The 131,642-nt window shown below is 57.0% G+C and overlaps 31 protein-coding genes across 31 annotated transcripts; all 31 read left to right on the top strand.

The window, feature by feature from the left end:
* The first annotated feature begins 27,031 nt into the window (after positions 1 to 27,031).
* On the top strand, positions 27,032 to 27,601 carry LOC139440736 (annexin-2 receptor-like). The gene has a single exon (XM_071220739.1). The coding sequence runs from the start codon at positions 27,032 to 27,034 to the stop codon at positions 27,599 to 27,601; it is 570 nt and encodes a 189-aa protein (XP_071076840.1).
* A 2,601-nt stretch (positions 27,602 to 30,202) lies between these two features.
* LOC139440735 (annexin-2 receptor-like) lies at positions 30,203 to 30,772 on the top strand. The gene has a single exon (XM_071220737.1). It carries the CDS (start codon positions 30,203 to 30,205, stop codon positions 30,770 to 30,772), a length of 570 nt encoding a protein of 189 aa, XP_071076838.1.
* A 10,675-nt stretch (positions 30,773 to 41,447) lies between these two features.
* Positions 41,448 to 42,017, top strand: LOC139440734 (annexin-2 receptor-like). The gene has a single exon (XM_071220736.1). It carries the CDS (start codon positions 41,448 to 41,450, stop codon positions 42,015 to 42,017), a length of 570 nt encoding a protein of 189 aa, XP_071076837.1.
* Positions 42,018 to 44,611: 2,594 nt separating this feature from the next.
* LOC128780227 (annexin-2 receptor-like) lies at positions 44,612 to 45,199 on the top strand. Its single transcript, XM_071220735.1, has one exon. It carries the CDS (start codon positions 44,612 to 44,614, stop codon positions 45,197 to 45,199), a length of 588 nt encoding a protein of 195 aa, XP_071076836.1.
* A 2,594-nt stretch (positions 45,200 to 47,793) lies between these two features.
* LOC139440733 (annexin-2 receptor-like) lies at positions 47,794 to 48,363 on the top strand. Its single transcript, XM_071220734.1, has one exon. It carries the CDS (start codon positions 47,794 to 47,796, stop codon positions 48,361 to 48,363), a length of 570 nt encoding a protein of 189 aa, XP_071076835.1.
* Positions 48,364 to 50,960: 2,597 nt separating this feature from the next.
* LOC139440732 (annexin-2 receptor-like) lies at positions 50,961 to 51,530 on the top strand. Its single transcript, XM_071220732.1, has one exon. The coding sequence runs from the start codon at positions 50,961 to 50,963 to the stop codon at positions 51,528 to 51,530; it is 570 nt and encodes a 189-aa protein (XP_071076833.1).
* A 2,596-nt stretch (positions 51,531 to 54,126) lies between these two features.
* Positions 54,127 to 54,696, top strand: LOC139440731 (annexin-2 receptor-like). Its single transcript, XM_071220731.1, has one exon. The coding sequence runs from the start codon at positions 54,127 to 54,129 to the stop codon at positions 54,694 to 54,696; it is 570 nt and encodes a 189-aa protein (XP_071076832.1).
* Positions 54,697 to 57,291: 2,595 nt separating this feature from the next.
* LOC139440730 (annexin-2 receptor-like) lies at positions 57,292 to 57,861 on the top strand. Its single transcript, XM_071220729.1, has one exon. It carries the CDS (start codon positions 57,292 to 57,294, stop codon positions 57,859 to 57,861), a length of 570 nt encoding a protein of 189 aa, XP_071076830.1.
* A 2,594-nt stretch (positions 57,862 to 60,455) lies between these two features.
* LOC139440729 (annexin-2 receptor-like) lies at positions 60,456 to 61,025 on the top strand. Its single transcript, XM_071220727.1, has one exon. The coding sequence runs from the start codon at positions 60,456 to 60,458 to the stop codon at positions 61,023 to 61,025; it is 570 nt and encodes a 189-aa protein (XP_071076828.1).
* A 2,594-nt stretch (positions 61,026 to 63,619) lies between these two features.
* On the top strand, positions 63,620 to 64,189 carry LOC139440727 (annexin-2 receptor-like). The gene has a single exon (XM_071220726.1). The coding sequence runs from the start codon at positions 63,620 to 63,622 to the stop codon at positions 64,187 to 64,189; it is 570 nt and encodes a 189-aa protein (XP_071076827.1).
* Positions 64,190 to 66,783: 2,594 nt separating this feature from the next.
* LOC139440726 (annexin-2 receptor-like) lies at positions 66,784 to 67,353 on the top strand. Its single transcript, XM_071220725.1, has one exon. It carries the CDS (start codon positions 66,784 to 66,786, stop codon positions 67,351 to 67,353), a length of 570 nt encoding a protein of 189 aa, XP_071076826.1.
* Positions 67,354 to 69,947: 2,594 nt separating this feature from the next.
* LOC139440725 (annexin-2 receptor-like) lies at positions 69,948 to 70,535 on the top strand. Its single transcript, XM_071220723.1, has one exon. It carries the CDS (start codon positions 69,948 to 69,950, stop codon positions 70,533 to 70,535), a length of 588 nt encoding a protein of 195 aa, XP_071076824.1.
* Positions 70,536 to 73,146: 2,611 nt separating this feature from the next.
* Positions 73,147 to 73,716, top strand: LOC139440724 (annexin-2 receptor-like). The gene has a single exon (XM_071220721.1). The coding sequence runs from the start codon at positions 73,147 to 73,149 to the stop codon at positions 73,714 to 73,716; it is 570 nt and encodes a 189-aa protein (XP_071076822.1).
* A 2,595-nt stretch (positions 73,717 to 76,311) lies between these two features.
* On the top strand, positions 76,312 to 76,899 carry LOC139440723 (annexin-2 receptor-like). The gene has a single exon (XM_071220720.1). It carries the CDS (start codon positions 76,312 to 76,314, stop codon positions 76,897 to 76,899), a length of 588 nt encoding a protein of 195 aa, XP_071076821.1.
* Positions 76,900 to 79,510: 2,611 nt separating this feature from the next.
* On the top strand, positions 79,511 to 80,098 carry LOC128780226 (annexin-2 receptor-like). The gene has a single exon (XM_071220718.1). The coding sequence runs from the start codon at positions 79,511 to 79,513 to the stop codon at positions 80,096 to 80,098; it is 588 nt and encodes a 195-aa protein (XP_071076819.1).
* A 2,597-nt stretch (positions 80,099 to 82,695) lies between these two features.
* LOC128780225 (annexin-2 receptor-like) lies at positions 82,696 to 83,283 on the top strand. The gene has a single exon (XM_071220717.1). The coding sequence runs from the start codon at positions 82,696 to 82,698 to the stop codon at positions 83,281 to 83,283; it is 588 nt and encodes a 195-aa protein (XP_071076818.1).
* A 2,597-nt stretch (positions 83,284 to 85,880) lies between these two features.
* Positions 85,881 to 86,468, top strand: LOC139440722 (annexin-2 receptor-like). The gene has a single exon (XM_071220716.1). The coding sequence runs from the start codon at positions 85,881 to 85,883 to the stop codon at positions 86,466 to 86,468; it is 588 nt and encodes a 195-aa protein (XP_071076817.1).
* Positions 86,469 to 89,079: 2,611 nt separating this feature from the next.
* LOC139440721 (annexin-2 receptor-like) lies at positions 89,080 to 89,667 on the top strand. Its single transcript, XM_071220714.1, has one exon. It carries the CDS (start codon positions 89,080 to 89,082, stop codon positions 89,665 to 89,667), a length of 588 nt encoding a protein of 195 aa, XP_071076815.1.
* Positions 89,668 to 92,262: 2,595 nt separating this feature from the next.
* On the top strand, positions 92,263 to 92,832 carry LOC139440720 (annexin-2 receptor-like). The gene has a single exon (XM_071220713.1). It carries the CDS (start codon positions 92,263 to 92,265, stop codon positions 92,830 to 92,832), a length of 570 nt encoding a protein of 189 aa, XP_071076814.1.
* Positions 92,833 to 95,427: 2,595 nt separating this feature from the next.
* LOC139440719 (annexin-2 receptor-like) lies at positions 95,428 to 96,015 on the top strand. The gene has a single exon (XM_071220712.1). It carries the CDS (start codon positions 95,428 to 95,430, stop codon positions 96,013 to 96,015), a length of 588 nt encoding a protein of 195 aa, XP_071076813.1.
* A 2,611-nt stretch (positions 96,016 to 98,626) lies between these two features.
* Positions 98,627 to 99,214, top strand: LOC128780224 (annexin-2 receptor-like). The gene has a single exon (XM_071220711.1). It carries the CDS (start codon positions 98,627 to 98,629, stop codon positions 99,212 to 99,214), a length of 588 nt encoding a protein of 195 aa, XP_071076812.1.
* A 2,596-nt stretch (positions 99,215 to 101,810) lies between these two features.
* Positions 101,811 to 102,398, top strand: LOC128780222 (annexin-2 receptor-like). The gene has a single exon (XM_071220710.1). It carries the CDS (start codon positions 101,811 to 101,813, stop codon positions 102,396 to 102,398), a length of 588 nt encoding a protein of 195 aa, XP_071076811.1.
* A 2,595-nt stretch (positions 102,399 to 104,993) lies between these two features.
* LOC128780221 (annexin-2 receptor-like) lies at positions 104,994 to 105,581 on the top strand. The gene has a single exon (XM_071220709.1). The coding sequence runs from the start codon at positions 104,994 to 104,996 to the stop codon at positions 105,579 to 105,581; it is 588 nt and encodes a 195-aa protein (XP_071076810.1).
* A 2,596-nt stretch (positions 105,582 to 108,177) lies between these two features.
* On the top strand, positions 108,178 to 108,765 carry LOC139440718 (annexin-2 receptor-like). Its single transcript, XM_071220707.1, has one exon. It carries the CDS (start codon positions 108,178 to 108,180, stop codon positions 108,763 to 108,765), a length of 588 nt encoding a protein of 195 aa, XP_071076808.1.
* Positions 108,766 to 111,379: 2,614 nt separating this feature from the next.
* Positions 111,380 to 111,967, top strand: LOC128780220 (annexin-2 receptor-like). The gene has a single exon (XM_071220706.1). It carries the CDS (start codon positions 111,380 to 111,382, stop codon positions 111,965 to 111,967), a length of 588 nt encoding a protein of 195 aa, XP_071076807.1.
* Positions 111,968 to 114,563: 2,596 nt separating this feature from the next.
* Positions 114,564 to 115,151, top strand: LOC128780219 (annexin-2 receptor-like). Its single transcript, XM_071220703.1, has one exon. The coding sequence runs from the start codon at positions 114,564 to 114,566 to the stop codon at positions 115,149 to 115,151; it is 588 nt and encodes a 195-aa protein (XP_071076804.1).
* A 2,597-nt stretch (positions 115,152 to 117,748) lies between these two features.
* On the top strand, positions 117,749 to 118,336 carry LOC139440717 (annexin-2 receptor-like). Its single transcript, XM_071220702.1, has one exon. The coding sequence runs from the start codon at positions 117,749 to 117,751 to the stop codon at positions 118,334 to 118,336; it is 588 nt and encodes a 195-aa protein (XP_071076803.1).
* Positions 118,337 to 120,946: 2,610 nt separating this feature from the next.
* Positions 120,947 to 121,534, top strand: LOC139440716 (annexin-2 receptor-like). Its single transcript, XM_071220701.1, has one exon. The coding sequence runs from the start codon at positions 120,947 to 120,949 to the stop codon at positions 121,532 to 121,534; it is 588 nt and encodes a 195-aa protein (XP_071076802.1).
* A 2,595-nt stretch (positions 121,535 to 124,129) lies between these two features.
* LOC139440715 (annexin-2 receptor-like) lies at positions 124,130 to 124,699 on the top strand. The gene has a single exon (XM_071220700.1). The coding sequence runs from the start codon at positions 124,130 to 124,132 to the stop codon at positions 124,697 to 124,699; it is 570 nt and encodes a 189-aa protein (XP_071076801.1).
* A 2,595-nt stretch (positions 124,700 to 127,294) lies between these two features.
* On the top strand, positions 127,295 to 127,882 carry LOC139440714 (annexin-2 receptor-like). The gene has a single exon (XM_071220699.1). It carries the CDS (start codon positions 127,295 to 127,297, stop codon positions 127,880 to 127,882), a length of 588 nt encoding a protein of 195 aa, XP_071076800.1.
* Positions 127,883 to 130,492: 2,610 nt separating this feature from the next.
* LOC139440713 (annexin-2 receptor-like) lies at positions 130,493 to 131,080 on the top strand. The gene has a single exon (XM_071220698.1). The coding sequence runs from the start codon at positions 130,493 to 130,495 to the stop codon at positions 131,078 to 131,080; it is 588 nt and encodes a 195-aa protein (XP_071076799.1).
* Positions 131,081 to 131,642: the final 562 nt, after the last annotated feature.

Here is a 131,642-nt window from a genome sequence, read left to right as displayed (position 1 = left end):
CAAGGAAATAAAAAATAAACATTCATCCAGACTGGTGGGAAGGGCGGAGACGGGCACCGGGGTGGAGAGGACTCTCGTGGATGTGGCAGGACTGAGACTGGTGGAGTGTGGGACGAACGGCGCAGGCAGTCTGAGCACTGGCGGCCCCTGTGGCCCCACATTGGCGCACAGATAAACCCAGAGGGCCCGACTCAGAATGGCGGAGAGTGGGGCAAGCTTAGCAGTGGGTAGCACCCTGCGGCCCCACATTCGTGCACAGATAAACCGGAAAAACGGCGGGGAGCAAAGCAGACCGCACAACCCAGGGCTCCAGCTCGGGGAAATAAAGCCTCAAACCTCTGATTGAAAACGCCCGTGGGGGTGGGGGTGGCATTAGGAGAGACGCCCAGCCTCACAGGAGAGGTGGTTGGAGAGACCCACAGGGGCCTAGAGTGTGCACAGGCCCACCCACTGGGGAACCAGCATCAGAGGAGCCCAGCTTGATTGTGGGTATTGCAGTGAAAGATTGAAATCTGGAGGAGAGTGAGGCGGGCGCCATTGCTCCCACTCGGCCCCTCCCCCACATACAGCGTCATAGGGCAGCGACCAGCGTTACCCCACCCCAGTGAACACCTAAGGCTCCGCCCCTTAAAGTAACACACGCCAAGACAAAAAAAAAAAAAAGGCTCAAATGACAGAAGACTTCAAAGCTCCAGAAAAAATAAATACAACTAAGTGAGGAAGAGATAGACAACCTATTGGATGCACAGTTCAAAACACTGGTTATTAAGACGCTCACAGAATTGGTTGAATTTGTTCGAAAACTAGATGAAAAAAAGAAGGCTATGCCAAGAGAAACAAAGGAAAATGTACAGGGAACCAATAGTGATGGGAAGGAAACTGGGACTCAAATCAACAGTGTGGACCAGAAGGAAGAAATAAACATCCAACCAGAAAAGACTGAAGAAACAAGAACTGGGAAGGAACCTCCAGGACATCTTGAAACATTCCAACATCCGAATTATAGGGGTGCCAGAAGGAGAAGAGGAAGAACAAAAAATTGAAAACTTATTTGAACAAATAATGAAGGAGAACTTCCCTAATATGGCAAAGGAAATAAACTTCCAGGAAGTCCAGGAAGCTCAGAGAGCCCCAAAGAAGCTGGACCCAAGGAGGAACACACCAAGGCACATCATAATTACATTACCCAAGATTAAACGCAAGGACCTACATCCAAGATTACTGTATCCAGCAAAGCTATCATTTAGAATGGAAGGGAAGATAAAGTGCTTCTCAGATAAGGTCAAGTTAAAGAAGTTCATCATCACCAAGCCCTTATTATATGAAATGTTAAAGGGAGTTACCTAAGAAAAAGAAGATCAAAAATAGGAACAGTAAAAATGACAGCAAACTCACAGTTATTAACAACCACACCTAAAACAAAAACAAGAGCAAACTAGGCAAACAACTAGAACAGGAACAGAACCATAGAGATGGAGCTCACATGGAGGGTTGTCAATAGGGGAGTGGGAGGGGGAGAGGGGGGGAAAGGTACAGAGAAGAAGTAGCATAGATGATAGGTGGAAAATAGACAGGGGGAGGGTAAAAATAGTGTAGGAAATGTAGAAGCCAAAGAACTTATAAGCATGACCCATGGACATGAACTATAGGGGGGAATGTGGGAGGGAGGGGGTGGGCAGGATGGAGTGGAGTGGGGGGGGAATGGGACAACTGTAATAGCATAATCAATAAATATATTAAAAAATAAAAAATAATAAAAAAATAAAAAAAGAGAATGCACATAACGACATAAAACAGCATAGGGGTTTTGAGAAAACACTGGAGAATGTGGCGTGAACGCGATGTATTTGCGCACTAGGTATGAAAACAGTAGCACATTTGAAGTCTTTCCTCATTGACACATTCCAGCGTGGACGCATAGAGAAATTACAATTTTAAGTAAGGTAGGGGACCCTATTTATCCACACCCACTGAATCTTCCCGGTACCCCTTTCCTTACGTGACCCGCCTACGTGAGGGCCTGGAATCACCGTCCAGACCCAGAGGTCAGCAGAAACTGTGATCGCGCAAGGATCGCGGCTCTGAAACTCTCCGCTCCCAAAGGACACAGTCCACGCGGGACGGACAGGATGCCATACACGTGGAGTCTGCCTCTAAGTGTGCCTGACTCGCAGAGAGTCTTTGTACAGAGAGGACCAACTATGGCCACGGAACTTTCGCCCCAGGGACCTACGTCCTCTACTCGAACCCATTCTCGCTCCAATCAATCAAGGAACCAGCCCCTCCCACTTTCCAAGGTCCTTCCCAAAGGCTGAGACACTCCCCTTTTTCGCCCCAGGCTCTTAACCGATTTGCAATGCAAATGAGGGTCAGTCAATACGAAAATCGGATTTCCCGAGGCCTTGGAGACCCAAGCAGTATAAAAGGCGCTGTGTGTACCTGCCGGAATCATTCGCCTCTGGTCCTGGGCCCGCTGCGCATCTCCTCTCGCCCAGGTGGCTGAAGCCATAGAAGCGCATCCTCCCGCTCAGGTGGCTGAAGCCATGGAAGCTCATCCGCCTGCCTGGGGCGACCTGCCGTGGCTGTGGGGGTGTCTGGAGCCCAGCACGCCTCCGGGCCTGAACCGAGAGCAGGCCTGGGCCTGGGCCATGGACAACTTCCCCGCGCTGTGCCGCCCCTCCCGCGAATCCAGCCCCGAGAGCGTGGAACGCAGCCGAGGTGCCCACGGGCAACCGCGCCGCGTGCGCACCTCGCACGTGGATGTTCCCGGAGCCGGGAGGGGCCAGAAACGCTGTCGAGACCCGCGCGCCCACGATCCCAAAGCTGAATCCGCCCAGGACCCGCAGGTACCTCGGGGAGATACCAGCGCCGCAAGCACAGAAGCTCCCGGCGCCACGCTGAGCCCAAGTCGCCCCCACAAGCGACCGAAAAACCACGCTTGATTTCGGAGGAACCTCGGCAGAAGGCCATCCACCCTGCTTCACGCCCTGCAAGGAGCCCACCCAGCCCGGGAGGGGCCCGGAGAACGCCCTGCGGAGCAGCCCTGCTCGCTTCTTCCTCTCCCGAGGGACTCCCGGATTGCTCCCCGACAGCTTCCCTGTGTGAACGCAATCAATAAAAGGCTAAGGCCCTGGGCTTTGGCATCTACTTCTCACTGTCTGTGTTCCCTTCTGGAATAGGTGTGCTGTGTCGAACCCATGGAACCCCTTTCCTGTCCTCCCGCGCGGGCAAGCGATGCTCACCAGGGGCATGGGGATTGCAGAAGGCGGCGGCGGCGGCCCCGGGGCGGGAAGGGGCCAGGGCTGAGGGTGGACCGGAGGACTCTCAGAGAAGTCCTGGGTGTTTTCAGGGCCGGGGTCCGGGCGGCGGGGAGCGCGGTGAGGGTGGTGGGGCGGTGGGACTGAGGAGGGCAGGACCGCAACGAAGGGAGGTGGGGGTTCTCTGAGTGCGCCCCCCCTGGAGCTTAGCACTGAGAGCAGGCGTCAATAAATGTTCCTTGAATGTTTGAAGGGTCCATGAGGGGGATGGGGGAGGGGCGCCGGCGAGAGTTAAGGGGGCCCGAGGGGAAGACCTTACCCCTGGGCCATCTCCAAAGGACAGCGATGGGGTTCGGGGCACCGGCCCCAGATCACACTGTTCCTGGCAGCGACAGAAGGCTCCCCTTTGGGGGCCGCTTGGTGGCAGGATCCACGGGGTGCGGTGCAAGGGGGCGGGGCCTGGATGGGAGAACACCAGCCTGTGAGCCTGGAACACGCGCCCTGTGGGCTCGCATTCATTCCGCACCTGGCATCCTAACCGACAATCCCTGTTCCAACCTGCTGCCTGATCCAAGATGCCCCCTCTCCAGAGCGCACTGAGGGAATTATAGTCATCCTGGATGGGCCACGGGGAGGGGACGCTAGGTCACCAATATCCCCAAGTTACCACCTGGTGGACTATCAAAACAGAGCAATCACACAGACTCCTTCCAGGGCACCCTCTGTGCACCTGGGCCACAGCCAGCCTGACACGGGGTCCTCAGGGCAGGGGCACTCTTTGGGGCACCTCCTTCCTCCGGTCCCAGCTACAAGGGGACATGGCTGAGATTTCTCCATCTAGATGGAGTGGACAGGCTCTCCCTTGACCTCCATGCTGTGGGGCCTAAGAGCCCACCTGCCATGTGACACTCAGAAACTGAGTTCAGCTTGGGAATCTCTGTTGCATCTGCTTTACAAAAGTCCTCCGGGAGAACCTCTCCCATCCCTCTTACTGTGTCTTCCTCTGAACAGACAATGTGGTTCAGGAAAGCCTCCGTATTGGCTCCTAATGATGGAAGAAGTTGTATTTCTGTTGTGTCCTCTGTCAAGATTTTGTTGTCTTCTCGATAAAACTGTGCATAAATGCCAATGCGTTTTTGCAGGCAGTGTGAGTGTGTGAGGTGGGGAGGGGAGGGGATGGGACGTCCCTCGGGAAGGGGTGCGAGTTCCAGCTGCTGTGTAGCTGGATGTGGGTCTCGGCAGGAGAAAGCAGAGATCCCCCTCGGTCAGAGGCAGTGAGTGATGGAACCGAGTCCCTGAGCAAACGACTGCCCCGCCTGCCTGCGGGCCTGCCAGTCAGCCCTTAGAGCTGGCCCATGGGATAACGGGAGCGGGGGGGGGGGGGGGGGGGGACGAGGGTACATTGGAAAAACACAGTTGAGAGAGGACATCTCCTGGCACGCCTATGACATTTGTTTTCTCCAGCGCCACGCCTGGGGCCCTGCAAGCATCTTCAGGATGCTCTGCCATCTCCACCAGCACTTGAGGGACACGCCTTTCCGCCATGGCGTACAAATTGAAGCTCCTCTGTTGGTATGACCTGACCTAAGGGAAAGGCCAAGGAAGAGCCTCCTATGGTGCAAGGCGATCCGCTTTGGGAAGCGGTGAGTCCGGGGACATTGGTGGCCCACACGCGCTCCCGCCTGCCACCTGGCCTGGGAGGCCTGGCATTGAAGCCCCGGGATCTGGCATGGAGTCCTGGTTGGAATGTTCGGAGGCTCAGTCTTTCAGAAGGCACTTGATCACGGCAGCCTCATTGTCCTCGAGAGGAAAACACAGTTTAATGATCCTACGGAGCATGTGGATCTCTTTCCCGGAAGCACCCTCCTATCCTACGCTCCCCGCTGGCTCAGTGGGAACTCAGAAACGTTCACCGGGGCTTTCCTCTAGAGAGTTTGGGGGACAAGGTTTTCTGCACAGCTACCTTTGAGGTCCTTGAAAGCCTCTGCCGTTCTCCCCAAAACATGCTCCCTAAACCCTTCCACCTACCTCTTTATTTCCTAAGAGACCCCTCCAGCCCTGGGTCCTTCCCTGAGGCAGGTTCCTCCGTGCCACCTGCAGTGAGCCGACGCTGCAGCAGATCAGCGCTGGCCTTTCCACAGCAAACTGCAATGGCATCGCTCGTGCCCACCTGCTGGACCCCAAGGATGACTGTCTTGGGATTCCAGTGAACTCCATGTCATGCAGCTGAGGCTTGCAGGCGGGATCCCCTGTCAGGGCACACACCTAGGCTGCAGGTTCCGCCCCCAGTCCGGCAGCACACGGGAGGCCACGGATCCGGGCTTCTCTGTGCCATCAGTGCTTCTCTCTCTCTGCCCCTGACCTTCTCACCAGGGAAAGTCCATCCCTGCCCACACACGTTCCTGTGCCTTCTTCCCACAAATCTACATCCTGTCTTGTGACCCCTTCCCTTACCAGTAGAACAATACCCATTTTGGGTCCAGGCAGGTAAAGAGATGGAGGAAGGCTATTTGACTCCAAAATCCAACTACATTGACTTCACCTGAATTGTAGCGGTCATTTGTGCAATCTGGAAAACATTCTCACTGTCTTCCCTTCCCGAAATTCACCCCATTTGTAGTGTTGAGAACACCGCCCCCTGAAGATCCTGTCTGGGCTCATGCCCAACGCCAAAGGGTGAGCTTGCCCCACACTGCCACTCGAGGTCAGTGGAACTTCCTTCTTCTTGATGCTCTGAGTAGTTTTTTGTCCATGAAAGTTTCAAATACAGGTGGGACATTGTCAGGGACATACACTTTTCTTTAAAAAATAACAGGGAACACTGTGAGAGGTGTGGAAGGCTTACAGGTTAAAACAGGCTTTAGGTCCTCCAGCCCCGCGGAGGACTTGTCTGAGTCCAGGTGATCCCCATCGTGTGGGTGATTGGTACTGATCCCCTGTGGCCTGACTAGCCGGCCTGTTCTCACCCCAGGGACATCTCTCCCACTGCATCCACAGCAGCGGCCGGCTACCTGGCCCTAACTTCCCTGGTGGAAATGACTGTCCCTGGGGTTCCAACGTTCCCTGGGAAGGTCCCCCACCACAATGCTGGGCCCCCAAGGGGAGCGCAGTTGTTGAAGCCATGTCCGGCCCACACTCAAACCTAGCCCAGCACAGCCTTCTGGCTTGAATATCCTCATCCCTCGCCCCGAGTCAGCAGCAAAGGTGGCGTGTTGCCTCAGTGAACACCTTGGACTCGCCATCGCTGGCTTCCTTGCTCAGAGCTTCCAGCCCTCTGCCTCTCGTGTCATCCAATACTTTCGTCCTCTTTTATTATTATCATCATTTTTGTGTAGCTTTTGTTTGGATTGTGGTTCCTTTATGGAATTTCTTTCCCATCTTTGCCCCTGCCGTTATCTTTCCGCTCGCCCCGTGGGAAAACACCGGCTTGGATGCCAGACACCACAAACATTGGAAGTGTTCTTTCCAGGTACTCAACCAGCCATCGTAGGGAAGGAGAGCTGGCTGTGTCCTCGTGCGGCCTTAACTGTGATCTTGCTCTCTCCCCAGAGAGCGGGAGCTCTGCCAGAGCAGGCACCAGTGTTCCTCTGTACGGGGAGCGGCCGGCACGGCACCTCCATCATGGCAGGTGACCCAAACATGCTTGCTGCCCTGAGCAGTGTGGCTCAGTTGGTTGGACTCGGTCCCGCAGAGTGAAAGGTGGCCGGTTCGATTCTGCTCAGGGCATATGTCCACGTTGTCGTTCCATGGAGTGTAGGAGAGGCAACGGATCTGTGTTTCTCTCTCATGTCTACGTTTCTCTCCTTCTCCCTCTCTTCCCCTCTCACCCTCAGGCCCTCCAAAAAAACCACAGAAACCCCTACCATCCCCACAAACACAGAAAAAACACGCTTGCACATGCTTGGAATTACGTTGTTATTACTTTGTTACGTTGAAGAGAACTTTTTGATCATGGAAACTTTTAGATGGGATGGCTCTGGCACGTCTGCCCACAGAATGTCTGGATGTGTGAAGAAGCAGGTCAGAAAGCACCATTTCACTATGGATTGGACACAAGAAGGGAATCGATCCATGAAGAGTAAACACACACAGAAGAAAATTCTACCTTTGTTACTTATTGATGTTCCCTTTGTATCCTGGATCACATCCCTACCATTGCAATGAAGATAATAATAACTGTAATTATTTCTATAATTGCAACTTCCATTCTGTATCTAAATCCTTAGCCTTTGTTATCCAATATAATCCTCAAAGCTACCTTCTAAAATGTTACGTTTCAGCTGTAACCCTCAGGTAAAAATAGGAGGACAGCAGAGGTGAGGTGACTTAGCTGAGTGTCCCTGTGTGGAAATGATGGAGCAGACTTGTGCCTGAAGAGTTTGCATCTGGATCCCTAGACCTGGAATCCGTCCCCAGCGTACGTGCTGCCTGAAATGCGGGAGATACCAGAACTTCGAAACTGACCAGCAGAAACCCAGGGCGTGAGCCTGTCTTCTGTCACTGACCAGCAGTGTGGCTTTCTGCAAAGATCCCCTCTCCTCCCTCTGGCCATCTGGCTAAAATCCGCTGGTATGTTCCAAGCAGAAGGACTCTGAGAGTCCATGACCATAAAGCTGCCTGAAAGTGCCAGGCACAAAGGTGTTTTTTTTAAACAGAAGATAACCTTCCCAATAGCAGGTCTGGACTCATCCCTTCAGACTGTGTTTTTTTTTTTAAAACATAGAATCTAACTTTTATCCTATTAACCAACAAAAGCAATTCCACCTCGGAAAACTCCCCCCAAGATGATTGGATTTCCCTTAATCTCCTTAGGTCCTGCCTAGTGAAGCAATTTACACCCAAAAAAGCCATCTCCACCCAGCCTTAATACAGGCTGGCTGGACGCCTAAGAACCCAGGACGGTAAATGCACAGCCAAAGGGCCGCTGGAAACCTTCCTGCTCTCAGCCGCCCAATCCATGGGGCAGAACCTTCCCCTTGTGTGCGCCAGGCCTGGGATTCCCTAGGCGAGTCTGTGTCTCCAATCATGCTTCCACCCTTGTGCCTGGAGGAGGAAGGCAGGCCCTGGTCACTCCCGCTCTATCCTAAACTGGGCCACCTCCTTTGGGACGACCAGGACATTGACCGGGAACTATATTCTGGTCCCTGCAGGTTTCTGCAGGGGCTCTGCCAGCAACAGTGACCCAAGGCACAGAGCACCTCCAGGCAAATCGGAGAGCTGCCAGGTCCAGAGGGACAGCTCAGACAGAGGAGCCAGAGACACCTCCAGGAGTGGAGGCTGCCACCCAGACCTCGGCTGACGACCACCTGAAGACTCTCTTCTCCTATCACCTGGCAGTTGGGACAGACAACTGCCACCAGGCTTCTTTGGAACCAGCCCTGCCACCTGACATCCTGGAGCTGCTGGCTGCGGACCTGCCCAATTTGGCCACAAAGACTGTGGGCTGCCCCCCACTGCCTTTGGTCCTCACAGGTCCTTAGACTTCCTCTGAGACCCCCCCTCCCCCGGACGATCCCTTGTGACAGATGTCCTTCTAATAACACTTCTCAGCACTTTTCTCACTGTGTCCCTTCTTCCTGTAGCTTTTCATAAATCTGATTTCCATCACACACAACCAGGCAACCGGGTGCAAGCCAGCTGGGTGCAATGGGAAGGCCTTGGTGCCAAGGACACTGGGAAATCAGCCACTAGTCCTTTGTAGTGTGGGCTTTCTGCATCCAGCTTCTGGAGCGGGCATGTTACTTTCCCATCCCAACTCCAAACTGGTGACTTTTCAAGGCTCATACTTATTGCTGACAAAGAACAAAAAGTCAACTAGTGAATTGAAAGATTTCATTGGCTTTGTTAAAAGATTCGTGAATCAGGTACCATCCCGTCTAGCAAGTAGAAGGGTGCTTGCTCCCAGGGTTTATCCAAAATGAAAGGTTTTTCTGGGCAGAGGGTGTGGCAGAGGAGTTATTAGCCTAAGGAAAGAAAGGATCATTTTGAGACCAGGACGTCCTCTTTGGAGGGGAGGAGGGAGAACAGAAGTATTTCTTCCATGCAGATTGCATCTTTGGGGAGAGGGGGCAGATATGAAGAGGCTCCATGTGACGGGTTACCTACCTGGTGCTTGCCCGGGAAATTCCAAACTGGCGATTGACATTGCATTTCTCAGAGAGGTTGAAATTGCAGTTAAATCAGGCTCCGTATCATGAGCTTTCAGCATAGGTGACACCACTTGGGGCCTGTGGTGTATCTGTAATGTTACCAAATACAGCTGAACTAGAGTAGCCAACATATCCGGGTTAGAAACTGGGCCCTGACGTCAACAGTGTCCAGCAAAGAGCAAATGCTCAATAAATGTCCCTGCAATTATCCTAATAATCACCCAACTGCCATGATTCCTCTGGGTCAAAGCAATTCACTGAGACTGAACTCCCAGGGGTCTCAAAGTTTCGCCTTTCTCCCTCAGGGCCTCTTCCTATAATCCCTTCACATAGTTTCTGGCATCCCAGGCAACCCAGCCTCTCCCTGCTTCCTGTTAGGATTCCATGTGACACCTCTCTGTAGACCTGAATGCTGAGGCTCAACCACTGTAAAAAGTCTGTCCTGTCGGGGAATGCAAATTGTTGCGGAATGTGGACACTATCTCCTTGACCGCGTGGTTGTTTGCACCAACAGGGATACTTGTGGTTGGCAACACCTTTTGCAGCCACCGCTGGGAGGATGCACATGCCTCTCACTCCTTTGCACCAAGAGGGAATATTCCTGGTCTCTGCATGGCCAGAGACCGTGTTCCGTGTGCACATTTTCTCAGTGGTGACACCACTGCTTTCACGCAGTGGCTCATTTCTCGGTAACAACCCACCTAATTGCACCTATGGGACAGTTTCTAAGTTGCAGGTTCCCCAGTTGGGGAACTTCAATGTGAGGTCTCAGCCACAGCAGGTCCTGTACATAGCAGGTTCGGGTGTAGGCCCGACTGCGATTTCTTAGTGCAGAAGTCAGGGTTTAATTCTGCCTTGGAGATTTCTGAGTGGGAGCAAATCCGGCTTAGCCATTTCTTAATTGTAGTGAAAACCGGTTTTGCAGTAGCAAATCCGGTGGCTCCAGGAAGCACCCTCTTTGCAGCACCCTGCCCCACCCCGTGAGGTCCTCCGTGGCATCTGTCTGTCCTGGCACAGTCCTTGTCGGTACTGTCGTTGGCGGCTATCTGCTCCTTATACCCACTTGCAATTCCCTTAGTGGTGCTATCAGTCCAGGCTTAATAACAGATTTCAAATAACTTCACTAGATTTCATTACAAATAGCATAACAAAATAGAATTCAAACATTAAATAAAAATTGTAACAATAACATTGTTAAAAATAAAAATAAATGTTTTATTAAGATATTTTAAAAATTAAAAATTATGGAAATATGATAAAATATTTTAATTTACTTTCTTCTTATTTAAAATAATAATTAAATGAATACAAAGAATATATATTATGACAAAATAAAATTTTAAAGTAGAAAATGATGAAAATAAAATACTTAAATTTTAATGTTTAAAATTAATGTAAAACCCACAAAGTTCTAAGGTAACCCATATTATAATTAGAAATTTTGTAAGTAAAAACATTTTAAATAGAAAATTGATAAGAAATATTTAATACTTAGAAGTACATATTATTATAATTCTTTAAAACATTGTATAAATTATTAAACTTACCATATAATTATGTTATTATAAAGGTATGAATCATAGTATGATTTACAGTATAAATCATCCTAGAGATAAAAAGGTTTGATTAATAAAAAATAAACATCTGCACCTAAGAAAACAAATAGTAAATAAAATTAGTTAGTATTTAAAGATTTTTAAGGTGGAAATATTTTAACCTTGTCATTAACATTATTAATAACCAATTAAAAAATTGAAAACAGTAAAAAAATGAATACAATAATAATATAAAATTTTAAAACATCATAAAATAGAAAACAAATAAATACAATTAATAGAATTCATAAATATGGTTACCTTTGTTTAATTAAAATAAAAATACATTAAACTATGTAAGTTAAAATTTCATATTAAATAATTATATGTTATAAAATAATATAAAGGTAAAAAAGAAAATTTTAAAGAATCTAAAAAATATAAAATAATTATGCTGCAAAACTATCAAACAATATGTTAACTTCTGTATGCACTAAACAAAAGTACATCTTCAAAAGTTAAATACCCAGCCATGCTTGTGTAGCTCAATGGATTGAGCATGGGCTGTGAACCAAAGTGTTGCTGGTTCGATTCCCAGTCAGGGCACATGCCTGGGTTGGGGGCCAGATCCCCAGAGGGGGCGTGAGGGGCAACCACACATTGATGTTTCTCTCCCTCTCTTTCTCCTTCTCTTCCCCTCTCTCTAAAAATAAATAAATAAAGTCTTTACATGTTTTTTAAAGTTAGATATTTTAGAATGAAATTTAAAGTTGTTTCTCTAATAAAATATAAATTACTTAAACATTATCTTTCTATAATTAAATAATGAATCATCTATGTAACATTCATCTTGAAATAATGAAAAAATTCATAGAGCAGAAATAATAAAAATAACTGTATGATCAAACAGTATTGGTACAAAAGATTAAATTAAAAGTAAATAAATAAGTAAAATGGAAATAAAATATGGACAATAAATAAGAAAATACATTTATAAAATATATAATAAACAAACTAAATAAGGATGGAAAGAAAGGAAGAAACATTCAACAAAAAATATAAATTAAAATATGATTAGTCAAAATAAAATATCTTAGGTTAGCCTGATATGTTACATTACATGGTAGTTTAATTATATATTACTATAGCATTAAATAACTCATGGTACGTTTCATGTGTAAAGTATAAAGTTTCAGGCACGGAACACCGGTCCTTCCACTCACGCAGATGTTTGACAAGGCAGCTCACTGTGCTCGTCTTTGGAAGTGCACTTGTTTGTCCCTGCAGGGATGCTGGTCTTTGGCGACTGCACATCCCTTTGGCTGTCTGCCACGGCTCTCCAGTGCCAGCGCGGCTGATTTCCCCGGTTTCTCTCCAGCACTGTGGCCATGGGCGCAGACCCCTAGGGGGCAGTGGCTGCGCGCTGACTTCACGGAGACCTGTGGTTCCCTCGCAGTGCCTGCACCGCAGGCTGTTCTCTGTGCTCAGCAGGGTCAGTTTGCTCAAAGGTCTCACTATATCATTCTGTCTGTTCTGTGTATCGTTCTCACAGAATGATTGTTCCCTGCTCTGTGCTCATTTCTTCGTATTTCATTTGTGTATGCCGATTTTCTTGACTTTGTTAGTGGTGGGTAACATTGTTTTGAATTAGTCATTTTTTCCATATCTGTCCTGCATCAACCTCAACTTACATTCAGCAGTAATTTTGCAGTGTAACAGCTTGTTTGAAAGTGACCTGTATATTCGAGGAATATGCATCATTTAATTTAACACCGTCAACTTTTGTCTTACTTGTATCTATTTTAGTTACAAGTAATTTAATGGGTAGCAGTGGATTAGACATGAAACAGCTAGCTATCATCTCAATTATTTTTTTCTTTTGGCTGACAAATTCTGCAAGATGGAGAATGCAGAAGCTTACTGAACGAGCAATCCCAACGAGGAAAAACTGGGCTGGGTTACATTTAACATTGACAACTGTGAAAACAAGCCTGTTTTGATTAAACCAAGAAACTTAAACTCATTTTTATTTATCAAACATCATTCCAGATCATGTGAACTTGAAACTATTTGAATTAGTGTCCATATTTCTGAGGTTTAGCCCATACTTGTTATATAAGGGCTTCTTTTTCTTTAAGCCAACATATAGAGCTCTTTTAAAATATCATATACATAATATACATACACACATATACATAAACTTACAGACAGACACAGAGATACTGTAGCTTTCATTGAAAGACTTTAGTCAGTGTCAGTTACAGTGTTACAAAACTCAGAAGAATAGCTGAAGCCTAAGTGGGTTTCTGGGAGGTGGAATAACTAACGTTCCCTGCTCGGATGGCTAAAGCTTTGCGCTAAAGATATTTAAAATTCTACACCACAAGGATTCCTTTACAGGAGCCATTTTTGGAGTTGTCTTTTTGAAGTCTCATATCCATCAAATAATGCGTTCTGTTTTCTCCCAAAGCTTCTGGGATCCTCTGTTTTTACCGACAACCCTAGGCAGACTGTATCATGTAAGTGAACATTTCCCCAGAGTGGCCGCTAGGAGTCCAAACTACCCAAAACTTCACCCAGGACCCCAAAACACATGAGACCCTGGTCCAAGTTTTGGCCCAGGTGGAAACCGCCCCCCTCCCCTTCACCTTTGGATTTCTTAAGGCATCGAAACTCAGACAGACCCTGTTTTTCAAAGGATCCTAGGGTGTTCACACAAAAGATTGATTTACCATGAAACTTCAACAAAAATGCCTCAATAAATTAGAGCACTCAACGCAAACAGAGTGGAGCTCCCAGGTGAGCTTCACCCTCCAACGCGAAGGCCCGGGAGGGGAGGCGCAGCTGGGACAGCAGTGGGCTCGGGGGCACCACCACGGCCACTCACCAGCCTCCCGGGCAGCAGGACTCCTCTCCGCACGGCCCTGGGAGAATACAGAGAGCTCCTCCGTGACCCAAGGACGACGGGAAAACCAGCAGGAAGCACAGACGAGGGAAAAAAGGAAGCGCCTTGCCCTTTACAATGATAGGTGATCACAACTGGGGTCCAGAAGTCAGAGAACTGGTTAAAAGTGACGGCCTCAGACCACATCGGGAAGATGCCTGAACTTCCTTCCCGATATTCCAAATCATTTACACGAAATAAGTGTGGGTGGTGGTGTGAATATCCGCTAGGGACATTTCCAACCCTGGGCTACATTTTATTTTCGTTTAACTCCTGAGACCCCGATCTTTCGGCATTAGCGCCCGTCAAGTCCCAGGTCGGCTGTTTCTGGGTGGCTGCACCCCCGAACGCGCCAAGACAGGTTTAGCTTGGGCCACCACACCGCTGTTTGCACCCCGCTGGGCCCTGGTTGCGTTAGATGCGCCGCGTGTTCCGCCTTTTCTCGGTCCCCGTGGCGCGGCTGCTTTGTCACTCGCGGTTTGGAGCACTGCCCGCCTCGCTCGTCGTTTCTCTGCTAGTTTCTCGTTGTAGCCGCGGGGGTGGCGGCCAGCCAGGTGCTCTCCGTGGCCCTGCCGGCTCCCCAGCCCAGCAGGCTGGGGTAAGCTGGGGTTGGCGGGGGAGCCCCAGGCAGGAGCCGGACCCAGTGAGCAGGCTGCGCTCTAGCATTGCCTCTCATTTCACTCTCCGGGCGCCCGGGCTCGCGGGGAGCGAGGCGAGCACAGCACCCACCTGCTGAGCAGTGAGAGTGATTTCTCGGTGCTGGGGTCCCGGGTTAGGCAGCAACAGGCGCTGGTTTCCGCCTGACAGCGAGACCATAGGAGAGCACCCTTCCAAGGCGTTGGCTCTTGCTTCTCCTACACGTAGTTTCTCTCCAATGGTTTGCTCTGCAGGGGCCTACTCAGGCCCTTGAGGCTCAGGTGCTTTCCTGAGCGCAGGAATGGGTGAGGGTCCTGGGGTTTCTGAGGGGAGGGGAGGAGTTCACAGGGCAGTGAGAGGATCGCCCTGCCATAGAGACAGGCCGTTCACAGAGAAAGGTGGCCCCGCAACTATCCCCACCCAGGCCCTTTCATGCTCCAGGTAGCTGAGGGAGAGGTCAAAGTTTTTCTTGAATCTGCGGGGCCTTGATTGCCTTCAGCTCAACACAGTCCAAGGAGGCACGTTTGGGAGAGGCTACTTCTGACCTCCTTCACCTCCAGGAGAGAAGACAAGTGTGATCCAATCCAATCATTAACAGAATCACAGCCTCAACCTCTGTGCTGCTTTCAGGAGGTAAAGAAAATTGAAAAGCCATTAAGGGTTCAAAAGAAAGGAGGCCACAAAGACATACTCACATCTAATTAATTCTAAGAGGAATCTCGTTCCCTCAGTTTCACAGCTTTGAAGTAGGTCTGTATCTCACCATTACCGTTGCTGCATGATTCCAACACCAGCCTTCTCCTCCTGGCGGTATGGGAAATCCTGACGCAACTTAACACGGGCTGGCTTCCTGGATCCAAGGAATTATGGTTCCAAACGACTGTTGAGCAAAGCTGGGCAGCATAGCTGTAGTTGTACTTTGGGCTTAACTTCTCTCCATACTATGCAGAGTAACTGTAGAGGGAGCAAGTCAGTTAGGTGACAGGGTAGAAGATGCGTCTGAGCATCCTGACCATGATCAAATGAATTCAAACAAAAATGTTGAAATTAGTAAAATGAATATAAAGGGTTCCAAAATAAAGATCCGGCAAACGTGAGTTTCATACCTACTCTGTAAATGTCAGGTTCTGAGCCGATTTGTTGTTAGAGATACAAATGTCTCGCCTTCCCAGCCAGCCTGAACACAGCCTCTGGGGGTGGGGTGCTGAATCTGCCCTGGAGTCACCTGCAAGTGCTTCCTTAGGCAAGGGAAGGGAAGGGAAGCTCAGGGCTCCACCCTCTTTCCCTAACACCAGACAGGGAAATACTGCAGAGATGATGAAAGATCTGGAATTACCAGTACCTTTATGATAAAGTTGAATTACAGTCCAGACAAAATGGAGTGAATGTCTTTCTCTGAAAATACACATACTGACTTTACTACGTAGTCAGCAGCATACACGTGGGCCGGCTGCCCCAGCAAGCCAGGATGCAGGGAGGCTCATTTCTCAGGTTTCTCTCCAGCAAAGTCTCTCCTGACACACAGCCCTGGAGGCGATGGCTGTGTGCTGCTTTCACAGGACCTGAGTGTAGTTTCTTTGCCTCCCTGCTTGCCTAGCTGCTTTCTGCCATGTGCACAGTTACTTCCCTCTACTGTTTGCTGATGGGTCTTGCTACATTGTTCTGACCCACTGACAGCTCTGCCCTCTGTGCCCCTTTATTCCTGTTTCGTGGGATATGTGGATTTTCTCCATGTTGACACTGAAGCACTTAGTGCAGATTAACAGCGTTTTCCATCACGACTCTTTGGACCACTGCGCCTCTAACTGCTGTGCCCCAGTTGCAGGGATGTATCTCGCAGCCTTTTGCTAGTAGTTGCAGATATGTAGATCCGACTTAATGGATTGTCCCTACTCTATGCTCCAATGTTCCTATTTCACAGGGTGTAAGGGTTTCGGGCTCTGAGGAGGTTAGTGTGGATGAGCTCCATTTCGGGTTGGGCGTCTTTGGGCCACTGCACCACTGTTGGCTTTGCCGGCCTTCGCCCTGCTGCAGCGTGTATGATTTCCCCAGCTTTCCTCCAGCAAGGTCCCTGATGGCACAGAGCCCTAGGGGAGCGCGCCAGCCAGCCGGTTAACACAGGGACAGTAATGATTCCATGTCCTCCCCCCACAGCTAGCTGCTCGCCCCTGGCTGCAGGGTTTGTGGTCTGTGCGTTTTGCCCACAGTTCCTCCTAGGGAGTTCTGACCTACAGATAGTTCTCGCTCTATGCTCCTTTCGTCGTCTTTTTGGGGCTATGAAATCCTTTAGTTGACATTGTTAAGTTAAGTCCTTTCTCAGATATGCTTTTCTTTTGGTCCCAGTTGGTGTGGCTCAGTGAGTTGAGCGCCAGCCTGTGAACCAAAGAGTCACGGGTTGGATTCCCAGTCAGGGCACAGGCCTGCTTTCAGGGCCAGAATTCCCAGTTGGGAGCACAGAAGCAGCAACAGCACACTGATGTTCCTCTCCCTCTCTTTTCCCGCCCTCCCCCCTCTAAAAACAACGCCCCCCAAAACTAAAACTAAAACAAACCCAAATGCGGTTTTTTGGAGCACAGCAAAGCTGTGGGCAGTGTCCTCAACAGCCCCATTACAGCCTGTAAGACTTCTGCGAGTTCTCTCCAGCAATGTCGCTAGGGGCTGGGAACCGTAGAGGGGTGCAGGTGGGTGCTTATCACAGCTCTTCCCTGCCTGCAGGGATACTGCTCTGTACGATTTGCAAAGATCCTCCTAGGTAGTCCTGAACTACACCTTGTGCCCTGCTCTAAGCTACGTTCTTGGCCTCTTTGGGTCTACAGAATCCTTGAAGATGACGTTGGTAGTGCGGGTTAAGTCCGTTTTCTAATACGATTTTCTGGACCACAGCAACGCTGTTGGTTGGCTGGCCCAGCAGGCCCTCTTCCAGAGCTGCTGATTTCTCAGGTTTCTCTCCAGCCAAGTCTCTACTGACACACAGCCCTAGAGGGCCCCAGCTGGGTGCCGTTTTCAGGGACCCAGTGGTTTCCTTTCCACCCTGGATGGGTTCTTTCTCTCCCTGCCTGCCTGGCTGCTCTCTGCCATCTGCAGAGTTCATTCCCTGTGGTGTTCGTTAGAGATTGCTGCTACGTTCCCACCCACTGATTGTACCGTGCACGGTGCCCCCTTTCCCGTATTTCATTTGGTGCACGACGACGGTATTTTTGAGTGTGACGTTGCTAACGCAGATTAAGTCCCTCTTCAGTTTGGGCTTGTTGGAGCCCAGCCACGCTGGGGACTGTGCCTTCCCTAGACCGGTTGCAGCCTGTCGGATATCTCCGATTTCCCTCCGGGAGTGTGTCTGTGCGCACAGAGACCCAGTGGTGTTTGTGGGGGATCATTTCAGGGACCACTTGGTTTCCTCCCCACTGAAGCCCTAAATGATGTGCCCCTGCTGCAAGGAGAGTTCTCCCTACGTATTGCCAATAGTTCCTGCCACAGACTTCTCACCAGTAGGTTGTGTCTTGCACTGAGCTCCTTTCTGTGAATTTGTTCTGTGGATGGATTTTTGGACAGTGCTGTCAGTGCAGATGCATCTGCGTGCCTAACGGTGTTTGGAGCCCTGCACCCTCGTTGGCCCAGCTGTAGTTTGCCCTGTGTGAGCGAGTGTGCTTTCTCCGGTTTCTTCTCCAGCAGTGTTCCTTGCGTAGAGCCCCTGTGGAGTTGGTTGTGCGGTGATTTTCGGCACAACTTGATATCCAGAGCCCCCCCCGCCACGCCCCCGCACCGCTACTTGCTGGCCCCCTGCTGCAGGGAGAGTTCTCTGTAGGATTTGCTAATAGTGGCTGTCACATACTTCTGAGCAGTGGGTTGTTCCGTGTACTTTGCCCCTTTTTTCGTATTTCATTCGGGTTACGGATTTTTTGACGGTGGCGTTGTTGGTGTGGTAGAACTCCGGCTTCAAATTCGCGTTTTCGCACCCCTGCAACGCTGTTTTCTCTGCGGGGGCTCGCCCTGTGGCGGTGGGTGTGATTTCTCCGGGTTGCTCTCTAGCAACGTCTCTCTGGGAGCAGAAGGCTAGAGGGGGTGCCTGGGCGCTGATTTCAGGGAGACCCGTGGGGTCGTCTCCTCCCTGCGGGGTTCACTGGTCGGCCCCACACCCCCACCCCGCCACAGGGTGGCTTCTCTCTTTGTTTTGCTCCTGGTTCTCCCTACCTTGTCCTGTGGTGGTGATTGCTCGTTGCTCCGTGCCCGTTGATTCGTATTTCTTTCGCGTCTACCTTTTCACTTGAGTTTGTGCATTGCGGGTAATTCCGTTTTCAACTACTCGGGGTTTTTTGTTGTTTTTGACGTCTGGCTTGCATCCACCCACCAGCGAAGAGAGCATAATCACCCAGGCTGCTGGTACGGCTGAAGGATTTGGTTCCTGCATGAGCTTGGACACTTGTGGCCTCCTGGGCTGAGGTCTCTGCGATGGAGCAGCACTTTCTTGACATTGTGAAGCCAACGTGGGATGCCTGTGACTGGGCGCCACAGCTCCAGCCTCTGTGGTTGCTTATGTCTGAAAACTCTGAGCTGTGACTCCTGTCCCTCCACCAGTTACTGGGAGAGTCCCCAGGCTGCTATAGTACAGACCGCGTGGTGGGGGTTTGCTGGATGGTATATTGTTACTGAATGGACCCCCCTTTTGCTCTAGGCGTTGCCCCCCCCGCCCCCACTCCTTACTTGTTCTACTTGCCAGGTGTCAGGGGAAAGACATCTTTCAATGCCAGACATTGGTGAAAATGAAAGGAATTATTTATTTAGCACTCATACAGACTGAGAGTATGACTCCGTGTGTGCATGGAAACGAGTAAAGTTCTGTACAATACGCACAGACACAACAGTCCTTCATTCTCCCCTCCTGGAGGTCCAGGATACTGTTTCTCAGGAAAAGAAGTAGAAGTCCCTGGCTTGTGTTCCTGGCACCATCAGCTGTGTGTCGTGTGGAGATCTCCAATTAATGCCAAACCCTGTGGCACCTTCTCATGTCTCACCAGCAAGAGTCCTCTCACCCCCTTTCTTCCAGGCAAAGTGTCTCCTGCTTCCTAAGCCACATGACAAAAGGGAGCACCCCAAATCCGTGTGCTTCTGACTCTCGCCAAAGCCGAGTGGTCCTAACCCAGCAAGGCTGCTGCCCCTGGGTTTCAATCCCAGCACCAATAGGGCTGCTTCCTCTGCAGCCCTATTTCCAACTCCTCCCATAACTGACTTCACCTGGCAAGGAGCCAATGCTCTGCAAGCTCTCCAGCAGGTGCTGTAACCAGGGGGAGCTGCCTCATTACATCTTGGGTGGAAGTCACTCCTGTGCCCCTGGCCCTAAGGGTCGCCACAGCTATTTAACATATCCATGGAAACAGTTAAAGGTGACAGATACGTTAAATGACCATGCGGGAGGTTAGCTGCGAAGCTGTTGCTATTCAAATCAACTCCCAATGGCCCTGCTCCAGGCGTCCCAACCCTCAGCTCAGACTTGTGGGGGTGAGGACATCCTTCATATATTTTTTCTATTTCCTGAATACCCTGAGTTCTCCACCCCACTACAAATCCTTCTTTGCGCGCCCCCCCCCTCCCTTTGGCTGCACCCTGCTACCAGGCTACGGTGGCGCTTACAACGGGGAAGTGCTTTGCAGTCCTGTTGGTGGCTGCGCTCGGTCCACCAGCGGTACAGACTCTTCACCGGAGCCCAGAGCCCCCGGAAGGCAAGCCCAGCGCAGCGCATTCCGAGCCTCTCGCTAAAGGCACTAAAGACCCCAGCAGCAGCCGCCAGCGAGCCTGAGCCCGCGAAGGAATCCCGGTCCCAGCGGCTTTCGCTGGCCCTATCGCCCTACGCGGGAGACGGACTGCAGATCGCCAGGACCTTTGAAGGCGCGCGCCCAGCGAGGCCCCGAGCTGTGCCGCACTCTGAAGGTGGCGCGCGGTCACAACCTGAGTGGGCTCCAGTCCGTCTGTGGCATCGGCGGCAGGCCCACGGAACGCTGCTGCCACGCGCTTTCCTTTGCCGGCTCAGGAGCTCCGGCAGGTGCTGGGGGCGTCCTCTGTGTCTCTCTGCCGTGGCCAGGACTGGGCTGCGCTGCGCTTGGCTCGCAGGGGCACTGGGCTCCGTTTAGGAGTGAGCACCGCTCGGTGACCGACGTCAGCCGCCAAGAAGGTGTGGAAAATTCGTCCTAAGTGCCGAGGTGGCTTGCCGACTCTCCCAGTACCGGGTAGGGGGGCAGAGGCCACGGCCCGAGTCTTCGGAGGCCAGTAACCACGGAGGCCGGGGCTGTGGCGCCTCGCCTGCGGACTCCCAAGCCGGCTTCACAGCGTCGAAAAAGTGCTGCTCCATGGCCCAGACCTCGGACCAGGAGGTCACAAGCGTCCCAGCTGATGCACGAGGCCAAGCCTGCCCAGGTGCCAGCGGCCTGGGTATTTACACTCCCCTGGCTGGTGGGTGCATGCAAGCCAGATATCGAAAAAACCCAGGAATTTGTAACGGACCCAGCCGCCTTGAACCATGCAAGAAAATAAATAGACTCAAAACAATACGAAAAAAGATGTACTGGAGAGCCCAGAGCAGACTGCAAGCACACCTACAAAACAGCACGGCCAGACCCAAGAAAGAAACCTGGACAACACAGCCTCCAGAACGTGGACAGCAGGCAACTGCCCGCAAAGTCTGGGAAACAGCAGGTGCCTGGACCAACCTGCACTCACTGCCCTCTAGGCTTCTGAGCCCAAAGCAGAATTGCTGATGAGAAATGGAGAACCCGCAGAGCTGATCCGGGCCTACGGTGCCCGAGAAAATAGATACGCTCTAGCTCCAAAGGTCCGAGAACATCATACAAGCATTCTGGCGAGACAGCGTAGCAGCACCACCGACACAAATCAGAGAACCATGCAGTGCCTGGAGAGCAGGCACTGGTGCTGGCAGGTGAAGACACAAGGGGTCCCTGAAGTCATCCTGCAGTCACCGCCCTCGGGGAGTCTGGAGCCCTGTGGGCTCGGGGCGCCAGAACCGCCACCCACAGGCAGGGACTGGGGTGGGGGCTTCAACAGGACTCTCGTGCGCACCCCACAGCCTTGGAAGAATATTTAGAGCTCCTGCTTGATAGGAGACTATCTGAAAAGCAGCAGGAAGCACAGCTTATGAAGAGGAGAAAAAGGAAGCGCGTTGCCCTTTACAATGATTGGTTATCACAGTCGGGGGTTTCCAGAAGCCACAGGGTTGGTTAGAAGCCACGGCCACATACCATATTAGGAAGAAAACTGAAGTTCCTTTCCCATATTCGAAGTTATTTACACGAAATAAATTTGGGTGGTGGTGTGTAATATCCGCTATCGGAATTTCCAAGCCAGGAAATCCCGCTGTCGGAATTTCCAAGCCAGGAAATCCCACTGTCGGAATTTCCAAGCCTGGAAATCCCACTACTGTGATTTTTATCATTTTATTTTATTTTATTTTAATTACATTTTATTTTACTTTATTTTATTTTGTGTTGTTTTGTTTTATTTTATTTTAATTATTTTATTTTATTTACATTTTATTTTGTTTTGTTGTTTTGATTTGTTTTATTTTATTTTATTTATTTTATTTTATTTTATTTTATATTTTATATTTTATTTTATTTTATTTTATTTTATTTTATTTTATTTTATTTTATTTTATTTTATTTTATTTTATTTTACTACATTTTCTTTTCTTTTCACCTCTAGGACCCGGATCTTCCGGTATTAGCGCCCCTTAAGTCCCAGGTCGGCAGTTTCTGGGTGGCTGCACCCCCGAATGCGTCAAGACAGTTTTCGCGTCGGCCACCACACCGCTGTTTGCACCCCTCTGGGCCCTGGCAGCGTGAGATGCGCCGCGTGCTCCGCCTTTTCTCGATCCCCGCGGCACAGCTGCTTTGTCACACGCGGTTTGGAGCACTGCCCGCCTGGCTCGCGGCTTCTCCGATGGTTTCTCCTTGTAGCCGCGGGGGTGGTGGCCAGCCAGGTGCTCTCAGTGGCCCTGCGGTCTTCCCCAGCCCCGCATCTGGGGCAGGCTGGGGCTGGCTGGGGCGCCCCAGGCAGGAACCGGACCCAGTGAGCAGGTTGTGCTCTAGCCCTGCCTCTCATCTCACTCTCGGGCCGCCCAGGCTCGCAGGGAGCGATGCCAGCGCAGCACACACCTGCTCGGTGATGAGCGTGATTTCTCCGTGCTGGGATCCCGAGTTAGGCAACAACAGGCGCTGGTTTCCGCCTGACAGCGAGACCCTAGGAGAGCACCCTTCCAAGGCGTTGGCTCTTGCTTCTCCTACACGTAGTTTCTCTCCAATGGTTTGCTCTGCAGGGGCCTAGTCAGGCCCTTGAGGCTCAGGTGCTTTCCTGAGCGCAGGAATGGGTGAGGGTCCTGGGGTTTCTGAGGGGAGGGGAGGAGTTCACAGGGCAGGGAGAGGATCGCCCTGCCATAGAGACAGGCCGTTCAGAGAGAAAGGTGGCCCCGCAACTATCCCCACCCAGGCCCTTTCATGCTCCAGGTAGCTGAGGGAGAGGTCAAAGTTTTTCTTGAATCTGCGGGGCCTTGATTGCCTTCAGCTCAACACAGTCCAAGGAGGCACGTTTGGGAGAGGCTACTTCTGACCTCCTTCACCTCCAGGAGAGAAGACAAGTGTGATCCAATCCAATCGTTAACAGAATCACAGCCTCAACCTCTGTGCTGCTTTCAGGAGGTAAAAAAAATTGAAAAGCCATTAAGGGTTCAAAAGAAAGGAGGCCACAAAGACATACTCACATCTAATTAATTCTAAGAGGAATCTCGTTCCCTCAGGTTCACAGCTTTGAAGTAGGTCTGTATCTCACCATTACCGTTGCTGCATGATTCCAACACCAGCCTTCTTCTCCTGGCGGTATGGGAAATCCTGACGCAACTTAACACGGGCTGGCTTCCTGGATCCAAGGAATTATGGGTCCAAACGACTGTTGAGCAAAGCTGGGCAGCATAGCTGTAGTTGTACTTTGGGCTTAACTTCTCTCCATACTATGCAGAGTAACTGTAGAGGGAGCAAGTCAGTTAAGTGACAGGGTAGAAGATGCGTCTGAGCATCCTGACCGTGATCAAATGAATTCAAACAAAAATGTTGAAAGTAGTAAAATGAATATAAAGGGTTCCAAAATAAAGATCCGGCAAACGTGGGTTTCATACCTACTCTGTAAATGTCAGGTTCTGAGCCGATTTGTCGTTAGAGATACAAATGTCTCGCCTTCCCAGCCAGCCTGAACACAGCCTCTGGGGGTGGGGTGCTGAATCTGCCCTGGAGTCACCTGCAAGTGCTTCCTTAGGCCAGGGAAGGGAAGGGAAGCTCAGGGCTCCACCCTCTTTCCCTAACACCAGACAGGGAAATACTGCAGAGATGATGAAAGATCTGGAATTACCAGTACTCTTTATGATAAAGTTGAATTACAGTCCAGACAAAATGGAGTGAATGTCTTTCTCTGAAAATACACATACTGACTTTACGTAGTCAGCAGCATACACGTGGGCCGGCTGCCCCAGCAAGCCAGGGTGCAGGGAGGCTCATTTCTCAGGTCCTCTCCAGCAAAGCCTCTCCTGACACACAGCCCTGGAGGCGATGGCTGTGTGCTGCTTTCACAGCACCTGAGTGTAGTTTCTTTGCCTCCCTGCTTGCCTCGCTGCTTTCTGCCATCTGCACAGTTACTTCCCTCTACTGTTTGCTGATGGGTCTTGCTACATTGTTCTGACCCACTGACAGCTCTGCCCTCTGTGCCCCTTTATTCCTGTTTCGTGGGATATGTGGATTTTCTCCATGTTGACACTGAAGCACTTAGTGCAGATTAACAGCGTTTTCCATCACGACTCTTTGGACCACTGCGCCTCTAACTGCTGTGCCCCAGTTGCAGGGATGTATCTCGCAGCCATTTGGTAATAGTTGCAGATATATAGATCCGACTTAATGGATTGTCCCTACTCTACGCTCCAATGTTTGTATTTCACAGGGTGTAAGGGTTTCGGGCTCTGACGAGGTTAGTGTGGATGAGCTCCATTTCGGGTTGGGCGTCTTTGGGCCACTGCACCACTGTTGGCTGTGGCGGCCTTCGCCCTGCTGCAGCGTGTATGATGTCCCCGGCTTTCCTCCAGCAAGGTCCCTGATGGCACAGAGCCCTAGGGGAGCGCGCCAGCCAGCCGGTTACAGGGACAATAATGATTCTATGTCCTCCCTCCACAGCTAGCTGCTCTCCCCTGGCTGCAGGGTTTGTGGTCTGTGCGTTTTGCCCACAGTTCCTCCTAGGGAGTTCTGACCTACAGATAGTTCTCGCTCTATGCTCCTTTCGTCGTCTTTTTGGGGCTATGAAATCCTTTAGTTGACATTGTTAAGTTAAGTCCTTTCTCAGATATGCTTTTCTTTTGGTCCCAGTTGGTGTGGCTCAGTGAGTTGAGCGCCAGCCTGTGAACCAAAGAGTCACGGGTTCGATTCCCAGTCAGGGCACAGGCCTGCTTTCAGGGCCAGGTTTCCCAGTTGGGAGCACAGAAGCAGCAACAGCACACTGATGTTCCTCTCCCTCTCTTTTCCCTCCCTCCCCCCTCTAAAAATAACGCCCCCCAAAACTAAAACTAAAACAAACCCAAATACGGTGTTTTGGAGCACAGCAAAGCTGTGGGCAGTGTCCTCAACAGCCCCATTACAGCCTGTAAGATCTCTGCGAGTTCTCTCCAGCAATGTCGCTAGGGGCTGGGAACCCTAGAGGGGTGTAGGTGGGTGCTTATCACAGCTCTTCCCTGCCGGCAGGGATACTGCTCTGTATGATTTGCAAAGATCCTCCTAGGTAGTCCTGAACTATACCTTGTGCCCTGCTCTAAGCTACGTTCTTGGCCTCTTTGGGTCTACAGAATCCTTGAAGATGACATTGGTAGTGCGGTTAAGTCCGTTCTCTAATAAGATTTTTTGGACAACGGCAACGCTGTGGGTTGACTGGCCCAGGAAGCCCTCTTCCAGAGCTGCTGATTTCTCAGGTTTCTCTCCAGCAAAGTCTCTACTGACACACAGCCCTAGAGGGCCCCAGCTGGGTGCCGTTTTCAGGGACCCAGGGGTTTCCATTCCACCCTGGATGGGTTCTTTCTCTCCCTGCCTGCCTGGCTGCTCTCTGCCACCTGCACAGTTGGTTCCCTGTGGTTTCGCTATGGGATCTGCTACGACGTTCCCACCCACTGATTGTACCCTGCACGGTGCCCCCTTTCCCGTATTTCATTTGGTGCACGACGACGGTATTTTTGAGTGTGACGTTGCTAACGCAGGTTAAGTCCCTCTTCAGTTTGGGCTTTTGGGGCCCAGCCTCGCTGGGGCTTTGCCTTCCCTAGACCGGTTGCACCCTGTCGGATTTCTCCGATTTCCCTCCGGGAGTGTGTATGTGCGCATAGAGACCCAGTGGTGTTTGTGTGGGATTATTTCAGGGACCACTTGGTTTCCTCACCCCTGAACCCTTAAATGATGTACCCCTGCTGCAAGGAGAGTTCTCCCTACGTATTGCCAATAGTTCCTGCCACAGACTTCTCACCGGTAGGCTGTGTCTGGCACTGAGCTCCTTTCTGTGAATTTGTTCCGTGGACGGATTTTTGGACAGTGCCGTCAGCGCAGATGCACTCTGTGTGCCTAACGGTGTTTGGAGCCCTGCACCCTCGTTGGCCCAGCTGTAGTTTGCCCTGTGTGAGCGAGTATGCTCTCTCCGGTTTTTTCTCCAGCAGTGTTCCTTGCGTAGAGCCCCTGTGGAGTTGGTTGTGGGGTGATTTTCGGCACAACTTGATATCCAGAGCCCCCCCCCCCCACGCCCCCGCACCGCTACTTGCTGGCCCCCTGCTGCAGGGAGAGTTCTCTGTAGGATTTGCTAATAGTGGCTGTCACATACTTCTGAGCAGTGGGTTGTTCCGTGTACTTTGCCCCTTTTTTCGTATTTCATTCGGGTTACGGATTTTTTGACGGTGGCGTTGTTGGTGTGCTAGAACTCCGGCTTCAAATTCGCGTTTTCGCACCCCTGCAACGCTGTTTTCTCTGCGGGGGCTGGCCCTGTGGCGGTGGGTGTGATTTCTCCGGGTTGCTCTCTAGCAACGTCTCTCTGGGAGCAGAAGGCTAGAGGGGGTGCCTGGGCGCTGATTTCAGGGAGACCCGTGGGGTCGTCTCCTCCCTGCGGGGTTCACTGGTCGGCCCCGCACCCCCACCCCGCCACAGGGTGTCTTCTGTCTTTGCTTTGCTCCTGGTTCTCCCTACCTTGTCCTGTGGTGGTGATTGCTCGTTGCTCCGTGCCCGTTGTTTCGTATTTCTTTCGCGTTTACCGTTTCACTGGAGTTTGTGGGTTGCGGGTAATTCCGTTTTCAAGTACACGGACTTTTTTTTTTTTTGTTTTTGACGTCCGGTTTGCATCCGCGCAGCAGGGAGAAGAGCATAAATACCGAGGCTGCTGGTACGGCTGAAGGCTTTGGCTCGTGCATCAGCTCAGACGCGTGTGTCCTCCTGGTCCGAGGTCTCTGCGATGGAGCAGCACTTTTTCGAGGTCGTGAATCCGGCCTGGGATGCCGCTGACTGGGCGCCACATTCCAGGCGTCCGTGGTGGCCGATCTCCGAAGATTCCGCGCCGCGGCCGCTGCCTCTCTACCCGGTACTGGGAGAGGGGGCAGGCCCCGGTGGCGCTTACGACGGGCAACTGCTTTGCAGTCCTTGTTGGCGGCTGCCCTCGGTCTACGAGCGGTACAGACGCTCTACGGGTGACCAGAGCCCCTGGGAGGCAAGCCCCGCGCAGCCCAGGCCCAGCGTCTCGCTGGAGACCCCAGCAGAAGCCGCCAGAGAGCCTGAGCCCGCAGAGGAAAGCGCGTCCCAGCCGATTGCACCGGCCCTGTGGCCCAACGCCGGAGACGGACTGCAGATCGCCGAGAACGTAGAAGGCGCGCGCCCTGCAGAGCGCCGTCCCTCTCGGCGTCCCGCCGGATGGTGCCCGCACCCGGATTTCTCAGGCTGCCTGCGCTGGATCCGTCGCGCTGTCTGCACCCTGAGCCGCGCGGCTGCTGGCTGCTGCGCGGCCTTCTTGGACGTGAAAGAGCCCTGAGATCGCAGCGGGCAGGGAGCCTTTGGGGGCCGTCCGCGGCACAATAAAATGGCGTGGTGTTCCTTCAGTGTCCCCTGGCAATTATCGTCTCTTTGTCCCGGCAGCCCTGGTCTTGCCGTGTCCTCGCTCGCTGCGTCCTCTACACTTCTTGCTTTTATTTTCTGGCTTTTACTGTCGCTGCTCCATACTGGCTCTAATGACTGACAGTCACTGGTACTAACCGGCTGCGTTCATTACAGACCTTTACTTTTGGACGCGTTTACTTACACAGAGGACGTTAGAGCGGGTCAGCTCCGTTGTCAACTACGAGCGTTTGGTTGATGGACAAGGCTCAGTGCCCTCGGCTCTCTGGCACCTCTCGGCCGACGCAAGGCAGCCGATTTCTCCGGTTTCTCTCCAGCAACGTCTCTGGCGGCAGAGCTCTGGACTGCGGGCTGTGTGCCTACTTCAAGGAGACCCTTGCTGGCCTCGCCTCTCTACCCCGCTCCTTGCTTTCTGGGCTCTGCGGGGCTGGTTCTCTGTGCCGTGTGCCGAAGGATCGGGCCGCCTTGTGGGCCCCTGATGGTTGATCCCTGCTCTGTGCTCCTTTACGCCTATGAAATCGTGTCTACCGTTTTCTCGACGTTGACGTCGTGAGTGCCGGTGCACTCCGTTATCAACGGCGGATCCCGGACCACGGCACCGCTGTTGGCTCTGCTCACGTTCGCCCTGTTGCGGAGTGCAGGATTTTTCCGGTTTCCTTACCGGAACGTCCCTGTCGGCGCAGAGCACTAGAGGGGCGCGTCAGCGCGCGGAGTCCTGGGAGGATGGTGATTGTGTCGCCTCTCTCCACGGCTAACTCCTCTCCCCCGGCTGCGGGGTTTGGGGTCTGTGCGTTTTGTCAACAGTTCTTCCTAGCTGTCCTGACCTACCGATTGTGCCCTGCACTATGCCCCTTTCTTTGCCTGTTTGGGACTACGGAATCCTTGACGTTGACGTCGTTAGCGCCGTCAAGTGGGTTAAGTCCACTTACGGATACGCTTTTCTGGACCACAGCAACGCTGTGGGTTGGCTGGCCCAGCAGGCCCTCTTGCAGAGCTGCTGATTTCTCAGGTTTCGCTCCAGCAAAGTCTCTACTGACACACAGCCCTAGAGGAACACAGCTGGGTGTCGTTTTCAGGGACCCAGTGGTTTCCTTTCCACCCTGGATGGGTTCTTTCTCTCCCTGCCTGCCTGGCTGCTCTCTGCCACCTGCAGAGTTGGTTCCCTGTGGTTTCACTATGAGATGTGCTACGACGGTCCCACCCACTGATTGTACCGTGCACGGTGCCCCCTTTCCCGTATTTCATTTGGTGTACGACGACGGTATTTTTGAGTGTGACGTTGCTAACGCAGATTAAGTCCCTCTTCAGTTTGGGCTTGTTGGGGCCCAGCCAGGCTCGGGGCTTTGCCTTCCCTAGACCGGTTGCACCCTGTCGGATTTCTCCGATTTCCCTCCGGGAGTGTGTCTGTGAGCATAGAGACCCAGTGGTGTTTGTGGGGGATTATTTCAGGGACCACTTGGTTTCCTCCCCCCTGAAGCCCTAAATGATGTGCCCCTGCTGCAAGGAGAGTTCTCCCTACGTATTGCCAATAGTTCCTGCCACAGACTTCTCTCCGGTAGGCTGTGTCTTGCACTGAGCTCCTTTCTGTGAATTTGTTCCGTGGACGGATTTTTGGACAGTGCCGTCAGTGCAGATGCATCTGCGTGCCTAACGGTGTTTGGAGCCCTGCACCGTCGTTGGCCCAGCTGTAGTTTGCCCTGTGTGAGCGAGTGTGCTTTCTCCGGTTTCTTCTCCAGCAGTGTTCCTTGCGTAGAGCCCCTGTGGAGTTGGTTGTGCGGTGATTTTCGGCACAAGTTGATTTCCAGCGCCCCCCCCCCACGCCCACGCACCGCTACTTGCTGGCCCCCTGCTGCAGGGAGAGTTCTCTGTAGGATTTGCTAATAGTTGCTGCCACATACTTCTGAGCAGTGGGTTGTTCCGTGTACTTTGCCCCTTTTTTCGTATTTCATTCGGGTTACGGATTTTTTGACGGTGGCGTTGTTGGTGTGCTAGAACTCCGGCTTCAAATTCGCGTTTTCACACCCCTGCAACGCCGTTTTCTCTGCGGGGGCTGGCCCTGTGGCGGTGGGTGTGATTTCTCCGGGTTGCTCTCTAGCAACGTCTCTCTGGGATCAGAAGGCTAGAGGGGGTGCCTGGGCGCTGATTTCAGGGAGACCCGTGGGGTCGTCTCCTCCCTGCGGGGTTCACTGGTCGGCCCCGCACCCCCACCCCGCCACAGGGTGGCTTCTCTCTTTGCTTTGCTCCTGGTTCTCCCTACCTTGTCCTGTGGTGGTGATTGCTGGTTGCTCCGTGCCCGTTGTTTCGTATTTCTTTCGCGTTTACCGTTTCACTGGAGTTTGTGGGTTGCGGGTAATTCCGTTTTCAAGTACACCGACTTTTTTTTTTTTGTTTTTTACGTCCCGTTTGCATCCGCCCAGCAGGGAGAAGAGCATAAATACCGAGGCTGCTGGTACGGCTGAAGGCTTTGGCTCGTGCATCAGCTCAGACGCTTGTGTCCTGCTGGTCCGAGGTCTCTGCGATGGAGCAGCACTTTCTCGATGTCGTGAATCCGGCCTGGGATGCCGCTGACTGCGCGCCACATTCCAGGCGTCCGTGGTGGCCGATCTCCGAAGATTCCGCGCCGCGGCCGCTGCCTCTCTACCCGGTACTGGGAGAGGGGGCAGGCCCCGGTGGCGCTTACGACGGGCAACTGCTTTGCAGTCCTTGTTGGCGGCTGCCCTCGGTCTACGAGCGGTACAGACGCTCTACGGGTGACCAGAGCCCCTGGGAGGCAAGCCCCGCGCAGCCCAGGCCCAGCGTCTCGCTGGAGACCCCAGCAGCAGCCGCCAGAGAGCCTGAGCCCGCAGAGGAAAGCGCGTCCCAGCCGATTGCACCGGCCCTGTGGCCCAACGCCGGAGACGGACTGCAGATCGCCGAGAACGTAGAAGGCGCGCGCCCTGCAGAGCGCCGTCCCTCTCGGCGTCCCGCCGGATGGTGCCCGCACCCGGATTTCTCAGGCTGCCTGCGCTGGATCCGTCGCGCTGTCTGCACCCTGAGCCGCGCGGCTGCTGGCTGCTGCGCGGCCTTCTTGGACGTGAAAGAGCCCTGAGATCGCAGCGGGCAGGGAGCCTTTGGGGGCCGTCCGCGGCACAATAAAATGGCGTGGTGTTCCTTCAGTGTCCCCTGGCAATTATCGTCTCTTTGTCCCGGCAGCCCTGGTCTTGCCGTGTCCTCGCTCGCTGCGTCCTCTACACTTCTTGCTTTTATTTTCTGGCTTTTACTGTCGCTGCTCCATACTGGCTCTAATGACTGACAGTCACTGGTACTAACCGGCTGCGTTCATTACAGACTTTTACTTTTGGACGCGTTTACTTACACAGAGGACGTTAGAGCGGGTCAGCTCCGTTGTCAACTACGAGCGTTTGGTTGATGGACAAGGCTCAGTGCCCTCGGCTCTCTGGCACCTCTCGGCCGACGCAAGGCAGCCGATTTCTCCGGTTTCTCTCCAGCAACGTGTCTGGCGGCAGAGCTCTGGACTGCGGGCTGTGTGCCTACTTCAAGGAGACCGTTGCTTGCCTCGCCTCTCTACCCCGCTCCTTGCTTTCTGGGCTCTGCGGGGCTGGTTCTCTGTGCCGTGTGCCGAAGGATCGGGCCGCCTTGTGGGCCCCTGATGGTTGATCCCTGCTCTGTGCTCCTTTACGCCTATGAAATCGTGTCTACCGTTTTCTCGACGTTGACGTCGTGAGTGCCGATTCACTCCGTTGTCAACGGCGGATCCCGGACCACGGCACCGCTGTTGGCTCTGCTCACGTTCGCCCTGTTGCGGAGTGCAGGATTTTTCCGGTTTCCTTACCGGAACGTCCCTGTCGGCGCAGAGCACTAGAGGGGCGCGACAGCGCGCGGAGCCCTGGGAGGATGGTGATTGTGTGTCGCCTCTCTCCACGGCTAACTCCTCTCCCCCGGCTGCGGGGTTTGGGGTCTGTGCGTTTTGTCAGCAGTTCTTCCTAGCTGTCCTGACCTACCGATTGTGCCCTGCACTATGCCCCTTTCTTTGCCTGTTTGGGACTACGGAATCCTTGACGTTGACGTCGTTAGCGCCGTCAAGTGGGTTAAGTCCACTTACGGATACGCTTTTCTGGACCACAGCAACGCTGTGGGTTGGCTGGCCCAGCAGGCCCTCTTGCAGAGCTGCTGATTTCTCAGGTTTCGCTCCAGCAAAGTCTCTACTGACACACAGCCCTAGAGGGCCCCAGCTGGGTGCCGTTTTCAGGGACCCAGGGGTTTCCATTCCACACTGGATGGGTTCTTTCTCTCCCTGCCTGCCTGGCTGCTCTCTGCCACCTGCACAGTTGGTTCCCTGTGGTTTCGCTATGGGATCTGCTACCACGTTCCCACCCACTGATTGTACCCTGCACGGTGCCCCCTTTCCCGTATTTCATTTCGTGCACGACGACGGTATTTTTGAGTGTGACGTTGCTAACGCAGATTAAGTCCCTCTTCAGTTTGGGCTTTTGGGGCCCAGCCTCGCTGGGGCTTTGCCTTCCCTAGACCGGTTGCACCCTGTCGGATTTCTCCGATTTCCCTCCGGGAGTGTGTCTGTGCGCATAGAGACCCAGTGGTGTTTGTGGGGGATTATTTCAGGGACCACTTGGTTTCCTCCCCCCTGAAGCCCTAAATGATGTGCCCCTGCTGCAAGGAGAGTTCTCCCTACGTATTGCCAATAGTTCCTGCCACAGACTTCTCACCGGTAGGTGGTGTCTTGCACTGAGCTCCTTTCTGTGAATTTGTTCCGTGGACGGATTTTTGGACAGTGCCGTCAGTGCAGATGCATCTGCGTGCCTAACGGTGTTTGGAGCCCTGCACCGTCGTTGGCCCAGCTGTAGTTTGCCCTGTGTGAGCGAGTGTGCTTTCTCCGGTTTCTTCTCCAGCAGTGTTCCTTGCGTAGAGCCCCTGTGGAGTTGGTTGTGCGGTGATTTTCGGCACAAGTTGATTTCCAGCGCCCCCCCCCCCCACGCCCCCGCACCGCTACTTGCTGGCCCCCTGCTGCAGGGAGAGTTCTCTGTATGCTTTGCAAATAGTTGCTGCCACATACTTCTGAGCAGTGGGTTGTTCCGTGTACTTTGCCCCTTTTTTCGTATTTCATTCGGGTTACGGATTTTTTGACGGTGGAGTTGTTGGTGTGCTAGAACTCCGGCTTCAAATTCGCGTTTTCACACCCCTGCAACGCTGTTTTCTCTGCGGGGGCTGGCCCTGTGGCGGTGGGTGTGATTTCTCCGGGTTGCTCTCTAGCAACGTCTCTCTGGGCGCAGAAGCCTAGAGGGGGTGCCTGGGCGCTGATTTCAGGGAGACCCGTGGGGTCGTCTCCTCCCTGCGGGGTTCACTGGTCGGCCCCGCACCCCCACCCCGCCACAGGGTGTCTTCTGTCTTTGCTTTGCTCCTGGTTCTCCCTACCTTGTCCTGTGGTGGTGATTGTTCGTTGCCCCGTGCCCGTTGATTCGTATTTCTTTCACGTCTACCTTTTCACTTGAGTTTGTGCATTGCGGGTAATTCCGTTTTCAACTACTCGGGGTTTTTTTGTTGTTTTTGACGTCTGACTTATATCCACCCACCAGCGAAGAGAGCATAATCACCCATGCTGCTGGTACCGCTGAAGGCTTTGGTTCCTGCATGAGCTTGGCCACTTGTGGCCTCCTGGGCTGAGGTCTCTGCGATGGAGCAGCACTTTCTTGAGATTGTGAAGCCAATGTGGTACGCCTGTACTGGGCTCCACAGCTCCAGCCTCTGTGGTTGCTTATGTCTGAAAACTCTGAGCTGTGACTCCTGTCCCTCCACCAGTTACTGGGAGAGTCCCCAGGCTGCTATAGTACAGACCACGTGGTGGGTTTGGTGGATGGTATATTGTTACTGAATGGACCCCCCTTTTGCTCTAGGCATTGCCCCCCCCGCCCCCACTCCTTACTTGTTCTACTTGCCAGGTGTCAGGGGAAAGACATCTTTCAATGCCAGACATTGGTGAAAATGAAAGGAATTATTTATTTAGCACTCATACAGACTGAGAGTATGACTCCGTGTGTGCATGGAAACGAGTAAAGTTCTGTACAATACGCACAGACACAACAGTCCTTCATTCTCCCCTCCTGGAGGTCCAGGATACTGTTTCTCAGGAAAAGAAGTAGAAGTCCCTGGCTTGGGTTCCCGGCACCATCAGCTGTGTGTCGTGTGGAGATCTCCAGTTAATGCCAAACCCTGTGGCACCTTCTCATGTCTCACCAGCAAGAGTCCTCTCACCCCCTTTCTTCCAGGCAAAGTGTCTCCTGCTTCCTAAGCCACATGAGAAAAGGGAGCACCCCAAATCCATGTGGTTCTGACTCTCGCCAAAGCCAAGTGGTGCTCTCCCAGCAAGGCTGCTGCCCCTGGGTTTCAATCCCAGCACCAATAGGGCTGCTTCCTCTGCAGCCCTATTTCCAACTCCTCCCATAACTGACTTCACCTGGCAAGGAACCAATGCTCTGCAAGCTCTCCAGCAGGTGCTGTAACCAGGGGGAGCTGCCTCATTACATCTTGGGTGGAAGTCACTCCTGTGCCCCGGGCCCTAAGGGTCGCCACAGCTATTTAACATATCCATGGAAACAGTTAAAGGTGACAGATACGTTAAATGACCATGCGGGAGGTTAGCTGCGAAGCTGTTGCTATTCAAATCAACTCCCAATGGCCCTGCTCCAGGCGTCCCAACCCTCAGCTCAGACTTGTGGGGGTGAGGACATCCTTCATATATTTTTTCTATTTCCTGAATACCCTGAGTTCTCCACCCCACTACAAATCCTTCTTTGCGCGCCCCCCCCTCCCTTTGGCAGCACCCTGCTACCAGGCTACGGTGGCGCTTACAACGGGGAAGTGCTTTGCAGTCCTGTTGGTGGCTGCGCTCGGTCCACCAGCGGTACAGACTCTTCACCGGAGCCCAGAGCCCCTGTGAGGCAAGCCCAGCGCAGCGCATTCCGAGCCTCTCGCTAGAGGCACTAAAGACCCCAGCAGCAGCCGCCAGCGAGCCTGAGCCCGCGAAGGAATCCGGGTCCCAGCGGCTTTCGCTGGCCCTGTCGCCCTACGCGGGAGACGGACTGCAGATCGCCAGGACCTTTGAAGGTGCGCGCCCAGCGAGGCCCCGAGCTGTGCGGCACTCTGAAGGTGGCGCGCGGTCACAATCTGAGTGGGCTCCAGTCCGTCTGTGGCATCGGCGGCAGGCCCACGGAACGCTGCTGCCACGCGCTTTCCTTTGCGGGCTCAGGAGCTCCGGCAGGTGCTGGGGGCGTCCTCTGTGTCCCTCTCCCGAGGCCAGGACTGGGCTGCGCTGCGCTTGGCTCGCAGGGGCTCTGGGCTCCGTTTAGGAGTGAGCACCGCTCGGTGACCGACGTCAGCCGCCAAGAAGGTGTGGAAAATTCGTCCTAAGTGCAGAGGTGGCTTGCCGACTCTCCCAGTACCGGGTAGGGGGGCAGAGGCCACGGCCCGAGTCTTCGGAGGCCAGTAACCACGGAGGCCGGGGCTGTGGCGCCCCGCCTGCGGACTCCCAAGCCGGCTTCACAGCGTCGAAAAAGTTCTGCTCCATGGCCCAGACCTCGGACCAGGAGGTCACAAGCGTCCCAGCTGATGCAGGAGGCCAAGCCTGCCCAGGTGCCAGCGGCCTGGGTATTTACACTCCCCTGGCTGGTGGGTGCATGCAAGCCAGACATCGAAAAAACCCAGGAATTTGTAACGGACCCAGCTGCCTTGAACCATGCAAGAAAATAAATAGACTCAAAACAATACGAAAAAAGATGTACTGGAGAGCCCAGAGCAGACTGCAAGCACACCGGCAAAACAGCACGGCCAGACCCAGGAAAGAAACCTGGACAACACAGCCTCCAGAACGTGGACAGCAGGCAACTGCCCGCAAAGGCTGGGAAACAGCAGGTGCCTGGACCAACCTGCACTCACTGCCCTCTAGGCTTCTGAGCCCAAAGCAGAATTGCTGATGAGAAATGGAGAACCCGCAGAGCTGATCCGGGCCTACGGTGCCCGAGAAAATAGATACGCTCTAGCTCCAAAGGTCCGAGAACATCATACAAGCATTCTGGCGAGACAGCGTAGCAGCACCACCGACACAAATCAGAGAACCATGCAGTGCCTGGAGAGCAGGCACTGGTGCTGGCAGGCGAAGACACAAGGGGTCCCTGAAGTCATCCTGCAGTCACCGCCCTCGGGGAGTCTGGAGCCCTGTGGGCTCGGGGCGCCAGAACCGCCACCCACAGGCAGGGACTGGGGTGGGGGCTTCAACAGGACTCTCGTGCGCACCCCACAGCCTTGGAAGAATATTTAGAGCTCCTGCTTGATAGGAGACTATCTGAAAAGCAGCAGGAAGCACAGCTTATGAAGAGGAGAAAAAGGAAGCGCGTTGCCCTTTACAATGATTGGTGATCACAGTCGGGGGTTTCCAGAAGCCACAGGGTTGGTTAGAAGCCACGGCCACATACCATATTAGGAAGAAAACTGAAGTTCCTTTCCCATATTCGAAGTTATTTACACGAAATAAATTTGGGTGGTGGTGTGTAATATCCGCTGTCGGAATTTCCAAGCCAGGAAATCCCGCTGTCGGAATTTCCAAGCCAGGAAATCCCACTGTCGGAATTTCCAAGCCAGGAAATCCCACTACTGTGATTTTTATCATTTTATTTTATTTTATTTTAATTACATTTTATTTTACTTTATTTTATTTTGTGTTGTTTTGTTTTATTTTATTTTAATTATTTTATTTTATTTACATTTTATTTTATTTTATTTTGTTTTGTTGTTTTGATTTGTTTTATTTTATTTTATTTATTTTATTTTATTTTATTTTTTATTTTTTATTTTATTTTTTTATTTTATTTTATTATATTTTATTTTATTTTATTTTATTTTGTTTTATTTTATTTTATTTTACTACATTTTCTTTTCTTTTCACCTCTAGGACCCGGATCTTCCGGTATTAGCGCCCCTTAAGTCCCAGGTCGGCAGTTTCTGGGTGGCTGCACCCCCGAATGCGTCAAGACAGTTTTCGCGTCGGCCACCACACCGCTGTTTGCACCCCTCTGGGCCCTGGCAGCGTGAGATGCGCCGCGTGCTCCGCCTTTTCTCGATCCCCGCGGCACAGCTGCTTTGTCACACGCGGTTTGGAGCACTGCCCGCCTGGCTCGCGGCTTCTCCGATGGTTTCTCCTTGTAGCCGCGGGGGTGGTGGCCAGCCAGGTGCTCTCAGTGGCCCTGCGGTCTTCCCCAGCCCCGCATCTGGGGCAGGCTGGGGCTGGCTGGGGCGCCCCAGGCAGGAACCGGACCCAGTGAGCAGGTTGTGCTCTAGCCCTGCCTCTCATCTCACTCTCGGGCCGCCCAGGCTCGCAGGGAGCGATGCCAGCGCAGCACACACCTGCTCGGTGATGAGCGTGATTTCTCCGTGCTGGGATCCCGAGTTAGGCAACAACAGGCGCTGGTTTCCGCCTGACAGCGAGACCCTAGGAGAGCACCCTTCCAAGGCGTTGGCTCTTGCTTCTCCTACACGTAGTTTCTCTCCAATGGTTTGCTCTGCAGGGGCCTAGTCAGGCCCTTGAGGCTCAGGTGCTTTCCTGAGCGCAGGAATGGGTGAGGGTCCTGGGGTTTCTGAGGGGAGGGGAGGAGTTCACAGGGCAGGGAGAGGATCGCCCTGCCATAGAGACAGGCCGTTCAGAGAGAAAGGTGGCCCCGCAACTATCCCCACCCAGGCCCTTTCATGCTCCAGGTAGCTGAGGGAGAGGTCAAAGTTTTTCTTGAATCTGCGGGGCCTTGATTGCCTTCAGCTCAACACAGTCCAAGGAGGCACGTTTGGGAGAGGCTACTTCTGACCTCCTTCACCTCCAGGAGAGAAGACAAGTGTGATCCAATCCAATCGTTAACAGAATCACAGCCTCAACCTCTGTGCTGCTTTCAGGAGGTAAAGAAAATTGAAAAGCCATTAAGGGTTCAAAAGAAAGGAGGCCACAAAGACATACTCACATCTAATTAATTCTAAGAGGAATCTCGTTCCCTCAGGTTCACAGCTTTGAAGTAGGTCTGTATCTCACCATTACCGTTGCTGCATGATTCCAACACCAGCCTTCTCCTCCTGGCGGTATGGGAAATCCTGACGCAACTTAACACGGGCTGGCTTCCTGGATCCAAGGAATTATGGGTCCAAACGACTGTTGAGCAAAGCTGGGCAGCATAGCTGTAGTTGTACTTTGGGCTTAACTTCTCTCCATACTATGCAGAGTAACTGTAGAGAGAGCAAGTCAGTTAAGTGACAGGGTAGAAGATGCGTCTGAGCATCCTGACCATGATCAAATGAATTCAAACAAAAATGTTGAAATTAGTAAAATGAATATAAAGGGTTCCAAAATAAAGATCCGGCAAACGTGGGTTTCATACCTACTCTGTAAATGTCAGGTTCTGAGCCGATTTGTTGTTAGAGATACAAATGTCTCGCCTTCCCAGCCAGCCTGAACACAGCCTCTGGGGGTGGGGTGCTGAATCTGCCCTGGAGTCACCTGCAAGTGCTTCCTTAGGCCAGGGAAGGGAAGGGAAGCTCAGGGCTCCACCCTCTTTCCCTAACACCAGACAGGGAAATACTGCAGAGATGATGAAAGATCTGGAATTACCAGTACTCTTTATGACAAAGTTGAATTACAGTCCAGACAAAATGGAGTGAATGTCTTTCTCTGAAAATACACATACTGACTTTACGTAGTCAGCAGCATACACGTGGGCCGGCTGCCCCAGCAAGCCAGGGTGCAGGGAGGCTGATTTCTCAGGTTTCTCTCCAGCAAAGCCTCTCCTGACACACAGCCCTGGAGGCGATGGCTGTGTGCTGCTTTCACAGCACCTGAGTGTAGTTTCTTTGCCTCCCTGCTTGCCTCGCTGCTTTCTGCCATGTGCACAGTTACTTCCCTCTACTGTTTGCTGATGGGTCTTGCTACATTGTTCTGACCCACTGACGGCTCTGCCCTCTGTGCCCCTTTATTCCTGTTTCGTGGGATATGTGGATTTTCTCCATGTTGACACTGAAGCACTTAGTGCAGATTAACAGCGTTTTCCATCACGACTCTTTGGACCACTGCGCCTCTAACTGCTGTGCCCCAGTTGCAGGGATGTATCTCGCAGCCATTTGGTAATAGTTGCAGATATATAGATCCGACTTAATGGATTGTCCCTACTCTATGCTCCAATGTTCGTATTTCAAAGGGTGTAAGGGTTTCGGGCTCTGACGAGGTTAGTGTGGATGAGCTCCATTTCGGGTTGGGCGTCTTTGGGCCACTGCACCACTGTTGGCTGTGCCGGCCTTCGCCCTGCTGCAGCGTGTATGATGTCCCCGGCTTTCCTCCAGCAAGGTCCCTGATGGCACAGAGCCCTAGGGGAGCGCGCCAGCCAGCCGGTTAACACAAGGACAATAATGATTCCATGTCCTCCCTCCACAGCTAGCTGCTCTCCCCTGGCTGCAGGGTTTGTGGTCTGTGCGTTTTGCCCACAGTTCCTCCTAGGGAGTTCTGACCTACAGATAGTTCTCGCTCTATGCTCCTTTCGTCGTCTTTTTGGGTCTATGAAATCCTTTAGTTGACATTGTTAAGTTAAGTCCTTTCTCAGATATGCTTTTCTTTTGGTCCCAGTTGGTGTGGCTCAGTGAGTTGAGCGCCAGCCTGTGAACCAAAGAGTCACGGGTTCGATTCCCAGTCAGGGCACAGGCCTGCTTTCAGGGCCAGGTTTCCCAGCTGGGAGCACAGAAGCAGCAACAGCACACTGATGTTCCTCTCCCTCTCTTTTCCCTCCCTCCCCCCTCTAAAAATAACGCCCCCCAAAACTAAAACTAAAACAAACCCAAATGCGGTGTTTTGGAGCACAGCAAAGCTGTGGGCTGTGTCCTCAACAGCCCCATTACAGCCTGTAAGATCTCTGCGAGTTCTCTCCAGCAGTGTCGCTAGGGGCTGGGAACCCTAGAGGGGTGTAGGTGGGTGCTTATCACAGCTCTTCCCTGCCTGCAGTGATACTGCTCTGTATGATTTGCAAAGATCCACCTAGGTAGTCCTGAACTATACCTTGTGCCCTGCTCTAAGCTACGTTCTTGGCCTCTTTGGGTCTACAGAATCCTTGAAGATGACATTGGTAGTGCGGTTAAGTCCGTTCTCTAATAAGATTTTTTGGACAACGGCAACGCTGTGGGTTGACTGGCCCAGGAAGCCCTCTTCCAGAGCTGCTGATTTCTCAGGTTTCTCTCCAGCAAAGTCTCTACTGACACACAGCCCTAGAGGGCCACAATGGGTGCCGTTTTCAGGGACCCAGGGGTTTCCATTCCACACTGGATGGGTTCTTTCTCTCCCTGCCCGCCTGGCTGCTCTCTGCCACCTGCAGAGTTGGTTCCCTGTGGTTTCACTATGAGATGTGCTACGACGGTCCCACCCACTGATTGTACCGTGCACGGTGCCCCCTTTCCCGTATTTCATTTGGTGTACGACGACGGTATTTTTGAGTGTGACGTTGCTAACGCAGATTAAGTCCCTCTTCAGTTTGGGCTTGTTGGGGCCCAGCCAGGCTCGGGGCTTTGCCTTCCCTAGACCGGTTGCAGCCTGTCGGATTTCTCCGATTTCCCTCCGGGAGTGTGTCTGTGAGCATAGAGACCCAGTGGTGTTTGTGGGGGATTATTTCAGGGAGCACTTGGTTTCCTCCCCGCTGAAGCCCTAAATGATGTGCCCCTGTTGCAAGGAGAGTTCTCCCTACGTATTGCCAATAGTTCCTGCCACAGACTTCTCACCGGTAGGTGGTGTCTTGCACTGAGCTCCTTTCTGTGAATTTGTTCCGTGGACGGATTTTTGGACAGTGCCGTCAGTGCAGATGCATCTGCGTGCCTAACGGTGTTTGGAGCCCTGCACCGTCGTTGGCCCAGCTGTAGTTTGCCCTGTGTGAGCGAGTGTGCTTTCTCCGGTTTCTTCTCCAGCAGTGTTCCTTGCGTAGAGCCCCTGTGGAGTTGGTTGTGCGGTGATTTTCGGCACAACTTGATTTCCAGCGCCCCCCCCCACGCCCCCGCACCGCTACTTGCTGGCCCCCTGCTGCAGGGAGAGTTCTCTGTAGGATTTGCTAATAGTTGCTGCCACATACTTCTGAGCAGTGGGTTGTTCCGTGTACTTTGCCCCTTTTTTCGTATTTCATTCGGGTTACGGATTTTTTGACGGTGGCGTTGTTGGTGTGCTAGAACTCCGGCTTCAAATTCGCGTTTTCGCACCCCTGCAACGCTGTTTTCTCTGCGGGGGCTCGCCCTGTGGCGGTGGGTGTGATTTCTCCGGGTTGCTCTCTAGCAACGTCTCTCTGGGAGCAGAAGGCTAGAGGGGGTGCCGGGGCGCTGATTTCAGGGAGACCCGTGGGGTCGTCTCCTCCCTGCGGGGTTCACTGGTCGGCCCCGCACCCCCACCCCGCCACAGGGTGGCTTCTCTCTTTGCTTTGCTCCTGGTTCTCCCTACCTTGTCCTGTGGTGGTGATTGCTCGTTGCTCCGTGCCCGTTGTTTCGTATTTCTTTCGCGTTTACCGTTTCACTTGAGTTTGTGGGTTGCGGGTAATTCCGTTTTCAAGTACACGGACTTTTTTTTTGTTTGTTTTTGACGTCCGGTTTGCATCCGCGCAGCAGGGAGAAGAGCATAAATACCGAGGCTGCTGGTACGGCTGAAGGCTTTGGCTCGTGCATCAGCTCAGACGCTTGTGTCCTCCTGGTCCGAGGTCTCTGCGATGGAGCAGCACTTTCTCGACGTCGTGAATCCGGCCTGGGATGCCGCTGAGTGCGCGCCACATTCCCGGCGTCCGTGGTGGCCGATCTCCGAAGATTCCGCGCCGTGGCCGCTGCCTCTCTACCCGGTACTGGGAGAGGGGGCAGGCCCCGGTGGCGCTTACGACGGGCAACTGCTTTGCAGTCCTTGTTGGCGGCTGCCCTCGGTCTACGAGCGGTACAGACGCTCTACGGGTGACCAGAGCCCCTGGGAGGCAAGCCCCGCGCAGCCCAGGCCCAGCGTCTCGCTGGGGACCCCAGCAGCAGCCGCCAGAGAGCCTGAGCCCGCAGAGGAAAGCGCGTCCCAGCCGATTGCACCGGCCCTGTGGCCCAACGCCGGAGACGGACTGCAGATCGCCGAGAACGTAGAAGGCGCGCGCCCTGCAGAGCGCCGTCCCTCTCGGCGTCCCGCCGGATGGTGCCCGCACCCGGATTTCTCAGGCTGCCTGCGCTGGATCCGTCGCGCTGTCTGCACCCTGAGCCGCGCGGCTGCTGGCTGCTGCGCGGCCTTCTTGGACGTGAAAGAGCCCTGAGATCGCAGCGGGCAGGGAACCTTTGGGGGCCGTCTGCGGCACAATAAAATGGCGTGGTGTTCCTTCAGTGTCCCCTGGCAATTATCGTCTCTTTGTCCCGGCAGCCCTGGTCTTGCCGTGTCCTCGCTCGCTGCGTCCTCTACACTTCTTGCTTTTATTTTCTGGCTTTTACTGTCGCTGCTCCATACTGGCTCTAATGACTGACAGTCACTGGTACTAACCGGCTGCGTTCATTACAGACTTTTACTTTTGGACGCGTTTACTTACACAGAGGACGTTAGAGCGGGTCAGCTCCGCTGTCAACTACGAGCGTTTGGTTGATGGACAAGGCTCAGTGCCCTCGGCTCTCTGGCACCTCTCGGCCGACGCAAGGCAGCCGATTTCTCCGGTTTCTCTCCAGCAACGTGTCTGGCGGCAGAGCTCTGGACTGCGGGCTGTGTGCCTACTTCAAGGAGACCGTTGCTTGCCTCGCCTCTCTACCCCGCTCCTTGCTTTCCGGGCTCTGCGGGGCTGGTTCTCTGTGCCGTGTGCCGAAGGATCGGGCCGCCTTGTGGGCCCCTGATGGTTGATCCCTGCTCTGTGCTCCTTTACGCCTATGAAATCGTGTCTACCGTTTTCTCGACGTTGACGTCGTGAGTGCCGATTCACTCCGTTGTCAACGGCGGATCCCGGACCACGGCACCGCTGGTGGCTCTGCTCAGGTTCGCCCTGTTGCGGAGTGCAGGATTTTTTCCGGTTTCCTTACCGGAACGTCCCTGTCGGCGCAGAGCACTAGAGGGGCTCGACAGCGTGCGGAGCCCTGGGAGGATGGTGATTGTGTCGCCTCTCTCCACGGCTAACTCCTCTCCCCCGGCTGCGGGGTTCGGGGTCTGTGCGTTTTGTCAGCAGTTCTTCCTAGCTGTCCTGACCTACCGATTGTGCCCTGCACTATGCCCCTTTCTTTGCCTGTTTGGGACTACGGAATCCTTGACGTTGACGTCGTTAGCGCGGGTTAAGTCCACTTACGGATACGCTTTTCTGGACCACAGCAACGCTGTGGGTTGGCTGGCCCAGCAGGCCCTCTTGCAGAGCTGCTGATTTCACAGGTTTCGCTCCTGCAAAGTCTCTACTGACACACAGCCCTAGAGGAACACAGCTGGGTGTCGTTTTCAGGGACCCAGTGGTTTCCTTTCCACCCTGGATGGGTTCTTTCTCTCCCTGCCTGCCTGGCTGCTCTCTGCCACCTGCAGAGTTGGTTCCCTGTGGTTTCACTATGAGATGTGCTACGACGGTCCCACCCACTGATTGTACCGTGCACGGTGCCCCCTTTCCCGTATTTCATTTGGTGTACGACGACGGTATTTTTGAGTGTGACGTTGCTAACGCAGATTAAGTCCCTCTTCAGTTTGGGCTTGTTGGGGCCCAGCCAGGCTCGGGGCTTTGCCTTCCCTAGACCGGTTGCACCCTGTCGGATTTCTCCGATTTCCCTCCGGGAGTGTGTCTGTGAGCATAGAGACCCAGTGGTGTTTGTGGGGGATTATTTCAGGGACCACTTGGTTTCCTCCCCCCTGAAGCCCTAAATGATGTGCCCCTGCTGCAAGGAGAGTTCTCCCTACGTATTGCCAATAGTTCCTGCCACAGACTTCTCACTGGTAGGTGGTGTCTTGCACTGAGCTCCTTGCTGTGAATTTGTTCCGTGGACGGATTTTTGGACAGTGCCGTCAGTGCACATGCATCTGCGTGCCTAACGGTGTTTGGAGCCCTGCACCGTCGTTGGCCCAGCTGTAGTTTGCCCTGTGTGAGCGAGTGTGCTTTCTCCGGTTTCTTCTCCAGCAGTGTTCCTTGCGTAGAGCCCCTGTGGAGTTGGTTGTGCGGTGATTTTCGGCACAACCTGATTTCCAGCGCCCCCCCCCCACGCCCCCGCACCGCTACTTGCTGGCCCCCTGCTGCAGGGAGAGTTCTCTGTAGGATTTGCTAATAGTTGCTGCCACATACTTCTGAGCAGTGGGTTGTTCCGTGTACTTTGCCCCTTTTTTCGTATTTCATTCGGGTTACGGATTTTTTGACGGTGGCGTTGTTGGTGTGCTAGAACTCCGGCTTCAAATTCGCGTTTTCGCACCCCTGCAACGCTGTTTTCTCTGCGGGGGCTGGCCCTGTGGCGGTGGGTGTGATTTCTCCGGGTTGCTCTCTAGCAACGTCTCTCTGGGAGCAGAAGGCTAGAGGGGGTGCCGGGGCGCTGATTTCAGGGAGACCCGTGGGGTCGTCTCCTCCCTGCGGGGTTCACTGGTCGGCCCCGCACCCCCACCCCGCCACAGGGTGGCTTCTCTCTTTGCTTTGCTCCTGGTTCTCCCTACCTTGTCCTGTGGTGGTGATTGCTCGTTGCTCCGTGCCCGTTGATTCGTATTTCTTTCGCGTTTACCGTTTCACTTGAGTTTGTGGGTTGCGGGTAATTCCGTTTTCAAGTACACGGACTTTTTTTTGTTTGTTTTTGACGTCCGGTTTGCATCCGCGCAGCAGGGAGAAGAGCATAAATACCGAGGCTGCTGGTACGGCTGAAGGCTTTGGCTCGTGCATCAGCTCAGACGCTTGTGTCCTCCTGGTCCGAGGTCTCTGCGATGGAGCAGCACTTTCTCGACGTCGTGAATCCGGCCTGGGATGCCGCTGAGTGCGCGCCACATTCCCGGCGTCCGTGGTGGCCGATCTCCGAAGATTCCGCGCCGTGGCCGCTGCCTCTCTACCCGGTACTGGGAGAGGGGGCAGGTCCCGGTGGCGCTTACGACGGGCAACTGCTTTGCAGTCCTTGTTGGCGGCTGCCCTCGGTCTACGAGCGGTACAGACGCTCTACGGGTGACCAGAGCCCCTGGGAGGCAAGCCCCGCGCAGCCCAGGCCCAGCGTCTCGCTGGAGACGCTAGAGACGCTGGAGACCCCAGCAGCAGCCGCCAGAGAGCGTGAGCCCGCAGAGGAAAGCGCGTCCCAGCCGATTGCACCGGCCCTGTGGCCCAACGCCGGAGACGGACTGCAGATCGCCGAGAACGTAGAAGGCGCGCGCCCTGCAGAGCGCCGTCCCTCTCGGCGTCCCGCTGGATGGTGCCCGCACCCGGATTTCTCAGGCTGCCTGCGCTGGATCCGTCGCGCTGTCTGCACCCTGAGCCGCGCGGCTGCTGGCTGCTGCGCGGCCTTCTTGGACGTGAAAGAGCCCTGAGATCGCAGCGGGCAGGGAGCCTTTGGGGGCCGTCCGCGGCACAATAAAATGGCGTGGTGTTCCTTCAGTGTCCCCTGGCAATTATCGTCTCTTTGTCCCGGCAGCCCTGGTCTTGCCGTGTCCTCGCTCGCTGCGTCCTCTACACTTCTTGCTTTTATTTTCTGGCTTTTACTGTCGCTGCTCCATACTGGCTCTAATGACTGACAGTCACTGGTACTAACCGGCTGCGTTCATTACAGACTTTTACTTTTGGACGCGTTTACTTACACAGAGGACGTTAGAGCGGGTCAGCTCCGCTGTCAACTACGAGCGTTTGGTTGATGGACAAGGCTCAGTGCCCTCGGCTCTCTGGCACCTCTCGGCCGACGCAAGGCAGCCGATTTCTCCGGTTTCTCTCCAGCAACGTGTCTGGCGGCAGAGCTCTGGACTGCGGGCTGTGTGCCTACTTCAAGGAGACCGTTGCTTGCCTCGCCTCTCTACCCCGCTCCTTGCTTTCCGGGCTCTGCGGGGCTGGTTCTCTGTGCCGTGTGCCGAAGGATCGGGCCGCCTTGTGGGCCCCTGATGGTTGATCCCTGCTCTGTGCTCCTTTACGCCTATGAAATCGTGTCTACCGTTTTCTCGACGTTGACGTCGTGAGTGCCGATTCACTCCGTTGTCAACGGCGGATCCCGGACCACGGCACCGCTGTTGGCTCTGCTCACGTTCGCCCTGTTGCGGAGTGCAGGATTTTTTCCGGTTTCCTTACCGGAACGTCCCTGTCGGCGCAGAGCACTAGAGGGGCTCGACAGCGTGCGGAGCCCTGGGAGGATGGTGATTGTGTCGCCTCTCTCCACGGCTAACTCCTCTCCCCCGGCTGCGGGGTTTGGGGTCTGTGCGTTTTGTCAGCAGTTCTTCCTAGCTGTCCTGACCTACCGATTGTGCCCTGCACTATGCCCCTTTCTTTGCCTGTTTGGGACTACGGAATCCTTGACGTTGACGTCGTTAGCGCGGGTTAAGTCCACTTACGGATACGCTTTTCTGGACCACAGCAACGCTGTGGGTTGGCTGGCCCAGCAGGCCCTCTTGCAGAGCTGCTGATTTCACAGGTTTCGCTCCTGCAAAGTCTCTACTGACACACAGCCCTAGAGGAACACAGCTGGGTGTCGTTTTCAGGGACCCAGTGGTTTCCTTTCCACCCTGGATGGGTTCTTTCTCTCCCTGCCTGCCTGGCTGCTCTCTGCCACCTGCAGAGTTGGTTCCCTGTGGTTTCACTATGAGATGTGCTACGACGGTCCCACCCACTGATTGTACCGTGCACGGTGCCCCCTTTCCCGTATTTCATTTGGTGTACGACGACGGTATTTTTGAGTGTGACGTTGCTAACGCAGATTAAGTCCCTCTTCAGTTTGGGCTTGTTGGGGCCCAGCCAGGCTCGGGGCTTTGCCTTCCCTAGACCGGTTGCACCCTGTCGGATTTCTCCGATTTCCCTCCGGGAGTGTGTCTGTGAGCATAGAGACCCAGTGGTGTTTGTGGGGGATTATTTCAGGGACCACTTGGTTTCCTCCCCCCTGAAGCCCTAAATGATGTGCCCCTGCTGCAAGGAGAGTTCTCCCTACGTATTGCCAATAGTTCCTGCCACAGACTTCTCACTGGTAGGTGGTGTCTTGCACTGAGCTCCTTGCTGTGAATTTGTTCCGTGGACGGATTTTTGGACAGTGCCGTCAGTGCACATGCATCTGCGTGCCTAACGGTGTTTGGAGCCCTGCACCGTCGTTGGCCCAGCTGTAGTTTGCCCTGTGTGAGCGAGTGTGCTTTCTCCGGTTTCTTCTCCAGCAGTGTTCCTTGCGTAGAGCCCCTGTGGAGTTGGTTGTGCGGTGATTTTCGGCACAACCTGATTTCCAGCGCCCCCCCCCACGCCCCCGCACCGCTACTTGCTGGCCCCCTGCTGCAGGGAGAGTTCTCTGTAGGATTTGCTAATAGTTGCTGCCACATACTTCTGAGCAGTGGGTTGTTCCGTGTACTTTGCCCCTTTTTTCGTATTTCATTCGGGTTACGGATTTTTTGACGGTGGCGTTGTTGGTGTGCTAGAACTCCGGCTTCAAATTCGCGTTTTCGCACCCCTGCAACGCTGTTTTCTCTGCGGGGGCTCGCCCTGTGGCGGTGGGTGTGATTTCTCCGGGTTGCTCTCTAGCAACGTCTCTCTGGGAGCAGAAGGCTAGAGGGGGTGCCGGGGCGCTGATTTCAGGGAGACCCGTGGGGTCGTCTCCTCCCTGCGGGGTTCACTGGTCGGCCCCGCACCCCCACCCCGCCACAGGGTGGCTTCTCTCTTTGCTTTGCTCCTGGTTCTCCCTACCTTGTCCTGTGGTGGTGATTGCTCGTTGCTCCGTGCCCGTTGATTCGTATTTCTTTCGCGTTTACCGTTTCACTTGAGTTTGTGGGTTGCGGGTAATTCCGTTTTCAAGTACACGGACTTTTTTTTTGTTTGTTTTTGACGTCCGGTTTGCATCCGCGCAGCAGGGAGAAGAGCATAAATACCGAGGCTGCTGGTACGGCTGAAGGCTTTGGCTCGTGCATCAGCTCAGACGCTTGTGTCCTCCTGGTCCGAGGTCTCTGCGATGGAGCAGCACTTTCTCGACGTCGTGAATCCGGCCTGGGATGCCGCTGAGTGCGCGCCACATTCCAGGCGTCCGTGGTGGCCGATCTCCGAAGATTCCGCGCCGTGGCCGCTGCCTCTCTACCCGGTACTGGGAGAGGGGGCAGGCCCCGGTGGCGCTTACGACGGGCAACTGCTTTGCAGTCCTTGTTGGCGGCTGCCCTCGGTCTACGAGCGGTACAGACGCTCTACGGGTGACCAGAGCCCCTGGGAGGCAAGCCCCGCGCAGCCCAGGCCCAGCGTCTCGCTGGGGACCCCAGCAGCAGCCGCCAGAGAGCCTGAGCCCGCAGAGGAAAGCGCGTCCCAGCCGATTGCACCGGCCCTGTGGCCCAACGCCGGAGACGGACTGCAGATCGCCGAGAACGTAGAAGGCGCGCGCCCTGCAGAGCGCCGTCCCTCTCGGCGTCCCGCCGGATGGTGCCCGCACCCGGATTTCTCAGGCTGCCTGCGCTGGATCCGTCGCGCTGTCTGCACCCTGAGCCGCGCGGCTGCTGGCTGCTGCGCGGCCTTCTTGGACGTGAAAGAGCCCTGAGATCGCAGCGGGCAGGGAGCCTTTGGGGGCCGTCCGCGGCACAATAAAATGGCGTGGTGTTCCTTCAGTGTCCCCTGGCAATTATCGTCTCTTTGTCCCGGCAGCCCTGGTCTTGCCGTGTCCTCGCTCGCTGCGTCCTCTACACTTCTTGCTTTTATTTTCTGGCTTTTACTGTCGCTGCTCCATACTGGCTCTAATGACTGACAGTCACTGGTACTAACCGGCTGCGTTCATTACAGACTTTTACTTTTGGACGCGTTTACTTACACAGAGGACGTTAGAGCGGGTCAGCTCCGCTGTCAACTACGAGCGTTTGGTTGATGGACAAGGCTCAGTGCCCTCGGCTCTCTGGCACCTCTCGGCCGACGCAAGGCAGCCGATTTCTCCGGTTTCTCTCCAGCAACGTGTCTGGCGGCAGAGCTCTGGACTGCGGGCTGTGTGCCTACTTCAAGGAGACCGTTGCTTGCCTCGCCTCTCTACCCCGCTCCTTGCTTTCCGGGCTCTGCGGGGCTGGTTCTCTGTGCCGTGTGCCGAAGGATCGGGCCGCCTTGTGGGCCCCTGATGGTTGATCCCTGCTCTGTGCTCCTTTACGCCTATGAAATCGTGTCTACCGTTTTCTCGACGTTGACGTCGTGAGTGCCGATTCACTCCGTTGTCAACGGCGGATCCCGGACCACGGCACCGCTGTTGGCTCTGCTCACGTTCGCCCTGTTGCGGAGTGCAGGATTTTTTCCGGTTTCCTTACCGGAACGTCCCTGTCGGCGCAGAGCACTAGAGGGGCTCGACAGCGTGCGGAGCCCTGGGAGGATGGTGATTGTGTCGCCTCTCTCCACGGCTAACTCCTCTCCCCCGGCTGCGGGGTTCGGGGTCTGTGCGTTTTGTCAGCAGTTCTTCCTAGCTGTCCTGACCTACCGATTGTGCCCTGCACTATGCCCCTTTCTTTGCCTGTTTGGGACTACGGAATCCTTGACGTTGACGTCGTTAGCGCGGGTTAAGTCCACTTACGGATACGCTTTTCTGGACCACAGCAACGCTGTGGGTTGGCTGGCCCAGCAGGCCCTCTTGCAGAGCTGCTGATTTCACAGGTTTCGCTCCTGCAAAGTCTCTACTGACACACAGCCCTAGAGGAACACAGCTGGGTGTCGTTTTCAGGGACCCAGTGGTTTCCTTTCCACCCTGGATGGGTTCTTTCTCTCCCTGCCTGCCTGGCTGCTCTCTGCCACCTGCAGAGTTGGTTCCCTGTGGTTTCACTATGAGATGTGCTACGACGGTCCCACCCACTGATTGTACCGTGCACGGTGCCCCCTTTCCCGTATTTCATTTGGTGTACGACGACGGTATTTTTGAGTGTGACGTTGCTAACGCAGATTAAGTCCCTCTTCAGTTTGGGCTTGTTGGGGCCCAGCCAGGCTCGGGGCTTTGCCTTCCCTAGACCGGTTGCACCCTGTCGGATTTCTCCGATTTCCCTCCGGGAGTGTGTCTGTGAGCATAGAGACCCAGTGGTGTTTGTGGGGGATTATTTCAGGGACCACTTGGTTTCCTCCCCCCTGAAGCCCTAAATGATGTGCCCCTGCTGCAAGGAGAGTTCTCCCTACGTATTGCCAATAGTTCCTGCCACAGACTTCTCACTGGTAGGTGGTGTCTTGCACTGAGCTCCTTGCTGTGAATTTGTTCCGTGGACGGATTTTTGGACAGTGCCGTCAGTGCACATGCATCTGCGTGCCTAACGGTGTTTGGAGCCCTGCACCGTCGTTGGCCCAGCTGTAGTTTGCCCTGTGTGAGCGAGTGTGCTTTCTCCGGTTTCTTCTCCAGCAGTGTTCCTTGCGTAGAGCCCCTGTGGAGTTGGTTGTGCGGTGATTTTCGGCACAACCTGATTTCCAGCGCCCCCCCCCCCCACGCCCCCGCACCGCTACTTGCTGGCCCCCTGCTGCAGGGAGAGTTCTCTGTAGGATTTGCTAATAGTTGCTGCCACATACTTCTGAGCAGTGGGTTGTTCCGTGTACTTTGCCCCTTTTTTCGTATTTCATTCGGGTTACGGATTTTTTGACGGTGGCGTTGTTGGTGTGCTAGAACTCCGGCTTCAAATTCGCGTTTTCGCACCCCTGCAACGCTGTTTTCTCTGCGGGGGCTGGCCCTGTGGCGGTGGGTGTGATTTCTCCGGGTTGCTCTCTAGCAACGTCTCTCTGGGAGCAGAAGGCTAGAGGGGGTGCCGGGGCGCTGATTTCAGGGAGACCCGTGGGGTCGTCTCCTCCCTGCGGGGTTCACTGGTCGGCCCCGCACCCCCACCCCGCCACAGGGTGGCTTCTCTCTTTGCTTTGCTCCTGGTTCTCCCTACCTTGTCCTGTGGTGGTGATTGCTCGTTGCTCCGTGCCCGTTGATTCGTATTTCTTTCGCGTTTACCGTTTCACTTGAGTTTGTGGGTTGCGGGTAATTCCGTTTTCAAGTACACGGACTTTTTTTTTGTTTGTTTTTGACGTCCGGTTTGCATCCGCGCAGCAGGGAGAAGAGCATAAATACCGAGGCTGCTGGTACGGCTGAAGGCTTTGGCTCGTGCATCAGCTCAGACGCTTGTGTCCTCCTGGTCCGAGGTCTCTGCGATGGAGCAGCACTTTCTCGACGTCGTGAATCCGGCCTGGGATGCCGCTGAGTGCGCGCCACATTCCCGGCGTCCGTGGTGGCCGATCTCCGAAGATTCCGCGCCGTGGCCGCTGCCTCTCTACCCGGTACTGGGAGAGGGGGCAGGCCCCGGTGGCGCTTACGACGGGCAACTGCTTTGCAGTCCTTGTTGGCGGCTGCCCTCGGTCTACGAGCGGTACAGACGCTCTACGGGTGACCAGAGCCCCTGGGAGGCAAGCCCCGCGCAGCCCAGGCCCAGCGTCTCGCTGGGGACCCCAGCAGCAGCCGCCAGAGAGCCTGAGCCCGCAGAGGAAAGCGCGTCCCAGCCGATTGCACCGGCCCTGTGGCCCAACGCCGGAGACGGACTGCAGATCGCCGAGAACGTAGAAGGCGCGCGCCCTGCAGAGCGCCGTCCCTCTCGGCGTCCCGCCGGATGGTGCCCGCACCCGGATTTCTCAGGCTGCCTGCGCTGGATCCGTCGCGCTGTCTGCACCCTGAGCCGCGCGGCTGCTGGCTGCTGCGCGGCCTTCTTGGACGTGAAAGAGCCCTGAGATCGCAGCGGGCAGGGAGCCTTTGGGGGCCGTCCGCGGCACAATAAAATGGCGTGGTGTTCCTTCAGTGTCCCCTGGCAATTATCGTCTCTTTGTCCCGGCAGCCCTGGTCTTGCCGTGTCCTCGCTCGCTGCGTCCTCTACACTTCTTGCTTTTATTTTCTGGCTTTTACTGTCGCTGCTCCATACTGGCTCTAATGACTGACAGTCACTGGTACTAACCGGCTGCGTTCATTACAGACTTTTACTTTTGGACGCGTTTACTTACACAGAGGACGTTAGAGCGGGTCAGCTCCGCTGTCAACTACGAGCGTTTGGTTGATGGACAAGGCTCAGTGCCCTCGGCTCTCTGGCACCTCTCGGCCGACGCAAGGCAGCCGATTTCTCCGGTTTCTCTCCAGCAACGTGTCTGGCGGCAGAGCTCTGGACTGCGGGCTGTGTGCCTACTTCAAGGAGACCGTTGCTTGCCTCGCCTCTCTACCCCGCTCCTTGCTTTCCGGGCTCTGCGGGGCTGGTTCTCTGTGCCGTGTGCCGAAGGATCGGGCCGCCTTGTGGGCCCCTGATGGTTGATCCCTGCTCTGTGCTCCTTTACGCCTATGAAATCGTGTCTACCGTTTTCTCGACGTTGACGTCGTGAGTGCCGATTCACTCCGTTGTCAACGGCGGATCCCGGACCACGGCACCGCTGTTGGCTCTGCTCACGTTCGCCCTGTTGCGGAGTGCAGGATTTTTTCCGGTTTCCTTACCGGAACGTCCCTGTCGGCGCAGAGCACTAGAGGGGCGCGACAGCGCGCGGAGCCCTGGGAGGATGGTGATTGTGTCGCCTCTCTCCACGGCTAACTCCTCTCCCCCGGCTGCGGGGTTCGGGGTCTGTGCGTTTTGTCAGCAGTTCTTCCTAGCTGTCCTGACCTACCGATTGTGCCCTGCACTATGCCCCTTTCTTTGCCTGTTTGGGACTACGGAATCCTTGACGTTGACGTCGTTAGCGCGGGTTAAGTCCACTTACGGATACGCTTTTCTGGACCACAGCAACGCTGTGGGTTGGCTGGCCCAGCAGGCCCTCTTGCAGAGCTGCTGATTTCACAGGTTTCGCTCCTGCAAAGTCTCTACTGACACACAGCCCTAGAGGAACACAGCTGGGTGTCGTTTTCAGGGACCCAGTGGTTTCCTTTCCACCCTGGATGGGTTCTTTCTCTCCCTGCCTGCCTGGCTGCTCTCTGCCACCTGCAGAGTTGGTTCCCTGTGGTTTCACTATGAGATGTGCTACGACGGTCCCACCCACTGATTGTACCGTGCACGGTGCCCCCTTTCCCGTATTTCATTTGGTGTACGACGACGGTATTTTTGAGTGTGACGTTGCTAACGCAGATTAAGTCCCTCTTCAGTTTGGGCTTGTTGGGGCCCAGCCAGGCTCGGGGCTTTGCCTTCCCTAGACCGGTTGCACCCTGTCGGATTTCTCCGATTTCCCTCCGGGAGTGTGTCTGTGAGCATAGAGACCCAGTGGTGTTTGTGGGGGATTATTTCAGGGACCACTTGGTTTCCTCCCCCCTGAAGCCCTAAATGATGTGCCCCTGCTGCAAGGAGAGTTCTCCCTACGTATTGCCAATAGTTCCTGCCACAGACTTCTCACTGGTAGGTGGTGTCTTGCACTGAGCTCCTTGCTGTGAATTTGTTCCGTGGACGGATTTTTGGACAGTGCCGTCAGTGCACATGCATCTGCGTGCCTAACGGTGTTTGGAGCCCTGCACCGTCGTTGGCCCAGCTGTAGTTTGCCCTGTGTGAGCGAGTGTGCTTTCTCCGGTTTCTTCTCCAGCAGTGTTCCTTGCGTAGAGCCCCTGTGGAGTTGGTTGTGCGGTGATTTTCGGCACAACCTGATTTCCAGCGCCCCCCCCCCCACGCCCCCGCACCGCTACTTGCTGGCCCCCTGCTGCAGGGAGAGTTCTCTGTAGGATTTGCTAATAGTTGCTGCCACATACTTCTGAGCAGTGGGTTGTTCCGTGTACTTTGCCCCTTTTTTCGTATTTCATTCGGGTTACGGATTTTTTGACGGTGGCGTTGTTGGTGTGCTAGAACTCCGGCTTCAAATTCGCGTTTTCGCACCCCTGCAACGCTGTTTTCTCTGCGGGGGCTGGCCCTGTGGCGGTGGGTGTGATTTCTCCGGGTTGCTCTCTAGCAACGTCTCTCTGGGAGCAGAAGGCTAGAGGGGGTGCCGGGGCGCTGATTTCAGGGAGACCCGTGGGGTCGTCTCCTCCCTGCGGGGTTCACTGGTCGGCCCCGCACCCCCACCCCGCCACAGGGTGGCTTCTCTCTTTGCTTTGCTCCTGGTTCTCCCTACCTTGTCCTGTGGTGGTGATTGCTCGTTGCTCCGTGCCCGTTGATTCGTATTTCTTTCGCGTTTACCGTTTCACTTGAGTTTGTGGGTTGCGGGTAATTCCGTTTTCAAGTACACGGACTTTTTTTTTGTTTGTTTTTGACGTCCGGTTTGCATCCGCGCAGCAGGGAGAAGAGCATAAATACCGAGGCTGCTGGTACGGCTGAAGGCTTTGGCTCGTGCATCAGCTCAGACGCTTGTGTCCTCCTGGTCCGAGGTCTCTGCGATGGAGCAGCACTTTCTCGACGTCGTGAATCCGGCCTGGGATGCCGCTGAGTGCGCGCCACATTCCCGGCGTCCGTGGTGGCCGATCTCCGAAGATTCCGCGCCGTGGCCGCTGCCTCTCTACCCGGTACTGGGAGAGGGGGCAGGCCCCGGTGGCGCTTACGACGGGCAACTGCTTTGCAGTCCTTGTTGGCGGCTGCCCTCGGTCTACGAGCGGTACAGACGCTCTACGGGTGACCAGAGCCCCTGGGAGGCAAGCCCCGCGCAGCCCAGGCCCAGCGTCTCGCTGGGGACCCCAGCAGCAGCCGCCAGAGAGCCTGAGCCCGCAGAGGAAAGCGCGTCCCAGCCGATTGCACCGGCCCTGTGGCCCAACGCCGGAGACGGACTGCAGATCGCCGAGAACGTAGAAGGCGCGCGCCCTGCAGAGCGCCGTCCCTCTCGGCGTCCCGCCGGATGGTGCCCGCACCCGGATTTCTCAGGCTGCCTGCGCTGGATCCGTCGCGCTGTCTGCACCCTGAGCCGCGCGGCTGCTGGCTGCTGCGCGGCCTTCTTGGACGTGAAAGAGCCCTGAGATCGCAGCGGGCAGGGAGCCTTTGGGGGCCGTCCGCGGCACAATAAAATGGCGTGGTGTTCCTTCAGTGTCCCCTGGCAATTATCGTCTCTTTGTCCCGGCAGCCCTGGTCTTGCCGTGTCCTCGCTCGCTGCGTCCTCTACACTTCTTGCTTTTATTTTCTGGCTTTTACTGTCGCTGCTCCATACTGGCTCTAATGACTGACAGTCACTGGTACTAACCGGCTGCGTTCATTACAGACTTTTACTTTTGGACGCGTTTACTTACACAGAGGACGTTAGAGCGGGTCAGCTCCGCTGTCAACTACGAGCGTTTGGTTGATGGACAAGGCTCAGTGCCCTCGGCTCTCTGGCACCTCTCGGCCGACGCAAGGCAGCCGATTTCTCCGGTTTCTCTCCAGCAACGTGTCTGGCGGCAGAGCTCTGGACTGCGGGCTGTGTGCCTACTTCAAGGAGACCGTTGCTTGCCTCGCCTCTCTACCCCGCTCCTTGCTTTCCGGGCTCTGCGGGGCTGGTTCTCTGTGCCGTGTGCCGAAGGATCGGGCCGCCTTGTGGGCCCCTGATGGTTGATCCCTGCTCTGTGCTCCTTTACGCCTATGAAATCGTGTCTACCGTTTTCTCGACGTTGACGTCGTGAGTGCCGATTCACTCCGTTGTCAACGGCGGATCCCGGACCACGGCACCGCTGTTGGCTCTGCTCACGTTCGCCCTGTTGCGGAGTGCAGGATTTTTTCCGGTTTCCTTACCGGAACGTCCCTGTCGGCGCAGAGCACTAGAGGGGCTCGACAGCGTGCGGAGCCCTGGGAGGATGGTGATTGTGTCGCCTCTCTCCACGGCTAACTCCTCTCCCCCGGCTGCGGGGTTTGGGGTCTGTGCGTTTTGTCAGCAGTTCTTCCTAGCTGTCCTGACCTACCGATTGTGCCCTGCACTATGCCCCTTTCTTTGCCTGTTTGGGACTACGGAATCCTTGACGTTGACGTCGTTAGCGCGGGTTAAGTCCACTTACGGATACGCTTTTCTGGACCACAGCAACGCTGTGGGTTGGCTGGCCCAGCAGGCCCTCTTGCAGAGCTGCTGATTTCACAGGTTTCGCTCCTGCAAAGTCTCTACTGACACACAGCCCTAGAGGAACACAGCTGGGTGTCGTTTTCAGGGACCCAGTGGTTTCCTTTCCACCCTGGATGGGTTCTTTCTCTCCCTGCCTGCCTGGCTGCTCTCTGCCACCTGCAGAGTTGGTTCCCTGTGGTTTCACTATGAGATGTGCTACGACGGTCCCACCCACTGATTGTACCGTGCACGGTGCCCCCTTTCCCGTATTTCATTTGGTGTACGACGACGGTATTTTTGAGTGTGACGTTGCTAACGCAGATTAAGTCCCTCTTCAGTTTGGGCTTGTTGGGGCCCAGCCAGGCTCGGGGCTTTGCCTTCCCTAGACCGGTTGCACCCTGTCGGATTTCTCCGATTTCCCTCCGGGAGTGTGTCTGTGAGCATAGAGACCCAGTGGTGTTTGTGGGGGATTATTTCAGGGACCACTTGGTTTCCTCCCCCCTGAAGCCCTAAATGATGTGCCCCTGCTGCAAGGAGAGTTCTCCCTACGTATTGCCAATAGTTCCTGCCACAGACTTCTCACTGGTAGGTGGTGTCTTGCACTGAGCTCCTTGCTGTGAATTTGTTCCGTGGACGGATTTTTGGACAGTGCCGTCAGTGCACATGCATCTGCGTGCCTAACGGTGTTTGGAGCCCTGCACCGTCGTTGGCCCAGCTGTAGTTTGCCCTGTGTGAGCGAGTGTGCTTTCTCCGGTTTCTTCTCCAGCAGTGTTCCTTGCGTAGAGCCCCTGTGGAGTTGGTTGTGCGGTGATTTTCGGCACAACCTGATTTCCAGCGCCCCCCCCCCACGCCCCCGCACCGCTACTTGCTGGCCCCCTGCTGCAGGGAGAGTTCTCTGTAGGATTTGCTAATAGTTGCTGCCACATACTTCTGAGCAGTGGGTTGTTCCGTGTACTTTGCCCCTTTTTTCGTATTTCATTCGGGTTACGGATTTTTTGACGGTGGCGTTGTTGGTGTGCTAGAACTCCGGCTTCAAATTCGCGTTTTCGCACCCCTGCAACGCTGTTTTCTCTGCGGGGGCTGGCCCTGTGGCGGTGGGTGTGATTTCTCCGGGTTGCTCTCTAGCAACGTCTCTCTGGGAGCAGAAGGCTAGAGGGGGTGCCGGGGCGCTGATTTCAGGGAGACCCGTGGGGTCGTCTCCTCCCTGCGGGGTTCACTGGTCGGCCCCGCACCCCCACCCCGCCACAGGGTGGCTTCTCTCTTTGCTTTGCTCCTGGTTCTCCCTACCTTGTCCTGTGGTGGTGATTGCTCGTTGCTCCGTGCCCGTTGATTCGTATTTCTTTCGCGTTTACCGTTTCACTTGAGTTTGTGGGTTGCGGGTAATTCCGTTTTCAAGTACACGGACTTTTTTTTTGTTTGTTTTTGACGTCCGGTTTGCATCCGCGCAGCAGGGAGAAGAGCATAAATACCGAGGCTGCTGGTACGGCTGAAGGCTTTGGCTCGTGCATCAGCTCAGACGCTTGTGTCCTCCTGGTCCGAGGTCTCTGCGATGGAGCAGCACTTTCTCGACGTCGTGAATCCGGCCTGGGATGCCGCTGAGTGCGCGCCACATTCCCGGCGTCCGTGGTGGCCGATCTCCGAAGATTCCGCGCCGTGGCCGCTGCCTCTCTACCCGGTACTGGGAGAGGGGGCAGGCCCCGGTGGCGCTTACGACGGGCAACTGCTTTGCAGTCCTTGTTGGCGGCTGCCCTCGGTCTACGAGCGGTACAGACGCTCTACGGGTGACCAGAGCCCCTGGGAGGCAAGCCCCGCGCAGCCCAGGCCCAGCGTCTCGCTGGGGACCCCAGCAGCAGCCGCCAGAGAGCCTGAGCCCGCAGAGGAAAGCGCGTCCCAGCCGATTGCACCGGCCCTGTGGCCCAACGCCGGAGACGGACTGCAGATCGCCGAGAACGTAGAAGGCGCGCGCCCTGCAGAGCGCCGTCCCTCTCGGCGTCCCGCCGGATGGTGCCCGCACCCGGATTTCTCAGGCTGCCTGCGCTGGATCCGTCGCGCTGTCTGCACCCTGAGCCGCGCGGCTGCTGGCTGCTGCGCGGCCTTCTTGGACGTGAAAGAGCCCTGAGATCGCAGCGGGCAGGGAGCCTTTGGGGGCCGTCCGCGGCACAATAAAATGGCGTGGTGTTCCTTCAGTGTCCCCTGGCAATTATCGTCTCTTTGTCCCGGCAGCCCTGGTCTTGCCGTGTCCTCGCTCGCTGCGTCCTCTACACTTCTTGCTTTTATTTTCTGGCTTTTACTGTCGCTGCTCCATACTGGCTCTAATGACTGACAGTCACTGGTACTAACCGGCTGCGTTCATTACAGACTTTTACTTTTGGACGCGTTTACTTACACAGAGGACGTTAGAGCGGGTCAGCTCCGCTGTCAACTACGAGCGTTTGGTTGATGGACAAGGCTCAGTGCCCTCGGCTCTCTGGCACCTCTCGGCCGACGCAAGGCAGCCGATTTCTCCGGTTTCTCTCCAGCAACGTGTCTGGCGGCAGAGCTCTGGACTGCGGGCTGTGTGCCTACTTTAAGGAGACCGTTGCTTGCCTCGCCTCTCTACCCCGCTCCTTGCTTTCCGGGCTCTGCGGGGCTGGTTCTCTGTGCCGTGTGCCGAAGGATCGGGCCGCCTTGTGGGCCCCTGATGGTTGATCCCTGCTCTGTGCTCCTTTACGCCTATGAAATCGTGTCTACCGTTTTCTCGACGTTGACGTCGTGAGTGCCGATTCACTCCGTTGTCAACGGCGGATCCCGGACCACGGCACCGCTGTTGGCTCTGCTCACGTTCGCCCTGTTGCGGAGTGCAGGATTTTTTCCGGTTTCCTTACCGGAACGTCCCTGTCGGCGCAGAGCACTAGAGGGGCTCGACAGCGTGCGGAGCCCTGGGAGGATGGTGATTGTGTCGCCTCTCTGCACGGCTAACTCCTCTCCCCCGGCTGCGGGGTTTGGGGTCTGTGCGTTTTGTCAGCAGTTCTTCCTAGCTGTCCTGACCTACCGATTGTGCCCTGCACTATGCCCCTTTCTTTGCCTGTTTGGGACTACGGAATCCTTGACGTTGACGTCGTTAGCGCGGGTTAAGTCCACTTACGGATACGCTTTTCTGGACCACAGCAACGCTGTGGGTTGGCTGGCCCAGCAGGCCCTCTTGCAGAGCTGCTGATTTCACAGGTTTCGCTCCTGCAAAGTCTCTACTGACACACAGCCCTAGAGGAACACAGCTGGGTGTCGTTTTCAGGGACCCAGTGGTTTCCTTTCCACCCTGGATGGGTTCTTTCTCTCCCTGCCTGCCTGGCTGCTCTCTGCCACCTGCAGAGTTGGTTCCCTGTGGTTTCACTATGAGATGTGCTACGACGGTCCCACCCACTGATTGTACCGTGCACGGTGCCCCCTTTCCCGTATTTCATTTGGTGTACGACGACGGTATTTTTGAGTGTGACGTTGCTAACGCAGATTAAGTCCCTCTTCAGTTTGGGCTTGTTGGGGCCCAGCCAGGCTCGGGGCTTTGCCTTCCCTAGACCGGTTGCACCCTGTCGGATTTCTCCGATTTCCCTCCGGGAGTGTGTCTGTGAGCATAGAGACCCAGTGGTGTTTGTGGGGGATTATTTCAGGGACCACTTGGTTTCCTCCCCCCTGAAGCCCTAAATGATGTGCCCCTGCTGCAAGGAGAGTTCTCCCTACGTATTGCCAATAGTTCCTGCCACAGACTTCTCACTGGTAGGTGGTGTCTTGCACTGAGCTCCTTGCTGTGAATTTGTTCCGTGGACGGATTTTTGGACAGTGCCGTCAGTGCACATGCATCTGCGTGCCTAACGGTGTTTGGAGCCCTGCACCGTCGTTGGCCCAGCTGTAGTTTGCCCTGTGTGAGCGAGTGTGCTTTCTCCGGTTTCTTCTCCAGCAGTGTTCCTTGCGTAGAGCCCCTGTGGAGTTGGTTGTGCGGTGATTTTCGGCACAACCTGATTTCCAGCGCCCCCCCCCACGCCCCCGCACCGCTACTTGCTGGCCCCCTGCTGCAGGGAGAGTTCTCTGTAGGATTTGCTAATAGTTGCTGCCACATACTTCTGAGCAGTGGGTTGTTCCGTGTACTTTGCCCCTTTTTTCGTATTTCATTCGGGTTACGGATTTTTTGACGGTGGCGTTGTTGGTGTGCTAGAACTCCGGCTTCAAATTCGCGTTTTCGCACCCCTGCAACGCTGTTTTCTCTGCGGGGGCTGGCCCTGTGGCGGTGGGTGTGATTTCTCCGGGTTGCTCTCTAGCAACGTCTCTCTGGGAGCAGAAGGCTAGAGGGGGTGCCGGGGCGCTGATTTCAGGGAGACCCGTGGGGTCGTCTCCTCCCTGCGGGGTTCACTGGTCGGCCCCGCACCCCCACCCCGCCACAGGGTGGCTTCTCTCTTTGCTTTGCTCCTGGTTCTCCCTACCTTGTCCTGTGGTGGTGATTGCTCGTTGCTCCGTGCCCGTTGATTCGTATTTCTTTCGCGTTTACCGTTTCACTTGAGTTTGTGGGTTGCGGGTAATTCCGTTTTCAAGTACACGGACTTTTTTTTTGTTTGTTTTTGACGTCCGGTTTGCATCCGCGCAGCAGGGAGAAGAGCATAAATACCGAGGCTGCTGGTACGGCTGAAGGCTTTGGCTCGTGCATCAGCTCAGACGCTTGTGTCCTCCTGGTCCGAGGTCTCTGCGATGGAGCAGCACTTTCTCGACGTCGTGAATCCGGCCTGGGATGCCGCTGAGTGCGCGCCACATTCCCGGCGTCCGTGGTGGCCGATCTCCGAAGATTCCGCGCCGTGGCCGCTGCCTCTCTACCCGGTACTGGGAGAGGGGGCAGGCCCCGGTGGCGCTTACGACGGGCAACTGCTTTGCAGTCCTTGTTGGCGGCTGCCCTCGGTCTACGAGCGGTACAGACGCTCTACGGGTGACCAGAGCCCCTGGGAGGCAAGCCCCGCGCAGCCCAGGCCCAGCGTCTCGCTGGGGACCCCAGCAGCAGCCGCCAGAGAGCCTGAGCCCGCAGAGGAAAGCGCGTCCCAGCCGATTGCACCGGCCCTGTGGCCCAACGCCGGAGACGGACTGCAGATCGCCGAGAACGTAGAAGGCGCGCGCCCTGCAGAGCGCCGTCCCTCTCGGCGTCCCGCCGGATGGTGCCCGCACCCGGATTTCTCAGGCTGCCTGCGCTGGATCCGTCGCGCTGTCTGCACCCTGAGCCGCGCGGCTGCTGGCTGCTGCGCGGCCTTCTTGGACGTGAAAGAGCCCTGAGATCGCAGCGGGCAGGGAACCTTTGGGGGCCGTCTGCGGCACAATAAAATGGCGTGGTGTTCCTTCAGTGTCCCCTGGCAATTATCGTCTCTTTGTCCCGGCAGCCCTGGTCTTGCCGTGTCCTCGCTCGCTGCGTCCTCTACACTTCTTGCTTTTATTTTCTGGCTTTTACTGTCGCTGCTCCATACTGGCTCTAATGACTGACAGTCACTGGTACTAACCGGCTGCGTTCATTACAGACTTTTACTTTTGGACGCGTTTACTTACACAGAGGACGTTAGAGCGGGTCAGCTCCGCTGTCAACTACGAGCGTTTGGTTGATGGACAAGGCTCAGTGCCCTCGGCTCTCTGGCACCTCTCGGCCGACGCAAGGCAGCCGATTTCTCCGGTTTCTCTCCAGCAACGTGTCTGGCGGCAGAGCTCTGGACTGCGGGCTGTGTGCCTACTTCAAGGAGACCGTTGCTTGCCTCGCCTCTCTACCCCGCTCCTTGCTTTCCGGGCTCTGCGGGGCTGGTTCTCTGTGCCGTGTGCCGAAGGATCGGGCCGCCTTGTGGGCCCCTGATGGTTGATCCCTGCTCTGTGCTCCTTTACGCCTATGAAATCGTGTCTACCGTTTTCTCGACGTTGACGTCGTGAGTGCCGATTCACTCCGTTGTCAACGGCGGATCCCGGACCACGGCACCGCTGGTGGCTCTGCTCAGGTTCGCCCTGTTGCGGAGTGCAGGATTTTTTCCGGTTTCCTTACCGGAACGTCCCTGTCGGCGCAGAGCACTAGAGGGGCTCGACAGCGTGCGGAGCCCTGGGAGGATGGTGATTGTGTCGCCTCTCTCCACGGCTAACTCCTCTCCCCCGGCTGCGGGGTTCGGGGTCTGTGCGTTTTGTCAGCAGTTCTTCCTAGCTGTCCTGACCTACCGATTGTGCCCTGCACTATGCCCCTTTCTTTGCCTGTTTGGGACTACGGAATCCTTGACGTTGACGTCGTTAGCGCGGGTTAAGTCCACTTACGGATACGCTTTTCTGGACCACAGCAACGCTGTGGGTTGGCTGGCCCAGCAGGCCCTCTTGCAGAGCTGCTGATTTCACAGGTTTCGCTCCTGCAAAGTCTCTACTGACACACAGCCCTAGAGGAACACAGCTGGGTGTCGTTTTCAGGGACCCAGTGGTTTCCTTTCCACCCTGGATGGGTTCTTTCTCTCCCTGCCTGCCTGGCTGCTCTCTGCCACCTGCAGAGTTGGTTCCCTGTGGTTTCACTATGAGATGTGCTACGACGGTCCCACCCACTGATTGTACCGTGCACGGTGCCCCCTTTCCCGTATTTCATTTGGTGTACGACGACGGTATTTTTGAGTGTGACGTTGCTAACGCAGATTAAGTCCCTCTTCAGTTTGGGCTTGTTGGGGCCCAGCCAGGCTCGGGGCTTTGCCTTCCCTAGACCGGTTGCACCCTGTCGGATTTCTCCGATTTCCCTCCGGGAGTGTGTCTGTGAGCATAGAGACCCAGTGGTGTTTGTGGGGGATTATTTCAGGGACCACTTGGTTTCCTCCCCCCTGAAGCCCTAAATGATGTGCCCCTGCTGCAAGGAGAGTTCTCCCTACGTATTGCCAATAGTTCCTGCCACAGACTTCTCACTGGTAGGTGGTGTCTTGCACTGAGCTCCTTGCTGTGAATTTGTTCCGTGGACGGATTTTTGGACAGTGCCGTCAGTGCACATGCATCTGCGTGCCTAACGGTGTTTGGAGCCCTGCACCGTCGTTGGCCCAGCTGTAGTTTGCCCTGTGTGAGCGAGTGTGCTTTCTCCGGTTTCTTCTCCAGCAGTGTTCCTTGCGTAGAGCCCCTGTGGAGTTGGTTGTGCGGTGATTTTCGGCACAACCTGATTTCCAGCGCCCCCCCCCCACGCCCCCGCACCGCTACTTGCTGGCCCCCTGCTGCAGGGAGAGTTCTCTGTAGGATTTGCTAATAGTTGCTGCCACATACTTCTGAGCAGTGGGTTGTTCCGTGTACTTTGCCCCTTTTTTCGTATTTCATTCGGGTTACGGATTTTTTGACGGTGGCGTTGTTGGTGTGCTAGAACTCCGGCTTCAAATTCGCGTTTTCGCACCCCTGCAACGCTGTTTTCTCTGCGGGGGCTGGCCCTGTGGCGGTGGGTGTGATTTCTCCGGGTTGCTCTCTAGCAACGTCTCTCTGGGAGCAGAAGGCTAGAGGGGGTGCCGGGGCGCTGATTTCAGGGAGACCCGTGGGGTCGTCTCCTCCCTGCGGGGTTCACTGGTCGGCCCCGCACCCCCACCCCGCCACAGGGTGGCTTCTCTCTTTGCTTTGCTCCTGGTTCTCCCTACCTTGTCCTGTGGTGGTGATTGCTCGTTGCTCCGTGCCCGTTGATTCGTATTTCTTTCGCGTTTACCGTTTCACTTGAGTTTGTGGGTTGCGGGTAATTCCGTTTTCAAGTACACGGACTTTTTTTTGTTTGTTTTTGACGTCCGGTTTGCATCCGCGCAGCAGGGAGAAGAGCATAAATACCGAGGCTGCTGGTACGGCTGAAGGCTTTGGCTCGTGCATCAGCTCAGACGCTTGTGTCCTCCTGGTCCGAGGTCTCTGCGATGGAGCAGCACTTTCTCGACGTCGTGAATCCGGCCTGGGATGCCGCTGAGTGCGCGCCACATTCCCGGCGTCCGTGGTGGCCGATCTCCGAAGATTCCGCGCCGTGGCCGCTGCCTCTCTACCCGGTACTGGGAGAGGGGGCAGGCCCCGGTGGCGCTTACGACGGGCAACTGCTTTGCAGTCCTTGTTGGCGGCTGCCCTCGGTCTACGAGCGGTACAGACGCTCTACGGGTGACCAGAGCCCCTGGGAGGCAAGCCCCGCGCAGCCCAGGCCCAGCGTCTCGCTGGGGACCCCAGCAGCAGCCGCCAGAGAGCCTGAGCCCGCAGAGGAAAGCGCGTCCCAGCCGATTGCACCGGCCCTGTGGCCCAACGCCGGAGACGGACTGCAGATCGCCGAGAACGTAGAAGGCGCGCGCCCTGCAGAGCGCCGTCCCTCTCGGCGTCCCGCCGGATGGTGCCCGCACCCGGATTTCTCAGGCTGCCTGCGCTGGATCCGTCGCGCTGTCTGCACCCTGAGCCGCGCGGCTGCTGGCTGCTGCGCGGCCTTCTTGGACGTGAAAGAGCCCTGAGATCGCAGCGGGCAGGGAGCCTTTGGGGGCCGTCCGCGGCACAATAAAATGGCGTGGTGTTCCTTCAGTGTCCCCTGGCAATTATCGTCTCTTTGTCCCGGCAGCCCTGGTCTTGCCGTGTCCTCGCTCGCTGCGTCCTCTACACTTCTTGCTTTTATTTTCTGGCTTTTACTGTCGCTGCTCCATACTGGCTCTAATGACTGACAGTCACTGGTACTAACCGGCTGCGTTCATTACAGACTTTTACTTTTGGACGCGTTTACTTACACAGAGGACGTTAGAGCGGGTCAGCTCCGCTGTCAACTACGAGCGTTTGGTTGATGGACAAGGCTCAGTGCCCTCGGCTCTCTGGCACCTCTCGGCCGACGCAAGGCAGCCGATTTCTCCGGTTTCTCTCCAGCAACGTGTCTGGCGGCAGAGCTCTGGACTGCGGGCTGTGTGCCTACTTTAAGGAGACCGTTGCTTGCCTCGCCTCTCTACCCCGCTCCTTGCTTTCCGGGCTCTGCGGGGCTGGTTCTCTGTGCCGTGTGCCGAAGGATCGGGCCGCCTTGTGGGCCCCTGATGGTTGATCCCTGCTCTGTGCTCCTTTACGCCTATGAAATCGTGTCTACCGTTTTCTCGACGTTGACGTCGTGAGTGCCGATTCACTCCGTTGTCAACGGCGGATCCCGGACCACGGCACCGCTGTTGGCTCTGCTCACGTTCGCCCTGTTGCGGAGTGCAGGATTTTTTCCGGTTTCCTTACCGGAACGTCCCTGTCGGCGCAGAGCACTAGAGGGGCTCGACAGCGTGCGGAGCCCTGGGAGGATGGTGATTGTGTCGCCTCTCTGCACGGCTAACTCCTCTCCCCCGGCTGCGGGGTTTGGGGTCTGTGCGTTTTGTCAGCAGTTCTTCCTAGCTGTCCTGACCTACCGATTGTGCCCTGCACTATGCCCCTTTCTTTGCCTGTTTGGGACTACGGAATCCTTGACGTTGACGTCGTTAGCGCGGGTTAAGTCCACTTACGGATACGCTTTTCTGGACCACAGCAACGCTGTGGGTTGGCTGGCCCAGCAGGCCCTCTTGCAGAGCTGCTGATTTCACAGGTTTCGCTCCTGCAAAGTCTCTACTGACACACAGCCCTAGAGGAACACAGCTGGGTGTCGTTTTCAGGGACCCAGTGGTTTCCTTTCCACCCTGGATGGGTTCTTTCTCTCCCTGCCTGCCTGGCTGCTCTCTGCCACCTGCAGAGTTGGTTCCCTGTGGTTTCACTATGAGATGTGCTACGACGGTCCCACCCACTGATTGTACCGTGCACGGTGCCCCCTTTCCCGTATTTCATTTGGTGTACGACGACGGTATTTTTGAGTGTGACGTTGCTAACGCAGATTAAGTCCCTCTTCAGTTTGGGCTTGTTGGGGCCCAGCCAGGCTCGGGGCTTTGCCTTCCCTAGACCGGTTGCACCCTGTCGGATTTCTCCGATTTCCCTCCGGGAGTGTGTCTGTGAGCATAGAGACCCAGTGGTGTTTGTGGGGGATTATTTCAGGGACCACTTGGTTTCCTCCCCCCTGAAGCCCTAAATGATGTGCCCCTGCTGCAAGGAGAGTTCTCCCTACGTATTGCCAATAGTTCCTGCCACAGACTTCTCACTGGTAGGTGGTGTCTTGCACTGAGCTCCTTGCTGTGAATTTGTTCCGTGGACGGATTTTTGGACAGTGCCGTCAGTGCACATGCATCTGCGTGCCTAACGGTGTTTGGAGCCCTGCACCGTCGTTGGCCCAGCTGTAGTTTGCCCTGTGTGAGCGAGTGTGCTTTCTCCGGTTTCTTCTCCAGCAGTGTTCCTTGCGTAGAGCCCCTGTGGAGTTGGTTGTGCGGTGATTTTCGGCACAACCTGATTTCCAGCGCCCCCCCCCACGCCCCCGCACCGCTACTTGCTGGCCCCCTGCTGCAGGGAGAGTTCTCTGTAGGATTTGCTAATAGTTGCTGCCACATACTTCTGAGCAGTGGGTTGTTCCGTGTACTTTGCCCCTTTTTTCGTATTTCATTCGGGTTACGGATTTTTTGACGGTGGCGTTGTTGGTGTGCTAGAACTCCGGCTTCAAATTCGCGTTTTCGCACCCCTGCAACGCTGTTTTCTCTGCGGGGGCTGGCCCTGTGGCGGTGGGTGTGATTTCTCCGGGTTGCTCTCTAGCAACGTCTCTCTGGGAGCAGAAGGCTAGAGGGGGTGCCGGGGCGCTGATTTCAGGGAGACCCGTGGGGTCGTCTCCTCCCTGCGGGGTTCACTGGTCGGCCCCGCACCCCCACCCCGCCACAGGGTGGCTTCTCTCTTTGCTTTGCTCCTGGTTCTCCCTACCTTGTCCTGTGGTGGTGATTGCTCGTTGCTCCGTGCCCGTTGATTCGTATTTCTTTCGCGTTTACCGTTTCACTTGAGTTTGTGGGTTGCGGGTAATTCCGTTTTCAAGTACACGGACTTTTTTTTTGTTTGTTTTTGACGTCCGGTTTGCATCCGCGCAGCAGGGAGAAGAGCATAAATACCGAGGCTGCTGGTACGGCTGAAGGCTTTGGCTCGTGCATCAGCTCAGACGCTTGTGTCCTCCTGGTCCGAGGTCTCTGCGATGGAGCAGCACTTTCTCGACGTCGTGAATCCGGCCTGGGATGCCGCTGAGTGCGCGCCACATTCCCGGCGTCCGTGGTGGCCGATCTCCGAAGATTCCGCGCCGTGGCCGCTGCCTCTCTACCCGGTACTGGGAGAGGGGGCAGGCCCCGGTGGCGCTTACGACGGGCAACTGCTTTGCAGTCCTTGTTGGCGGCTGCCCTCGGTCTACGAGCGGTACAGACGCTCTACGGGTGACCAGAGCCCCTGGGAGGCAAGCCCCGCGCAGCCCAGGCCCAGCGTCTCGCTGGGGACCCCAGCAGCAGCCGCCAGAGAGCCTGAGCCCGCAGAGGAAAGCGCGTCCCAGCCGATTGCACCGGCCCTGTGGCCCAACGCCGGAGACGGACTGCAGATCGCCGAGAACGTAGAAGGCGCGCGCCCTGCAGAGCGCCGTCCCTCTCGGCGTCCCGCCGGATGGTGCCCGCACCCGGATTTCTCAGGCTGCCTGCGCTGGATCCGTCGCGCTGTCTGCACCCTGAGCCGCGCGGCTGCTGGCTGCTGCGCGGCCTTCTTGGACGTGAAAGAGCCCTGAGATCGCAGCGGGCAGGGAACCTTTGGGGGCCGTCTGCGGCACAATAAAATGGCGTGGTGTTCCTTCAGTGTCCCCTGGCAATTATCGTCTCTTTGTCCCGGCAGCCCTGGTCTTGCCGTGTCCTCGCTCGCTGCGTCCTCTACACTTCTTGCTTTTATTTTCTGGCTTTTACTGTCGCTGCTCCATACTGGCTCTAATGACTGACAGTCACTGGTACTAACCGGCTGCGTTCATTACAGACTTTTACTTTTGGACGCGTTTACTTACACAGAGGACGTTAGAGCGGGTCAGCTCCGCTGTCAACTACGAGCGTTTGGTTGATGGACAAGGCTCAGTGCCCTCGGCTCTCTGGCACCTCTCGGCCGACGCAAGGCAGCCGATTTCTCCGGTTTCTCTCCAGCAACGTGTCTGGCGGCAGAGCTCTGGACTGCGGGCTGTGTGCCTACTTCAAGGAGACCGTTGCTTGCCTCGCCTCTCTACCCCGCTCCTTGCTTTCCGGGCTCTGCGGGGCTGGTTCTCTGTGCCGTGTGCCGAAGGATCGGGCCGCCTTGTGGGCCCCTGATGGTTGATCCCTGCTCTGTGCTCCTTTACGCCTATGAAATCGTGTCTACCGTTTTCTCGACGTTGACGTCGTGAGTGCCGATTCACTCCGTTGTCAACGGCGGATCCCGGACCACGGCACCGCTGGTGGCTCTGCTCAGGTTCGCCCTGTTGCGGAGTGCAGGATTTTTTCCGGTTTCCTTACCGGAACGTCCCTGTCGGCGCAGAGCACTAGAGGGGCTCGACAGCGTGCGGAGCCCTGGGAGGATGGTGATTGTGTCGCCTCTCTCCACGGCTAACTCCTCTCCCCCGGCTGCGGGGTTCGGGGTCTGTGCGTTTTGTCAGCAGTTCTTCCTAGCTGTCCTGACCTACCGATTGTGCCCTGCACTATGCCCCTTTCTTTGCCTGTTTGGGACTACGGAATCCTTGACGTTGACGTCGTTAGCGCGGGTTAAGTCCACTTACGGATACGCTTTTCTGGACCACAGCAACGCTGTGGGTTGGCTGGCCCAGCAGGCCCTCTTGCAGAGCTGCTGATTTCACAGGTTTCGCTCCTGCAAAGTCTCTACTGACACACAGCCCTAGAGGAACACAGCTGGGTGTCGTTTTCAGGGACCCAGTGGTTTCCTTTCCACCCTGGATGGGTTCTTTCTCTCCCTGCCTGCCTGGCTGCTCTCTGCCACCTGCAGAGTTGGTTCCCTGTGGTTTCACTATGAGATGTGCTACGACGGTCCCACCCACTGATTGTACCGTGCACGGTGCCCCCTTTCCCGTATTTCATTTGGTGTACGACGACGGTATTTTTGAGTGTGACGTTGCTAACGCAGATTAAGTCCCTCTTCAGTTTGGGCTTGTTGGGGCCCAGCCAGGCTCGGGGCTTTGCCTTCCCTAGACCGGTTGCACCCTGTCGGATTTCTCCGATTTCCCTCCGGGAGTGTGTCTGTGAGCATAGAGACCCAGTGGTGTTTGTGGGGGATTATTTCAGGGACCACTTGGTTTCCTCCCCCCTGAAGCCCTAAATGATGTGCCCCTGCTGCAAGGAGAGTTCTCCCTACGTATTGCCAATAGTTCCTGCCACAGACTTCTCACTGGTAGGTGGTGTCTTGCACTGAGCTCCTTGCTGTGAATTTGTTCCGTGGACGGATTTTTGGACAGTGCCGTCAGTGCACATGCATCTGCGTGCCTAACGGTGTTTGGAGCCCTGCACCGTCGTTGGCCCAGCTGTAGTTTGCCCTGTGTGAGCGAGTGTGCTTTCTCCGGTTTCTTCTCCAGCAGTGTTCCTTGCGTAGAGCCCCTGTGGAGTTGGTTGTGCGGTGATTTTCGGCACAACCTGATTTCCAGCGCCCCCCCCCCACGCCCCCGCACCGCTACTTGCTGGCCCCCTGCTGCAGGGAGAGTTCTCTGTAGGATTTGCTAATAGTTGCTGCCACATACTTCTGAGCAGTGGGTTGTTCCGTGTACTTTGCCCCTTTTTTCGTATTTCATTCGGGTTACGGATTTTTTGACGGTGGCGTTGTTGGTGTGCTAGAACTCCGGCTTCAAATTCGCGTTTTCGCACCCCTGCAACGCTGTTTTCTCTGCGGGGGCTGGCCCTGTGGCGGTGGGTGTGATTTCTCCGGGTTGCTCTCTAGCAACGTCTCTCTGGGAGCAGAAGGCTAGAGGGGGTGCCGGGGCGCTGATTTCAGGGAGACCCGTGGGGTCGTCTCCTCCCTGCGGGGTTCACTGGTCGGCCCCGCACCCCCACCCCGCCACAGGGTGGCTTCTCTCTTTGCTTTGCTCCTGGTTCTCCCTACCTTGTCCTGTGGTGGTGATTGCTCGTTGCTCCGTGCCCGTTGATTCGTATTTCTTTCGCGTTTACCGTTTCACTTGAGTTTGTGGGTTGCGGGTAATTCCGTTTTCAAGTACACGGACTTTTTTTTGTTTGTTTTTGACGTCCGGTTTGCATCCGCGCAGCAGGGAGAAGAGCATAAATACCGAGGCTGCTGGTACGGCTGAAGGCTTTGGCTCGTGCATCAGCTCAGACGCTTGTGTCCTCCTGGTCCGAGGTCTCTGCGATGGAGCAGCACTTTCTCGACGTCGTGAATCCGGCCTGGGATGCCGCTGAGTGCGCGCCACATTCCCGGCGTCCGTGGTGGCCGATCTCCGAAGATTCCGCGCCGTGGCCGCTGCCTCTCTACCCGGTACTGGGAGAGGGGGCAGGTCCCGGTGGCGCTTACGACGGGCAACTGCTTTGCAGTCCTTGTTGGCGGCTGCCCTCGGTCTACGAGCGGTACAGACGCTCTACGGGTGACCAGAGCCCCTGGGAGGCAAGCCCCGCGCAGCCCAGGCCCAGCGTCTCGCTGGAGACGCTAGAGACGCTGGAGACCCCAGCAGCAGCCGCCAGAGAGCGTGAGCCCGCAGAGGAAAGCGCGTCCCAGCCGATTGCACCGGCCCTGTGGCCCAACGCCGGAGACGGACTGCAGATCGCCGAGAACGTAGAAGGCGCGCGCCCTGCAGAGCGCCGTCCCTCTCGGCGTCCGGCTGGATGGTGCCCGCACCCGGATTTCTCAGGCTGCCTGCGCCGGATCCGTCGCGCTGTCTGCACCCTGAGCCGCGCGGCTGCTGGCTGCTGCGCGGCCTTCTTGGACGTGAAAGAGCCCTGAGATCGCAGCGGGCAGGGAGCCTTTGGGGGTCGTCCGCGGCACAAGGGGCTCCGTTTCCAATAAAATGGCGTGGTATTCCTTCAGTGTCCCCTGGCAATTATCGTCTCTTTGTCCCGGCAGCTGTGGTTTGTGCCGTGTCCTCGCTCGCTCTGTACTCCGCACTTTTTGCTTTTCTTGTCTGGCTTTTACTGTCGCTGCTCCATACTGGCTCTAACTGACTGACAGTCACTGGTACTAACCGGCTCCGTTCATTACAGACTTTTACTTTTGGACGCGTTTAGCTACACAGAGGACGTTAGAGCGGGTCAGCTCCGTTGTCAACTACGAGCGTTTGGTTGATGGACAAGGCTCAGTGCCCTCGGCTCTCTGGCACCTCTCAGCCGATGCAAGGCAGCCGATTCCTGCGGTTTCTCTCCAGCAACGTCTCTGTCGGCACAGCTCTGGACGGCGGGCTGTGTGGCTACTTTAAGGAGACCGTTGGTAGCCTCGCCTCTCTACACCGCTCCCTGCTTTCTAGGATCTGCGGGGCTGGTTCTCTGTGCCGTGTGCCGAAGGATCGGGCCGCCTTGTGGGCCCCTGATGGTTGATCCCTGCTCTGTGCTCCTTTACGCCTATGAAATCGTGTCTACCGTTTTCTCGACGTTGACGTCGTGAGTGCCGATTCACTCCGTTATCAACGGCGGATCCCGGACCACGGCACCGCTGGTGGCTCTGCTCACGTTCGCCCTGTTGCGGAGTGCAGGATTTTTCCGGTTTCCTTACCGGAACGTCCCTGTCGGCGCAGAGCACTGAGGGGCGCGACAGCGCGCGGAGCCCTGGGAGGATGGTGATTGTGTCGCCTCTCTGCACGGCTAACTCCTCTCCCCCGGCTGCGGGGTTTGGGGTCTGTGCGTTTTGTCAGCAGTTCTTCCTAGCTGTCCTGACCTACCGATTGTGCCCTGCACTATGCCCCTTTCTTTGCCTGTTTGGGACTACGGAATCCTTGACGTTGACGTCGTTAGCGCGGGTTAAGTCCACTTACGGATACGCTTTTCTGGACCACAGCAACGCTGTGGGTTGGCTGGCCCAGCAGGCCCTCTTGCAGAGCTGCTGATTTCTCAGGTTTCGCTCCAGCAAAGTCTCTACTGACACACAGCCCTAGAGGAACACAGCTGGGTGTCGTTTTCAGGGACCCAGTGGTTTCCTTTCCACCCTGGATGGGTTCTTTCTCTCCCTGCCTGCCTGGCTGCTCTCTGCCACCTGCAGAGTTGGTTCCCTGTGGTTTCACTATGAGATGTGCTACGACGGTCCCACCCACTGATTGTACCGTGCACGGTGCCCCCTTTCCCGTATTTCATTTGGTGTACGACGACGGTATTTTTGAGTGTGACGTTGCTAACGCAGATTAAGTCCCTCTTCAGTTTGGGCTTGTTGGGGCCCAGCCAGGCTCGGGGCTTTGCCTTCCCTAGACCGGTTGCACCCTGTCGGATTTCTCCGATTTCCCTCCGGGAGTGTGTCTGTGAGCATAGAGACCCAGTGGTGTTTGTGGGGGATTATTTCAGGGACCACTTGGTTTCCTCCCCCCTGAAGCCCTAAATGATGTGCCCCTGCTGCAAGGAGAGTTCTCCCTACGTATTGCCAATAGTTCCTGCCACAGACTTCTCACTGGTAGGTGGTGTCTTGCACTGAGCTCCTTGCTGTGAATTTGTTCCGTGGACGGATTTTTGGACAGTGCCGTCAGTGCACATGCATCTGCGTGCCTAACGGTGTTTGGAGCCCTGCACCGTCGTTGGCCCAGCTGTAGTTTGCCCTGTGTGAGCGAGTGTGCTTTCTCCGGTTTCTTCTCCAGCAGTGTTCCTTGCGTAGAGCCCCTGTGGAGTTGGTTGTGCGGTGATTTTCGGCACAACCTGATTTCCAGCGCCCCCCCCCCACGCCCCCGCACCGCTACTTGCTGGCCCCCTGCTGCAGGGAGAGTTCTCTGTAGGATTTGCTAATAGTTGCTGCCACATACTTCTGAGCAGTGGGTTGTTCCGTGTACTTTGCCCCTTTTTTCGTATTTCATTCGGGTTACGGATTTTTTGACGGTGGCGTTGTTGGTGTGCTAGAACTCCGGCTTCAAATTCGCGTTTTCGCACCCCTGCAACGCTGTTTTCTCTGCGGGGGCTGGCCCTGTGGCGGTGGGTGTGATTTCTCCGGGTTGCTCTCTAGCAACGTCTCTCTGGGAGCAGAAGGCTAGAGGGGGTGCCGGGGCGCTGATTTCAGGGAGACCCGTGGGGTCGTCTCCTCCCTGCGGGGTTCACTGGTCGGCCCCGCACCCCCACCCCGCCACAGGGTGGCTTCTCTCTTTGCTTTGCTCCTGGTTCTCCCTACCTTGTCCTGTGGTGGTGATTGCTCGTTGCTCCGTGCCCGTTGATTCGTATTTCTTTCGCGTTTACCGTTTCACTTGAGTTTGTGGGTTGCGGGTAATTCCGTTTTCAAGTACACGGACTTTTTTTTTGTTTGTTTTTGACGTCCGGTTTGCATCCGCGCAGCAGGGAGAAGAGCATAAATACCGAGGCTGCTGGTACGGCTGAAGGCTTTGGCTCGTGCATCAGCTCAGACGCTTGTGTCCTCCTGGTCCGAGGTCTCTGCGATGGAGCAGCACTTTCTCGACGTCGTGAATCCGGCCTGGGATGCCGCTGAGTGCGCGCCACATTCCCGGCGTCCGTGGTGGCCGATCTCCGAAGATTCCGCGCCGTGGCCGCTGCCTCTCTACCCGGTACTGGGAGAGGGGGCAGGCCCCGGTGGCGCTTACGACGGGCAACTGCTTTGCAGTCCTTGTTGGCGGCTGCCCTCGGTCTACGAGCGGTACAGACGCTCTACGGGTGACCAGAGCCCCTGGGAGGCAAGCCCCGCGCAGCCCAGGCCCAGCGTCTCGCTGGGGACCCCAGCAGCAGCCGCCAGAGAGCCTGAGCCCGCAGAGGAAAGCGCGTCCCAGCCGATTGCACCGGCCCTGTGGCCCAACGCCGGAGACGGACTGCAGATCGCCGAGAACGTAGAAGGCGCGCGCCCTGCAGAGCGCCGTCCCTCTCGGCGTCCCGCCGGATGGTGCCCGCACCCGGATTTCTCAGGCTGCCTGCGCTGGATCCGTCGCGCTGTCTGCACCCTGAGCCGCGCGGCTGCTGGCTGCTGCGCGGCCTTCTTGGACGTGAAAGAGCCCTGAGATCGCAGCGGGCAGGGAACCTTTGGGGGCCGTCTGCGGCACAATAAAATGGCGTGGTGTTCCTTCAGTGTCCCCTGGCAATTATCGTCTCTTTGTCCCGGCAGCCCTGGTCTTGCCGTGTCCTCGCTCGCTGCGTCCTCTACACTTCTTGCTTTTATTTTCTGGCTTTTACTGTCGCTGCTCCATACTGGCTCTAATGACTGACAGTCACTGGTACTAACCGGCTGCGTTCATTACAGACTTTTACTTTTGGACGCGTTTACTTACACAGAGGACGTTAGAGCGGGTCAGCTCCGCTGTCAACTACGAGCGTTTGGTTGATGGACAAGGCTCAGTGCCCTCGGCTCTCTGGCACCTCTCGGCCGACGCAAGGCAGCCGATTTCTCCGGTTTCTCTCCAGCAACGTGTCTGGCGGCAGAGCTCTGGACTGCGGGCTGTGTGCCTACTTCAAGGAGACCGTTGCTTGCCTCGCCTCTCTACCCCGCTCCTTGCTTTCCGGGCTCTGCGGGGCTGGTTCTCTGTGCCGTGTGCCGAAGGATCGGGCCGCCTTGTGGGCCCCTGATGGTTGATCCCTGCTCTGTGCTCCTTTACGCCTATGAAATCGTGTCTACCGTTTTCTCGACGTTGACGTCGTGAGTGCCGATTCACTCCGTTGTCAACGGCGGATCCCGGACCACGGCACCGCTGGTGGCTCTGCTCAGGTTCGCCCTGTTGCGGAGTGCAGGATTTTTTCCGGTTTCCTTACCGGAACGTCCCTGTCGGCGCAGAGCACTAGAGGGGCTCGACAGCGTGCGGAGCCCTGGGAGGATGGTGATTGTGTCGCCTCTCTCCACGGCTAACTCCTCTCCCCCGGCTGCGGGGTTCGGGGTCTGTGCGTTTTGTCAGCAGTTCTTCCTAGCTGTCCTGACCTACCGATTGTGCCCTGCACTATGCCCCTTTCTTTGCCTGTTTGGGACTACGGAATCCTTGACGTTGACGTCGTTAGCGCGGGTTAAGTCCACTTACGGATACGCTTTTCTGGACCACAGCAACGCTGTGGGTTGGCTGGCCCAGCAGGCCCTCTTGCAGAGCTGCTGATTTCACAGGTTTCGCTCCTGCAAAGTCTCTACTGACACACAGCCCTAGAGGAACACAGCTGGGTGTCGTTTTCAGGGACCCAGTGGTTTCCTTTCCACCCTGGATGGGTTCTTTCTCTCCCTGCCTGCCTGGCTGCTCTCTGCCACCTGCAGAGTTGGTTCCCTGTGGTTTCACTATGAGATGTGCTACGACGGTCCCACCCACTGATTGTACCGTGCACGGTGCCCCCTTTCCCGTATTTCATTTGGTGTACGACGACGGTATTTTTGAGTGTGACGTTGCTAACGCAGATTAAGTCCCTCTTCAGTTTGGGCTTGTTGGGGCCCAGCCAGGCTCGGGGCTTTGCCTTCCCTAGACCGGTTGCACCCTGTCGGATTTCTCCGATTTCCCTCCGGGAGTGTGTCTGTGAGCATAGAGACCCAGTGGTGTTTGTGGGGGATTATTTCAGGGACCACTTGGTTTCCTCCCCCCTGAAGCCCTAAATGATGTGCCCCTGCTGCAAGGAGAGTTCTCCCTACGTATTGCCAATAGTTCCTGCCACAGACTTCTCACTGGTAGGTGGTGTCTTGCACTGAGCTCCTTGCTGTGAATTTGTTCCGTGGACGGATTTTTGGACAGTGCCGTCAGTGCACATGCATCTGCGTGCCTAACGGTGTTTGGAGCCCTGCACCGTCGTTGGCCCAGCTGTAGTTTGCCCTGTGTGAGCGAGTGTGCTTTCTCCGGTTTCTTCTCCAGCAGTGTTCCTTGCGTAGAGCCCCTGTGGAGTTGGTTGTGCGGTGATTTTCGGCACAACCTGATTTCCAGCGCCCCCCCCCCACGCCCCCGCACCGCTACTTGCTGGCCCCCTGCTGCAGGGAGAGTTCTCTGTAGGATTTGCTAATAGTTGCTGCCACATACTTCTGAGCAGTGGGTTGTTCCGTGTACTTTGCCCCTTTTTTCGTATTTCATTCGGGTTACGGATTTTTTGACGGTGGCGTTGTTGGTGTGCTAGAACTCCGGCTTCAAATTCGCGTTTTCGCACCACTGCAACGCTGTTTTCTCTGCGGGGGCTGGCCCTGTGGCGGTGGGTGTGATTTCTCCGGGTTGCTCTCTAGCAACGTCTCTCTGGGAGCAGAAGGCTAGAGGGGGTGCCGGGGCGCTGATTTTAGGGAGACCCGTGGGGTCGTCTCCTCCCTGCGGGGTTCACTGGTCGGCCCCGCACCCCCACCCCGCCACAGGGTGGCTTCTCTCTTTGCTTTGCTCCTGGTTCTCCCTACCTTGTCCTGTGGTGGTGATTGCTCGTTGCTCCGTGCCCGTTGATTCGTATTTCTTTCGCGTTTACCGTTTCACTTGAGTTTGTGGGTTGCGGGTAATTCCGTTTTCAAGTACACGGACTTTTTTTTTGTTTGTTTTTGACGTCCGGTTTGCATCCGCGCAGCAGGGAGAAGAGCATAAATACCGAGGCTGCTGGTACGGCTGAAGGCTTTGGCTCGTGCATCAGCTCAGACGCTTGTGTCCTCCTGGTCCGAGGTCTCTGCGATGGAGCAGCACTTTCTCGACGTCGTGAATCCGGCCTGGGATGCCGCTGAGTGCGCGCCACATTCCCGGCGTCCGTGGTGGCCGATCTCCGAAGATTCCGCGCCGTGGCCGCTGCCTCTCTACCCGGTACTGGGAGAGGGGGCAGGTCCCGGTGGCGCTTACGACGGGCAACTGCTTTGCAGTCCTTGTTGGCGGCTGCCCTCGGTCTACGAGCGGTACAGACGCTCTACGGGTGACCAGAGCCCCTGGGAGGCAAGCCCCGCGCAGCCCAGGCCCAGCGTCTCGCTGGAGACGCTAGAGACGCTGGAGACCCCAGCAGCAGCCGCCAGAGAGCGTGAGCCCGCAGAGGAAAGCGCGTCCCAGCCGATTGCACCGGCCCTGTGGCCCAACGCCGGAGACGGACTGCAGATCGCCGAGAACGTAGAAGGCGCGCGCCCTGCAGAGCGCCGTCCCTCTCGGCGTCCCGCTGGATGGTGCCCGCACCCGGATTTCTCAGGCTGCCTGCGCCGGATCCGTCGCGCTGTCTGCACCCTGAGCCGCGCGGCTGCTGGCTGCTGCGCGGCCTTCTTGGACGTGAAAGAGCCCTGAGATCGCAGCGGGCAGGGAGCCTTTGGGGGTCGTCCGCGGCACAAGGGGCTCCGTTTCCAATAAAATGGCGTGGTATTCCTTCAGTGTCCCCTGGCAATTATCGTCTCTTTGTCCCGGCAGCTGTGGTTTGTGCCGTGTCCTCGCTCGCTCTGTACTCCGCACTTTTTGCTTTTCTTGTCTGGCTTTTACTGTCGCTGCTCCATACTGGCTCTAACTGACTGACAGTCACTGGTACTAACCGGCTCCGTTCATTACAGACTTTTACTTTTGGACGCGTTTAGCTACACAGAGGACGTTAGAGCGGGTCAGCTCCGTTGTCAACTACGAGCGTTTGGTTGATGGACAAGGCTCAGTGCCCTCGGCTCTCTGGCACCTCTCAGCCGATGCAAGGCAGCCGATTCCTGCGGTTTCTCTCCAGCAACGTCTCTGTCGGCACAGCTCTGGACGGCGGGCTGTGTGGCTACTTTAAGGAGACCGTTGGTAGCCTCGCCTCTCTACACCGCTCCCTGCTTTCTAGGATCTGCGGGGCTGGTTCTCTGTGCCGTGTGCCGAAGGATCGGGCCGCCTTGTGGGCCCCTGATGGTTGATCCCTGCTCTGTGCTCCTTTACGCCTATGAAATCGTGTCTACCGTTTCCTCGACGTTGACGTCGTTAGTGCCGATTCACTCCGTTATCAACGGCGGATCCCGGACCACGGCACCGCTGGTGGCTCTGCTCACGTTCGCCCTGTTGCGGAGTGCAGGATTTTTCCGGTTTCCTTACCGGAACGTCCCTGTCGGCGCAGAGCACTGAGGGGCGCGACAGCGCGCGGAGCCCTGGGAGGATGGTGATTGTGTCGCCTCTCTGCACGGCTAACTCCTCTCCCCCGGCTGCGGGGTTTGGGGTCTGTGCGTTTTGTCAGCAGTTCTTCCTAGCTGTCCTGACCTACCGATTGTGCCCTGCACTATGCCCCTTTCTTTGCCTGTTTGGGACTACGGAATCCTTGACGTTGACGTCGTTAGCGCGGGTTAAGTCCACTTACGGATACGCTTTTCTGGACCACAGCAACGCTGTGGGTTGGCTGGCCCAGCAGGCCCTCTTGCAGAGCTGCTGATTTCTCAGGTTTCGCTCCAGCAAAGTCTCTACTGACACACAGCCCTAGAGGAACACAGCTGGGTGTCGTTTTCAGGGACCCAGTGGTTTCCTTTCCACCCTGGATGGGTTCTTTCTCTCCCTGCCTGCCTGGCTGCTCTCTGCCACCTGCAGAGTTGGTTCCCTGTGGTTTCACTATGAGATGTGCTACGACGTTCCCACCCACTGATTGTACCGTGCACGGTGCCCCCTTTCCCGTATTTCATTTGGTGTACGACGACGGTATTTTTGAGTGTGACGTTGCTAACGCAGATTAAGTCCCTCTTCAGTTTGGGCTTTTTGGGGCCCAGCCAGGCTCGGGGCTTTGCCTTCCCTCGACCGGTTGCACCCTGTCGGATTTCTCCGATTTCCCTCCGGGAGTGTGTCTGTGAGCATAGAGACCCAGTGGTGTTTGTGGGGGATTATTTCAGGGACCACTTGGTTTCCTCCCCGCTGAAGCCCTAAATGATGTGCCCCTGCTGCAAGGAGAGTTCTCCCTACGTATTGCCAATAGTTCCTGCCACAGACTTCTCACCGGTAGGTGGTGTCTTGCACTGAGCTCCTTTCTGTGAATTTGTTCCGTGGACGGATTTTTGGACAGTGCCGTCAGTGCAGATGCATCTGCGTGCCTAACGGTGTTTGGAGCCCTGCACCGTCGTTGGCCCAGCTGTAGTTTGCCCTGTGTGAGCGAGTGTGCTATCTCCGGTTTCTTCTCCAGCAGTGTTCCTTGCGTAGAGCCCCTGTGGAGTTGGTTGTGCGGTGATTTTCGGCACAACTTGATTTCCAGCGCCCCCCCCCCACGCCCCCGCACCGCTACTTGCTGGCCCCCTGCTGCAGGGAGAGTTCTCTGTAGGATTTGCTAATAGTTGCTGCCACATACTTCTGAGCAGTGGGTTGTTCCGTGTACTTTGCCCCTTTTTTCGTATTTCATTCGGGTTACGGATTTTTTGACGGTGGCGTTGTTGGTGTGCTAGAACTCCGGCTTCAAATTCGCGTTTTCGCACCCCTGCAACGCTGTTTTCTCTGCGGGGGCTGGCCCTGTGGCGGTGGGTGTGATTTCTCCGGGTTGCTCTCTAGCAACGTCTCTCTGGGAGCAGAAGGCTAGAGGCGGTGCCGGGGCGCTGATTTCAGGGAGACCCGTGGGGTCGTCTCCTCCCTGCGGGGTTCACTGGTCGGCCCCGCACCCCCACCCCGCCACAGGGTGGCTTCTCTCTTTGCTTTGCTCCTGGTTCTCCCTACCTTGTCCTGTGGTGGTGATTGCTCGTTGCTCCGTGCCCGTTGATTCGTATTTCTTTCGCGTTTACCGTTTCACTTGAGTTTGTGGGTTGCGGGTAATTCCGTTTTCAAGTACACGGACTTTTTTTTTGTTTGTTTTTGACGTCCGGTTTGCATCCGCGCAGCAGGGAGAAGAGCATAAATACCGAGGCTGCTGGTACGGCTGAAGGCTTTGGCTCGTGCATCAGCTCAGACGCTTGTGTCCTCCTGGTCCGAGGTCTCTGCGATGGAGCAGCACTTTCTCGACGTCGTGAATCCGGCCTGGGATGCCGCTGAGTGCGCGCCACATTCCCGGCGTCCGTGGTGGCCGATCTCCGAAGATTCCGCGCCGCGGCCGCTGCCTCTCTACCCGGTACTGGGAGAGGGGGCAGGCCCCGGTGGCGCTTACGACGGGCAACTGCTTTGCAGTCCTTGTTGGCGGCTGCCCTCGGTCTACGAGCGGTACAGACGCTCTACGGGTGACCAGAGCCCCTGGGAGGCAAGCCCCGCGCAGCCCAGGCCCAGCGTCTCGCTGGAGACGCTAGAGACGCTGGAGACCCCAGCAGCAGCCGCCAGAGAGCCTGAGCCCGCAGAGGAAAGCGCGTCCCAGCCGATTGCACAGGCCCTGAGGCCCAACGCTGGAGACGGACTGCAGATCGCCGAGAACGTAGAAGGCGCGCGCCCTGCAGAGCGCCGTCCCTCTCGGCGTCCCGCCGGATGGTGCCCGCACCCGGATTTCTCAGGCTGCCTGCGCTGGATCCGTCGCGCTGTCTGCACCCTGAGCCGCGCGGCTGCTGGCTGCTGCGCGGCCTTCTTGGACGTGAAAGAGCCCTGAGATCGCAGCGGGCAGGGAGCCTTTGGGGGCCGTCCGCGGCACAATAAAATGGCGTGGTGTTCCTTCAGTGTCCCCTGGCAATTATCGTCTCTTTGTCCCGGCAGCCCTGGTCTTGCCGTGTCCTCGCTCGCTGCGTCCTCTACACTTCTTGCTTTTATTTTCTTTGCTTTTACTGTCGCTGCTCCATACTGGCTCTAATGACTGACAGTCACTGGTACTAACCGGCTGCGTTCATTACAGACTTTTACTTTTGGACGCGTTTACTTACACAGAGGACGTTAGAGCGGGTCAGCTCCGCTGTCAACTACGAGCGTTTGGTTGATGGACAAGGCTCAGTGCCCTCGGCTCTCTGGCACCTCTCGGCCGACGCAAGGCAGCCGATTTCTCCGGTTTCTCTCCAGCAACGTGTCTGGCGGCAGAGCTCTGGACTGCGGGCTGTGTGCCTACTTCAAGGAGACCGTTGCTTGCCTCGCCTCTCTACCCCGCTCCTTGCTTTCCGGGCTCTGCGGGGCTGGTTCTCTGTGCCGTGTGCCGAAGGATCGGGCCGCCTTGTGGGCCCCTGATGGTTGATCCCTGCTCTGTGCTCCTTTACGCCTATGAAATCGTGTCTACCGTTTTCTCGACGTTGACGTCGTGAGTGCCGATTCACTCCGTTGTCAACGGCGGATCCCGGACCACGGCACCGCTGTTGGCTCTGCTCACGTTCGCCCTGTTGCGGAGTGCAGGATTTTTTCCGGTTTCCTTACCGGAACGTCCCTGTCGGCGCAGAGCACTGAGGGGCGCGACAGCGCGCGGAGCCCTGGGAGGATGGTGATTGTGTCGCCTCTCTGCACGGCTAACTCCTCTCCCCCGGCTGCGGGGTTCGGGGTCTGTGCGTTTTGTCAGCAGTTCTTCCTAGCTGTCCTGACCTACCGATTGTGCCCTGCACTATGCCCCTTTCTTTGCCTGTTTGGGACTACGGAATCCTTGACGTTGACGTCGTTAGCGCGGGTTAAGTCCACTTACGGATACGCTTTTCTGGACCACAGCAACGCTGTGGGTTGGCTGGCCCAGCAGGCCCTCTTGCAGAGCTGCTGATTTCACAGGTTTCGCTCCTGCAAAGTCTCTACTGACACACAGCCCTAGAGGAACACAGCTGGGTGTCGTTTTCAGGGACCCAGTGGTTTCCTTTCCACCCTGGATGGGTTCTTTCTCTCCCTGCCTGCCTGGCTGCTCTCTGCCACCTGCAGAGTTGGTTCCCTGTGGTTTCACTATGAGATGTGCTACGACGGTCCCACCCACTGATTGTACCGTGCACGGTGCCCCCTTTCCCGTATTTCATTTGGTGTACGACGACGGTATTTTTGAGTGTGACGTTGCTAACGCAGATTAAGTCCCTCTTCAGTTTGGGCTTGTTGGGGCCCAGCCAGGCTCGGGGCTTTGCCTTCCCTAGACCGGTTGCACCCTGTCGGATTTCTCCGATTTCCCTCCGGGAGTGTGTCTGTGAGCATAGAGACCCAGTGGTGTTTGTGGGGGATTATTTCAGGGACCACTTGGTTTCCTCCCCCCTGAAGCCCTAAATGATGTGCCCCTGCTGCAAGGAGAGTTCTCCCTACGTATTGCCAATAGTTCCTGCCACAGACTTCTCACTGGTAGGTGGTGTCTTGCACTGAGCTCCTTGCTGTGAATTTGTTCCGTGGACGGATTTTTGGACAGTGCCGTCAGTGCACATGCATCTGCGTGCCTAACGGTGTTTGGAGCCCTGCACCGTCGTTGGCCCAGCTGTAGTTTGCCCTGTGTGAGCGAGTGTGCTTTCTCCGGTTTCTTCTCCAGCAGTGTTCCTTGCGTAGAGCCCCTGTGGAGTTGGTTGTGCGGTGATTTTCGGCACAACCTGATTTCCAGCGCCCCCCCCCCCCACGCCCCCGCACCGCTACTTGCTGGCCCCCTGCTGCAGGGAGAGTTCTCTGTAGGATTTGCTAATAGTTGCTGCCACATACTTCTGAGCAGTGGGTTGTTCCGTGTACTTTGCCCCTTTTTTCGTATTTCATTCGGGTTACGGATTTTTTGACGGTGGCGTTGTTGGTGTGCTAGAACTCCGGCTTCAAATTCGCGTTTTCGCACCCCTGCAACGCTGTTTTCTCTGCGGGGGCTGGCCCTGTGGCGGTGGGTGTGATTTCTCCGGGTTGCTCTCTAGCAACGTCTCTCTGGGAGCAGAAGGCTAGAGGGGGTGCCGGGGCGCTGATTTCAGGGAGACCCGTGGGGTCGTCTCCTCCCTGCGGGGTTCACTGGTCGGCCCCGCACCCCCACCCCGCCACAGGGTGGCTTCTCTCTTTGCTTTGCTCCTGGTTCTCCCTACCTTGTCCTGTGGTGGTGATTGCTCGTTGCTCCGTGCCCGTTGATTCGTATTTCTTTCGCGTTTACCGTTTCACTTGAGTTTGTGGGTTGCGGGTAATTCCGTTTTCAAGTACACGGACTTTTTTTTTGTTTGTTTTTGACGTCCGGTTTGCATCCGCGCAGCAGGGAGAAGAGCATAAATACCGAGGCTGCTGGTACGGCTGAAGGCTTTGGCTCGTGCATCAGCTCAGACGCTTGTGTCCTCCTGGTCCGAGGTCTCTGCGATGGAGCAGCACTTTCTCGACGTCGTGAATCCGGCCTGGGATGCCGCTGAGTGCGCGCCACATTCCCGGCGTCCGTGGTGGCCGATCTCCGAAGATTCCGCGCCGCGGCCGCTGCCTCTCTACCCGGTACTGGGAGAGGGGGCAGGCCCCGGTGGCGCTTACGACGGGCAACTGCTTTGCAGTCCTTGTTGGCGGCTGCCCTCGGTCTACGAGCGGTACAGACGCTCTACGGGTGACCAGAGCCCCTGGGAGGCAAGCCCCGCGCAGCCCAGGCCCAGCGTCTCGCTGGAGACGCTAGAGACGCTGGAGACCCCAGCAGCAGCCGCCAGAGAGCCTGAGCCCGCAGAGGAAAGCGCGTCCCAGCCGATTGCACAGGCCCTGAGGCCCAACGCTGGAGACGGACTGCAGATCGCCGAGAACGTAGAAGGCGCGCGCCCTGCAGAGCGCCGTCCCTCTCGGCGTCCCGCCGGATGGTGCCCGCACCCGGATTTCTCAGGCTGCCTGCGCTGGATCCGTCGCGCTGTCTGCACCCTGAGCCGCGCGGCTGCTGGCTGCTGCGCGGCCTTCTTGGACGTGAAAGAGCCCTGAGATCGCAGCGGGCAGGGAGCCTTTGGGGGCCGTCCGCGGCACAATAAAATGGCGTGGTGTTCCTTCAGTGTCCCCTGGCAATTATCGTCTCTTTGTCCCGGCAGCCCTGGTCTTGCCGTGTCCTCGCTCGCTGCGTCCTCTACACTTCTTGCTTTTATTTTCTTTGCTTTTACTGTCGCTGCTCCATACTGGCTCTAATGACTGACAGTCACTGGTACTAACCGGCTGCGTTCATTACAGACTTTTACTTTTGGACGCGTTTACTTACACAGAGGACGTTAGAGCGGGTCAGCTCCGCTGTCAACTACGAGCGTTTGGTTGATGGACAAGGCTCAGTGCCCTCGGCTCTCTGGCACCTCTCGGCCGACGCAAGGCAGCCGATTTCTCCGGTTTCTCTCCAGCAACGTGTCTGGCGGCAGAGCTCTGGACTGCGGGCTGTGTGCCTACTTCAAGGAGACCGTTGCTTGCCTCGCCTCTCTACCCCGCTCCTTGCTTTCCGGGCTCTGCGGGGCTGGTTCTCTGTGCCGTGTGCCGAAGGATCGGGCCGCCTTGTGGGCCCCTGATGGTTGATCCCTGCTCTGTGCTCCTTTACGCCTATGAAATCGTGTCTACCGTTTTCTCGACGTTGACGTCGTGAGTGCCGATTCACTCCGTTGTCAACGGCGGATCCCGGACCACGGCACCGCTGTTGGCTCTGCTCACGTTCGCCCTGTTGCGGAGTGCAGGATTTTTTCCGGTTTCCTTACCGGAACGTCCCTGTCGGCGCAGAGCACTGAGGGGCGCGACAGCGCGCGGAGCCCTGGGAGGATGGTGATTGTGTCGCCTCTCTGCACGGCTAACTCCTCTCCCCCGGCTGCGGGGTTCGGGGTCTGTGCGTTTTGTCAGCAGTTCTTCCTAGCTGTCCTGACCTACCGATTGTGCCCTGCACTATGCCCCTTTCTTTGCCTGTTTGGGACTACGGAATCCTTGACGTTGACGTCGTTAGCGCGGGTTAAGTCCACTTACGGATACGCTTTTCTGGACCACAGCAACGCTGTGGGTTGGCTGGCCCAGCAGGCCCTCTTGCAGAGCTGCTGATTTCACAGGTTTCGCTCCTGCAAAGTCTCTACTGACACACAGCCCTAGAGGAACACAGCTGGGTGTCGTTTTCAGGGACCCAGTGGTTTCCTTTCCACCCTGGATGGGTTCTTTCTCTCCCTGCCTGCCTGGCTGCTCTCTGCCACCTGCAGAGTTGGTTCCCTGTGGTTTCACTATGAGATGTGCTACGACGGTCCCACCCACTGATTGTACCGTGCACGGTGCCCCCTTTCCCGTATTTCATTTGGTGTACGACGACGGTATTTTTGAGTGTGACGTTGCTAACGCAGATTAAGTCCCTCTTCAGTTTGGGCTTGTTGGGGCCCAGCCAGGCTCGGGGCTTTGCCTTCCCTAGACCGGTTGCACCCTGTCGGATTTCTCCGATTTCCCTCCGGGAGTGTGTCTGTGAGCATAGAGACCCAGTGGTGTTTGTGGGGGATTATTTCAGGGACCACTTGGTTTCCTCCCCCCTGAAGCCCTAAATGATGTGCCCCTGCTGCAAGGAGAGTTCTCCCTACGTATTGCCAATAGTTCCTGCCACAGACTTCTCACTGGTAGGTGGTGTCTTGCACTGAGCTCCTTGCTGTGAATTTGTTCCGTGGACGGATTTTTGGACAGTGCCGTCAGTGCACATGCATCTGCGTGCCTAACGGTGTTTGGAGCCCTGCACCGTCGTTGGCCCAGCTGTAGTTTGCCCTGTGTGAGCGAGTGTGCTTTCTCCGGTTTCTTCTCCAGCAGTGTTCCTTGCGTAGAGCCCCTGTGGAGTTGGTTGTGCGGTGATTTTCGGCACAACCTGATTTCCAGCGCCCCCCCCCCCCACGCCCCCGCACCGCTACTTGCTGGCCCCCTGCTGCAGGGAGAGTTCTCTGTAGGATTTGCTAATAGTTGCTGCCACATACTTCTGAGCAGTGGGTTGTTCCGTGTACTTTGCCCCTTTTTTCGTATTTCATTCGGGTTACGGATTTTTTGACGGTGGCGTTGTTGGTGTGCTAGAACTCCGGCTTCAAATTCGCGTTTTCGCACCCCTGCAACGCTGTTTTCTCTGCGGGGGCTGGCCCTGTGGCGGTGGGTGTGATTTCTCCGGGTTGCTCTCTAGCAACGTCTCTCTGGGAGCAGAAGGCTAGAGGGGGTGCCGGGGCGCTGATTTCAGGGAGACCCGTGGGGTCGTCTCCTCCCTGCGGGGTTCACTGGTCGGCCCCGCACCCCCACCCCGCCACAGGGTGGCTTCTCTCTTTGCTTTGCTCCTGGTTCTCCCTACCTTGTCCTGTGGTGGTGATTGCTCGTTGCTCCGTGCCCGTTGATTCGTATTTCTTTCGCGTTTACCGTTTCACTTGAGTTTGTGGGTTGCGGGTAATTCCGTTTTCAAGTACACGGACTTTTTTTTTGTTTGTTTTTGACGTCCGGTTTGCATCCGCGCAGCAGGGAGAAGAGCATAAATACCGAGGCTGCTGGTACGGCTGAAGGCTTTGGCTCGTGCATCAGCTCAGACGCTTGTGTCCTCCTGGTCCGAGGTCTCTGCGATGGAGCAGCACTTTCTCGACGTCGTGAATCCGGCCTGGGATGCCGCTGAGTGCGCGCCACATTCCCGGCGTCCGTGGTGGCCGATCTCCGAAGATTCCGCGCCGTGGCCGCTGCCTCTCTACCCGGTACTGGGAGAGGGGGCAGGCCCCGGTGGCGCTTACGACGGGCAACTGCTTTGCAGTCCTTGTTGGCGGCTGCCCTCGGTCTACGAGCGGTACAGACGCTCTACGGGTGACCAGAGCCCCTGGGAGGCAAGCCCCGCGCAGCCCAGGCCCAGCGTCTCGCTGGAGACGCTAGAGACGCTGGAGACCCCAGCAGCAGCCGCCAGAGAGCGTGAGCCCGCAGAGGAAAGCGCGTCCCAGCCGATTGCACCGGCCCTGTGGCCCAACGCCGGAGACGGACTGCAGATCGCCGAGAACGTAGAAGGCGCGCGCCCTGCAGAGCGCCGTCCCTCTCGGCGTCCCGCTGGATGGTGCCCGCACCCGGATTTCTCAGGCTGCCTGCGCCGGATCCGTCGCGCTGTCTGCACCCTGAGCCGCGCGGCTGCTGGCTGCTGCGCGGCCTTCTTGGACGTGAAAGAGCCCTGAGATCGCAGCGGGCAGGGAGCCTTTGGGGGTCGTCCGCGGCACAAGGGGCTCCGTTTCCAATAAAATGGCGTGGTATTCCTTCAGTGTCCCCTGGCAATTATCGTCTCTTTGTCCCGGCAGCTGTGGTTTGTGCCGTGTCCTCGCTCGCTCTGTACTCCGCACTTTTTGCTTTTCTTGTCTGGCTTTTACTGTCGCTGCTCCATACTGGCTCTAACTGACTGACAGTCACTGGTACTAACCGGCTCCGTTCATTACAGACTTTTACTTTTGGACGCGTTTAGCTACACAGAGGACGTTAGAGCGGGTCAGCTCCGTTGTCAACTACGAGCGTTTGGTTGATGGACAAGGCTCAGTGCCCTCGGCTCTCTGGCACCTCTCAGCCGATGCAAGGCAGCCGATTCCTGCGGTTTCTCTCCAGCAACGTCTCTGTCGGCACAGCTCTGGACGGCGGGCTGTGTGGCTACTTTAAGGAGACCGTTGGTAGCCTCGCCTCTCTACACCGCTCCCTGCTTTCTAGGATCTGCGGGGCTGGTTCTCTGTGCCGTGTGCCGAAGGATCGGGCCGCCTTGTGGGCCCCTGATGGTTGATCCCTGCTCTGTGCTCCTTTACGCCTATGAAATCGTGTCTACCGTTTCCTCGACGTTGACGTCGTTAGTGCCGATTCACTCCGTTATCAACGGCGGATCCCGGACCACGGCACCGCTGGTGGCTCTGCTCACGTTCGCCCTGTTGCGGAGTGCAGGATTTTTCCGGTTTCCTTACCGGAACGTCCCTGTCGGCGCAGAGCACTGAGGGGCGCGACAGCGCGCGGAGCCCTGGGAGGATGGTGATTGTGTCGCCTCTCTGCACGGCTAACTCCTCTCCCCCGGCTGCGGGGTTTGGGGTCTGTGCGTTTTGTCAGCAGTTCTTCCTAGCTGTCCTGACCTACCGATTGTGCCCTGCACTATGCCCCTTTCTTTGCCTGTTTGGGACTACGGAATCCTTGACGTTGACGTCGTTAGCGCGGGTTAAGTCCACTTACGGATACGCTTTTCTGGACCACAGCAACGCTGTGGGTTGGCTGGCCCAGCAGGCCCTCTTGCAGAGCTGCTGATTTCTCAGGTTTCGCTCCAGCAAAGTCTCTACTGACACACAGCCCTAGAGGAACACAGCTGGGTGTCGTTTTCAGGGACCCAGTGGTTTCCTTTCCACCCTGGATGGGTTCTTTCTCTCCCTGCCTGCCTGGCTGCTCTCTGCCACCTGCAGAGTTGGTTCCCTGTGGTTTCACTATGAGATGTGCTACGACGTTCCCACCCACTGATTGTACCGTGCACGGTGCCCCCTTTCCCGTATTTCATTTGGTGTACGACGACGGTATTTTTGAGTGTGACGTTGCTAACGCAGATTAAGTCCCTCTTCAGTTTGGGCTTTTTGGGGCCCAGCCAGGCTCGGGGCTTTGCCTTCCCTCGACCGGTTGCACCCTGTCGGATTTCTCCGATTTCCCTCCGGGAGTGTGTCTGTGAGCATAGAGACCCAGTGGTGTTTGTGGGGGATTATTTCAGGGACCACTTGGTTTCCTCCCCGCTGAAGCCCTAAATGATGTGCCCCTGCTGCAAGGAGAGTTCTCCCTACGTATTGCCAATAGTTCCTGCCACAGACTTCTCACCGGTAGGTGGTGTCTTGCACTGAGCTCCTTTCTGTGAATTTGTTCCGTGGACGGATTTTTGGACAGTGCCGTCAGTGCAGATGCATCTGCGTGCCTAACGGTGTTTGGAGCCCTGCACCGTCGTTGGCCCAGCTGTAGTTTGCCCTGTGTGAGCGAGTGTGCTATCTCCGGTTTCTTCTCCAGCAGTGTTCCTTGCGTAGAGCCCCTGTGGAGTTGGTTGTGCGGTGATTTTCGGCACAACTTGATTTCCAGCGCCCCCCCCCCACGCCCCCGCACCGCTACTTGCTGGCCCCCTGCTGCAGGGAGAGTTCTCTGTAGGATTTGCTAATAGTTGCTGCCACATACTTCTGAGCAGTGGGTTGTTCCGTGTACTTTGCCCCTTTTTTCGTATTTCATTCGGGTTACGGATTTTTTGACGGTGGCGTTGTTGGTGTGCTAGAACTCCGGCTTCAAATTCGCGTTTTCGCACCCCTGCAACGCTGTTTTCTCTGCGGGGGCTGGCCCTGTGGCGGTGGGTGTGATTTCTCCGGGTTGCTCTCTAGCAACGTCTCTCTGGGAGCAGAAGGCTAGAGGCGGTGCCGGGGCGCTGATTTCAGGGAGACCCGTGGGGTCGTCTCCTCCCTGCGGGGTTCACTGGTCGGCCCCGCACCCCCACCCCGCCACAGGGTGGCTTCTCTCTTTGCTTTGCTCCTGGTTCTCCCTACCTTGTCCTGTGGTGGTGATTGCTCGTTGCTCCGTGCCCGTTGATTCGTATTTCTTTCGCGTTTACCGTTTCACTTGAGTTTGTGGGTTGCGGGTAATTCCGTTTTCAAGTACACGGACTTTTTTTTTGTTTGTTTTTGACGTCCGGTTTGCATCCGCGCAGCAGGGAGAAGAGCATAAATACCGAGGCTGCTGGTACGGCTGAAGGCTTTGGCTCGTGCATCAGCTCAGACGCTTGTGTCCTCCTGGTCCGAGGTCTCTGCGATGGAGCAGCACTTTCTCGACGTCGTGAATCCGGCCTGGGATGCCGCTGAGTGCGCGCCACATTCCCGGCGTCCGTGGTGGCCGATCTCCGAAGATTCCGCGCCGCGGCCGCTGCCTCTCTACCCGGTACTGGGAGAGGGGGCAGGCCCCGGTGGCGCTTACGACGGGCAACTGCTTTGCAGTCCTTGTTGGCGGCTGCCCTCGGTCTACGAGCGGTACAGACGCTCTACGGGTGACCAGAGCCCCTGGGAGGCAAGCCCCGCGCAGCCCAGGCCCAGCGTCTCGCTGGAGACGCTAGAGACGCTGGAGACCCCAGCAGCAGCCGCCAGAGAGCCTGAGCCCGCAGAGGAAAGCGCGTCCCAGCCGATTGCACAGGCCCTGAGGCCCAACGCTGGAGACGGACTGCAGATCGCCGAGAACGTAGAAGGCGCGCGCCCTGCAGAGCGCCGTCCCTCTCGGCGTCCCGCCGGATGGTGCCCGCACCCGGATTTCTCAGGCTGCCTGCGCTGGATCCGTCGCGCTGTCTGCACCCTGAGCCGCGCGGCTGCTGGCTGCTGCGCGGCCTTCTTGGACGTGAAAGAGCCCTGAGATCGCAGCGGGCAGGGAGCCTTTGGGGGCCGTCCGCGGCACAATAAAATGGCGTGGTGTTCCTTCAGTGTCCCCTGGCAATTATCGTCTCTTTGTCCCGGCAGCCCTGGTCTTGCCGTGTCCTCGCTCGCTGCGTCCTCTACACTTCTTGCTTTTATTTTCTTTGCTTTTACTGTCGCTGCTCCATACTGGCTCTAATGACTGACAGTCACTGGTACTAACCGGCTGCGTTCATTACAGACTTTTACTTTTGGACGCGTTTACTTACACAGAGGACGTTAGAGCGGGTCAGCTCCGCTGTCAACTACGAGCGTTTGGTTGATGGACAAGGCTCAGTGCCCTCGGCTCTCTGGCACCTCTCGGCCGACGCAAGGCAGCCGATTTCTCCGGTTTCTCTCCAGCAACGTCTCTGGCGGCAGAGCTCTGGACTGCGGGCTGTGTGCCTACTTCAAGGAGACCGTTGCTTGCCTCGCCTCTCTACCCCGCTCCTTGCTTTCCGGGCTCTGCGGGGCTGGTTCTCTGTGCCGTGTGCCGAAGGATCGGGCCGCCTTGTGGGCCCCTGATGGTTGATCCCTGCTCTGTGCTCCTTTACGCCTATGAAATCGTGTCTACCGTTTTCTCGACGTTGACGTCGTGAGTGCCGATTCACTCCGTTGTCAACGGCGGATCCCGGACCACGGCACCGCTGTTGGCTCTGCTCACGTTCGCCCTGTTGCGGAGTGCAGGATTTTTTCCGGTTTCCTTACCGGAACGTCCCTGTCGGCGCAGAGCACTGAGGGGCGCGACAGCGCGCGGAGCCCTGGGAGGATGGTGATTGTGTCGCCTCTCTGCACGGCTAACTCCTCTCCCCCGGCTGCGGGGTTCGGGGTCTGTGCGTTTTGTCAGCAGTTCTTCCTAGCTGTCCTGACCTACCGATTGTGCCCTGCACTATGCCCCTTTCTTTGCCTGTTTGGGACTACGGAATCCTTGACGTTGACGTCGTTAGCGCGGGTTAAGTCCACTTACGGATACGCTTTTCTGGACCACAGCAACGCTGTGGGTTGGCTGGCCCAGCAGGCCCTCTTGCAGAGCTGCTGATTTCACAGGTTTCGCTCCTGCAAAGTCTCTACTGACACACAGCCCTAGAGGAACACAGCTGGGTGTCGTTTTCAGGGACCCAGTGGTTTCCTTTCCACCCTGGATGGGTTCTTTCTCTCCCTGCCTGCCTGGCTGCTCTCTGCCACCTGCAGAGTTGGTTCCCTGTGGTTTCACTATGAGATGTGCTACGACGGTCCCACCCACTGATTGTACCGTGCACGGTGCCCCCTTTCCCGTATTTCATTTGGTGTACGACGACGGTATTTTTGAGTGTGACGTTGCTAACGCAGATTAAGTCCCTCTTCAGTTTGGGCTTGTTGGGGCCCAGCCAGGCTCGGGGCTTTGCCTTCCCTAGACCGGTTGCACCCTGTCGGATTTCTCCGATTTCCCTCCGGGAGTGTGTCTGTGAGCATAGAGACCCAGTGGTGTTTGTGGGGGATTATTTCAGGGACCACTTGGTTTCCTCCCCCCTGAAGCCCTAAATGATGTGCCCCTGCTGCAAGGAGAGTTCTCCCTACGTATTGCCAATAGTTCCTGCCACAGACTTCTCACTGGTAGGTGGTGTCTTGCACTGAGCTCCTTGCTGTGAATTTGTTCCGTGGACGGATTTTTGGACAGTGCCGTCAGTGCACATGCATCTGCGTGCCTAACGGTGTTTGGAGCCCTGCACCGTCGTTGGCCCAGCTGTAGTTTGCCCTGTGTGAGCGAGTGTGCTTTCTCCGGTTTCTTCTCCAGCAGTGTTCCTTGCGTAGAGCCCCTGTGGAGTTGGTTGTGCGGTGATTTTCGGCACAACCTGATTTCCAGCGCCCCCCCCCCACGCCCCCGCACCGCTACTTGCTGGCCCCCTGCTGCAGGGAGAGTTCTCTGTAGGATTTGCTAATAGTTGCTGCCACATACTTCTGAGCAGTGGGTTGTTCCGTGTACTTTGCCCCTTTTTTCGTATTTCATTCGGGTTACGGATTTTTTGACGGTGGCGTTGTTGGTGTGCTAGAACTCCGGCTTCAAATTCGCGTTTTCGCACCCCTGCAACGCTGTTTTCTCTGCGGGGGCTGGCCCTGTGGCGGTGGGTGTGATTTCTCCGGGTTGCTCTCTAGCAACGTCTCTCTGGGAGCAGAAGGCTAGAGGGGGTGCCGGGGCGCTGATTTCAGGGAGACCCGTGGGGTCGTCTCCTCCCTGCGGGGTTCACTGGTCGGCCCCGCACCCCCACCCCGCCACAGGGTGGCTTCTCTCTTTGCTTTGCTCCTGGTTCTCCCTACCTTGTCCTGTGGTGGTGATTGCTCGTTGCTCCGTGCCCGTTGATTCGTATTTCTTTCGCGTTTACCGTTTCACTTGAGTTTGTGGGTTGCGGGTAATTCCGTTTTCAAGTACACGGACTTTTTTTTTGTTTGTTTTTGACGTCCGGTTTGCATCCGCGCAGCAGGGAGAAGAGCATAAATACCGAGGCTGCTGGTACGGCTGAAGGCTTTGGCTCGTGCATCAGCTCAGACGCTTGTGTCCTCCTGGTCCGAGGTCTCTGCGATGGAGCAGCACTTTCTCGACGTCGTGAATCCGGCCTGGGATGCCGCTGAGTGCGCGCCACATTCCCGGCGTCCGTGGTGGCCGATCTCCGAAGATTCCGCGCCGTGGCCGCTGCCTCTCTACCCGGTACTGGGAGAGGGGGCAGGCCCCGGTGGCGCTTACGACGGGCAACTGCTTTGCAGTCCTTGTTGGCGGCTGCCCTCGGTCTACGAGCGGTACAGACGCTCTACGGGTGACCAGAGCCCCTGGGAGGCAAGCCCCGCGCAGCCCAGGCCCAGCGTCTCGCTGGGGACCCCAGCAGCAGCCGCCAGAGAGCCTGAGCCCGCAGAGGAAAGCGCGTCCCAGCCGATTGCACCGGCCCTGTGGCCCAACGCCGGAGACGGACTGCAGATCGCCGAGAACGTAGAAGGCGCGCGCCCTGCAGAGCGCCGTCCCTCTCGGCGTCCCGCCGGATGGTGCCCGCACCCGGATTTCTCAGGCTGCCTGCGCTGGATCCGTCGCGCTGTCTGCACCCTGAGCCGCGCGGCTGCTGGCTGCTGCGCGGCCTTCTTGGACGTGAAAGAGCCCTGAGATCGCAGCGGGCAGGGAACCTTTGGGGGCCGTCTGCGGCACAATAAAATGGCGTGGTGTTCCTTCAGTGTCCCCTGGCAATTATCGTCTCTTTGTCCCGGCAGCCCTGGTCTTGCCGTGTCCTCGCTCGCTGCGTCCTCTACACTTCTTGCTTTTATTTTCTGGCTTTTACTGTCGCTGCTCCATACTGGCTCTAATGACTGACAGTCACTGGTACTAACCGGCTGCGTTCATTACAGACTTTTACTTTTGGACGCGTTTACTTACACAGAGGACGTTAGAGCGGGTCAGCTCCGCTGTCAACTACGAGCGTTTGGTTGATGGACAAGGCTCAGTGCCCTCGGCTCTCTGGCACCTCTCGGCCGACGCAAGGCAGCCGATTTCTCCGGTTTCTCTCCAGCAACGTGTCTGGCGGCAGAGCTCTGGACTGCGGGCTGTGTGCCTACTTCAAGGAGACCGTTGCTTGCCTCGCCTCTCTACCCCGCTCCTTGCTTTCCGGGCTCTGCGGGGCTGGTTCTCTGTGCCGTGTGCCGAAGGATCGGGCCGCCTTGTGGGCCCCTGATGGTTGATCCCTGCTCTGTGCTCCTTTACGCCTATGAAATCGTGTCTACCGTTTTCTCGACGTTGACGTCGTGAGTGCCGATTCACTCCGTTGTCAACGGCGGATCCCGGACCACGGCACCGCTGGTGGCTCTGCTCAGGTTCGCCCTGTTGCGGAGTGCAGGATTTTTTCCGGTTTCCTTACCGGAACGTCCCTGTCGGCGCAGAGCACTAGAGGGGCTCGACAGCGTGCGGAGCCCTGGGAGGATGGTGATTGTGTCGCCTCTCTCCACGGCTAACTCCTCTCCCCCGGCTGCGGGGTTCGGGGTCTGTGCGTTTTGTCAGCAGTTCTTCCTAGCTGTCCTGACCTACCGATTGTGCCCTGCACTATGCCCCTTTCTTTGCCTGTTTGGGACTACGGAATCCTTGACGTTGACGTCGTTAGCGCGGGTTAAGTCCACTTACGGATACGCTTTTCTGGACCACAGCAACGCTGTGGGTTGGCTGGCCCAGCAGGCCCTCTTGCAGAGCTGCTGATTTCACAGGTTTCGCTCCTGCAAAGTCTCTACTGACACACAGCCCTAGAGGAACACAGCTGGGTGTCGTTTTCAGGGACCCAGTGGTTTCCTTTCCACCCTGGATGGGTTCTTTCTCTCCCTGCCTGCCTGGCTGCTCTCTGCCACCTGCAGAGTTGGTTCCCTGTGGTTTCACTATGAGATGTGCTACGACGGTCCCACCCACTGATTGTACCGTGCACGGTGCCCCCTTTCCCGTATTTCATTTGGTGTACGACGACGGTATTTTTGAGTGTGACGTTGCTAACGCAGATTAAGTCCCTCTTCAGTTTGGGCTTGTTGGGGCCCAGCCAGGCTCGGGGCTTTGCCTTCCCTAGACCGGTTGCACCCTGTCGGATTTCTCCGATTTCCCTCCGGGAGTGTGTCTGTGAGCATAGAGACCCAGTGGTGTTTGTGGGGGATTATTTCAGGGACCACTTGGTTTCCTCCCCCCTGAAGCCCTAAATGATGTGCCCCTGCTGCAAGGAGAGTTCTCCCTACGTATTGCCAATAGTTCCTGCCACAGACTTCTCACTGGTAGGTGGTGTCTTGCACTGAGCTCCTTGCTGTGAATTTGTTCCGTGGACGGATTTTTGGACAGTGCCGTCAGTGCACATGCATCTGCGTGCCTAACGGTGTTTGGAGCCCTGCACCGTCGTTGGCCCAGCTGTAGTTTGCCCTGTGTGAGCGAGTGTGCTTTCTCCGGTTTCTTCTCCAGCAGTGTTCCTTGCGTAGAGCCCCTGTGGAGTTGGTTGTGCGGTGATTTTCGGCACAACCTGATTTCCAGCGCCCCCCCCCCACGCCCCCGCACCGCTACTTGCTGGCCCCCTGCTGCAGGGAGAGTTCTCTGTAGGATTTGCTAATAGTTGCTGCCACATACTTCTGAGCAGTGGGTTGTTCCGTGTACTTTGCCCCTTTTTTCGTATTTCATTCGGGTTACGGATTTTTTGACGGTGGCGTTGTTGGTGTGCTAGAACTCCGGCTTCAAATTCGCGTTTTCGCACCACTGCAACGCTGTTTTCTCTGCGGGGGCTGGCCCTGTGGCGGTGGGTGTGATTTCTCCGGGTTGCTCTCTAGCAACGTCTCTCTGGGAGCAGAAGGCTAGAGGGGGTGCCGGGGCGCTGATTTCAGGGAGACCCGTGGGGTCGTCTCCTCCCTGCGGGGTTCACTGGTCGGCCCCGCACCCCCACCCCGCCACAGGGTGGCTTCTCTCTTTGCTTTGCTCCTGGTTCTCCCTACCTTGTCCTGTGGTGGTGATTGCTCGTTGCTCCGTGCCCGTTGATTCGTATTTCTTTCGCGTTTACCGTTTCACTTGAGTTTGTGGGTTGCGGGTAATTCCGTTTTCAAGTACACGGACTTTTTTTTTGTTTGTTTTTGACGTCCGGTTTGCATCCGCGCAGCAGGGAGAAGAGCATAAATACCGAGGCTGCTGGTACGGCTGAAGGCTTTGGCTCGTGCATCAGCTCAGACGCTTGTGTCCTCCTGGTCCGAGGTCTCTGCGATGGAGCAGCACTTTCTCGACGTCGTGAATCCGGCCTGGGATGCCGCTGAGTGCGCGCCACATTCCCGGCGTCCGTGGTGGCCGATCTCCGAAGATTCCGCGCCGTGGCCGCTGCCTCTCTACCCGGTACTGGGAGAGGGGGCAGGTCCCGGTGGCGCTTACGACGGGCAACTGCTTTGCAGTCCTTGTTGGCGGCTGCCCTCGGTCTACGAGCGGTACAGACGCTCTACGGGTGACCAGAGCCCCTGGGAGGCAAGCCCCGCGCAGCCCAGGCCCAGCGTCTCGCTGGAGACGCTAGAGACGCTGGAGACCCCAGCAGCAGCCGCCAGAGAGCGTGAGCCCGCAGAGGAAAGCGCGTCCCAGCCGATTGCACCGGCCCTGTGGCCCAACGCCGGAGACGGACTGCAGATCGCCGAGAACGTAGAAGGCGCGCGCCCTGCAGAGCGCCGTCCCTCTCGGCGTCCCGCTGGATGGTGCCCGCACCCGGATTTCTCAGGCTGCCTGCGCCGGATCCGTCGCGCTGTCTGCACCCTGAGCCGCGCGGCTGCTGGCTGCTGCGCGGCCTTCTTGGACGTGAAAGAGCCCTGAGATCGCAGCGGGCAGGGAGCCTTTGGGGGTCGTCCGCGGCACAAGGGGCTCCGTTTCCAATAAAATGGCGTGGTATTCCTTCAGTGTCCCCTGGCAATTATCGTCTCTTTGTCCCGGCAGCTGTGGTTTGTGCCGTGTCCTCGCTCGCTCTGTACTCCGCACTTTTTGCTTTTCTTGTCTGGCTTTTACTGTCGCTGCTCCATACTGGCTCTAACTGACTGACAGTCACTGGTACTAACCGGCTCCGTTCATTACAGACTTTTACTTTTGGACGCGTTTAGCTACACAGAGGACGTTAGAGCGGGTCAGCTCCGTTGTCAACTACGAGCGTTTGGTTGATGGACAAGGCTCAGTGCCCTCGGCTCTCTGGCACCTCTCAGCCGATGCAAGGCAGCCGATTCCTGCGGTTTCTCTCCAGCAACGTCTCTGTCGGCACAGCTCTGGACGGCGGGCTGTGTGGCTACTTTAAGGAGACCGTTGGTAGCCTCGCCTCTCTACACCGCTCCCTGCTTTCTAGGATCTGCGGGGCTGGTTCTCTGTGCCGTGTGCCGAAGGATCGGGCCGCCTTGTGGGCCCCTGATGGTTGATCCCTGCTCTGTGCTCCTTTACGCCTATGAAATCGTGTCTACCGTTTCCTCGACGTTGACGTCGTTAGTGCCGATTCACTCCGTTATCAACGGCGGATCCCGGACCACGGCACCGCTGGTGGCTCTGCTCACGTTCGCCCTGTTGCGGAGTGCAGGATTTTTCCGGTTTCCTTACCGGAACGTCCCTGTCGGCGCAGAGCACTGAGGGGCGCGACAGCGCGCGGAGCCCTGGGAGGATGGTGATTGTGTCGCCTCTCTGCACGGCTAACTCCTCTCCCCCGGCTGCGGGGTTTGGGGTCTGTGCGTTTTGTCAGCAGTTCTTCCTAGCTGTCCTGACCTACCGATTGTGCCCTGCACTATGCCCCTTTCTTTGCCTGTTTGGGACTACGGAATCCTTGACGTTGACGTCGTTAGCGCGGGTTAAGTCCACTTACGGATACGCTTTTCTGGACCACAGCAACGCTGTGGGTTGGCTGGCCCAGCAGGCCCTCTTGCAGAGCTGCTGATTTCTCAGGTTTCGCTCCAGCAAAGTCTCTACTGACACACAGCCCTAGAGGAACACAGCTGGGTGTCGTTTTCAGGGACCCAGTGGTTTCCTTTCCACCCTGGATGGGTTCTTTCTCTCCCTGCCTGCCTGGCTGCTCTCTGCCACCTGCAGAGTTGGTTCCCTGTGGTTTCACTATGAGATGTGCTACGACGTTCCCACCCACTGATTGTACCGTGCACGGTGCCCCCTTTCCCGTATTTCATTTGGTGTACGACGACGGTATTTTTGAGTGTGACGTTGCTAACGCAGATTAAGTCCCTCTTCAGTTTGGGCTTTTTGGGGCCCAGCCAGGCTCGGGGCTTTGCCTTCCCTCGACCGGTTGCACCCTGTCGGATTTCTCCGATTTCCCTCCGGGAGTGTGTCTGTGAGCATAGAGACCCAGTGGTGTTTGTGGGGGATTATTTCAGGGACCACTTGGTTTCCTCCCCGCTGAAGCCCTAAATGATGTGCCCCTGCTGCAAGGAGAGTTCTCCCTACGTATTGCCAATAGTTCCTGCCACAGACTTCTCACCGGTAGGTGGTGTCTTGCACTGAGCTCCTTTCTGTGAATTTGTTCCGTGGACGGATTTTTGGACAGTGCCGTCAGTGCAGATGCATCTGCGTGCCTAACGGTGTTTGGAGCCCTGCACCGTCGTTGGCCCAGCTGTAGTTTGCCCTGTGTGAGCGAGTGTGCTATCTCCGGTTTCTTCTCCAGCAGTGTTCCTTGCGTAGAGCCCCTGTGGAGTTGGTTGTGCGGTGATTTTCGGCACAACTTGATTTCCAGCGCCCCCCCCCCACGCCCCCGCACCGCTACTTGCTGGCCCCCTGCTGCAGGGAGAGTTCTCTGTAGGATTTGCTAATAGTTGCTGCCACATACTTCTGAGCAGTGGGTTGTTCCGTGTACTTTGCCCCTTTTTTCGTATTTCATTCGGGTTACGGATTTTTTGACGGTGGCGTTGTTGGTGTGCTAGAACTCCGGCTTCAAATTCGCGTTTTCGCACCCCTGCAACGCTGTTTTCTCTGCGGGGGCTGGCCCTGTGGCGGTGGGTGTGATTTCTCCGGGTTGCTCTCTAGCAACGTCTCTCTGGGAGCAGAAGGCTAGAGGCGGTGCCGGGGCGCTGATTTCAGGGAGACCCGTGGGGTCGTCTCCTCCCTGCGGGGTTCACTGGTCGGCCCCGCACCCCCACCCCGCCACAGGGTGTCTTCTGTCTTTGCTTTGCTCCTGGTTCTCCCTACCTTGTCCTGTGGTGGTGATTGCTCGTTGCTCCGTGCCCGTTGATTCGTATTTCTTTCGCGTTTACCGTTTCACTTGAGTTTGTGGGTTGCGGGTAATTCCGTTTTCAAGTACACGGACTTTTTTTTTGTTTGTTTTTGACGTCCGGTTTGCATCCGCGCAGCAGGGAGAAGAGCATAAATACCGAGGCTGCTGGTACGGCTGAAGGCTTTGGCTCGTGCATCAGCTCAGACGCTTGTGTCCTCCTGGTCCGAGGTCTCTGCGATGGAGCAGCACTTTCTCGACGTCGTGAATCCGGCCTGGGATGCCGCTGAGTGCGCGCCACATTCCCGGCGTCCGTGGTGGCCGATCTCCGAAGATTCCGCGCCGCGGCCGCTGCCTCTCTACCCGGTACTGGGAGAGGGGGCAGGCCCCGGTGGCGCTTACGACGGGCAACTGCTTTGCAGTCCTTGTTGGCGGCTGCCCTCGGTCTACGAGCGGTACAGACGCTCTACGGGTGACCAGAGCCCCTGGGAGGCAAGCCCCGCGCAGCCCAGGCCCAGCGTCTCGCTGGAGACGCTAGAGACGCTGGAGACCCCAGCAGCAGCCGCCAGAGAGCCTGAGCCCGCAGAGGAAAGCGCGTCCCAGCCGATTGCACAGGCCCTGAGGCCCAACGCTGGAGACGGACTGCAGATCGCCGAGAACGTAGAAGGCGCGCGCCCTGCAGAGCGCCGTCCCTCTCGGCGTCCCGCCGGATGGTGCCCGCACCCGGATTTCTCAGGCTGCCTGCGCTGGATCCGTCGCGCTGTCTGCACCCTGAGCCGCGCGGCTGCTGGCTGCTGCGCGGCCTTCTTGGACGTGAAAGAGCCCTGAGATCGCAGCGGGCAGGGAGCCTTTGGGGGCCGTCCGCGGCACAATAAAATGGCGTGGTGTTCCTTCAGTGTCCCCTGGCAATTATCGTCTCTTTGTCCCGGCAGCCCTGGTCTTGCCGTGTCCTCGCTCGCTGCGTCCTCTACACTTCTTGCTTTTATTTTCTTTGCTTTTACTGTCGCTGCTCCATACTGGCTCTAATGACTGACAGTCACTGGTACTAACCGGCTGCGTTCATTACAGACTTTTACTTTTGGACGCGTTTACTTACACAGAGGACGTTAGAGCGGGTCAGCTCCGCTGTCAACTACGAGCGTTTGGTTGATGGACAAGGCTCAGTGCCCTCGGCTCTCTGGCACCTCTCGGCCGACGCAAGGCAGCCGATTTCTCCGGTTTCTCTCCAGCAACGTGTCTGGCGGCAGAGCTCTGGACTGCGGGCTGTGTGCCTACTTCAAGGAGACCGTTGCTTGCCTCGCCTCTCTACCCCGCTCCTTGCTTTCCGGGCTCTGCGGGGCTGGTTCTCTGTGCCGTGTGCCGAAGGATCGGGCCGCCTTGTGGGCCCCTGATGGTTGATCCCTGCTCTGTGCTCCTTTACGCCTATGAAATCGTGTCTACCGTTTTCTCGACGTTGACGTCGTGAGTGCCGATTCACTCCGTTGTCAACGGCGGATCCCGGACCACGGCACCGCTGGTGGCTCTGCTCACGTTCGCCCTGTTGCGGAGTGCAGGATTTTTTCCGGTTTCCTTACCGGAACGTCCCTGTCGGCGCAGAGCACTGAGGGGCGCGACAGCGCGCGGAGCCCTGGGAGGATGGTGATTGTGTCGCCTCTCTGCACGGCTAACTCCTCTCCCCCGGCTGCGGGGTTCGGGGTCTGTGCGTTTTGTCAGCAGTTCTTCCTAGCTGTCCTGACCTACCGATTGTGCCCTGCACTATGCCCCTTTCTTTGCCTGTTTGGGACTACGGAATCCTTGACGTTGACGTCGTTAGCGCGGGTTAAGTCCACTTACGGATACGCTTTTCTGGACCACAGCAACGCTGTGGGTTGGCTGGCCCAGCAGGCCCTCTTGCAGAGCTGCTGATTTCACAGGTTTCGCTCCTGCAAAGTCTCTACTGACACACAGCCCTAGAGGAACACAGCTGGGTGTCGTTTTCAGGGACCCAGTGGTTTCCTTTCCACCCTGGATGGGTTCTTTCTCTCCCTGCCTGCCTGGCTGCTCTCTGCCACCTGCAGAGTTGGTTCCCTGTGGTTTCACTATGAGATGTGCTACGACGGTCCCACCCACTGATTGTACCGTGCACGGTGCCCCCTTTCCCGTATTTCATTTGGTGTACGACGACGGTATTTTTGAGTGTGACGTTGCTAACGCAGATTAAGTCCCTCTTCAGTTTGGGCTTGTTGGGGCCCAGCCAGGCTCGGGGCTTTGCCTTCCCTAGACCGGTTGCACCCTGTCGGATTTCTCCGATTTCCCTCCGGGAGTGTGTCTGTGAGCATAGAGACCCAGTGGTGTTTGTGGGGGATTATTTCAGGGACCACTTGGTTTCCTCCCCCCTGAAGCCCTAAATGATGTGCCCCTGCTGCAAGGAGAGTTCTCCCTACGTATTGCCAATAGTTCCTGCCACAGACTTCTCACTGGTAGGTGGTGTCTTGCACTGAGCTCCTTGCTGTGAATTTGTTCCGTGGACGGATTTTTGGACAGTGCCGTCAGTGCACATGCATCTGCGTGCCTAACGGTGTTTGGAGCCCTGCACCGTCGTTGGCCCAGCTGTAGTTTGCCCTGTGTGAGCGAGTGTGCTTTCTCCGGTTTCTTCTCCAGCAGTGTTCCTTGCGTAGAGCCCCTGTGGAGTTGGTTGTGCGGTGATTTTCGGCACAACCTGATTTCCAGCGCCCCCCCCCCCCACGCCCCCGCACCGCTACTTGCTGGCCCCCTGCTGCAGGGAGAGTTCTCTGTAGGATTTGCTAATAGTTGCTGCCACATACTTCTGAGCAGTGGGTTGTTCCGTGTACTTTGCCCCTTTTTTCGTATTTCATTCGGGTTACGGATTTTTTGACGGTGGCGTTGTTGGTGTGCTAGAACTCCGGCTTCAAATTCGCGTTTTCGCACCCCTGCAACGCTGTTTTCTCTGCGGGGGCTGGCCCTGTGGCGGTGGGTGTGATTTCTCCGGGTTGCTCTCTAGCAACGTCTCTCTGGGAGCAGAAGGCTAGAGGGGGTGCCGGGGCGCTGATTTCAGGGAGACCCGTGGGGTCGTCTCCTCCCTGCGGGGTTCACTGGTCGGCCCCGCACCCCCACCCCGCCACAGGGTGGCTTCTCTCTTTGCTTTGCTCCTGGTTCTCCCTACCTTGTCCTGTGGTGGTGATTGCTCGTTGCTCCGTGCCCGTTGATTCGTATTTCTTTCGCGTTTACCGTTTCACTTGAGTTTGTGGGTTGCGGGTAATTCCGTTTTCAAGTACACGGACTTTTTTTTGTTTGTTTTTGACGTCCGGTTTGCATCCGCGCAGCAGGGAGAAGAGCATAAATACCGAGGCTGCTGGTACGGCTGAAGGCTTTGGCTCGTGCATCAGCTCAGACGCTTGTGTCCTCCTGGTCCGAGGTCTCTGCGATGGAGCAGCACTTTCTCGACGTCGTGAATCCGGCCTGGGATGCCGCTGAGTGCGCGCCACATTCCCGGCGTCCGTGGTGGCCGATCTCCGAAGATTCCGCGCCGCGGCCGCTGCCTCTCTACCCGGTACTGGGAGAGGGGGCAGGCCCCGGTGGCGCTTACGACGGGCAACTGCTTTGCAGTCCTTGTTGGCGGCTGCCCTCGGTCTACGAGCGGTACAGACGCTCTACGGGTGACCAGAGCCCCTGGGAGGCAAGCCCCGCGCAGCCCAGGCCCAGCGTCTCGCTGGAGACGCTAGAGACGCTGGAGACCCCAGCAGCAGCCGCCAGAGAGCCTGAGCCCGCAGAGGAAAGCGCGTCCCAGCCGATTGCACAGGCCCTGAGGCCCAACGCTGGAGACGGACTGCAGATCGCCGAGAACGTAGAAGGCGCGCGCCCTGCAGAGCGCCGTCCCTCTCGGCGTCCCGCCGGATGGTGCCCGCACCCGGATTTCTCAGGCTGCCTGCGCTGGATCCGTCGCGCTGTCTGCACCCTGAGCCGCGCGGCTGCTGGCTGCTGCGCGGCCTTCTTGGACGTGAAAGAGCCCTGAGATCGCAGCGGGCAGGGAGCCTTTGGGGGCCGTCCGCGGCACAATAAAATGGCGTGGTGTTCCTTCAGTGTCCCCTGGCAATTATCGTCTCTTTGTCCCGGCAGCCCTGGTCTTGCCGTGTCCTCGCTCGCTGCGTCCTCTACACTTCTTGCTTTTATTTTCTTTGCTTTTACTGTCGCTGCTCCATACTGGCTCTAATGACTGACAGTCACTGGTACTAACCGGCTGCGTTCATTACAGACTTTTACTTTTGGACGCGTTTACTTACACAGAGGACGTTAGAGCGGGTCAGCTCGCTGTCAACTACGAGCGTTTGGTTGATGGACAAGGCTCAGTGCCCTCGGCTCTCTGGCACCTCTCGGCCGACGCAAGGCAGCCGATTTCTCCGGTTTCTCTCCAGCAACGTGTCTGGCGGCAGAGCTCTGGACTGCGGGCTGTGTGCCTACTTCAAGGAGACCGTTGCTTGCCTCGCCTCTCTACCCCGCTCCTTGCTTTCCGGGCTCTGCGGGGCTGGTTCTCTGTGCCGTGTGCCGAAGGATCGGGCCGCCTTGTGGGCCCCTGATGGTTGATCCCTGCTCTGTGCTCCTTTACGCCTATGAAATCGTGTCTACCGTTTTCTCGACGTTGACGTCGTGAGTGCCGATTCACTCCGTTGTCAACGGCGGATCCCGGACCACGGCACCGCTGGTGGCTCTGCTCACGTTCGCCCTGTTGCGGAGTGCAGGATTTTTTCCGGTTTCCTTACCGGAACGTCCCTGTCGGCGCAGAGCACTGAGGGGCGCGACAGCGCGCGGAGCCCTGGGAGGATGGTGATTGTGTCGCCTCTCTGCACGGCTAACTCCTCTCCCCCGGCTGCGGGGTTCGGGGTCTGTGCGTTTTGTCAGCAGTTCTTCCTAGCTGTCCTGACCTACCGATTGTGCCCTGCACTATGCCCCTTTCTTTGCCTGTTTGGGACTACGGAATCCTTGACGTTGACCTCGTTAGCGCGGGTTAAGTCCACTTACGGATACGCTTTTCTGGACCACAGCAACGCTGTGGGTTGGCTGGCCCAGCAGGCCCTCTTGCAGAGCTGCTGATTTCACAGGTTTCGCTCCTGCAAAGTCTCTACTGACACACAGCCCTAGAGGAACACAGCTGGGTGTCGTTTTCAGGGACCCAGTGGTTTCCTTTCCACCCTGGATGGGTTCTTTCTCTCCCTGCCTGCCTGGCTGCTCTCTGCCACCTGCAGAGTTGGTTCCCTGTGGTTTCACTATGAGATGTGCTACGACGGTCCCACCCACTGATTGTACCGTGCACGGTGCCCCCTTTCCCGTATTTCATTTGGTGTACGACGACGGTATTTTTGAGTGTGACGTTGCTAACGCAGATTAAGTCCCTCTTCAGTTTGGGCTTGTTGGGGCCCAGCCAGGCTCGGGGCTTTGCCTTCCCTAGACCGGTTGCACCCTGTCGGATTTCTCCGATTTCCCTCCGGGAGTGTGTCTGTGAGCATAGAGACCCAGTGGTGTTTGTGGGGGATTATTTCAGGGACCACTTGGTTTCCTCCCCCCTGAAGCCCTAAATGATGTGCCCCTGCTGCAAGGAGAGTTCTCCCTACGTATTGCCAATAGTTCCTGCCACAGACTTCTCACTGGTAGGTGGTGTCTTGCACTGAGCTCCTTGCTGTGAATTTGTTCCGTGGACGGATTTTTGGACAGTGCCGTCAGTGCACATGCATCTGCGTGCCTAACGGTGTTTGGAGCCCTGCACCGTCGTTGGCCCAGCTGTAGTTTGCCCTGTGTGAGCGAGTGTGCTTTCTCCGGTTTCTTCTCCAGCAGTGTTCCTTGCGTAGAGCCCCTGTGGAGTTGGTTGTGCGGTGATTTTCGGCACAACCTGATTTCCAGCGCCCCCCCCCCCACGCCCCCGCACCGCTACTTGCTGGCCCCCTGCTGCAGGGAGAGTTCTCTGTAGGATTTGCTAATAGTTGCTGCCACATACTTCTGAGCAGTGGGTTGTTCCGTGTACTTTGCCCCTTTTTTCGTATTTCATTCGGGTTACGGATTTTTTGACGGTGGCGTTGTTGGTGTGCTAGAACTCCGGCTTCAAATTCGCGTTTTCGCACCCCTGCAACGCTGTTTTCTCTGCGGGGGCTGGCCCTGTGGCGGTGGGTGTGATTTCTCCGGGTTGCTCTCTAGCAACGTCTCTCTGGGAGCAGAAGGCTAGAGGGGGTGCCGGGGCGCTGATTTCAGGGAGACCCGTGGGGTCGTCTCCTCCCTGCGGGGTTCACTGGTCGGCCCCGCACCCCCACCCCGCCACAGGGTGGCTTCTCTCTTTGCTTTGCTCCTGGTTCTCCCTACCTTGTCCTGTGGTGGTGATTGCTCGTTGCTCCGTGCCCGTTGATTCGTATTTCTTTCGCGTTTACCGTTTCACTTGAGTTTGTGGGTTGCGGGTAATTCCGTTTTCAAGTACACGGACTTTTTTTTTGTTTGTTTTTGACGTCCGGTTTGCATCCGCGCAGCAGGGAGAAGAGCATAAATACCGAGGCTGCTGGTACGGCTGAAGGCTTTGGCTCGTGCATCAGCTCAGACGCTTGTGTCCTCCTGGTCCGAGGTCTCTGCGATGGAGCAGCACTTTCTCGACGTCGTGAATCCGGCCTGGGATGCCGCTGAGTGCGCGCCACATTCCCGGCGTCCGTGGTGGCCGATCTCCGAAGATTCCGCGCCGCGGCCGCTGCCTCTCTACCCGGTACTGGGAGAGGGGGCAGGCCCCGGTGGCGCTTACGACGGGCAACTGCTTTGCAGTCCTTGTTGGCGGCTGCCCTCGGTCTACGAGCGGTACAGACGCTCTACGGGTGACCAGAGCCCCTGGGAGGCAAGCCCCGCGCAGCCCAGGCCCAGCGTCTCGCTGGAGACGCTAGAGACGCTGGAGACCCCAGCAGCAGCCGCCAGAGAGCCTGAGCCCGCAGAGGAAAGCGCGTCCCAGCCGATTGCACAGGCCCTGAGGCCCAACGCTGGAGACGGACTGCAGATCGCCGAGAACGTAGAAGGCGCGCGCCCTGCAGAGCGCCGTCCCTCTCGGCGTCCCGCCGGATGGTGCCCGCACCCGGATTTCTCAGGCTGCCTGCGCTGGATCCGTCGCGCTGTCTGCACCCTGAGCCGCGCGGCTGCTGGCTGCTGCGCGGCCTTCTTGGACGTGAAAGAGCCCTGAGATCGCAGCGGGCAGGGAGCCTTTGGGGGCCGTCCGCGGCACAATAAAATGGCGTGGTGTTCCTTCAGTGTCCCCTGGCAATTATCGTCTCTTTGTCCCGGCAGCCCTGGTCTTGCCGTGTCCTCGCTCGCTGCGTCCTCTACACTTCTTGCTTTTATTTTCTTTGCTTTTACTGTCGCTGCTCCATACTGGCTCTAATGACTGACAGTCACTGGTACTAACCGGCTGCGTTCATTACAGACTTTTACTTTTGGACGCGTTTACTTACACAGAGGACGTTAGAGCGGGTCAGCTCCGCTGTCAACTACGAGCGTTTGGTTGATGGACAAGGCTCAGTGCCCTCGGCTCTCTGGCACCTCTCGGCCGACGCAAGGCAGCCGATTTCTCCGGTTTCTCTCCAGCAACGTCTCTGGCGGCAGAGCTCTGGACTGCGGGCTGTGTGCCTACTTCAAGGAGACCGTTGCTTGCCTCGCCTCTCTACCCCGCTCCTTGCTTTCCGGGCTCTGCGGGGCTGGTTCTCTGTGCCGTGTGCCGAAGGATCGGGCCGCCTTGTGGGCCCCTGATGGTTGATCCCTGCTCTGTGCTCCTTTACGCCTATGAAATCGTGTCTACCGTTTTCTCGACGTTGACGTCGTGAGTGCCGATTCACTCCGTTGTCAACGGCGGATCCCGGACCACGGCACCGCTGTTGGCTCTGCTCACGTTCGCCCTGTTGCGGAGTGCAGGATTTTTTCCGGTTTCCTTACCGGAACGTCCCTGTCGGCGCAGAGCACTGAGGGGCGCGACAGCGCGCGGAGCCCTGGGAGGATGGTGATTGTGTCGCCTCTCTGCACGGCTAACTCCTCTCCCCCGGCTGCGGGGTTCGGGGTCTGTGCGTTTTGTCAGCAGTTCTTCCTAGCTGTCCTGACCTACCGATTGTGCCCTGCACTATGCCCCTTTCTTTGCCTGTTTGGGACTACGGAATCCTTGACGTTGACGTCGTTAGCGCGGGTTAAGTCCACTTACGGATACGCTTTTCTGGACCACAGCAACGCTGTGGGTTGGCTGGCCCAGCAGGCCCTCTTGCAGAGCTGCTGATTTCACAGGTTTCGCTCCTGCAAAGTCTCTACTGACACACAGCCCTAGAGGAACACAGCTGGGTGTCGTTTTCAGGGACCCAGTGGTTTCCTTTCCACCCTGGATGGGTTCTTTCTCTCCCTGCCTGCCTGGCTGCTCTCTGCCACCTGCAGAGTTGGTTCCCTGTGGTTTCACTATGAGATGTGCTACGACGGTCCCACCCACTGATTGTACCGTGCACGGTGCCCCCTTTCCCGTATTTCATTTGGTGTACGACGACGGTATTTTTGAGTGTGACGTTGCTAACGCAGATTAAGTCCCTCTTCAGTTTGGGCTTGTTGGGGCCCAGCCAGGCTCGGGGCTTTGCCTTCCCTAGACCGGTTGCACCCTGTCGGATTTCTCCGATTTCCCTCCGGGAGTGTGTCTGTGAGCATAGAGACCCAGTGGTGTTTGTGGGGGATTATTTCAGGGACCACTTGGTTTCCTCCCCCCTGAAGCCCTAAATGATGTGCCCCTGCTGCAAGGAGAGTTCTCCCTACGTATTGCCAATAGTTCCTGCCACAGACTTCTCACTGGTAGGTGGTGTCTTGCACTGAGCTCCTTGCTGTGAATTTGTTCCGTGGACGGATTTTTGGACAGTGCCGTCAGTGCACATGCATCTGCGTGCCTAACGGTGTTTGGAGCCCTGCACCGTCGTTGGCCCAGCTGTAGTTTGCCCTGTGTGAGCGAGTGTGCTTTCTCCGGTTTCTTCTCCAGCAGTGTTCCTTGCGTAGAGCCCCTGTGGAGTTGGTTGTGCGGTGATTTTCGGCACAACCTGATTTCCAGCGCCCCCCCCCCCACGCCCCCGCACCGCTACTTGCTGGCCCCCTGCTGCAGGGAGAGTTCTCTGTAGGATTTGCTAATAGTTGCTGCCACATACTTCTGAGCAGTGGGTTGTTCCGTGTACTTTGCCCCTTTTTTCGTATTTCATTCGGGTTACGGATTTTTTGACGGTGGCGTTGTTGGTGTGCTAGAACTCCGGCTTCAAATTCGCGTTTTCGCACCCCTGCAACGCTGTTTTCTCTGCGGGGGCTGGCCCTGTGGCGGTGGGTGTGATTTCTCCGGGTTGCTCTCTAGCAACGTCTCTCTGGGAGCAGAAGGCTAGAGGGGGTGCCGGGGCGCTGATTTCAGGGAGACCCGTGGGGTCGTCTCCTCCCTGCGGGGTTCACTGGTCGGCCCCGCACCCCCACCCCGCCACAGGGTGGCTTCTCTCTTTGCTTTGCTCCTGGTTCTCCCTACCTTGTCCTGTGGTGGTGATTGCTCGTTGCTCCGTGCCCGTTGATTCGTATTTCTTTCGCGTTTACCGTTTCACTTGAGTTTGTGGGTTGCGGGTAATTCCGTTTTCAAGTACACGGACTTTTTTTTTGTTTGTTTTTGACGTCCGGTTTGCATCCGCGCAGCAGGGAGAAGAGCATAAATACCGAGGCTGCTGGTACGGCTGAAGGCTTTGGCTCGTGCATCAGCTCAGACGCTTGTGTCCTCCTGGTCCGAGGTCTCTGCGATGGAGCAGCACTTTCTCGACGTCGTGAATCCGGCCTGGGATGCCGCTGAGTGCGCGCCACATTCCCGGCGTCCGTGGTGGCCGATCTCCGAAGATTCCGCGCCGTGGCCGCTGCCTCTCTACCCGGTACTGGGAGAGGGGGCAGGCCCCGGTGGCGCTTACGACGGGCAACTGCTTTGCAGTCCTTGTTGGCGGCTGCCCTCGGTCTACGAGCGGTACAGACGCTCTACGGGTGACCAGAGCCCCTGGGAGGCAAGCCCCGCGCAGCCCAGGCCCAGCGTCTCGCTGGAGACGCTAGAGACGCTGGAGACCCCAGCAGCAGCCGCCAGAGAGCGTGAGCCCGCAGAGGAAAGCGCGTCCCAGCCGATTGCACCGGCCCTGTGGCCCAACGCCGGAGACGGACTGCAGATCGCCGAGAACGTAGAAGGCGCGCGCCCTGCAGAGCGCCGTCCCTCTCGGCGTCCCGCTGGATGGTGCCCGCACCCGGATTTCTCAGGCTGCCTGCGCCGGATCCGTCGCGCTGTCTGCACCCTGAGCCGCGCGGCTGCTGGCTGCTGCGCGGCCTTCTTGGACGTGAAAGAGCCCTGAGATCGCAGCGGGCAGGGAGCCTTTGGGGGTCGTCCGCGGCACAAGGGGCTCCGTTTCCAATAAAATGGCGTGGTATTCCTTCAGTGTCCCCTGGCAATTATCGTCTCTTTGTCCCGGCAGCTGTGGTTTGTGCCGTGTCCTCGCTCGCTCTGTACTCCGCACTTTTTGCTTTTCTTGTCTGGCTTTTACTGTCGCTGCTCCATACTGGCTCTAACTGACTGACAGTCACTGGTACTAACCGGCTCCGTTCATTACAGACTTTTACTTTTGGACGCGTTTAGCTACACAGAGGACGTTAGAGCGGGTCAGCTCCGTTGTCAACTACGAGCGTTTGGTTGATGGACAAGGCTCAGTGCCCTCGGCTCTCTGGCACCTCTCAGCCGATGCAAGGCAGCCGATTCCTGCGGTTTCTCTCCAGCAACGTCTCTGTCGGCACAGCTCTGGACGGCGGGCTGTGTGGCTACTTTAAGGAGACCGTTGGTAGCCTCGCCTCTCTACACCGCTCCCTGCTTTCTAGGATCTGCGGGGCTGGTTCTCTGTGCCGTGTGCCGAAGGATCGGGCCGCCTTGTGGGCCCCTGATGGTTGATCCCTGCTCTGTGCTCCTTTACGCCTATGAAATCGTGTCTACCGTTTCCTCGACGTTGACGTCGTTAGTGCCGATTCACTCCGTTATCAACGGCGGATCCCGGACCACGGCACCGCTGGTGGCTCTGCTCACGTTCGCCCTGTTGCGGAGTGCAGGATTTTTCCGGTTTCCTTACCGGAACGTCCCTGTCGGCGCAGAGCACTAGAGGGGCGCGTCAGCGCGCGGAGCCCTGGGAGGATGGTGATTGTGTCGCCTCTCTGCACGGCTAACTCCTCTCCCCCGGCTGCGGGGTTTGGGGTCTGTGCGTTTTGTCAGCAGTTCTTCCTAGCTGTCCTGACCTACCGATTGTGCCCTGCACTATGCCCCTTTCTTTGCCTGTTTGGGACTACGGAATCCTTGACGTTGACGTCGTTAGCGCGGGTTAAGTCCACTTACGGATACGCTTTTCTGGACCACAGCAACGCTGTGGGTTGGCTGGCCCAGCAGGCCCTCTTGCAGAGCTGCTGATTTCTCAGGTTTCGCTCCAGCAAAGTCTCTACTGACACACAGCCCTAGAGGAACACAGCTGGGTGTCGTTTTCAGGGACCCAGTGGTTTCCTTTCCACCCTGGATGGGTTCTTTCTCTCCCTGCCTGCCTGGCTGCTCTCTGCCACCTGCAGAGTTGGTTCCCTGTGGTTTCACTATGAGATGTGCTACGACGTTCCCACCCACTGATTGTACCGTGCACGGTGCCCCCTTTCCCGTATTTCATTTGGTGTACGACGACGGTATTTTTGAGTGTGACGTTGCTAACGCAGATTAAGTCCCTCTTCAGTTTGGGCTTTTTGGGGCCCAGCCAGGCTCGGGGCTTTGCCTTCCCTCGACCGGTTGCACCCTGTCGGATTTCTCCGATTTCCCTCCGGGAGTGTGTCTGTGAGCATAGAGACCCAGTGGTGTTTGTGGGGGATTATTTCAGGGACCACTTGGTTTCCTCCCCCCTGAAGCCCTAAATGATGTGCCCCTGCTGCAAGGAGAGTTCTCCCTACGTATTGCCAATAGTTCCTGCCACAGACTTCTCACTGGTAGGTGGTGTCTTGCACTGAGCTCCTTGCTGTGAATTTGTTCCGTGGACGGATTTTTGGACAGTGCCGTCAGTGCACATGCATCTGCGTGCCTAACGGTGTTTGGAGCCCTGCACCGTCGTTGGCCCAGCTGTAGTTTGCCCTGTGTGAGCGAGTGTGCTTTCTCCGGTTTCTTCTCCAGCAGTGTTCCTTGCGTAGAGCCCCTGTGGAGTTGGTTGTGCGGTGATTTTCGGCACAACCTGATTTCCAGCGCCCCCCCCCCCCACGCCCCCGCACCGCTACTTGCTGGCCCCCTGCTGCAGGGAGAGTTCTCTGTAGGATTTGCTAATAGTTGCTGCCACATACTTCTGAGCAGTGGGTTGTTCCGTGTACTTTGCCCCTTTTTTCGTATTTCATTCGGGTTACGGATTTTTTGACGGTGGCGTTGTTGGTGTGCTAGAACTCCGGCTTCAAATTCGCGTTTTCGCACCCCTGCAACGCTGTTTTCTCTGCGGGGGCTGGCCCTGTGGCGGTGGGTGTGATTTCTCCGGGTTGCTCTCTAGCAACGTCTCTCTGGGAGCAGAAGGCTAGAGGGGGTGCCGGGGCGCTGATTTCAGGGAGACCCGTGGGGTCGTCTCCTCCCTGCGGGGTTCACTGGTCGGCCCCGCACCCCCACCCCGCCACAGGGTGGCTTCTCTCTTTGCTTTGCTCCTGGTTCTCCCTACCTTGTCCTGTGGTGGTGATTGCTCGTTGCTCCGTGCCCGTTGATTCGTATTTCTTTCGCGTTTACCGTTTCACTTGAGTTTGTGGGTTGCGGGTAATTCCGTTTTCAAGTACACGGACTTTTTTTTTGTTTGTTTTTGACGTCCGGTTTGCATCCGCGCAGCAGGGAGAAGAGCATAAATACCGAGGCTGCTGGTACGGCTGAAGGCTTTGGCTCGTGCATCAGCTCAGACGCTTGTGTCCTCCTGGTCCGAGGTCTCTGCGATGGAGCAGCACTTTCTCGACGTCGTGAATCCGGCCTGGGATGCCGCTGAGTGCGCGCCACATTCCCGGCGTCCGTGGTGGCCGATCTCCGAAGATTCCGCGCCGCGGCCGCTGCCTCTCTACCCGGTACTGGGAGAGGGGGCAGGCCCCGGTGGCGCTTACGACGGGCAACTGCTTTGCAGTCCTTGTTGGCGGCTGCCCTCGGTCTACGAGCGGTACAGACGCTCTACGGGTGACCAGAGCCCCTGGGAGGCAAGCCCCGCGCAGCCCAGGCCCAGCGTCTCGCTGGAGACGCTAGAGACGCTGGAGACCCCAGCAGCAGCCGCCAGAGAGCCTGAGCCCGCAGAGGAAAGCGCGTCCCAGCCGATTGCACAGGCCCTGAGGCCCAACGCTGGAGACGGACTGCAGATCGCCGAGAACGTAGAAGGCGCGCGCCCTGCAGAGCGCCGTCCCTCTCGGCGTCCCGCCGGATGGTGCCCGCACCCGGATTTCTCAGGCTGCCTGCGCTGGATCCGTCGCGCTGTCTGCACCCTGAGCCGCGCGGCTGCTGGCTGCTGCGCGGCCTTCTTGGACGTGAAAGAGCCCTGAGATCGCAGCGGGCAGGGAGCCTTTGGGGGCCGTCCGCGGCACAATAAAATGGCGTGGTGTTCCTTCAGTGTCCCCTGGCAATTATCGTCTCTTTGTCCCGGCAGCCCTGGTCTTGCCGTGTCCTCGCTCGCTGCGTCCTCTACACTTCTTGCTTTTATTTTCTTTGCTTTTACTGTCGCTGCTCCATACTGGCTCTAATGACTGACAGTCACTGGTACTAACCGGCTGCGTTCATTACAGACTTTTACTTTTGGACGCGTTTACTTACACAGAGGACGTTAGAGCGGGTCAGCTCCGCTGTCAACTACGAGCGTTTGGTTGATGGACAAGGCTCAGTGCCCTCGGCTCTCTGGCACCTCTCGGCCGACGCAAGGCAGCCGATTTCTCCGGTTTCTCTCCAGCAACGTGTCTGGCGGCAGAGCTCTGGACTGCGGGCTGTGTGCCTACTTCAAGGAGACCGTTGCTTGCCTCGCCTCTCTACCCCGCTCCTTGCTTTCCGGGCTCTGCGGGGCTGGTTCTCTGTGCCGTGTGCCGAAGGATCGGGCCGCCTTGTGGGCCCCTGATGGTTGATCCCTGCTCTGTGCTCCTTTACGCCTATGAAATCGTGTCTACCGTTTTCTCGACGTTGACGTCGTGAGTGCCGATTCACTCCGTTGTCAACGGCGGATCCCGGACCACGGCACCGCTGGTGGCTCTGCTCACGTTCGCCCTGTTGCGGAGTGCAGGATTTTTTCCGGTTTCCTTACCGGAACGTCCCTGTCGGCGCAGAGCACTGAGGGGCGCGACAGCGCGCGGAGCCCTGGGAGGATGGTGATTGTGTCGCCTCTCTGCACGGCTAACTCCTCTCCCCCGGCTGCGGGGTTCGGGGTCTGTGCGTTTTGTCAGCAGTTCTTCCTAGCTGTCCTGACCTACCGATTGTGCCCTGCACTATGCCCCTTTCTTTGCCTGTTTGGGACTACGGAATCCTTGACGTTGACCTCGTTAGCGCGGGTTAAGTCCACTTACGGATACGCTTTTCTGGACCACAGCAACGCTGTGGGTTGGCTGGCCCAGCAGGCCCTCTTGCAGAGCTGCTGATTTCACAGGTTTCGCTCCTGCAAAGTCTCTACTGACACACAGCCCTAGAGGAACACAGCTGGGTGTCGTTTTCAGGGACCCAGTGGTTTCCTTTCCACCCTGGATGGGTTCTTTCTCTCCCTGCCTGCCTGGCTGCTCTCTGCCACCTGCAGAGTTGGTTCCCTGTGGTTTCACTATGAGATGTGCTACGACGGTCCCACCCACTGATTGTACCGTGCACGGTGCCCCCTTTCCCGTATTTCATTTGGTGTACGACGACGGTATTTTTGAGTGTGACGTTGCTAACGCAGATTAAGTCCCTCTTCAGTTTGGGCTTGTTGGGGCCCAGCCAGGCTCGGGGCTTTGCCTTCCCTAGACCGGTTGCACCCTGTCGGATTTCTCCGATTTCCCTCCGGGAGTGTGTCTGTGAGCATAGAGACCCAGTGGTGTTTGTGGGGGATTATTTCAGGGACCACTTGGTTTCCTCCCCCCTGAAGCCCTAAATGATGTGCCCCTGCTGCAAGGAGAGTTCTCCCTACGTATTGCCAATAGTTCCTGCCACAGACTTCTCACTGGTAGGTGGTGTCTTGCACTGAGCTCCTTGCTGTGAATTTGTTCCGTGGACGGATTTTTGGACAGTGCCGTCAGTGCACATGCATCTGCGTGCCTAACGGTGTTTGGAGCCCTGCACCGTCGTTGGCCCAGCTGTAGTTTGCCCTGTGTGAGCGAGTGTGCTTTCTCCGGTTTCTTCTCCAGCAGTGTTCCTTGCGTAGAGCCCCTGTGGAGTTGGTTGTGCGGTGATTTTCGGCACAACCTGATTTCCAGCGCCCCCCCCCCCACGCCCCCGCACCGCTACTTGCTGGCCCCCTGCTGCAGGGAGAGTTCTCTGTAGGATTTGCTAATAGTTGCTGCCACATACTTCTGAGCAGTGGGTTGTTCCGTGTACTTTGCCCCTTTTTTCGTATTTCATTCGGGTTACGGATTTTTTGACGGTGGCGTTGTTGGTGTGCTAGAACTCCGGCTTCAAATTCGCGTTTTCGCACCCCTGCAACGCTGTTTTCTCTGCGGGGGCTGGCCCTGTGGCGGTGGGTGTGATTTCTCCGGGTTGCTCTCTAGCAACGTCTCTCTGGGAGCAGAAGGCTAGAGGGGGTGCCGGGGCGCTGATTTCAGGGAGACCCGTGGGGTCGTCTCCTCCCTGCGGGGTTCACTGGTCGGCCCCGCACCCCCACCCCGCCACAGGGTGGCTTCTCTCTTTGCTTTGCTCCTGGTTCTCCCTACCTTGTCCTGTGGTGGTGATTGCTCGTTGCTCCGTGCCCGTTGATTCGTATTTCTTTCGCGTTTACCGTTTCACTTGAGTTTGTGGGTTGCGGGTAATTCCGTTTTCAAGTACACGGACTTTTTTTTTGTTTGTTTTTGACGTCCGGTTTGCATCCGCGCAGCAGGGAGAAGAGCATAAATACCGAGGCTGCTGGTACGGCTGAAGGCTTTGGCTCGTGCATCAGCTCAGACGCTTGTGTCCTCCTGGTCCGAGGTCTCTGCGATGGAGCAGCACTTTCTCGACGTCGTGAATCCGGCCTGGGATGCCGCTGAGTGCGCGCCACATTCCCGGCGTCCGTGGTGGCCGATCTCCGAAGATTCCGCGCCGCGGCCGCTGCCTCTCTACCCGGTACTGGGAGAGGGGGCAGGCCCCGGTGGCGCTTACGACGGGCAACTGCTTTGCAGTCCTTGTTGGCGGCTGCCCTCGGTCTACGAGCGGTACAGACGCTCTACGGGTGACCAGAGCCCCTGGGAGGCAAGCCCCGCGCAGCCCAGGCCCAGCGTCTCGCTGGAGACGCTAGAGACGCTGGAGACCCCAGCAGCAGCCGCCAGAGAGCCTGAGCCCGCAGAGGAAAGCGCGTCCCAGCCGATTGCACAGGCCCTGAGGCCCAACGCTGGAGACGGACTGCAGATCGCCGAGAACGTAGAAGGCGCGCGCCCTGCAGAGCGCCGTCCCTCTCGGCGTCCCGCCGGATGGTGCCCGCACCCGGATTTCTCAGGCTGCCTGCGCTGGATCCGTCGCGCTGTCTGCACCCTGAGCCGCGCGGCTGCTGGCTGCTGCGCGGCCTTCTTGGACGTGAAAGAGCCCTGAGATCGCAGCGGGCAGGGAGCCTTTGGGGGCCGTCCGCGGCACAATAAAATGGCGTGGTGTTCCTTCAGTGTCCCCTGGCAATTATCGTCTCTTTGTCCCGGCAGCCCTGGTCTTGCCGTGTCCTCGCTCGCTGCGTCCTCTACACTTCTTGCTTTTATTTTCTTTGCTTTTACTGTCGCTGCTCCATACTGGCTCTAATGACTGACAGTCACTGGTACTAACCGGCTGCGTTCATTACAGACTTTTACTTTTGGACGCGTTTACTTACACAGAGGACGTTAGAGCGGGTCAGCTCCGCTGTCAACTACGAGCGTTTGGTTGATGGACAAGGCTCAGTGCCCTCGGCTCTCTGGCACCTCTCGGCCGACGCAAGGCAGCCGATTTCTCCGGTTTCTCTCCAGCAACGTCTCTGGCGGCAGAGCTCTGGACTGCGGGCTGTGTGCCTACTTCAAGGAGACCGTTGCTTGCCTCGCCTCTCTACCCCGCTCCTTGCTTTCCGGGCTCTGCGGGGCTGGTTCTCTGTGCCGTGTGCCGAAGGATCGGGCCGCCTTGTGGGCCCCTGATGGTTGATCCCTGCTCTGTGCTCCTTTACGCCTATGAAATCGTGTCTACCGTTTTCTCGACGTTGACGTCGTGAGTGCCGATTCACTCCGTTGTCAACGGCGGATCCCGGACCACGGCACCGCTGTTGGCTCTGCTCACGTTCGCCCTGTTGCGGAGTGCAGGATTTTTTCCGGTTTCCTTACCGGAACGTCCCTGTCGGCGCAGAGCACTGAGGGGCGCGACAGCGCGCGGAGCCCTGGGAGGATGGTGATTGTGTCGCCTCTCTGCACGGCTAACTCCTCTCCCCCGGCTGCGGGGTTCGGGGTCTGTGCGTTTTGTCAGCAGTTCTTCCTAGCTGTCCTGACCTACCGATTGTGCCCTGCACTATGCCCCTTTCTTTGCCTGTTTGGGACTACGGAATCCTTGACGTTGACGTCGTTAGCGCGGGTTAAGTCCACTTACGGATACGCTTTTCTGGACCACAGCAACGCTGTGGGTTGGCTGGCCCAGCAGGCCCTCTTGCAGAGCTGCTGATTTCACAGGTTTCGCTCCTGCAAAGTCTCTACTGACACACAGCCCTAGAGGAACACAGCTGGGTGTCGTTTTCAGGGACCCAGTGGTTTCCTTTCCACCCTGGATGGGTTCTTTCTCTCCCTGCCTGCCTGGCTGCTCTCTGCCACCTGCAGAGTTGGTTCCCTGTGGTTTCACTATGAGATGTGCTACGACGGTCCCACCCACTGATTGTACCGTGCACGGTGCCCCCTTTCCCGTATTTCATTTGGTGTACGACGACGGTATTTTTGAGTGTGACGTTGCTAACGCAGATTAAGTCCCTCTTCAGTTTGGGCTTGTTGGGGCCCAGCCAGGCTCGGGGCTTTGCCTTCCCTAGACCGGTTGCACCCTGTCGGATTTCTCCGATTTCCCTCCGGGAGTGTGTCTGTGAGCATAGAGACCCAGTGGTGTTTGTGGGGGATTATTTCAGGGACCACTTGGTTTCCTCCCCCCTGAAGCCCTAAATGATGTGCCCCTGCTGCAAGGAGAGTTCTCCCTACGTATTGCCAATAGTTCCTGCCACAGACTTCTCACTGGTAGGTGGTGTCTTGCACTGAGCTCCTTGCTGTGAATTTGTTCCGTGGACGGATTTTTGGACAGTGCCGTCAGTGCACATGCATCTGCGTGCCTAACGGTGTTTGGAGCCCTGCACCGTCGTTGGCCCAGCTGTAGTTTGCCCTGTGTGAGCGAGTGTGCTTTCTCCGGTTTCTTCTCCAGCAGTGTTCCTTGCGTAGAGCCCCTGTGGAGTTGGTTGTGCGGTGATTTTCGGCACAACCTGATTTCCAGCGCCCCCCCCCCCCACGCCCCCGCACCGCTACTTGCTGGCCCCCTGCTGCAGGGAGAGTTCTCTGTAGGATTTGCTAATAGTTGCTGCCACATACTTCTGAGCAGTGGGTTGTTCCGTGTACTTTGCCCCTTTTTTCGTATTTCATTCGGGTTACGGATTTTTTGACGGTGGCGTTGTTGGTGTGCTAGAACTCCGGCTTCAAATTCGCGTTTTCGCACCCCTGCAACGCTGTTTTCTCTGCGGGGGCTGGCCCTGTGGCGGTGGGTGTGATTTCTCCGGGTTGCTCTCTAGCAACGTCTCTCTGGGAGCAGAAGGCTAGAGGGGGTGCCGGGGCGCTGATTTCAGGGAGACCCGTGGGGTCGTCTCCTCCCTGCGGGGTTCACTGGTCGGCCCCGCACCCCCACCCCGCCACAGGGTGGCTTCTCTCTTTGCTTTGCTCCTGGTTCTCCCTACCTTGTCCTGTGGTGGTGATTGCTCGTTGCTCCGTGCCCGTTGATTCGTATTTCTTTCGCGTTTACCGTTTCACTTGAGTTTGTGGGTTGCGGGTAATTCCGTTTTCAAGTACACGGACTTTTTTTTTGTTTGTTTTTGACGTCCGGTTTGCATCCGCGCAGCAGGGAGAAGAGCATAAATACCGAGGCTGCTGGTACGGCTGAAGGCTTTGGCTCGTGCATCAGCTCAGACGCTTGTGTCCTCCTGGTCCGAGGTCTCTGCGATGGAGCAGCACTTTCTCGACGTCGTGAATCCGGCCTGGGATGCCGCTGAGTGCGCGCCACATTCCCGGCGTCCGTGGTGGCCGATCTCCGAAGATTCCGCGCCGTGGCCGCTGCCTCTCTACCCGGTACTGGGAGAGGGGGCAGGCCCCGGTGGCGCTTACGACGGGCAACTGCTTTGCAGTCCTTGTTGGCGGCTGCCCTCGGTCTACGAGCGGTACAGACGCTCTACGGGTGACCAGAGCCCCTGGGAGGCAAGCCCCGCGCAGCCCAGGCCCAGCGTCTCGCTGGAGACGCTAGAGACGCTGGAGACCCCAGCAGCAGCCGCCAGAGAGCGTGAGCCCGCAGAGGAAAGCGCGTCCCAGCCGATTGCACCGGCCCTGTGGCCCAACGCCGGAGACGGACTGCAGATCGCCGAGAACGTAGAAGGCGCGCGCCCTGCAGAGCGCCGTCCCTCTCGGCGTCCCGCTGGATGGTGCCCGCACCCGGATTTCTCAGGCTGCCTGCGCCGGATCCGTCGCGCTGTCTGCACCCTGAGCCGCGCGGCTGCTGGCTGCTGCGCGGCCTTCTTGGACGTGAAAGAGCCCTGAGATCGCAGCGGGCAGGGAGCCTTTGGGGGTCGTCCGCGGCACAAGGGGCTCCGTTTCCAATAAAATGGCGTGGTATTCCTTCAGTGTCCCCTGGCAATTATCGTCTCTTTGTCCCGGCAGCTGTGGTTTGTGCCGTGTCCTCGCTCGCTCTGTACTCCGCACTTTTTGCTTTTCTTGTCTGGCTTTTACTGTCGCTGCTCCATACTGGCTCTAACTGACTGACAGTCACTGGTACTAACCGGCTCCGTTCATTACAGACTTTTACTTTTGGACGCGTTTAGCTACACAGAGGACGTTAGAGCGGGTCAGCTCCGTTGTCAACTACGAGCGTTTGGTTGATGGACAAGGCTCAGTGCCCTCGGCTCTCTGGCACCTCTCAGCCGATGCAAGGCAGCCGATTCCTGCGGTTTCTCTCCAGCAACGTCTCTGTCGGCACAGCTCTGGACGGCGGGCTGTGTGGCTACTTTAAGGAGACCGTTGGTAGCCTCGCCTCTCTACACCGCTCCCTGCTTTCTAGGATCTGCGGGGCTGGTTCTCTGTGCCGTGTGCCGAAGGATCGGGCCGCCTTGTGGGCCCCTGATGGTTGATCCCTGCTCTGTGCTCCTTTACGCCTATGAAATCGTGTCTACCGTTTCCTCGACGTTGACGTCGTTAGTGCCGATTCACTCCGTTATCAACGGCGGATCCCGGACCACGGCACCGCTGGTGGCTCTGCTCACGTTCGCCCTGTTGCGGAGTGCAGGATTTTTCCGGTTTCCTTACCGGAACGTCCCTGTCGGCGCAGAGCACTGAGGGGCGCGACAGCGCGCGGAGCCCTGGGAGGATGGTGATTGTGTCGCCTCTCTGCACGGCTAACTCCTCTCCCCGGCTGCGGGGTTTGGGGTCTGTGCGTTTTGTCAGCAGTTCTTCCTAGCTGTCCTGACCTACCGATTGTGCCCTGCACTATGCCCCTTTCTTTGCCTGTTTGGGACTACGGAATCCTTGACGTTGACGTCGTTAGCGCGGGTTAAGTCCACTTACGGATACGCTTTTCTGGACCACAGCAACGCTGTGGGTTGGCTGGCCCAGCAGGCCCTCTTGCAGAGCTGCTGATTTCTCAGGTTTCGCTCCAGCAAAGTCTCTACTGACACACAGCCCTAGAGGAACACAGCTGGGTGTCGTTTTCAGGGACCCAGTGGTTTCCTTTCCACCCTGGATGGGTTCTTTCTCTCCCTGCCTGCCTGGCTGCTCTCTGCCACCTGCAGAGTTGGTTCCCTGTGGTTTCACTATGAGATGTGCTACGACGTTCCCACCCACTGATTGTACCGTGCACGGTGCCCCCTTTCCCGTATTTCATTTGGTGTACGACGACGGTATTTTTGAGTGTGACGTTGCTAACGCAGATTAAGTCCCTCTTCAGTTTGGGCTTTTTGGGGCCCAGCCAGGCTCGGGGCTTTGCCTTCCCTCGACCGGTTGCACCCTGTCGGATTTCTCCGATTTCCCTCCGGGAGTGTGTCTGTGAGCATAGAGACCCAGTGGTGTTTGTGGGGGATTATTTCAGGGACCACTTGGTTTCCTCCCCGCTGAAGCCCTAAATGATGTGCCCCTGCTGCAAGGAGAGTTCTCCCTACGTATTGCCAATAGTTCCTGCCACAGACTTCTCACCGGTAGGTGGTGTCTTGCACTGAGCTCCTTTCTGTGAATTTGTTCCGTGGACGGATTTTTGGACAGTGCCGTCAGTGCAGATGCATCTGCGTGCCTAACGGTGTTTGGAGCCCTGCACCGTCGTTGGCCCAGCTGTAGTTTGCCCTGTGTGAGCGAGTGTGCTATCTCCGGTTTCTTCTCCAGCAGTGTTCCTTGCGTAGAGCCCCTGTGGAGTTGGTTGTGCGGTGATTTTCGGCACAACTTGATTTCCAGCGCCCCCCCCCCACGCCCCCGCACCGCTACTTGCTGGCCCCCTGCTGCAGGGAGAGTTCTCTGTAGGATTTGCTAATAGTTGCTGCCACATACTTCTGAGCAGTGGGTTGTTCCGTGTACTTTGCCCCTTTTTTCGTATTTCATTCGGGTTACGGATTTTTTGACGGTGGCGTTGTTGGTGTGCTAGAACTCCGGCTTCAAATTCGCGTTTTCGCACCCCTGCAACGCTGTTTTCTCTGCGGGGGCTGGCCCTGTGGCGGTGGGTGTGATTTCTCCGGGTTGCTCTCTAGCAACGTCTCTCTGGGAGCAGAAGGCTAGAGGCGGTGCCGGGGCGCTGATTTCAGGGAGACCCGTGGGGTCGTCTCCTCCCTGCGGGGTTCACTGGTCGGCCCCGCACCCCCACCCCGCCACAGGGTGGCTTCTCTCTTTGCTTTGCTCCTGGTTCTCCCTACCTTGTCCTGTGGTGGTGATTGCTCGTTGCTCCGTGCCCGTTGATTCGTATTTCTTTCGCGTTTACCGTTTCACTTGAGTTTGTGGGTTGCGGGTAATTCCGTTTTCAAGTACACGGACTTTTTTTTTGTTTGTTTTTGACGTCCGGTTTGCATCCGCGCAGCAGGGAGAAGAGCATAAATACCGAGGCTGCTGGTACGGCTGAAGGCTTTGGCTCGTGCATCAGCTCAGACGCTTGTGTCCTCCTGGTCCGAGGTCTCTGCGATGGAGCAGCACTTTCTCGACGTCGTGAATCCGGCCTGGGATGCCGCTGAGTGCGCGCCACATTCCCGGCGTCCGTGGTGGCCGATCTCCGAAGATTCCGCGCCGCGGCCGCTGCCTCTCTACCCGGTACTGGGAGAGGGGGCAGGCCCCGGTGGCGCTTACGACGGGCAACTGCTTTGCAGTCCTTGTTGGCGGCTGCCCTCGGTCTACGAGCGGTACAGACGCTCTACGGGTGACCAGAGCCCCTGGGAGGCAAGCCCCGCGCAGCCCAGGCCCAGCGTCTCGCTGGAGACGCTAGAGACGCTGGAGACCCCAGCAGCAGCCGCCAGAGAGCCTGAGCCCGCAGAGGAAAGCGCGTCCCAGCCGATTGCACAGGCCCTGAGGCCCAACGCTGGAGACGGACTGCAGATCGCCGAGAACGTAGAAGGCGCGCGCCCTGCAGAGCGCCGTCCCTCTCGGCGTCCCGCCGGATGGTGCCCGCACCCGGATTTCTCAGGCTGCCTGCGCTGGATCCGTCGCGCTGTCTGCACCCTGAGCCGCGCGGCTGCTGGCTGCTGCGCGGCCTTCTTGGACGTGAAAGAGCCCTGAGATCGCAGCGGGCAGGGAGCCTTTGGGGGCCGTCCGCGGCACAATAAAATGGCGTGGTGTTCCTTCAGTGTCCCCTGGCAATTATCGTCTCTTTGTCCCGGCAGCCCTGGTCTTGCCGTGTCCTCGCTCGCTGCGTCCTCTACACTTCTTGCTTTTATTTTCTTTGCTTTTACTGTCGCTGCTCCATACTGGCTCTAATGACTGACAGTCACTGGTACTAACCGGCTGCGTTCATTACAGACTTTTACTTTTGGACGCGTTTACTTACACAGAGGACGTTAGAGCGGGTCAGCTCCGCTGTCAACTACGAGCGTTTGGTTGATGGACAAGGCTCAGTGCCCTCGGCTCTCTGGCACCTCTCGGCCGACGCAAGGCAGCCGATTTCTCCGGTTTCTCTCCAGCAACGTCTCTGGCGGCAGAGCTCTGGACTGCGGGCTGTGTGCCTACTTCAAGGAGACCGTTGCTTGCCTCGCCTCTCTACCCCGCTCCTTGCTTTCCGGGCTCTGCGGGGCTGGTTCTCTGTGCCGTGTGCCGAAGGATCGGGCCGCCTTGTGGGCCCCTGATGGTTGATCCCTGCTCTGTGCTCCTTTACGCCTATGAAATCGTGTCTACCGTTTTCTCGACGTTGACGTCGTGAGTGCCGATTCACTCCGTTGTCAACGGCGGATCCCGGACCACGGCACCGCTGTTGGCTCTGCTCACGTTCGCCCTGTTGCGGAGTGCAGGATTTTTTCCGGTTTCCTTACCGGAACGTCCCTGTCGGCGCAGAGCACTGAGGGGCGCGACAGCGCGCGGAGCCCTGGGAGGATGGTGATTGTGTCGCCTCTCTGCACGGCTAACTCCTCTCCCCCGGCTGCGGGGTTCGGGGTCTGTGCGTTTTGTCAGCAGTTCTTCCTAGCTGTCCTGACCTACCGATTGTGCCCTGCACTATGCCCCTTTCTTTGCCTGTTTGGGACTACGGAATCCTTGACGTTGACGTCGTTAGCGCGGGTTAAGTCCACTTACGGATACGCTTTTCTGGACCACAGCAACGCTGTGGGTTGGCTGGCCCAGCAGGCCCTCTTGCAGAGCTGCTGATTTCACAGGTTTCGCTCCTGCAAAGTCTCTACTGACACACAGCCCTAGAGGAACACAGCTGGGTGTCGTTTTCAGGGACCCAGTGGTTTCCTTTCCACCCTGGATGGGTTCTTTCTCTCCCTGCCTGCCTGGCTGCTCTCTGCCACCTGCAGAGTTGGTTCCCTGTGGTTTCACTATGAGATGTGCTACGACGGTCCCACCCACTGATTGTACCGTGCACGGTGCCCCCTTTCCCGTATTTCATTTGGTGTACGACGACGGTATTTTTGAGTGTGACGTTGCTAACGCAGATTAAGTCCCTCTTCAGTTTGGGCTTGTTGGGGCCCAGCCAGGCTCGGGGCTTTGCCTTCCCTAGACCGGTTGCACCCTGTCGGATTTCTCCGATTTCCCTCCGGGAGTGTGTCTGTGAGCATAGAGACCCAGTGGTGTTTGTGGGGGATTATTTCAGGGACCACTTGGTTTCCTCCCCCCTGAAGCCCTAAATGATGTGCCCCTGCTGCAAGGAGAGTTCTCCCTACGTATTGCCAATAGTTCCTGCCACAGACTTCTCACTGGTAGGTGGTGTCTTGCACTGAGCTCCTTGCTGTGAATTTGTTCCGTGGACGGATTTTTGGACAGTGCCGTCAGTGCACATGCATCTGCGTGCCTAACGGTGTTTGGAGCCCTGCACCGTCGTTGGCCCAGCTGTAGTTTGCCCTGTGTGAGCGAGTGTGCTTTCTCCGGTTTCTTCTCCAGCAGTGTTCCTTGCGTAGAGCCCCTGTGGAGTTGGTTGTGCGGTGATTTTCGGCACAACCTGATTTCCAGCGCCCCCCCCCCACGCCCCCGCACCGCTACTTGCTGGCCCCCTGCTGCAGGGAGAGTTCTCTGTAGGATTTGCTAATAGTTGCTGCCACATACTTCTGAGCAGTGGGTTGTTCCGTGTACTTTGCCCCTTTTTTCGTATTTCATTCGGGTTACGGATTTTTTGACGGTGGCGTTGTTGGTGTGCTAGAACTCCGGCTTCAAATTCGCGTTTTCGCACCCCTGCAACGCTGTTTTCTCTGCGGGGGCTGGCCCTGTGGCGGTGGGTGTGATTTCTCCGGGTTGCTCTCTAGCAACGTCTCTCTGGGAGCAGAAGGCTAGAGGGGGTGCCGGGGCGCTGATTTCAGGGAGACCCGTGGGGTCGTCTCCTCCCTGCGGGGTTCACTGGTCGGCCCCGCACCCCCACCCCGCCACAGGGTGGCTTCTCTCTTTGCTTTGCTCCTGGTTCTCCCTACCTTGTCCTGTGGTGGTGATTGCTCGTTGCTCCGTGCCCGTTGATTCGTATTTCTTTCGCGTTTACCGTTTCACTTGAGTTTGTGGGTTGCGGGTAATTCCGTTTTCAAGTACACGGACTTTTTTTTTGTTTGTTTTTGACGTCCGGTTTGCATCCGCGCAGCAGGGAGAAGAGCATAAATACCGAGGCTGCTGGTACGGCTGAAGGCTTTGGCTCGTGCATCAGCTCAGACGCTTGTGTCCTCCTGGTCCGAGGTCTCTGCGATGGAGCAGCACTTTCTCGACGTCGTGAATCCGGCCTGGGATGCCGCTGAGTGCGCGCCACATTCCCGGCGTCCGTGGTGGCCGATCTCCGAAGATTCCGCGCCGTGGCCGCTGCCTCTCTACCCGGTACTGGGAGAGGGGGCAGGCCCCGGTGGCGCTTACGACGGGCAACTGCTTTGCAGTCCTTGTTGGCGGCTGCCCTCGGTCTACGAGCGGTACAGACGCTCTACGGGTGACCAGAGCCCCTGGGAGGCAAGCCCCGCGCAGCCCAGGCCCAGCGTCTCGCTGGGGACCCCAGCAGCAGCCGCCAGAGAGCCTGAGCCCGCAGAGGAAAGCGCGTCCCAGCCGATTGCACCGGCCCTGTGGCCCAACGCCGGAGACGGACTGCAGATCGCCGAGAACGTAGAAGGCGCGCGCCCTGCAGAGCGCCGTCCCTCTCGGCGTCCCGCCGGATGGTGCCCGCACCCGGATTTCTCAGGCTGCCTGCGCTGGATCCGTCGCGCTGTCTGCACCCTGAGCCGCGCGGCTGCTGGCTGCTGCGCGGCCTTCTTGGACGTGAAAGAGCCCTGAGATCGCAGCGGGCAGGGAACCTTTGGGGGCCGTCTGCGGCACAATAAAATGGCGTGGTGTTCCTTCAGTGTCCCCTGGCAATTATCGTCTCTTTGTCCCGGCAGCCCTGGTCTTGCCGTGTCCTCGCTCGCTGCGTCCTCTACACTTCTTGCTTTTATTTTCTGGCTTTTACTGTCGCTGCTCCATACTGGCTCTAATGACTGACAGTCACTGGTACTAACCGGCTGCGTTCATTACAGACTTTTACTTTTGGACGCGTTTACTTACACAGAGGACGTTAGAGCGGGTCAGCTCCGCTGTCAACTACGAGCGTTTGGTTGATGGACAAGGCTCAGTGCCCTCGGCTCTCTGGCACCTCTCGGCCGACGCAAGGCAGCCGATTTCTCCGGTTTCTCTCCAGCAACGTGTCTGGCGGCAGAGCTCTGGACTGCGGGCTGTGTGCCTACTTCAAGGAGACCGTTGCTTGCCTCGCCTCTCTACCCCGCTCCTTGCTTTCCGGGCTCTGCGGGGCTGGTTCTCTGTGCCGTGTGCCGAAGGATCGGGCCGCCTTGTGGGCCCCTGATGGTTGATCCCTGCTCTGTGCTCCTTTACGCCTATGAAATCGTGTCTACCGTTTTCTCGACGTTGACGTCGTGAGTGCCGATTCACTCCGTTGTCAACGGCGGATCCCGGACCACGGCACCGCTGGTGGCTCTGCTCAGGTTCGCCCTGTTGCGGAGTGCAGGATTTTTTCCGGTTTCCTTACCGGAACGTCCCTGTCGGCGCAGAGCACTAGAGGGGCTCGACAGCGTGCGGAGCCCTGGGAGGATGGTGATTGTGTCGCCTCTCTCCACGGCTAACTCCTCTCCCCCGGCTGCGGGGTTCGGGGTCTGTGCGTTTTGTCAGCAGTTCTTCCTAGCTGTCCTGACCTACCGATTGTGCCCTGCACTATGCCCCTTTCTTTGCCTGTTTGGGACTACGGAATCCTTGACGTTGACGTCGTTAGCGCGGGTTAAGTCCACTTACGGATACGCTTTTCTGGACCACAGCAACGCTGTGGGTTGGCTGGCCCAGCAGGCCCTCTTGCAGAGCTGCTGATTTCACAGGTTTCGCTCCTGCAAAGTCTCTACTGACACACAGCCCTAGAGGAACACAGCTGGGTGTCGTTTTCAGGGACCCAGTGGTTTCCTTTCCACCCTGGATGGGTTCTTTCTCTCCCTGCCTGCCTGGCTGCTCTCTGCCACCTGCAGAGTTGGTTCCCTGTGGTTTCACTATGAGATGTGCTACGACGGTCCCACCCACTGATTGTACCGTGCACGGTGCCCCCTTTCCCGTATTTCATTTGGTGTACGACGACGGTATTTTTGAGTGTGACGTTGCTAACGCAGATTAAGTCCCTCTTCAGTTTGGGCTTGTTGGGGCCCAGCCAGGCTCGGGGCTTTGCCTTCCCTAGACCGGTTGCACCCTGTCGGATTTCTCCGATTTCCCTCCGGGAGTGTGTCTGTGAGCATAGAGACCCAGTGGTGTTTGTGGGGGATTATTTCAGGGACCACTTGGTTTCCTCCCCCCTGAAGCCCTAAATGATGTGCCCCTGCTGCAAGGAGAGTTCTCCCTACGTATTGCCAATAGTTCCTGCCACAGACTTCTCACTGGTAGGTGGTGTCTTGCACTGAGCTCCTTGCTGTGAATTTGTTCCGTGGACGGATTTTTGGACAGTGCCGTCAGTGCACATGCATCTGCGTGCCTAACGGTGTTTGGAGCCCTGCACCGTCGTTGGCCCAGCTGTAGTTTGCCCTGTGTGAGCGAGTGTGCTTTCTCCGGTTTCTTCTCCAGCAGTGTTCCTTGCGTAGAGCCCCTGTGGAGTTGGTTGTGCGGTGATTTTCGGCACAACCTGATTTCCAGCGCCCCCCCCCCACGCCCCCGCACCGCTACTTGCTGGCCCCCTGCTGCAGGGAGAGTTCTCTGTAGGATTTGCTAATAGTTGCTGCCACATACTTCTGAGCAGTGGGTTGTTCCGTGTACTTTGCCCCTTTTTTCGTATTTCATTCGGGTTACGGATTTTTTGACGGTGGCGTTGTTGGTGTGCTAGAACTCCGGCTTCAAATTCGCGTTTTCGCACCACTGCAACGCTGTTTTCTCTGCGGGGGCTGGCCCTGTGGCGGTGGGTGTGATTTCTCCGGGTTGCTCTCTAGCAACGTCTCTCTGGGAGCAGAAGGCTAGAGGGGGTGCCGGGGCGCTGATTTCAGGGAGACCCGTGGGGTCGTCTCCTCCCTGCGGGGTTCACTGGTCGGCCCCGCACCCCCACCCCGCCACAGGGTGGCTTCTCTCTTTGCTTTGCTCCTGGTTCTCCCTACCTTGTCCTGTGGTGGTGATTGCTCGTTGCTCCGTGCCCGTTGATTCGTATTTCTTTCGCGTTTACCGTTTCACTTGAGTTTGTGGGTTGCGGGTAATTCCGTTTTCAAGTACACGGACTTTTTTTTTGTTTGTTTTTGACGTCCGGTTTGCATCCGCGCAGCAGGGAGAAGAGCATAAATACCGAGGCTGCTGGTACGGCTGAAGGCTTTGGCTCGTGCATCAGCTCAGACGCTTGTGTCCTCCTGGTCCGAGGTCTCTGCGATGGAGCAGCACTTTCTCGACGTCGTGAATCCGGCCTGGGATGCCGCTGAGTGCGCGCCACATTCCCGGCGTCCGTGGTGGCCGATCTCCGAAGATTCCGCGCCGTGGCCGCTGCCTCTCTACCCGGTACTGGGAGAGGGGGCAGGTCCCGGTGGCGCTTACGACGGGCAACTGCTTTGCAGTCCTTGTTGGCGGCTGCCCTCGGTCTACGAGCGGTACAGACGCTCTACGGGTGACCAGAGCCCCTGGGAGGCAAGCCCCGCGCAGCCCAGGCCCAGCGTCTCGCTGGAGACGCTAGAGACGCTGGAGACCCCAGCAGCAGCCGCCAGAGAGCGTGAGCCCGCAGAGGAAAGCGCGTCCCAGCCGATTGCACCGGCCCTGTGGCCCAACGCCGGAGACGGACTGCAGATCGCCGAGAACATAGAAGGCGCGCGCCCTGCAGAGCGCCGTCCCTCTCGGCGTCCCGCTGGATGGTGCCCGCACCCGGATTTCTCAGGCTGCCTGCGCCGGATCCGTCGCGCTGTCTGCACCCTGAGCCGCGCGGCTGCTGGCTGCTGCGCGGCCTTCTTGGACGTGAAAGAGCCCTGAGATCGCAGCGGGCAGGGAGCCTTTGGGGGTCGTCCGCGGCACAAGGGGCTCCGTTTCCAATAAAATGGCGTGGTATTCCTTCAGTGTCCCCTGGCAATTATCGTCTCTTTGTCCCGGCAGCTGTGGTTTGTGCCGTGTCCTCGCTCGCTCTGTACTCCGCACTTTTTGCTTTTCTTGTCTGGCTTTTACTGTCGCTGCTCCATACTGGCTCTAACTGACTGACAGTCACTGGTACTAACCGGCTCCGTTCATTACAGACTTTTACTTTTGGACGCGTTTAGCTACACAGAGGACGTTAGAGCGGGTCAGCTCCGTTGTCAACTACGAGCGTTTGGTTGATGGACAAGGCTCAGTGCCCTCGGCTCTCTGGCACCTCTCAGCCGATGCAAGGCAGCCGATTCCTGCGGTTTCTCTCCAGCAACGTCTCTGTCGGCACAGCTCTGGACGGCGGGCTGTGTGGCTACTTTAAGGAGACCGTTGGTAGCCTCGCCTCTCTACACCGCTCCCTGCTTTCTAGGATCTGCGGGGCTGGTTCTCTGTGCCGTGTGCCGAAGGATCGGGCCGCCTTGTGGGCCCCTGATGGTTGATCCCTGCTCTGTGCTCCTTTACGCCTATGAAATCGTGTCTACCGTTTCCTCGACGTTGACGTCGTTAGTGCCGATTCACTCCGTTATCAACGGCGGATCCCGGACCACGGCACCGCTGTTGGCTCTGCTCACGTTCGCCCTGTTGCGGAGTGCAGGATTTTTCCGGTTTCCTTACCGGAACGTCCCTGTCGGCGCAGAGCACTGAGGGGCGCGACAGCGCGCGGAGCCCTGGGAGGATGGTGATTGTGTCGCCTCTCTCCACGGCTAACTCCTCTCCCCCGGCTGCGGGGTTCGGGGTCTGTGCGTTTTGTCAGCAGTTCTTCCTAGCTGTCCTGACCTACCGATTGTGCCCTGCACTATGCCCCTTTCTTTGCCTGTTTGGGACTACGGAATCCTTGACGTTGACGTCGTTAGCGCGGGTTAAGTCCACTTACGGATACGCTTTTCTGGACCACAGCAACGCTGTGGGTTGGCTGGCCCAGCAGGCCCTCTTGCAGAGCTGCTGATTTCTCAGGTTTCGCTCCAGCAAAGTCTCTACTGACACACAGCCCTAGAGGAACACAGCTGGGTGTCGTTTTCAGGGACCCAGTGGTTTCCTTTCCACCCTGGATGGGTTCTTTCTCTCCCTGCCTGCCTGGCTGCTCTCTGCCACCTGCAGAGTTGGTTCCCTGTGGTTTCACTATGAGATGTGCTACGACGTTCCCACCCACTGATTGTACCGTGCACGGTGCCCCCTTTCCCGTATTTCATTTGGTGTACGACGACGGTATTTTTGAGTGTGACGTTGCTAACGCAGATTAAGTCCCTCTTCAGTTTGGGCTTTTTGGGGCCCAGCCAGGCTCGGGGCTTTGCCTTCCCTCGACCGGTTGCACCCTGTCGGATTTCTCCGATTTCCCTCCGGGAGTGTGTCTGTGAGCATAGAGACCCAGTGGTGTTTGTGGGGGATTATTTCAGGGACCACTTGGTTTCCTCCCCGCTGAAGCCCTAAATGATGTGCCCCTGCTGCAAGGAGAGTTCTCCCTACGTATTGCCAATAGTTCCTGCCACAGACTTCTCACCGGTAGGTGGTGTCTTGCACTGAGCTCCTTTCTGTGAATTTGTTCCGTGGACGGATTTTTGGACAGTGCCGTCAGTGCAGATGCATCTGCGTGCCTAACGGTGTTTGGAGCCCTGCACCGTCGTTGGCCCAGCTGTAGTTTGCCCTGTGTGAGCGAGTGTGCTATCTCCGGTTTCTTCTCCAGCAGTGTTCCTTGCGTAGAGCCCCTGTGGAGTTGGTTGTGCGGTGATTTTCGGCACAACTTGATTTCCAGCGCCCCCCCCCACGCCCCCGCACCGCTACTTGCTGGCCCCCTGCTGCAGGGAGAGTTCTCTGTAGGATTTGCTAATAGTTGCTGCCACATACTTCTGAGCAGTGGGTTGTTCCGTGTACTTTGCCCCTTTTTTCGTATTTCATTCGGGTTACGGATTTTTTGACGGTGGCGTTGTTGGTGTGCTAGAACTCCGGCTTCAAATTCGCGTTTTCGCACCCCTGCAACGCTGTTTTCTCTGCGGGGGCTGGCCCTGTGGCGGTGGGTGTGATTTCTCCGGGTTGCTCTCTAGCAACGTCTCTCTGGGAGCAGAAGGCTAGAGGCGGTGCCGGGGCGCTGATTTCAGGGAGACCCGTGGGGTCGTCTCCTCCCTGCGGGGTTCACTGGTCGGCCCCGCACCCCCACCCCGCCACAGGGTGGCTTCTCTCTTTGCTTTGCTCCTGGTTCTCCCTACCTTGTCCTGTGGTGGTGATTGCTCGTTGCTCCGTGCCCGTTGATTCGTATTTCTTTCGCGTTTACCGTTTCACTTGAGTTTGTGGGTTGCGGGTAATTCCGTTTTCAAGTACACGGACTTTTTTTTTGTTTGTTTTTGACGTCCGGTTTGCATCCGCGCAGCAGGGAGAAGAGCATAAATACCGAGGCTGCTGGTACGGCTGAAGGCTTTGGCTCGTGCATCAGCTCAGACGCTTGTGTCCTCCTGGTCCGAGGTCTCTGCGATGGAGCAGCACTTTCTCGACGTCGTGAATCCGGCCTGGGATGCCGCTGAGTGCGCGCCACATTCCCGGCGTCCGTGGTGGCCGATCTCCGAAGATTCCGCGCCGCGGCCGCTGCCTCTCTACCCGGTACTGGGAGAGGGGGCAGGCCCCGGTGGCGCTTACGACGGGCAACTGCTTTGCAGTCCTTGTTGGCGGCTGCCCTCGGTCTACGAGCGGTACAGACGCTCTACGGGTGACCAGAGCCCCTGGGAGGCAAGCCCCGCGCAGCCCAGGCCCAGCGTCTCGCTGGAGACGCTAGAGACGCTGGAGACCCCAGCAGCAGCCGCCAGAGAGCCTGAGCCCGCAGAGGAAAGCGCGTCCCAGCCGATTGCACAGGCCCTGAGGCCCAACGCTGGAGACGGACTGCAGATCGCCGAGAACGTAGAAGGCGCGCGCCCTGCAGAGCGCCGTCCCTCTCGGCGTCCCGCCGGATGGTGCCCGCACCCGGATTTCTCAGGCTGCCTGCGCTGGATCCGTCGCGCTGTCTGCACCCTGAGCCGCGCGGCTGCTGGCTGCTGCGCGGCCTTCTTGGACGTGAAAGAGCCCTGAGATCGCAGCGGGCAGGGAGCCTTTGGGGGCCGTCCGCGGCACAATAAAATGGCGTGGTGTTCCTTCAGTGTCCCCTGGCAATTATCGTCTCTTTGTCCCGGCAGCCCTGGTCTTGCCGTGTCCTCGCTCGCTGCGTCCTCTACACTTCTTGCTTTTATTTTCTTTGCTTTTACTGTCGCTGCTCCATACTGGCTCTAATGACTGACAGTCACTGGTACTAACCGGCTGCGTTCATTACAGACTTTTACTTTTGGACGCGTTTACTTACACAGAGGACGTTAGAGCGGGTCAGCTCCGCTGTCAACTACGAGCGTTTGGTTGATGGACAAGGCTCAGTGCCCTCGGCTCTCTGGCACCTCTCGGCCGACGCAAGGCAGCCGATTTCTCCGGTTTCTCTCCAGCAACGTCTCTGGCGGCAGAGCTCTGGACTGCGGGCTGTGTGCCTACTTCAAGGAGACCGTTGCTTGCCTCGCCTCTCTACCCCGCTCCTTGCTTTCCGGGCTCTGCGGGGCTGGTTCTCTGTGCCGTGTGCCGAAGGATCGGGCCGCCTTGTGGGCCCCTG

The sequence above is a fragment of the Desmodus rotundus genome, chromosome 1, assembly GCF_022682495.2.
Source record: "Desmodus rotundus isolate HL8 chromosome 1, HLdesRot8A.1, whole genome shotgun sequence".
Classification (NCBI taxonomy): Eukaryota; Metazoa; Chordata; class Mammalia; order Chiroptera; family Phyllostomidae; genus Desmodus; species Desmodus rotundus.
This window is presented reverse-complemented; position numbering and strand designations above follow the sequence as displayed.

Excerpts from the sequence above, each read along its gene's own strand:
- LOC139440736 (XM_071220739.1), top strand. The coding sequence starts at position 27,032 with ATGGAGCAGCACTTTTTCGAGGTCGTGAATCCGGCCTGGGATGCCGCT.
- LOC139440735 (XM_071220737.1), top strand. The coding sequence starts at position 30,203 with ATGGAGCAGCACTTTCTCGATGTCGTGAATCCGGCCTGGGATGCCGCT.
- LOC139440734 (XM_071220736.1), top strand. The coding sequence starts at position 41,448 with ATGGAGCAGCACTTTCTCGACGTCGTGAATCCGGCCTGGGATGCCGCT.
- LOC128780227 (XM_071220735.1), top strand. The coding sequence starts at position 44,612 with ATGGAGCAGCACTTTCTCGACGTCGTGAATCCGGCCTGGGATGCCGCT.
- LOC139440733 (XM_071220734.1), top strand. The coding sequence starts at position 47,794 with ATGGAGCAGCACTTTCTCGACGTCGTGAATCCGGCCTGGGATGCCGCT.
- LOC139440732 (XM_071220732.1), top strand. The coding sequence starts at position 50,961 with ATGGAGCAGCACTTTCTCGACGTCGTGAATCCGGCCTGGGATGCCGCT.
- LOC139440731 (XM_071220731.1), top strand. The coding sequence starts at position 54,127 with ATGGAGCAGCACTTTCTCGACGTCGTGAATCCGGCCTGGGATGCCGCT.
- LOC139440730 (XM_071220729.1), top strand. The coding sequence starts at position 57,292 with ATGGAGCAGCACTTTCTCGACGTCGTGAATCCGGCCTGGGATGCCGCT.
- LOC139440729 (XM_071220727.1), top strand. The coding sequence starts at position 60,456 with ATGGAGCAGCACTTTCTCGACGTCGTGAATCCGGCCTGGGATGCCGCT.
- LOC139440727 (XM_071220726.1), top strand. The coding sequence starts at position 63,620 with ATGGAGCAGCACTTTCTCGACGTCGTGAATCCGGCCTGGGATGCCGCT.
- LOC139440726 (XM_071220725.1), top strand. The coding sequence starts at position 66,784 with ATGGAGCAGCACTTTCTCGACGTCGTGAATCCGGCCTGGGATGCCGCT.
- LOC139440725 (XM_071220723.1), top strand. The coding sequence starts at position 69,948 with ATGGAGCAGCACTTTCTCGACGTCGTGAATCCGGCCTGGGATGCCGCT.
- LOC139440724 (XM_071220721.1), top strand. The coding sequence starts at position 73,147 with ATGGAGCAGCACTTTCTCGACGTCGTGAATCCGGCCTGGGATGCCGCT.
- LOC139440723 (XM_071220720.1), top strand. The coding sequence starts at position 76,312 with ATGGAGCAGCACTTTCTCGACGTCGTGAATCCGGCCTGGGATGCCGCT.
- LOC128780226 (XM_071220718.1), top strand. The coding sequence starts at position 79,511 with ATGGAGCAGCACTTTCTCGACGTCGTGAATCCGGCCTGGGATGCCGCT.
- LOC128780225 (XM_071220717.1), top strand. The coding sequence starts at position 82,696 with ATGGAGCAGCACTTTCTCGACGTCGTGAATCCGGCCTGGGATGCCGCT.
- LOC139440722 (XM_071220716.1), top strand. The coding sequence starts at position 85,881 with ATGGAGCAGCACTTTCTCGACGTCGTGAATCCGGCCTGGGATGCCGCT.
- LOC139440721 (XM_071220714.1), top strand. The coding sequence starts at position 89,080 with ATGGAGCAGCACTTTCTCGACGTCGTGAATCCGGCCTGGGATGCCGCT.
- LOC139440720 (XM_071220713.1), top strand. The coding sequence starts at position 92,263 with ATGGAGCAGCACTTTCTCGACGTCGTGAATCCGGCCTGGGATGCCGCT.
- LOC139440719 (XM_071220712.1), top strand. The coding sequence starts at position 95,428 with ATGGAGCAGCACTTTCTCGACGTCGTGAATCCGGCCTGGGATGCCGCT.
- LOC128780224 (XM_071220711.1), top strand. The coding sequence starts at position 98,627 with ATGGAGCAGCACTTTCTCGACGTCGTGAATCCGGCCTGGGATGCCGCT.
- LOC128780222 (XM_071220710.1), top strand. The coding sequence starts at position 101,811 with ATGGAGCAGCACTTTCTCGACGTCGTGAATCCGGCCTGGGATGCCGCT.
- LOC128780221 (XM_071220709.1), top strand. The coding sequence starts at position 104,994 with ATGGAGCAGCACTTTCTCGACGTCGTGAATCCGGCCTGGGATGCCGCT.
- LOC139440718 (XM_071220707.1), top strand. The coding sequence starts at position 108,178 with ATGGAGCAGCACTTTCTCGACGTCGTGAATCCGGCCTGGGATGCCGCT.
- LOC128780220 (XM_071220706.1), top strand. The coding sequence starts at position 111,380 with ATGGAGCAGCACTTTCTCGACGTCGTGAATCCGGCCTGGGATGCCGCT.
- LOC128780219 (XM_071220703.1), top strand. The coding sequence starts at position 114,564 with ATGGAGCAGCACTTTCTCGACGTCGTGAATCCGGCCTGGGATGCCGCT.
- LOC139440717 (XM_071220702.1), top strand. The coding sequence starts at position 117,749 with ATGGAGCAGCACTTTCTCGACGTCGTGAATCCGGCCTGGGATGCCGCT.
- LOC139440716 (XM_071220701.1), top strand. The coding sequence starts at position 120,947 with ATGGAGCAGCACTTTCTCGACGTCGTGAATCCGGCCTGGGATGCCGCT.
- LOC139440715 (XM_071220700.1), top strand. The coding sequence starts at position 124,130 with ATGGAGCAGCACTTTCTCGACGTCGTGAATCCGGCCTGGGATGCCGCT.
- LOC139440714 (XM_071220699.1), top strand. The coding sequence starts at position 127,295 with ATGGAGCAGCACTTTCTCGACGTCGTGAATCCGGCCTGGGATGCCGCT.
- LOC139440713 (XM_071220698.1), top strand. The coding sequence starts at position 130,493 with ATGGAGCAGCACTTTCTCGACGTCGTGAATCCGGCCTGGGATGCCGCT.